Raw genomic sequence first — 143,280 nt, forward strand, 5'->3', positions numbered from 1 at the left:
TGGCTTTTTGGCATTTTGGCAGTGCCCAAGCATTTTGTCATTTGCCCAAGTCCCCTCCGTTTATGCTTTTGGCATCAGGCATGCAACAGTCTGGCTGGTCACAGGGAGGACGAGAGGCGTTTGCAGTGGACAGCGAAACTGGATGGAGTATCGGGAGCTGGCTTGAAAAGGTCTCAGCCTCCTCCTGGGTCAAAGAAGAAGAGCTGCTCAGGGTTATGTGCCTTGCTCGGCAGCCAAATCCTGCCTGTGCTCTGCACCATGAGGCCTTCAGCTCCAACCTGTTTTACTAACAGCTCTGGCTCCAGCCTGGACAAAAGAGGGATGCAGGGCCAGAGCTGTTGTGCAGAGTTCAGGGAGTCTGAAACCCTTCTGCCTGCAGGAGTGTCCCGTTCTCTGCTACTGCGGCACACCTCCTCCCCGGAGAAATGTGTTTACTGTGCCCTGAATGACTTCTCCGAGGCAGTAGTTTGGCTGATGATTTATGGTGGCCTGAACTACAGGGCAATCACATCCCGTTCACATGCTGCATGCAGTGAGCCAAGCTTTCCATGTGTACCAGCCTCGCTAGGAGATTTTTACCTCCCTCTGAAATCTCAGGTACAAGAGGGATTCAGCACGGATGGGATGACCTAGTATGCAAATGATTACATCTCTGACCTGGAAACTCCTCTTGTTTCTCCTTTGTTCTGCTCTTGGGATGAAAACACCGAAAGCATTTCAGCAAAGTCAGTAGCAGCTGCTCTGGTGGGAAATACCTTCAAAGGGTCCCTTTTGCTAGCACTGCAAGGCTGAACACAGCTCGGGAAACACAGAAATCTGGCCGAATTCAGGAGCTGCACACATTGGCGCCACCAGTAATTGGCCCGTTGCCCCTCTGACTAGCTCTAATGGAAATGGCTGGTGGTCATGGGAGTGTAGGTTGTTAATCGCTGGAGCATGCACCGGCCTCGATTGTTAGCCAACTCTGTGGACAATTTCTGTTCAGGTTATGGATCAACACTGCACATGTAACATTGAGTATTATATTCAGGCAGAGAGAAAATAATGAATTCAGCACAAAGAGGCAAGAAACTAAACTGTTTAGATAACCTTAGGCTTTTCCTGCTAAGAAAATCGATACAGTTAGAAACTCAGAAACTGGCCACATTGCCAGCAGCCAGGCTACAGAACCACAGAGAGCCCAGTGTAGATGGCCAAAACAATTTAGTTTCCACTTTTTTGCTTGTATTACCATTTTATTTTCTTTTTAATGATTCTAAGTGTTTCTGCTTAGTTTGCACCTACCTCCTAAGGTACCTTTGCCTGGGAAGCTTAGTATTTTTTTATCCAAAATCTTAGTTCACAGCCCCCTATATCTGGAACACTATGACCCTGTGAGTTCCCATTTTTTTTGATAGTATCTGTTATTAATCCACAGAAAATTTGGCATGGAAAAGACTGTCAACTTGCAGTTTCCCAGCGTGGGTAGTTTATGCTCTGTATTCCATTCACACATGTGGTGTCCTTACCCCAGCAGCCAACATGGGTGCTAATTAGCAGCTACACTCCTCCTGGCAGGTTGTGTACTCACCCATCAAGTAGCACCTGACATGAATTTAATTCGCATTAGGGATTAACTGCTTTGTTATCTGCATTGCAATTACACCATCAGGTCCCAGCTAGTGCTGGGACTCAAGTGCACAGAAAAGGGAGCAGCAGTCCCAGCAGCATGGAAAATGTAATTAGGTGTAAGGGCATGAATAGGCCTCAATGACCTTGACCAGCCTCACCTGGGACCCACATCCACACCCTTCCCCTGGACCCAAGGGCTCTATTTAAGCTCACACCAGGAGTTTAGTCTTTCCCCAGGCTATGCTGTGGGTGTATCTGTTCTCAGCTGTGTTGCAGAGCTTGTTTTCTAGATAGAATTGGCCTTGTGTCATGGATGGACCTTGGACCCATGCTGCAGCCTTCTGTCTGTCTCCTTTGTTCCTGTGTGGATTCCTTGGATGGCCTCTGGAGCTGATGCATCACCTTGCTTTATCTGGGACTGTCGCTAGCCCCTGTTTCCACCAGTGCTGTGGTCTTCCTCAGCTCCCAGCTTGCCTTCTGTTGTGGAGCAACCCTGCTCTTGCTGCTCCCTGATATTGAGACAAAGTGGGGAGGAAGGACTGACTACAGCACTGCAGGGAATGCTGGAGGACATGCCACTAAAGAGTGAGCGAGCAAGGCAGAAAGCCTCTCCTTGTGTGCCTGCAGTGGGGGACAGAAGTTTTCAGCAGCCTTCATCCCACAGGATGGACAGAAGGAAATCGTAGGACTACTTGTGTCTTTCTCAGGTAAGCATTCAAGGAGAAGAAAGGGTATGCATCCCCTTGTCTTATTCCTGGAGTCAGTTGGGATGCAGTCAAGGCAGGTAGCCAGGGACAGCAGTGGGGTAAGTTTGCTGTGGATCCATCTTTGATTCCTGTGTAACAATACAGGGGCTACAACTCCTTTTCACAGCAGGATCCCAACACCCAACCTAGGGACCCATCACTGGGTGTATCTGGAGCCACCCATGCAACTGTCAGAGGGCTAACGGCAGCTTAGCCAAGTTCATCTCTCATTCTGCCTGGCCTAAGAGGCAAGACATGTGCTCCTGGTTTATGTACAGTCGTTCCTACCTGGTATAAGGCTGTATCATGTTCCCTTTAGCAGTGCAGGTATGCCCTTAAGTGTGTGATGACATTCAGAAAAAAATCTGGTTAAAGAAGAAGAAAAAAAAAAACCACAAGAGCAAAGACTTCTTTTTAAGCAAATAACAAAGGACTCTAATCTTTGAAGGCAGTTTGTTGTTCCATGTGCATCTTAAAGCTTATGCTGTAGAGAGATGATGCCACTTGCTGCAAGCTTTGTTCCTTTTTTTATCTTGGAAATGGACTAAAGACAGAAGTAGTCAGTAAAAGAAGTATCTGCAGACACTGAAGAGTCAGGAAATGTGAGATCACCTCCCTTTGCATACTTTATATGTCAAATGGCTACCAGTCCTTGTCAGCCTTGCAGAGTATCAGAAACTGTAGCAGACTGTATGCTTCAGACATAAGGAAAGCCAGCTGGGCTGCCCCATAAGGCAGTGCCTTTGAGCCATCTATATCCCCCAGCGTGAATAGCAGGTTTGTGGAAGCCTCCTAACAAAGCTCGGAGTTCAAATACCTCTTGGGGCTTTCTCATGCTCGTCTTATTGTGCTGCCAGCCTGGAGCTGCACAGAGCTGTGTCAGCCCAGGTGGAAATACTGTGTGAAACAGCTCTGCATGCTGCAGGGAGTAAAACTTTAGGAGACTTTTTCTGAGAAGGAAACCTTAAATTTCCCCACAGGGACCAGGGATGTGCATACTGAGGTGTTGGATGACAATGTAATCTATAAAACTCTCATGCTAAGAGGTGTTTCTCTTTAAAGAATGAGGTGATGCTAAACAGTAGGAGATTAATCACTCCTCCTCCCACTTACCTTGTGGATCATTAGGTCTCAAGAAGGTTTTAATTCTGCCTCTGCCATGTGTACATGAAAAAAATTGACAAGTTTCACCTGGCTGGTGACTAGGTCATGTTAAGATCTCTATCACAAACACTCATTAGTCCAAACCAGCAAAGAAACAATGTGTCCTCTTGGGAAAGGAGGATATTTATCAAGTTAGGAGGCTTTTATGGGGAATTATCTTGTCATCTCTACATACAGCTCTTCCTTCCATGAGAACGACATGTATAAGCAAGAGACGGGGAAAACTGGTGTTCCTGAGCATCCCTCTTGCTTGAGAGATCACAGCTTTATGTCCTGGACTACTTCCTTCAAGGAAGACTTCTATTGCAGGAGCTTTTGGTGAGAATTTCAAAATTAATTAATCAAAACTGAAGTGATTAGTGCTGAAATAATGTCTCACTCCAGTGCAAAGCCCCTGAGATTGGATTCCCAGATTGGATTTACTCCAGTCTGAGCCCACTTTGTGTTTGGAGTTATTTACTGTGAAACTTAGGGACTGGACATTCACATTCAGAGCAACAGGCTGCCATATATGGATCAGATCTTGACTTTTTTTTTTAATAGCAAATGCTCCTGAGAACCTATTTTTGTCAGGAAGAGATTGGGTGGTGTGTTTTTTACATGAGTTAACACTGGAATTCATGTATTCATCTGCTGGTCCTTCAAGTGATGTTAATCTGCGTAGAGAACAGGGATAATAATATGGGATTTAAGTGATCAGGTCAACTGAATTAAAAATAAAGAAGTGGAAGGAAACAGATTTGACTTGCATGTTTGAACTGAAGGCTGGAAATATGCAAATAGGAAAGAAGTGGGGGGAAATAAATTAAAATGTTTCTCTAATTCTTACCCACTGTGTCTTAAGAAAATTCTTATTTTCATTTTTAAATCTATAGTATCTGGGTTTTGTTACTGGTAACTAAAGTTAGAACTAGCTCAGAACTTAAAAGTAGTTTATAATGACTGTGATAGCCTTTTGCAAATTAAAAAAAAAGGAAAAGGAATCAACCTCATTTTTCCCTCCCAGTTTACCAAATCAGGTACCAAAACTCAGCCTTTCCTTTGCAGATTAATCTAACTAGAAGCAATATTTCACTCTGCCTATTACAAAGGTAATTCCACTGGTAACTGCTTCCACGGGGGGGTGCAGTGAGTTTTAAACACTCCATCTTCTTTCTATGAAAAATGCTGTTGAAGTGTATTAGAAGCTATTATCAAGTTTATAAAAAGATTCACTCTGGACTTAGGGTATTTTATGCCAGCTTTCAGCTTAGACTAAACTTTTATAGCCAGGATATAAACTTCTGAATATAGGGTCTTTGTAATAGAAAACTTGGCTCAATATAGGGTCAGGAGGAGCAATGGTATAATACAATTTATAGCCTACTCAGCCTGGATTTACATTTCATCACAGCACAATATCAGGAGCAGATGTTACAATGACAGTCCTCCCTTTTTTGTTGCTGTGTAAAAACAACACATAATATAGTCCTAAAACAGAACTGCTGTTTTCTTAATGGGAGAGTAGGGATATCTCATGTTTTCAAAATGTATTTTTACAAGTATAGTCTTTGTAACAGCAATACCTCAGATACCCCCCCTTCAAAAACAGTGCCATTGAAAATAAATCCTCTGGTTTTAACCTCTGATGTCAGAGACCAAAAGCACAGGAAAAGCAAAGGCTGAGCTCTTGAGTCGGAGGCCAAGCTCTGGGGGCTCCAGATGATGTTGGGATGGGAAAGCCTATTTTAGAGACTGGCGACAGGGCATTTAGCATGGATGGGATGGTGTCACTGAGGTTGGAAAGGATCCTGGAAGCTTCTGATCAAATGCTTTGCTCAAAGCAGGGCCAACAGAAGGGATAAAGCTATTTTCTATTATTTGACCATGTGAATAAATTATACTTTTGCTGAACTGCAAGAATATAGCAGTGCAGTACTTGCCTAGTGCCCAAATCAACCAGTTCAATGACAGCTATGTCACTCTAATGCTATGTGAATAGAAACTTTTTTCCCCTCAGTCACAGTATAATGTGCATGTAACAGATAAAGATGTTTAAGCCTTCTCCTGTCCCCTTGTGACCCTCCACTCCCTTTATTTTTACTTTGCTGGCAGAACAGAAATGAACAGTTGTTTTAAGGCATTTAATAATTATAAAACCACTTCATTTTGAAACCCTAGGTGTTGTGTATGGGCTTCTTTGGGGGGGGGGGGGGGGGAACTGATTTACATTAAAGTTTGGATCCAGTCTGATACAGCTTGTCCAGTTAAAGATCACTGGACCAGGAAATTTTTTGTTCTCTGCTCGGGGGGAGGGGGAGGGGGGCAGTACAGCCCTCAAACACAGAGCTCCCAGGCACTACTGGAAATCAAATATGGATATGGGGAAAGCCTCCCAGTAATTTTGCAAAAAAATTCCCAAAAACTAATTATTGAAGCTTACTGACTACAGAAAATCAAACGCAATTATTTCTGCCTGTTTTTTTGTTGTTGCTGTCTGTCTTAGTCTGCAAGGTCGAGGGAAGACCAGTCTCCATGCACCACACCTTTGTGGATGTGTAGATCCCTTCCAGGCTTTAGAACAAAGTCTTTTGCCATCTACCATCTTATAACTCTAAGGAGGGGACAATATTGGCAATACTAGCAAATAAATCCATTCCAGGGTGAGACTGAAGCTTTCTGGTGATCCAGTTTGTGCTCATTATTGCAGTATTATTAACTACTTCGTTGCTGGTTCTCTGTCACCAGCAGAGTTGGTAGGAAAACAATGACATTTAGAATGTTTTAAATACGTTCCAGTCTCTTTAGTTACCTCCTGGCTGCAAAGAATGCTGTGAACTACCGGTGAACCTTGGCTGAGAGTTAATGCTTGTAATTTCATGCTTTTGAGCAGTTTCACTGGTGTTTGTTTCCTAATGGTGCTTCTGGCCTTGAAGGTGCCGGGTAACCCATGCACCGAAAAGGGCACTGATGTTGGTGCCTGTTAAAGGAGGTCAGTGAGTGGACGCACTGAAGGGGAGAAGTTCAGGCTGTGGCAAGAAAAGGAGACTGAAAATATACCATGGTTTAATGTGCTGTTATGTGCCAGTGTGTACCAGAAGGTATATACTGGGCATGATTTTGCTGTGTTGCAAGAGTCAACACAGCTGTTCAGAGGGGGATTCAATTGGCCATATCCTGGCTACACTATCAGTGAGATTTGACTGTGAAGCTTGCAAGCTCTATGCAAATAGACCTCCAAAATATTGAAGCCTTCTGATTTGCAAAAGGAAGCTCAGACTGGCCTTTTGTTGTTTGATAAGCCCCTGAATTGTATCTTTCTGGCCTTGCCAAGTATTCCACAGGAACAACCGATCTGATGCCATTTTGGCATGCCTGAATTGCACAGATCATGTATAGGCATGATTTTCAAGGTACTACTTAGAATTTTCTAAGTTTCCTAAGCATTAAGTGCAGAGGAAGCAAGGATTGTAAGAGGGTGTAATAAGAGTTTCTCCTGACTGTGTGTAATCAATTGTTGGTCATACACCAAACACCAGAATGGATCTGTATGACATCCGTGACACTGTCTAGTAAGCTGGATGCTAAAGGACAGACCAGAAGCCCTGGATTTCCTCATAGATTCCCTTTACTTTGCTGCTTTCCTCTCCCATGACTATTTTGCTTCCAACCTGACTTCTTACAGAGTCCTCTATGTATGCACAGTTTGTCACTCCATGATAATCTTGATAGAGGCATCAAGGAGCTATCAGCATGAAAATAAGGGGTAGGATGAGTTATTAGAAAATTTCTGGAGGACAGGATGACAGGGTGAATCTCATAGGCAGGAATTTTTTTCCCCTCCCATAATCCTGGGGAACCCAGGACTTTCAATTAGGGCAGATGTGCTCTCTGTTTTCACACATCAATCTTTCATTGGCCTTGCATCAATCATTCACTGGCTTGTGCAAATAACTTCTCCCGAACAATATTCTCACATCAGAAATGGGCACTGTCACCTGCAAACCTGTCTGAATATTTCATTGTTGCCAGATGATGCTTTTTGTTGAGGCTTTTTGTGCATTTCCTGGATGACATAGCAAGATGGTCCCTGTGCTCCTTGCCCTAATGAGGCTGGAAAGCCAAGGTAAAGCCAGATGGTGACTGGGGCTGTGTCCTAGAAAACCTTTTCTCTGTGGAGGAACACAGGGAACTGCAAATGGGGAACACTTGTTCACTATTTGTTTGACTCTAGTCCAGTCAGGTTCAACACAGCTGATGTCAAGAGTGGTTAGAGCAATGTCAAGGTCATCCTCAAGCAACAGCTGTTCAGCGGATGGTGTCCTTACAGATGTGGTATGTCACAGTCTTGTTTTCATCTGAAAACTTTTCAAATCTTCCTGTCTGCTCTCTAGGAAGTTTGGGGGATTCACTAATTAATACATATAACTAGTAGGCACTGACAATTCTTCTTGGCCTTCACTTAAAAAATATACCCCGATCCTTTCAAATTGCAAGGCCTCGGCACAAGGTCAATCTGCTGATGTGGTGTGGAGTGAAGAGGGGCTCCTGAGGTTATGGTAGTGAAGTTCTTGGCTGACATTGTCAGACCTGACTTATAAAATCAGTTGCTATTTCACGGAATTTACACGCATACAAAGTCTACTTTGGCTACCTATTCTTTCAGGGAGGTGTTAATCCATAGGTTACACTTCAAGCAGCTGTCAGATTACTTGTTTTCTGAAGGTGCTGTTGAAAGCCCTTTGTGCATGGTCTCTGGGAGGCCACATTTGCCTGAGTCAAGGTCAGCACAGATGAAAAGGGCTTCTCAGGGGAGAAGCAAAATGTAGAACTGAGGGGAGGCCTGGTGAAAATTATGACCTACCCAACAACTTCTGAAAAAGAGGTCTGGCCAGATAGGGGAAACTGCAATAAATTGGCTGATCTCAGTACTCAAAAATTAGTGCTGTCCAGAAAGTACATCACCTGTGTAATAAACAGTAAATGCCTGTAAAGTGGGTTTACCCATGCCTGGTTTGGACAATATAATGTTGTTTCTTGGAAAGAATCTGGTATTTGTAAGTGCATCTCAGATAAGGTCACCAGTGAACTTTTATTCCTAATAACAGTGATGATCATTACTTTCTGTGATGGCAAATAGCTTCTGCAGGAACAGTGTGGTAACTTGACCCAGGATTTTTTTAAAAAATGCATTGATAAAAATTACAAATTAACACCATGTTCCTATGCTCCTGTGGTCTCAGATTTGCCCCTCCATTTACAATAGCTCCTGTAGGTCTATATTGAACTTTTTGTCTTTGTGGTGTCTCATTGTGTTTCTTCTCAGCACTGTGCTCTTACAGTAGAAAAGACTCTGAAATCAATTGCTGAAATGTAGTTCAGTGTATGGTTCGTAAAGGGCTTTGGGAAACTATTTTGTATAGAAAGTGTGATACAAATACAGGCAGCATATTTATTCCCTTTTCTTAGCTTTGAAATTACACCATTAAGGTGGCAAACCTGTCAAATATGTAACTTAGCTTACTGAAGCCCTACCTAACAAAAGGTACTTAAGTGGCTGTTTAAAATTAAGCAAGTGATTTAATCCTGCTTTACACAGTTCTTAAACACATGCATAAGTCTCACTGAAGTCAAGGCAAGCACATTAAAGTTAAGTGTATGCTAAGCACTTTGTTAGATCAGGTTCTAACTCACCTTATTTTCATATCCATTTCTAATCCTGAAAAACAACAAGTATGTTACAAGAGGCAGTGGCACCTCAACTTCTGCCCCGATTAAATAACTTAAAAAATCATGAAACCTAAAGCAATTGCATTGTCATCATACTTCTTTCTTTTTATGATTAATCAAGACTTTGATATGTCTTTCTATAGGATTAATATCTTAACAGCAAGGTAATAGGTAGTATGACATTTAATCTCTTTGATTAAATTCCATACTAAAAATGTCCTATAAATAAAAGAAACAATTGAGGCAATCATAAATTACCTTCATTGTTGCAAAGTGATGGATTTAGTGGTTACGGAGGGTAAAATCTCATGAGCTCATTAAAAGCTATAAGGGTTTTTTCCTTCCACAGACCTAAAAGACATTGTGGCCTACGGCAGGTTTTCTCACGGTGCTTTCATTTAATCAGCAGAAACCTTAAGGGGAAACAGAAGATTCTGCATATATATGCCCATTTCATTTTCTAGTAGAGATAACCAGATCCAAATAGGGATCTCTGGCTTCAGGTTTTATCTTAGGTGCCTGCTGTGGGCTCAGCATTATGTGCCTAATGAAAGAGAATGTATTTTTTGGTTAATAGCCAGAATCACATTGTGTCAGGGCCTGAGTCTGTTTCTCATCTCTGCCACTGACCTCCACTGTGACCTTGGGCAAGTCACAGAAGGCCAAATTTTCAAGAGCTTGGCATCAGCCATCAGAGCAAGCTCAAAAATGCATCAGCCACAACCATAGTGCCAAATTAATAAGGCTTGGATGCAGTCCAGTGGACTGTGCTTTTCGGAGTATTTACCTAAAAGCATCACAAGGGAGATGCTTATGAGTCCCTCTGAAAATTTGCATGCAGGAATAGGTCCCAAACATTTTAAGGCTTCACTGTGCTACTGATATGCACCTGAAGGATTCATTTCTCCCTTTGCAAAATGAGCAAAAGTTTGTACCTGACCAGAAGGGCTTCACTTAGCATAATAATGCATGATTTTTCCTATTTCATTAAAGAACCCTATTTACTACAGGTACTAAGACAGCTTTTTCCTTGCTGTTCATCTATAGCAGATAGAGAGGTTTAGTTAAGTGACAGAAGGGGGATAAAGTGGACAAGACTTTTATCCAAGTTGCTGGAAGTTTCAAAGCCTCTCATTAGCACTTTCTTGCCTCACAAAAACTGTGCTGTCCCTGTGGCTCCTTACAACAAACTGTCATTGCCACGAAACCTGTCCTCCAGCAAGGCTGACACAGACACGCAGGTGGCACTTTGCCTCTGCTGAAGCTGCACCATCCCCAAGGTTAGGGATGGACAAGAGGCTGCTCTAGGTCTGACAGCACACAAAAAAAAAAGCTAGCCCATTCATGTGATTAAGGATTCAAATGAAAGGCTTTCTGTGAAGATGCATTTTATATATAAAAGACTGCCAGCAGAGAAGTCTCCCATGGCGCAGTTTGTAGGGTCTTGTAAGAGTTTAGCAAGATTAAGTTCATGTAAATTCCTTGAAGCATCTGCATAACCTACAATGAGGTTTCGCTGCACGTTGCACCAGATGAAATGCTGCATTCCAGTGTTAAACCTTGAGTACCCATGAAAATAACAAGGCCAGCAGTACCAGGAGCACCGGTTTCCTAGTGGAGCAATAGCGTTGGAAGCCTTATTGCAGGTGGCGTGGGTGCTCTGTAAGGATTGGCCATGAGTGATTTTGCTGTAGGTCTTTGCCATCAACAGAGACCAGGGAACTCTTCCTACTTCAGCCTCCCAAAAAAAAAAAAAAGAGAAAAAATGCACACACTGACCAAGAAATTTCTCTCATTACTAATCCCAGGAGCTGCCTACAGCCTCTGTCCCTTAAATCATGTGGGGTCTGTCTTAGCAAAGATTCATGGAAGGCAGGAGCTCACTGACGGACCCTGATAAATCAATCATGTCTTAGATTGCTTTTTAAAAACTTCAGCCTGTTTTCCTGAAAGCTGTTATTAAATATGCCCTGTTCTGGCCAGTTCCTTTCACAATGACCTCCAACATGTTTTTGCTGGAGAAGCTATAATGGGAGAATGGGCATGGGCCCAGGGACCCTCAAAAAAAATGCCTTGCAAATAAACAGGCTGTAGAGCATGGCAGGGCCTCCAGACAGTGCAAAAGACATTGCAGTGGCCCAGGTCTACATCAAAAACACCTGCTGGTGGAGACCTACAAATATTTTGGGTGGTTTAACAATGAATGCATCCCAAAGGGACCAAAAAGGGAGCAAAATCACAGCTTAGCTTCCCTGTGCTTTGTTTCTTTTTTTGGTCTTTTCTTTGTATACCACCATACTGTAACTAGTTTATCACAGGCTGGGCCAGTGCAATCCCATCAATCCCATAGAAACCTCACAGTAAACCTCTAGAAATGCTGATTCTTCATACAAACTTGCCAAACACTTCCCTTCCATCACCCATGTAGGTCTGAGAGTCGTAGCTTGAGCTGGGGGTGGAGATGTTTTGTATTTGGTAATGTTAAACTGTTTTACCCATTCTTACAAACTGAAGGGATGTATGTAATAAAGGATGTCTATTTTATTAACATCTTCACTCTGGGTACTTGCAGCCTGAGTTCAAAAGTCCTAACATCTCTGGTTATTTTAAATGCTCTAGGGTACTGGGGACATCCATGTGGGCCTGGCACATAGACCCAGGATGCAGGGCTACCCAAGCCCTCCAGAAGTGATGTGTTGCAGACAGTGGGTGGGTAAACTAGGGCACCTCTGGTGACACTTCAGACTCCTTTTTTGCACTTGAATCCTATCCCCATTGACAGCAGCGAGAGCACAGGCACTTAATGCACATCTAGATGATTGCATGTAGGTGCCTCAGTCTGAGAGGCTGAATCATCCCTCCCCATGCAAGCTCCTCCTCAGCAGCACACCCCATCAGTCCCACCTGTGCTTTTGCAGGTACCTTGCAGAGCTGCTTGTAGACAATGAGCTGCTTGAGACCATTAATATTCCTGGATAACCTACAAAACTAATCAAGCAGGGGGAAAAAAAATCTCATTGAAACCTGGGAAGAAAGCTCATGATTTTGAAATTTTTTTATTATGCTTTAGTTTGTTATAAAAGCTACCTCAAAATACAAATTCAGAAGTTTTCCTATGGGAAATTTTTTAGGTTTTCACACAAAATAAATATTTCTCACCAAGAATTTTATTCAAAGCTCTGGTTTCCATAGGGAGGGGAAATTCAGATTTTTCCCACCCTCTTTGTTACTTACGCTGATGGTGCTCCAGGCAAGAACTGGTAGGATTAGGGGGAACTGATAGCTACCAGGACAATTTCGGAGGTCTGTAATATGACCTGAAGAAATGATTGATTTGCACTATCCATTGACAAAGAAGATGCATCATGCAGGAGGAGAGCAGCAGCCTGACATCTGAGGTCAATTGACCCATGTTCCCACAGTGCAGAGAAGGAGTAGGCTTAAATGTGCAGAGCAAACAAAGCAGTTTCTTGAATTACAGGCAATCAGCCTTGTCTTCTTTGAAGCCAAGGGAATTCTCCCATTGATTTCAATGACTTCTGATTTATATTTTAAGGAAAGTACCCACCTCAGGTAGCTGAGTGCCATTGCTCAATTCAAACCAAAGTAAAACATGTCTGGCTGCTTTAATATTTGTTTGGAAGGTAATAATTTAAAGACTCAGCTAGAACAAGAAAAATTTTGATGCAATTAAGCCTTGATTTTCTTGGTTTTGCATCTGATCTAGTTCCTTTTCTTCAAAAAGACCCTTTAATCGTTTGTTGGTAATCATGATTTGCAGCTATAAATGTAATCCATACAGCAAATGCAGTATGGCTTTTCTACTACTCGCTTTCACTCTTCCCATGTGCCTTTTAGATCCTCATGCTATATGTGTCCAGTTTTATGCCCACATGCGCTTCTAATAAGTGAACTTGCAGGGTTTGTGTGGATGAGTATTTACAGGATCTTCCTTGTTTACCCTCACTCTTTGTACATCTATTGAGCCTGGTGCCCAAGAGATGCTGAGAGCATCAACATTCACTAACATCGCTGGCAAATAAAAATGCTCAGCATCACATAGGCCTCAGTCACCTTTTTTCCAATGCTCCTATAGTTTATTTCATCCAAGGAAATTGCCATAGCCACAAGGATTATCACTAGGGTCACCTTAAAGGGGAGGGTCAGCACTTTAGTGTGTAGGCTCTGGGTTTGTATTGTAGAGGTTATTCTCTGTGGGCTTTTAAGGCTTGCTTTTTCCTCCCCCATAAGCATAAGTGTACCTCAGGTTGGCTTGAAGAGCTGTTCAAAGGATCAGTCTGCATATTTATTAGCTTTTTCTTCTACAAGTCCTTTAATTTAGTTGCAGATCTAGAAAATGAGGTGTAAAACAGAAATCGAAACAGGGAGTTCTGGCATTGCTGGCAGTGTCCTGCTTGAGCTGGAGGTTTGAATGGGTGAAAGCTCCAGATACGCTGCAGCATACATCAGGCAGCAACTGTGCAGAACCACAAATTCAAGAGGGATTGAGACAGAGAGAAAAGGGATTTACTGGATATATTTCAGCAGACCAGGATATAGGATTTGATGGCATCCCAGGATTGACTCCATGACTGTAAACAGCCTGGAGGACAAACAGTATTTCTGTTATGTTTTTGCAAATACCCTGGAGCAGGAGGCTCCATTCACAGCCAAAAATGTCTCACAGCATTGACAAATACTGATAATACTTGGCATTTATCTGTCAAGTTGAGAATTACTGGTGCTGGAGTCTTTGTCTGTTTAGTTAATGAGAGAACAGAAGTAACACAATCTGACTTCCTCAGCCATTCATACCTTCACAATGAAGCCTGAGCTTCTAATGCTCCTGGTGCCACTGCTGTGCAGGCTTTCTTTAAGCTATCCAGTTCGTATGATAAATAGGTTTGAGGAAATCTCTTCACTTCTGTGGATCCCATGAACCAAAAATGTAGGGCTAAATAAATGAAATAAATTATTCATTCTGAATTATTTACTCAGCTCCACTTATCTGTTCTCATTTGCTTCCTTTTTACTTAAACTAGATCATTCATCTTTTCTTCCTTAAAAGGTATTTTGAATGTGGTTTTACTCACTTTGCACACATCAAATGCTGTTAGATACTACCATCATGCTGCTGTTTGGGAAGGCTATAAATAGCATTATATGCACTGAAGTAAACAAACCTCATTAGCTTTAACTCCATTAATCACAGTCAATAACACTAATGAAGCCTATTTTAGCATCGCTCTCAGAGATACAGGACTAATTCATCTCATTATTAACTTTTGTGGAATTGCAATCCTCTTCAAATGCATCCCCCAGTCCTGTCAAATTTTATGTGAGGTCAACATTTTCCCATGAATTTTGAAATGTAAATTTAAAAAAAAAGGGGATTTTGAAATCATTTTTGAAGGTTTTGAGTTAATTGCAAAAGGACCCAAGAATGAGAAAGTGAGGAGGACTGGAAACTGAAAGGGAAACTACACAGGATTAAACAACTCTTTTACTTCATTGCTACTCTCTGGCTTCTATGTGATGGAGGTGTCACCTGAGCAGTGGTGGCCCAAATTCCAGACAGGGCTTAGTCACTGGGGACTCAAGTCTGACACAAAGATGCTGACTTAGAGGTGTAAAGATCTTTCCAACATGTAGATTTAGTTGTCTCCAGTGCACGTGGACTTTACCTTACTGTTTCCTTACAGGTTGTCTTGGATACATTTATGGACTAGGATTTCCACATTTTGGGGGTTGTAGGAGGGTGTTGTCGGACTAATGTATTAGTTTATTTGTAGACTGCACTGAGACAGTTACAGTTAGTAGATACTGTTTTGTGCAGGCCTGACATGATAGAGTTAATTCTATATGGAGCTACAGAAAGATGAAAAGTTTATTTTCATTAAAACTTTATTCCTTTTTTGTTCAAATGTTGACAAAAACATTTTTTAACTGTATAACACTTCTAACTGTCCTATTTGCACATATATCATACTTCCTGAGCATTTTAAAATACAAAGCAACGCCTTTAGTGTTACACTAATACAGTTTTCTGCTTTTTATGGTATTTTTTTATTTTCCATATATCTGCCATTCTGTTTTCTGGCGTGGATTAAAATTGGCAGTATCTAAAACACCTTGAAAAAGATATGTTTTCCAATAAATCTTTGTAGCTAAAAGCAGGAATAACCAGTGATGTAAAAGAGCCAGTTTTGCAACTAGACTTGATAAGTATCTACTCACATTAACACATTCCAGCCTTCTGTATGCGGTACCCAAATCTTCCCTGAGCATGATGGCCTCTCCTTAGAGTTCTTCCCATTCCCACCATGTAAAAATGGATGTGTTACTTATTTCAAAAGAGCTGAGCCTAGATAAACACAGTTCCTGTATTTCAGTCTCTGGTTATAACATGTTAGTTGGGCTTGAGGTCAATTAGTTTGAATTTTCTCTTAAGATCAAAAACCTGAAGCATCTCCAGTGTGGCATTCCCTCAGCTGAGCAGCCTTAAAGCCTTTCCCTACTCCTCGTGCTTTGCAAGATAAGACATTTTTGGGTTTGTATGATTAGCTAGTAGTAAGATTCAGTAAAAGCAGGACAGGGGGAAAGATGCTTTAGAGCTCCAGGTAGTGACTTTTCTGAGCCTTTACATCAGTTCCCTTTAAACTGCTCCATGACTAACTGCCCAGGTTTCTTCCAGTGACTAATGCTGGGTATTAGTTTAGTGGATCACAGTTGCTGATTGGATCATAAATACAGAAATCCCACCACTAAAGCTTAAAAAAAACAAAAAAACAAAAAAAAAAAAAACAACCCAGAACCCTTCAACAGGAGGCTAACACTCAGCACAGTCATACAACGCAGTGTGTAACTCTTGGCCTTCTCCCACAGAGGCAGCCTTTCCTGATCTTGCTGATTTTCACCTGTGCTGCAAGGAATGGTTGTTTTTCCCTCAAGAAATCCAGATCTTATAATCTTTTAGGCCAAATTCTTTTTCCATTTTCTGGAAGGAAGGGGGAGCAGGGCTGAGAGGTTATCAATGCAGGTTACCGTGGGATGGCCTGGGGTTGTTTTAGAATCCTGAAGAGCTCATCAGTTTTGTCAGATGTCAGTGACATTTCTGTTCTGTGGCGGTCTGAATTTCTAAGGGAAGAGGCCACAAACGAGACCAACTTCATTATTGCAGTGCTTTATTGAAGTCTTTGCCGGGGTGACTAAGAAGCTATTTACATTGACCTTTACAGCACTGGCCTGAGGCTCAAAGCAAGATGGTGGTGCTCATTGCCTGTGAAGCTCTGTATGCTCACTTCATGCTGCAGCAGGTGGGAAGGAGGCAGATTGTTACAGCGATGGCCTGAAAGATTTCCAGGTGCGATGCCTCAGAGGTCTGATGTGCGCCAGCGATGGGGGGGGGGCTATTTTCAGCCCTGCTTGTGTGCCTTGCCCCTGCTTTGCTTGGGTGCCCAACCGCCATGTGCTGCAGTGGTGACACCTGCATATCTAAACTGTAGTGACTGATGCTGTGGGCCTGTGCCACATCTTGCTTACAGTATCCAGGACTAGGGTGCACAATTCTGTCCAGAATTGCAGGCAGAAAGCAGAGACCTAACTTTCAAAGTCAGCAGGGAAGGAGCAGATCAGACCTAGAGATGTGTTGGAATAAAATGTGACCAACTGCAGGCAAATGCATATCATGAACCAGGTCCTGAAACTCATCAGATTTTAAAGTAAGGCTGGGTATTTTTATTTGCTGTCTGTCTGAACAGTCCTCATGACATGCTTCCTGTGGAGCTAACATAGAAAATAAGCCTGCTGTGTCAAAAAAAAGGGTGGTCCTTTCTAACCCATCAACAAGGTGATCTCGTACATGAAATGAACCCCTTTTTCCTGGAAAAATCACCAAACTATTCTCCCTTCTTGCATTCTCTCTCACAGGTGGGGTTTTTTTGCTGCTGTTGTTGTTCCTTTGTTATTTCTATGCCACCAAAGCTTTCTAGAAGTGGCAATCAGTGTAGTCTGAGGAAACAGAGGAAAGAGTTTCCCCTGTTTGTGGGATTTTCTTTGGTAACCACAGCACAGCAGTCCCATATCCATATTAATTTTTATTTTATCCCAGGGAGTCTGTGCTGGGAGAGGCACAGAAAAGGGGAGAAGAAACCTTTGCCCATGTGAATGGGAAGGAAATGCACCAAGCTGGACCTGTGTGGTCCTTGGAGTCCTGTTACTGGAGATGTGAAAGTTAAAAAAACCACCCACTTGCTGCATTAGTTGGTGAGGCCAAAGTAAACCCCTGGGTGGCCTATGGAGATGTGGAAATTGGGTTAGATTGGCCCCTCACTCGCCAAGGCATCAGCTTTCCACCAGAGTTGTTCCCTTCCACACAGAGCCCTCCTGTCCCTGAGGGATCTCCAAGACATGACCATTTGAAGAAAACATGTTCAGAGTGCCTCAGTCAGCATTTCAGTATTTGAAGCTGCTTTGCCAATTCCAGCCATATAAAAATCACACAAGTAGTTTCTGAGAGCAAACCCCTACTGGCTTTCTTCCATTTGTGTTTTGCTTTGTCTTGTAATTTTTAGGTTGTATTTGGCCACATTCTCACACCTCTTTACAGCTGTGAAAAATGAACTTTTAAAACAAGTGAAAATTGAAGCTTATTTGGCTCAAGAGTGGGGGCTTTAAAATAAAATATTTCAAGACTCAAAATCCAGAATGTGATCCAGCTGAGCTGGATCTCTAATACTCTTTTTCTCTACTTATGGACTTGCTCAGCTACTTGCATTTGAGTTTTAGTTTCAAGAAAGTGTGACTCTCTTAATGAAAAATAAATAATTTCCAGGGAGAGTTCCCTGATGTGGCATGTGTCGGAAAGCACAAACCAGAATATTTTTACCGGGTCCTTTGAAATACTGTTCTCAGGGCTTGCGGGGCTGGGGGGGGTGGGGGGGGGATGTGTGCAGGAAAAAAAAAAATCATCAAAATCTTTCACAGAAGCTCTGATCATTTTTTTGTAACATCATCATAATCTTAAAAGTCATATCTGACAACCCACACATACTTTCTGCAACAGGGAAGTGGAACACCTCAAGTGTCCATCCTCACAGCAATAGGCATCCAGTTCCACTGGATCTGGGCTCTGCCTTTCCTACCAAGGGTAGTTTTCACTCTGCATATAGACAGACATTAGAGGGATGCAGTGTAAAATAAACATGCTATCCATTTACTGTAACTTTATTTAAAGCTTTCTTATCAACTCAAAATTTTAGCATGTTGTTCCATTCCAGAATCTGAGCCAGCCGTGTTAGGTTTCAACAGGTCCAGCTTTGCAGAACTGAAGCAGTTCAGATGACTTTTCATCTCCTTTAGTAGAATGAAAACCTGAGTATGATGTGAGGGGCTCAAGAACTTAAAATGAGTTCATTGTATTTTGGATGGAGCAAATTTCAGATTTGGGATGGAGGTCCAATTGCAATACAGCTTGACAAATGTGTCATCTGCACGTAAAAATAAAATGAACTTCCTGGATGACTAAGTCTATTCCCCTGTTAGAAGCCGCATTAAATAATATCTATTTTTTTTGTTTTTTAGAGGGGAAAAAAAAGGATTTACTTTAAAGGAACTTCTATTAAAAAAAAAAAAAGATTAGGGCTTAGTAAAAAGGAAAAGACAGGATTGAAAGCTTTTCAGTCCTGGCACAGATAGGCAGACGAGCCTTGAAGCAACTGCCTTAGTGATCTTCTGTGTGAAATCAAGGTCACTGAAGAATTTAAGGAAAGCAAGGTGAGAGGATCAGTTGCATGCCCAGCAGAAGCAGACTGGAGCTTTTGCTCTCTTTTATACTAACCGGAGAGGAATACAGGAGGGTGTGTAGGAAAATAGTGTCTGCACTGATAAAGCATCCTGTAAACCTTGTAGTTCTGAATCTCCTGTGCAGTATGCCAGAACCACAGCAGAAGCACGTGCTGGATTTGACTGACACTTTGCCAAGGAAAGGCACGAGCACAGGAATGAAAGGGTTGCCATCCTCTCCTGGCAGCTCAGGATGTCACAGATGTCGCAGAGATAAAGGTTACCACAAGTAACAAGTCTCATTTCCCAGGGAGAGAGCATGAAGCACACAGCTCTTCACATATGGAATGTGGTAGTGGAGCAGTGAGTTGGGTACACACACAGGCTTCAAGATTAACGGCAACAACAGAGCTGACTTCCCTGCTGTTACACTGCTGGTTGCAGAAATTGCATACTGTTCCTATCTAATTTCTCAGTAAGTCTGTGGGGATGTGGAAGGAAAACCATGCTCTTTGAAAAGCGATGCACCCTACAAACAGGAGTCCCGGCCTTGTTGGTGTGGGAGTCTGGCACTGGGCTCTGTGGTGCTTTGGTTATGCACCAGGATCAAAAATAGCACTGGCTTGTCTTGGGAGCTAGGAGAGCTTCTGAAGTCACAAGGTGTGGTCATCAGATTCCTGATTTCCTTCAGAATTTGCCTCAGTTGCTTGTACCTGCTTAATCAGATTGAAATGATCAAGAAGTCATTGAATTTGACTCTCAGTTCCACTCCCTGCTGGAAGCTGAGTCCTTTGCAAAAATTAAAGTATGAAGGAGAAGAGGAGACACTTCACTAAATGTCTAGAAGCCCCAGGAATGGATTGTTACACTAGGCAGAATGAACAATCCTGAATTTTACTTAGTATTAAATATTTCACCTTGGTAATCTTTTAATAATTGGCAGCTTGCTAACAATTAGCAAGGCCATCTTTGATGTGCAGATCTTGTCTGTAAGAAATCAGGAAAATTGAATGTGATTCGGTCACCTTAGGGTTAGTGGGGAGGCAGGTGCAATAATTCTTCTTGTGCTGTTGCCTTATGCCCAGAAGTAAATCTGGGTGGTGACAGATGCCCTCTGCTCTCCACAAGGTTAAAAGCAATCCATGAGCAAAAGCATTTCAAGACTTTCTGGTTGAATGTTCTACATCTCTTGCTAGTTATTTTCCAATCACTAGCTTGAAGAGTCACTGGCTTTTGGCTTTCCATGATACCCACCCTTCCCTCTGCCTTCTTGTCTGTCTGCCTATCGGTAGACTGATAGGATTAGTATAAAGCTTGATTGAGTGCTAGTTATCAATCAAATCCTCCCTCCCTTAACCACCAAACAGTCATTTGGGTAACAAATTCTCTCCCAGGTAGGTCTGATGGAGGGAGGGATCAATTCAGGCTCCCAAGATTTGCTCTTAGGAAATATGGGACAAAAGCACTACTTCTGATTTCAGTCCTGCTTTTTAAATCCAGAACATCCCTGTTGGTCATTTGTGATGTGCACTATGTAGCAGAAGATGCTCCTCACCTCTCTGAAAGGCTTAGTGGTATTCTTCTTTTCCCAGCTAGGAAGATTGAATTTCTTCCTGTTTTTCATTAGCTTTATCCCCTCAGTAGCCTAATAAACCTTGCAGCTGAAGCAGGGGAAGGAAGCAGGCAGTTTTTCCTGCCTTCCCTGCTCTGCAGGAGGCTGGAGCCACACTCGCGTGTGTGTTGTGCCATCACGCGGTGCTGCTGCCGCACTGCCAGCTGCTCCACGTCCCTGGGCCCTGCACTGAGCCCAGCCCTGCCAGATGGCTAATAACCCATAACTACAGCCCTCAAAGCCTGCCTTCATCCCTATGAGGGGCTGCAGCCTGCAAAGCTGCTCATAGACCAGAGCATTAAAAGCTCTTACAGAGAAATTAGCAAGCAGCCAAGGAAGGTGGTGATGGGATCTGCCCAAAAGAGGGCTCATACCTGTCCCAAGTCCTTGGCCGCTTGCTAATTTCTCTATAAGAGATTTTTAGGGAGATTGTTTTTTGTTCTTCAGAGCTGCTCTTTTCATTTGGATCTGGGAGAGACACAAGGGAAATGTACTGGGTTTTAACTATTCATTACCACTATCAGTGAGCAGCTTTCGTCTGGTCCACCGACAATTTCAGGAAGGTAGGGCAATATTCTACACAGCTGCCTCCTGCACTCTTGCTGATGCTAAATTCTGGAAAACTCTATCTAGTGCTTCTTACTCTGTAAGTGGTGGTAACATTAGTGAAGTTAAAGACTGTAGGAAATGTGTCTAATGGCATTTTAACATTTTCTGCATTGCATTATGTTTTCCAGGAGGCTCCACTAGGGAATAATGTGTCTCATAGACTTGAACCTGCACAGTTTACCCTGGTTTTCTGTAGAAACAAAGTTTGCAGGAATGTAAATCTCTCTACCATTATTTCCTTCTGTTTAAATCTGACACAGTAGAAGTTTCAAAGACCTGAAATTCCCATACATTTTGCAAAAATAATAGAACAGAAAGAACCTATTAGTGCTTTTACCCAGAATAGAGAGGAGCATAAACTGACCCTTGATTAGACATCAAAGTATGCACTTGGGAGGGCAGATGGAAGATGTAAATCCACAGAATCACCATCTCCTTTTGATGTGCTACCTGCAAAATGACATGTTGTTTTCCCCTATGCATGCAAAGACAAAGAAACAGAAAGTGAACATCACAGGTGGTTCTCACAATGGTGCAATTTCCAAACTTGGGTCATTTTTATAAGGTCGTGGCAATACCCTGAAATTAGAATGGTATCTGGGCTGTCTTTTCGATCTAGAGGATTCTGTTATCATTTCTGTTGTAGCTTATTGTAGCAAGAGAGTACAGACCCTGAAAATCTACAATTCAATATTTGTTCCTTAGGAATATTTATATTCTTAAAAACATACAAAGAAAGAGCTCTTCAATACAATTAATTTGTTCCATAAATTTATTTCATGTCAAGTCAAATACAGATAATCCATGAGTCGTCACAGTCAAGCCAACAAAACAGTTTTAGAACAAAGTTACCTATTGCCTATAGGTAGTAGGAAAATCTTGAAATCAATTCCAAAAAAAGTATTTATCCAAACAAAGAGCATGAACAAAACTAAGTATCAGAAATAGGTGACATGTTACCAGAAGACTGGAAAGGGAGCGAACTGTATCAAATCATTCTGCATACTTTTCATTACTCTTTGTTAATATTCAAATCCTTTTAACCATAGGGTTGTCAGTCATGATATAAGAGGAAGAACATGCCCATACTGTATGCAAACCAAAATAAGTTATTCCTGTATAGCTATACTCATTCCTCTTGGTTCATTTCACCTCTTCCTTTCTACACTAATTGACTTCATGAAGTATTTTTTTAGAGTCTCTGTTCTCTGGCAATCTATTTTTTTTCAAGTGATGAGGGCTAAGGTTTCCATGCCAATTAGAAATTCAGTCAAATCCATCTTGCTGCTTTTCACTTTTGGTTTTATTTCATCTTCTCAATTTCATCTGCTTTTGACTCCCTGAAACAATCCAGTTTAGCTAGAAGACTTTTTTCTTGTTATTAATACAATGGTTCATTAGATTAATCTCTGCTTAAAATTCATGTCCTCCTCTCTCACCTCTGAAAGGCAACGACTGAAAAGTGGCCTCCTCTGACGTGTATTTACAAGCTGCTGAAGGTCACTTTCTGAAAAACCCATTTCCTTCCCCAAAAGTTAAAAGATTCAGGATGGATGGATTATCCAGTCCTCATTTATAGCTTGTTGGTTTAGGCTTGAGGTTTTTGGGTTTTTTTTTTTTAATCGAAGGAGATTTAGAAATGCTTGCTGGAGTTCAGTGTTCATTATTCAAACTGTGTGTGCCAGTGTGTCTTGATAAAGCAGCTGTGCTCTGAAAATGACATTTCTACCCCCCTGGGCTGGAAAAGGAAACTTCTGTCCAGGCTCCAAAGATCTCTAGTGACATTAGAAGAGATTTTCATGAAGTGGAAGGCAAACACCATTAAAAGCTGTAATTTTTGCTCTTAAGAAATTATGCATATTTAACCGGATGCCTTTGAACTCGTGCCACCTAAGTAGAAAAACAAACAGCATTTTTGAGAATTTGGGGATTATTTTACATGAGAATTTAATTTGTTTAAATGGAAATGAATATGGATGAGGATATTTGAATAGGTTCAGTGTGTTCGTCAGTCACAATTGCCAAGCAGGGACTAATCTTGGTGATTAGTAAGGGTAGTGATAAAAATATGCTTGTACCCAGTATGCCTCCTGATTGGCAGTTTATTGTTCTTGGAGGACCAGATGTCAAAAGCCATATGCTAATATTCATCACAGAACAATCCTCTGGTTTACACAGTAAAATGCACTGTCGTCACATGCTAATATTCAGCACAGAGCAATCCTCTGGTTTATGCTGTAAAATGCACCATCATCAGCACTGCTGAGCAGTGAGTGCACGGCAGCCCTGGGTGACAAGAGCCCTTTCAGGTGAAAGAAGCATTTGCTGCAGCAGTTGGCAGAAGGGGAGGGAGGGCTTCTGGGGCTGCTCCAGGCTCTACTGCAGACTCCCAGCATCTTAAGACCACAATCATGGAAGGAGAGATGCAATATTTTACCTAAACTGCACTTCATATTTATTTAGACTAGGAATTATTTTCTCTTTATACAGCAACTAGTACAGTGTGGTTCTGCCTCATTACTGGAGATGCAGCAATGGAGTTACTAAATCAGAATTAAAAAGTGCATTATGTGAGAAGTGCATTTAAAAAAAAGGAAGAAAAAAAAAAAAACCACCTGCACATATCAGTGACTTAAAACGTCTTATGTTTATACAGGATTTGAGTCTGTGGTCTTACTGAGCTGTTTTTTAAAACTTTTTTTTAAAAAAAAAAGTTTACATTTTACTGCAATTATAAGTTTTGAATACAAAATTAACAGTGGGAAAAAAACCCTCTCCATTAACTAGTGCCTTTAAAGGTGGTAGTGCCAGCAAACATATGCCCTTGAACTATTTCACATGTACAGAGGCAAAGCCAACTGCTGCCTTCTGGCCTCCAAAATCAAAGTGACGCTAGGTTTGACTGAAGGCAGTATTAGGGCCAATTTATTCCGGTACCATTTTCTGTGTCAAATCTATTAATCGTAACAATTACTGGTAACGCTAGCCATAATGCCAAGGAAATAAGTGCCAAAGCCATCAGCACTCGCTTTCCACCTGATCAGATGAAAGGGGCAGCAATGGGCAGGTTTCCCTCCCTACAAGCCAGCATGTAGTGATCCAGAGAATTATCGAGATTTCAAGTCTCCAGCCACTGCTAGCCATAAGCAAACTCACCAAGTTGTTACTAAAGGCAATGGTGTTCTGTAACACACTGCTGTAGTTTCCTTAGGATTATTCTGAAGTTTCAAGTCCTTCTGGTCTGATAGTTTCTGAAGAAAAAAACTTTTCCCTGTCAAAGGTCAGTTGCGCTGAACTGCATTCATAGCTGCTGTTCTTAAAGGTTGTTATCCTAATTTTACACCTCATTCTCTTGTACAGAGACTAAAAGGAGCACAATTTTGTGCCTGCGTAATTTCATCTCCAATTGCATCTACAACCATTGCATAAACAGGAAGTATCTCTTTGATTCATCTCCATTTCAGGCCCTTTTTCACGCGAGACAAGAATAAAAGCCTTACACAAAAGATCACATGAGTCCTTTTCTTTAAGGAGAATACTTGGGTTTCTATGTCTTGGAAGAAGCTTGTATTTCAAACTTTTGGGGAGTTGGTCTGGAGTACATTCAGTCCGCAAGTGAAGATAGGGAGTGATAGTCCTACCCTTGTACAGGTGCCAGACATCTGGCATCAGCTTCCCCTTCACACTGCGGCTTTGCAGTACTCTCTCTGCTGGTTTTAACTGGGATGGAATTAATTTTCTTCATCGTAGCTAGTATGGGGCTATGTTTTGGATTTATACTGAAAACAGTGTTGATAATTCAGGAATGTTTTTGTTACTGCTGCATCAAAGGCTTTTTCTGCTCCTCACCCCACCAGCGAGGAGGTTGTGGGTGCAGAAGAAGGTGGGAGGGGACACAGCTGACGCCAAGGCACCAAAGGGGTATTCCATACCATATGGTGTCATACTCAGCACACAAAGCTGGGGGAAGGAGAAGGAAGGGGGACAGACATTTGGAGTGACGAGGTTTGTCTTCCCAAGTAACCATTACATATGAGAGAGCCCTGCTTCCCTGGAGATGGCTGAACACCTGCATCCCCATGAGAAGTGGTGAATTAATTCCTTGATTTGCTTTGTTAGTTTAATAAGTAAAGCAAAAGCTGCACACACTGTCTTTATCTCAACCCACGAGTTTTCTCACTTCTACTCTTCTGATTCTCTCTTCCATCCCACCAGGGGAAAGCGAGTGAGCAGCTGTGTGGTTCTTAGTTGCCAGCTGGGGTTAAACCATGACACTGTCTCATTCTGAAGGAAGAACAGATAACGTGCTCTGGGAGAGGAGATATGAATCCATTTCTTATGCTATTCCCCCTGCCCCTTTCTTTTTTTAAAGCAGCAATATAGTGAGGTCATATGTTCCTCCATAACGTTCCTCTCATTTGCACTTCTTTATTAAATTCTTTCCATGAGTTTTGTAATCCCACAGTAATTAAAGAGGGCTTAATAGACCATCATATCCCCATTAGCTTCGCCCTGTGTTACTCTTGGAATGTGTCGTGCACAGGGGAGGACTTGAAGGGAAGGAGCTCAATGGCATCAAACAAGGTCCAGGAGGCAAAGGGGTACTGTTTATCTGTAGGAGGCAGAAGCGTTTGAAGACTTGGGTGTGTGTTATATGATCATGATCTTTAGCATGTAGATTTTGCCTGTCTTATTGTTTTTCCCTTTTTGTTTTTAGCTTCATGGGAGATGATGGCAGAACATGTCAGAAGGCCACAGGCTGCAGAGGATGCTGTTGAAATGAGGTATTGATCACTGCAACGGTGCTTTTGGGGTTGTCATGGTTGAGGGGAAAAAAGGACGCTCATAATGGGAACTACAGGAGTATGTATGCAAGGAGGGGTGCCCCTTTTCATAGTAAGATAAAGTTGCACCTTGTGCTATCAGGAAATCATGGTTCTTCCCCGAGAGGGTGGTCAGCCACTGGAACAGGTTCTCCAGGGAAGTGGTCAGGGCACCACGCTTGTCAGAGTTCAAGGAACATCTGGATGACATCCTTAGTCGTATGGTTGAGTTTTAGGTAGTCCTGTGAGGAGCTGGGAGTTGGATTTGATGATCCTTATGGGTTCCTTCCGACTTGAGATATTCTGTGACTCTATGATGTACATAGCAAACATATGGAGGTATTTTGCAGGACTTTGAACCAGGGCTGGTTTGGAGCATTCCAGTCGGTATGCAAACCTTGTGCCAGACTATTGATGTGCCCGGTAACAATTTAGCTTTAAAAAACTTGAGGACTTGTTTAATATTTCACTAAAAGTTTTGATAAACTTCAGTAAGAATGGAAAGAGTTGCCTGCTGTCTTAGGCTGGTGAGCAGAACGTGCTCTGAGCTGGTCTGGTGTGTTTGTAAGAACTGGTCTGGTGCTGCTTGAATTTTCCCAGTGTTGTTTCATCTGGTAGTTTTATTAACTGCTTTTGTAATACTGTACTATAAAGTCATTAATTGTTTTGGTTCGGGCTGTAATACTGACTTGATGAGTGGTGTGTCACAGTCCTTGTTTTTAAGGATAGTAGCTAAAAAGTTGATTTTTCCAATCTCTAACTAACAAAATTACAGTGATTTGTTTATGGGTAGTCAAACTTTTTAAAAAGATGTAGGCTAAGAAGGGTTTTTCATGAAGTAGAACCACTTGTGGATTTTTTTGTTTTACATGTGGAAAAGGTATAAGCTAAATTGAAACTTCATAATGCTTTCTATGTGATATAACCAAGAAGTGCTGAAGCCTTCTATGTATTACAACTAGTCCCTTAACAAAATTATTTGTGCTTAGAACAAGCTCTATATGGACACAATTTTTCCTCGTGTACTTTGGTAAGGCGATAAAAAACAGTGACTCCAAGGGTCCAGAGCATTGCATCTCAGAAGAGCCTTGTGTGTGAAAGTGGTTTGCAAAGTCACTTAAAATCTTGCTGTGAATCATAACGGATTAGCCCCTTTAAGCATCACGATATTTACAAGAATCTCACTGAAAATCATGAGCTGTCAAGATCTAAATTGTTGAGGGGCTTCTGAATTATCCTGCTATTAGGTCAGATCAAACTTTTTAAAGAGGTAGGAATATAGGGAGCCATAACTGCACACAGAGATAATTATCTGTAGAGATGTTAATTAATTTACACCCACTAAAAATCACTTTACTTTGGACTTAACAAAGATGAAACTTTCCTTTCATTTGTTATAATGCCATATACCTTACAGCATTAGCACTAATGTAACAGATATGTTCTGTTTTTTCAGCACATACTCTAGGAGGTCATCTAATTTTAAAACTCCTGATGACTCCAAACATAATGATTCTGTGGAGAAAAGTCAAGTTTGGGTCACTGAATCTTACTAAGTAATAGAGATGCTACAAGTCACAGCCCTGCAAGCCCTTAGTTTGCAATTCTTTCAAAGCACTCTGTATGTCTGAGTCACCTTGCTAGCAGGTACGCTTGGTCAAGGGAGGATGGTGCTCTCAGAGGGGTTATTCAGGGACCATTTGTTAAGCTGACTTAGAATGACCCTGGTATGGCTGAGACTTTCTATATTTATTTGAAACCCCATTCTTTATCCTGGCTCAGCTCCCAGCTAAACCCAGAGCCTACATCATGATCATAACAAGAATGACTCGTATCGCTTTGGAGAGCCCAAAGGAGACTATTTTTTCAATGGGAGCTGAGGAATCCCTGTTAGTGGGAAGGAGCTCCGGCTAGGACACCATCTCTAGACATTCCAGAGATGCACTAAGCTGTGCTGAGCTGCCCGGGCTCCTGACTCTGTGAAATGGCAGCAAGTGAAGACAAATTACTCTGGGCAGGGGGATGCTGAGCATTGTGCAATTTTGTAACATATATTTTATGACTGAAAACAGCATTCCAATGTCCTGAGGGATGCCTGCTCAGGGTAAAACTGAGAGCATGCCTGGATATTGCTAGGCTTGTCTTCTGAATGGGTTGTTCTGAAAAATCAACGTAGGCTGGACTGGACATGGTCTCACAGTTTTCCTGATGCTGTGATGGCTTTTTACCTCAAGGCCTTATTTCCTCATCCCAGCATTGCCCCTCGCAGGGTCTTTTGAGAAGCAGCTGTCACCTTGGCCTACTTTGTGTCCTCTCCCAGTCACAGGGGAGAAGCAGATGGAAGCTTTGGGCTGTTTTGCTTTTGGGATATAACACATTAAGAAAATAATGGCTTCTGTAGTCAGGGGTGGCTTCTAGCCAGGCCAAAGGCCAAAACATTTGTTTGTACCATATGTGACCCAGGTGCTAAGCTTTAAGAAATGCCCAACAGCTCAAAGTATGGGTACAGAAAGAGCTTGTTATCTGTAGTCTGTCAGAAATGTGTGGTGAGATGCTCAGGTTCAGGTAGGAGCCGTGTGTAAGAGGAGGCAGGGGAGAGCTGGCTGCTGTGGGTGTCTGAGGTGTTTGCTTTTCCCCAAGTGCTTGGTAGGGAGCCTTGGCAAACCTGGGTAGCACTTCAGTCCCTCTCTTCTATGTATTTAGATCGAAAAGCGTTAGAAACCCAAAACATTTCTAAATTTAGTGTGTTTTGCTGAAGTTATCAGTAATCCTTGTAGTCCATGTATCCGAATTGTAACAGCATTTATTTTAAATAGAGGAAGGGGGAGACAGTTTATTTATTGGTTCATTCATTTTGATTTCCTCAAAGTATTACTGGAAGCAATATTTACCTGAGCATAGCTTTTCAGAGGCTAACATAAAAATATCACTAGAGCTCAACTGAATTACTTGTGAAAAAATAGTCCTTTCCTAAGCAGACTCTGGAAATTACCCCCATGCTCCTGCAGGGTGTTGGAAATCATTACACTTGCAGCTTTAATTTAGAAGTGCAAGTACTTTTTTTCATCTCCCAGTCCCTGCAACGCTGTTTCTAAGGCAATTGCTGCAGCTTTTGGAGAGTCTGAATTGATACCAGACTCGGAGGGGTCTTGAAATCCTTTATAGGTCCCCTTGCCAGCTGCTGCTCCTGACATGGCTGGAGTGGCCATCTGTCATTTTCATGTCTACAAATGTCCAATATCCAGGATAAAAACAATCAGGAGAAGGCTGTAATTCTTCCCAGCTGCACCTGTCAGCTGAATTAAAAATGACCTTCTCCTGTATAGCTGAGCTGTGGGCAGTCACTATTGGTGTGCTTGGACTCCCTGCTCTCCTGGCTCTTCTGCCTCCCAGTTGTCCCAGGTGTGCTCACAGCAGAGCTGCCTGCTCCTCTTCCTAATTCTTCTCCCCCTAGTAAGGGAAGAGTAAGGAGCTGAGCAGACAAGGGATTAAATTTTAATGCTTACTGATGCCACAGGCTTTCTCTAGCTCCAGCTAGGTTGTTTCCATCCTGCCTGCGCTGGGAAGTGCTTGAAGTTGAAGCCCTCACACATTAGGTGGTGCTAAACTCTAATAAATGCAGGCAAAGTGATCACTGGAGCTGTTACCCGTTCTACCTAATGCACTCGGCAAGGCTCCACACACATCTTCATGCTGTGAATGCTGCTCTGCAGCACCGATAGCCACTTTAGAGGCTTGTCAGTTTGAAGTTACATTTGCCATCAAATAATTCTAGATAAAAAGCTTCTTGACTACTTATTTTTTTCTAAAAGTACAACCAATATTACAAAACTTAGGAACCTGAATTTAACATTTTGGGATTTTGCTAGTCTTAAGGCTGCTCCCAGGGTGGGAATAGTTGGGGTAGGTGCTGTCATCTCCAACCTGCCAACCCCAACCATTCCGTGATTCTCTACTACTGCTCTCATAAGCATTGAATGGGATCTGAAGGTAACAGTTGGATCCCTCTTTGAACGAAAACCTTGTCTCCTCTTACTTTAAAATCCTACCAGACACTTGAATAAATCACAATTCTACATGCAGCAGATGGGTAGAAAACTTGATTGAGGGTTGTCTTACTAAGGGCTACCTGCTTGAACTTGCCTGTAGTTGGGTACCTGGTAGAGCTGGAGACTACTCTGCAGAGCACAAGGAGTGGCAGATGTCCATGGTCTTCCCTGCATACTGCTAGGCACAATTTTTTTGTGCTCTGCACATACCTCCAGGCTGCATGAAAGACAGTGGGATGTAGTGAGAGCTGGCATTGAGTATGCCCTGCTTGCAGACACCTATCACTTTGCTGTTAAAACATGTAAGAATCACAGAAAGGTTCTTTTGAGTTCTATTGCATGGGTGGAACTTCGAGTTAAGAGATCAGGACCTTACAGGATAATTATGGACAGCATTAGAAATTAAGGCATATAAAATAGCTGAAGGGACACTTTGAAACAAACTGCCAAATGATGAATAATTACAAAGAACTTAAGACTCATAGTACAGTCTTTTTTTTTTTTTTCTGAAGGCAAGCAGCCTCTCTTGGTCTTTTTGTCCTCTCTCAGAACAAAAGGCAGAATCAATAAGTCAGCCAATGAGACTACTGGAAACCACTTTAAAGTTTGTGATGAAAGAGAATTTTCCTTCCTGTTTGAATTGCAGATTCCTTAGCATGAAACATGGCTGGTTTACTTCCACCTCAGCAAATCCAATTAAGGCATCTAAGTTCCCATCCCACCCCACTGCCCAGCGCTCCTAAGTGCAGCTCCACTGAGTGAGTTCAATCAGCCATAGTCTGTACTGCAAATGTTGCTTTTCAAAGTAGGAGCCGAATCTATTGTTTCACCATCCCAGCTCTCAGGAAGTTTTGCCATGGCCATTTTAAAGTATTTCTGTGTTATCTGGGTGGGGGGATATGTTTTTCAAGAAGTCCTAAGCTCTTTAGTCTTTGGGGTTTTGCTTTTAGTTTGTGTCCATGGGTAGAGAGAGCTGCAATAGCACTATAATCATTAGTGGTAAAATAAGTGTTAAGGTGCATGCAAATCACCACTTGATAGTTCCAAACAGTTAATGAATTGTTGGTTAAAAACTGGTTTGGGGAGAAAATGCCTAATTCCTAAATGTGAAAAAGTCTGAGTGCTGTGAGCCATATCAGTAAGTCTTTTAGCTTTTAAACATATAACAGGATGAAGCTGGATCTCTTGACTTTCTAGCTCATACCCAGAGGACAGTATTGCTTCAATTCTGGTACCCAGGGGATGTTTGCTCCCCACTTGTCTCCTACTTTAGACGCAGTTTCTCTTTGGCAATTTCAGACCTGTTCGGTGGCACAGCACCAACGGAAAAAACTAGCATGCAGTTATGTAGGGGCTATCCCATTTTAATCTTTCAGTGGGCAGTGCTTCTCATCCTTTGCTGTCATCATGAGTTAAATACCTTGCCAGAGACATGAGTGGTCCTTATCAGTCACGTAATAAATGATTGTCCTTGACCAGGGCAGCCCTCATTTAAAGTATCGTAGACAGGGATGACTTCTGTACTCTGTATGTTTGCAGCACCTGGCAGTTTCTTTTCCATTGAGGCTCCTTAATATAGTCACTAATTAATATTTTACCCTATCCAAAGAATAGACCTGAGACAATAGGATAGCAAGTTCCAGCTAGATTAGAAATTGGCAGAGAGGAATTTAAGTAAACTTCCTCACCCGTAAAAATTACCTTGCTAACACTGGATGGTCTATAACAGGGGTCCTCAAACTATGGCCTGTGGGCTGGATAAGGCCCCCAGGGTCCTCAATCTGGCCCCCGGTATTTACAGAACCCACACACACACACACACCCCCGCCGGGGGTTGGGGGGGGGGAAACCAAGCAGCCGCAGATGACTGCCTGCCACTTCATCCCACACCGACCCCCTGGTTAAAAAGTTTGAGTCTGTAACCTCTTCCTGCACCTTACTGCACAGTCATTCAGCCTTCAGTTGGTGAACTACAGCTTTTCAGCCCACCAAGGCCTGTCTTCTGTCTGCAACGGTTTGTGCTGCTAATCTAGCAGGACCCAGGAGACCTGGCCATGTCCCACCCAGCAGCTCCCTCTACGGATCTTGGGTCTTTCAACTAATCTCATTTTTAGAGGGGAAATGCAGAATGACAAACCTTGGTGCCTCATATTGCTAATGGTAAAATAGATCCAGGATGAAGAACGTTTCAGAAAAGCCCAAGAGAAGACATCTCCACCTTCTTTCAGGCTCTCCCAAATGCACTCCAAAGGACACAGGTATGCCCAAGGTTTCAGTCAAAGACTTTGTGTCCCTGTCACTGCTTCGCTGCTCACAGAAATCCCTACCAGCCCAGTCATTTTTGAAGGAAGTTCAACCAACAGAAGTGCTCTGCTACTGAAAATTGCTTTAAAACCTTGGATTCTTTCTGAGTTAAAGTAAAGCAGCAGGGAGTCATCTTCAGGTGAAGGGTGTGGAGGAAAATGTTAACCAGCTAACTGCAAAATCATTCCCTTTAACTGAAGGCAGGGAGGGACGCTGCATTTTTTATAGCTTGGGACAGAAAAGCACACAGTATGTGACACTGATGCAGAGTAAATGTTTCATGAGCTGGCCTCCTAGCAGATTTCTTCCTGAGAGGAAGGAGCTGGCATGGTGGTGACAGCCCAAGTGCATGCAGCAGCAGGACATGAAGTCTTCAGTAGCTGAGGCGGCTCTCTCAGAACCTGAGGAATTTCCCCTTTGGACTTCCATGGCTTTTTGTTAAATAAGACTTTGGCCCCTTCCTAACAGAAGGTTGCAGTGCATCCAGCAGATGCTGCACTGACAGACGCTGGAGCTGGATGGACTGGTGAAGTGTTTGGTGGCAGCTCTGAAGGCTGCGAGCCTGCCTCTCCTGTACTTGTGAACCAATGAATAATTGAATCTCTGTCAGACTATACTCTTATTTTTAGTAGCACTGTTGCAAATGTCCCATGTGCTACAGAGATCTCCCTCTGAAAAAATGTTATTTGCAACCTAATTTTAACATCTTAGCAGAGTTGGCAAACACGATAATAACTTTGGAAAAACTCTTTCTGTGAAAGGAAAACCTTTGGTTTAGTCTGAGACTGTTGTTGTTCTGTCTCTTATGCTATTTCAGCTCCATGGCAGCAGGACAGGTTACAGAAAAGTTTTTGTCACAGCTTGCAGTGAAAATAGTGTAGTAAAGGAGGCAAGAGAGAGGGATAAGAAAATAGGGGATGTATATCTTTGTAAGATACTTTGGCCAGTTACTTAAATGTCAGACATCAGGGTATTTTTTCAGCCTCCTGGTATCTAATATGAATGTCAGATTACTTTTTTTTCCAGAGTAGTTAACGACATTACTTAACATTCTTCTACAGAATAGCTTTGCTCCAGTTACCAGTGAACAGTAAGGCATCTTTTCCAACCGCTGATGCAAGTCGCAGGGTCCTTTCCCCTGATAACATCATAGCAATCCTCACCACTCATAAATGAGATGTAAAAGTTAATGCTATGTCTTAAATGTCACACTGAATAAACTGAAGTATTAAGGTGCCCAGAACACTGAGCCAGATTAAAAAGTGAACATGGAGCAGGGAAGAACAAGGGTTACAGTGCTTACGCTGCCTGGCAAGGGGACCAGGTTTTGTCTTTTATTCTGTGCAGGATCTTGTTGTGCTTGTGTGGAGGTCAGCGATGATGATGAAGATGTTGCTGCGCATGTGAATGCTTGTGTGACCATGTTGCTATTTGGTTTGGCCCTGGGCAGCTCCAGTGACCCCTAAAATCCAGGTACTCCTTTCTGCCCCCCTGTTCTGTAGGGGAGCTGCCTTTCACCCAGAGCCACCTGCAAGCTGCCACGGGAAGGACGGTGCTGTTATAGGACTCTCCGCTTAGCGTCCTCATTTGCTTGTTCTTTGCATCAGCTAGCAAAAAGGACAGCTCTTGTTTCAGGAAGGAGAGAGGCTAAAAAGCAAGACTTAAGTATCTGCATTTTTCACATAAGGAATTACTCTGCAAAATTAAGGCCTCTCTAGGCTCTGACTGAGCACCTTGGGGTTGGCAGCATCTCTCCCGATGCCTGTTGGGTTTGAATAACTTCAGGATGCAACCCATGCTTTGTAGGCATTGTAATCCACGTTCAGGGGCTTGGCTTAGCTCCTCTGAAGCCTGTGGAGCACAGCAAACTCCAGCGTGTAGGGCCTGAAAGAGTTGAAAATCCCTGGGAATCCCTCCTGTTCCAAAGAGCACAGCTGTCCCCTTGTGGATAAGCAAGTGCAAATGCTTTCACACCGTATCTGCTAGTAAGTTACTGGGCAGACTGTATTAGTTTCATTTTGGGTCCTGATTCCGTAAAACATCACTGTGTGCTGAAGGCAATTCCTCCCTCATGTGTTTACTGACACCATCAATTGGGAAATCTCACGTAGATATCTTCATTTCAGACTGGAGGGGAGCTACTTGTCTGGGGTTTTTTGACTGGCCCTGTTAAGCTAGTAATAGTGTATCTACCTTTAAACTTCACTTAGCTCATTAATAAAATCTTACTCCCTAGATGTCTAAAGCTGGAAAGAGTAAGGTCTGTGCTCACTGGCTCATGTGTTACAATTGGCTGCGTGTCACAGGCTATTTAATAGCTTAGAGAATTGCAGAGGAATCTCTCCACTCTTCCTCTTTGCCCAATTCCTCAAATCTGAAATGGTTCTCTTTGTAATGGAAATTATTTCAATAAATGTAATGAGTGAATTTATTACTGATGTCATAACTTCATCTTTGCAGCATTTATATTATGCAAAGAAGGAGCACATAGAGCAGTATACCTGCTCCAGAAGTTTTCCCCAGCTTGGACAGAGAAGGGCTTGAACCACGTTGTGGATCAGCCCCAGGCTTTGGCATACTAATTGTGTGGAGAATCTTTCTTTTCTGTCCTTAGGACTGTGGAGTCCTGAAAGCTTTACTTCTGTTGCTGGTGGGAAGACAAAAATCTATTTCAAAACCAAAGTCTTTCATGAAGGACCAACACTGTATTTCAGATTATTCTAATTTTACGAAGGTTCCCTATTTTAAGGTCAAAAACTGTGGGGGTTTTTCAGATCTCACACAAAGGCATCTTGTCTCCACACAAAAGCACAAATGGGAGAAAATCCAACCCTTCCACCAGGGATTTGTTCCAATGATAAGCACTGACTTTCGTTTAGACTACTTTGCATTACTTCCGTGGAACTTTTCTAGCTTAAGTTTGCAGCAAGTCATTCAAGTCCTGCCATTCCCTGCTAGGGTAAACTCCAGAGGGATAAAATTTCCTGTTAATGGAGAATAGTTGAACACATCAATTCATGAGTCGGACTTTCACCCAGTAATTCCACCAATAATTTAGTAGCGTAATAAGAGGATTACCTCCTTCAGTTCCCATTCCTGTTCCCCAAACTCAATACTCATCAGTCCAAAGTCTTCTAATTATTTTCTAGGGTGTCCGACCTTTGTCCAATTGAGCATTAACTTGTACAATTGTATCTGACGTTTTAAGTCTATTTAAATCCAGCTTAATTTGATCTTTCTCCTTCACTATATAATTCTTGATTCCTTTCCTTTGTCCAGCCAAATCTCAGGACATGGGCCTCTAACCTGGTTCTTTTTCTTATGAATTGTTAGGATCCAGCTTGTGGCTATTGGGAGCCAATTGGCAGAGCTGCTTTTATGTGCAAGATCAGGACTAGAGCTGAAAAAACAGAAGCGTTTTTTTCTCCTGGGTGTAGTCTGAGAGCATCTGCAAAGCTTGGGCTGTCACTAGCATCTTGTGTGTGAAATACCCGCTATCTTTAACTAGGTGAATCTCTGACAGCAGAGGCTGTTATTCATGGTACCAGCAATAGGACTGCATCAACCAGCCAATTTTCTGTGTAGCTGTAAATCACGTTGTGTTTCTGCGTGGAAGAGAAAACCCACTGAGAGAACTGATTCTATTTGGGTGAGTTGTAGTGAAGGAATATTGCTATTTTAGAAATAACTATTATTGGTTTTGATTTGATGTGGAATACAATAAATCCTAAGCTGAATTACGGAGGGTTAGTAGAATCATTTTGAAAGCTCAGCATGGAAAAATTTTTAACAGCTCATGTGGTCACATCAGGGATCGCTTCAATTTTGCCCTCATGAAAAGTTGTTCATTCATTGCTGATTACAACAATCTTTTAATCAAGAAAACAGCGTGGATATTTTACTCCAGCTGGTAACAGGGGTTAGAGGAAATGGAGAGATTAATTTTACAAGCTGAATTTGAAAACCGAATTTCTTCAGAGTAATGATTCTTTCTAAATAGAAAGAACTGGCCTTAAAGCTTCTTTCAAAGGAATGATGGTATCAAATTCTTAAGTGGTGTGTTGCAAATGTGCTCTGATCCTAGAAGCAGGCCTGGGAAGGTCTGTGTCAGGCAGCCTACAGAGCTTTTCCCCATTGCTCTTCATGTGGCAGCAATGGGCAGGAGTTCTGGTTTGCCTTACCCGCAACAAATTATAAATCACTGTGAATGAGCCAGCACACAACAAAACAGCTGGAAGCAAGGATCTCCCCTTCTCTTCTCCTCACTGCTCAAATTAGCTCATGCAGGGCTGGCTTAGCCTTCAGTGTCCAATCCCAGTATCTCACCAAGTACCTTAAAGGCTGGTGTTATTTGACAACAAAAAGGTGGACAGAGATTGCAGCTGGGTTCCCGGACAGGTAGATGTAGTTAGGGGATAAGTATTTTCTGTGTTCTCCAAGTCCCATATCCGTTGTAGGTTACTCACCATCACAGATGTCTGGAAAGCACCTTTCATTATTTTCCCACTCTTAATGTTGAAGAGAAAGAAAAAGGCAGCGGAAGGATCTCTTTAAGAGTTGTTGTCTACTTCTGTGGGGCTTTTGCCCCTGAAAAAATGTTGGGGTAAGAATTGTCCAGTGAAAGGATGATAAATCTTGATGAAACCTGTTTTGGGGGTTCCCCCTGCAAAACAGACACACACACACACTTTTCCAACAGAAAATGGTACTTCTGGAGGAAAGAAACCCCACTTTTCTGACCACTGTTTGATCTGCTCCAGGACTATGACAAATCCTTCAGGTTCTGGTTATAGTCTGATGGGGTCTCCCATCATTGTTTTTAACTAGGGTCCATCCAGGTATCAATGGCACAAGCAATAGCATTTGCATCAAAGAGCTGCCTTGAAGAAGGACACATCTGGGCATCACCAGCGTCGAGTGTTCAGCTTCAGGTTGCCATGTGGCTCAGTTGCCTGCTCCTACTGTGCTGTTGACCAGTTTGGATCCCTGCTTTGCCAATGGGGATGCTGCTCTGAGAGCAGGGTGCTACTTAGACTTCTCAGGCGGCCCATCTGAGGAGACAAAATCAAGGAGAGTTTACCCCACAGACCTCACAAGTAGTTTCTGTGACCAAGTTTGGGAACCTGTGAAGGAGACACTCAAACTGTGAGAATATAGTCTTAATTCAGACTTCTGCAAATAGACAGATATGAAGCAAAGCCAAAAGCCCTGTCAAGCCACACAAATACCTGTTTTGCCATCAGGAGATATGACTACATAGTCCATGCTGAAATAGGACACTCCGCTTTTATAAGTGTTTTTGCAATCTGGTAAGCAGAGGAAAAACTGCATCAAAGATGTATTTCTTAACAGTGAAGTGACACTGGTAAGTTATGTACAACTTGGGAGCTTTTCTGTCAGTACAAAAAGGTATGGCCAAGATGCTTTAGTTTAGCTTTTCTAGGCACAGATGGAGTGACCAGATATCAAGGGTATAACTGATGAGAGCCTTCCCTCCTCCCTGCCCCAGCAAACTCTTGGTGGCTTTACTGGGAATCACGCTGCAGAACTCGGGCTGAGGCCAGATACCAACACAATAAAAATCAAATGAGAAATCCCTGGTTAGGTATGTCATTACTACCTGTTTTCCCAGTTTACTCTCCAGAGATACTCCGTTTAGGGAGTTTGTTTTTCTATTGCCTCTTCTGGAATACTAATAGGGACTGGGAGACTTGAACTATTCAAATTGATCTCTTGATATTTCTCATTCATTTCTATATTGAGATTATTCTACAATGAGAAAATGTTTGGATTTCTCATACAGAATCAAGCAGCTTTGATATGCCATACTTTAGCCTACCCAGTACCTTCTACATGGAGGGAGTATAAATTGACCTCTGTCATGGTGATATTTTCCTTATCTTTTTAGTGGCATGAAAACTAGCAGGTAAATCTTCTGTAGAAGCTCCCAGCACACAAATTAAACTGAAATATTTAATCCCCATGGAAACAGCTTATCACAGATGGAGGATTTTCCCCAAAATCAGATTGTGAGCTTCCAAGAACACATCCTGGAAATGGTGATTTCACATCAAAGCTGAAAAAGCGAGTGGGAGGAGGAAAGAGCAGATTTGGGGAAGGAGGGGGAACTCTACTGCTGGTGTTCACCCAGCCTGCACAGTCTCAGCCTCTGAGATCTAAGTCCCATGGATTTAGCATACATGTGTGCACTTCCACAGATTTTAAGCACTCTAGGCAGAAGTGCCATTGTTAGGTATTTAATCTGAAAGCTGAGAGGATAGTCTTTCTTCCTTTCAAATCTAAATCCCTTGTTAGCTTAATTTCTTAAGAGAGGAATACAATCAGATGTTTTTCCCCCCCCCCAACACAATTGAGTCAGGCTTTTTTTTTTTTCTTTCCCTCTTTACTCCTGAAGAAAAGTACAAGTGACAAAGGAATGCTTACTTTTATTTGTAGATTTTATGATCACTGAAGCGCACATGATGTGTCAGCTCCTTAAACCCCTTTATTCTGTGACTGTCTGTACTCTTCCAAGCATTTTATTTTGTCTGCTGTATCACTTTCTGCTTTCTTCAGAGGTTTGTCTTTTAATTGCAACATTTTAAAACTCGACGCCTGCACACCATCACATATCAAGACACATCTCTTAAGTCTTAGATTTCCCACTCCCGTTAGTGGACCTCTACTTCTAGGCAATGTTGCAATTTATTCAGTTGCTTATGCCATCCTCCAGTGGCAGAAGAAAGGAAAATCTCTCATGAATGGCCCAGACCGCTTTCCCCAATCCATGGGTAAACCAGGTCCCCCTGCTCCTGTGACCCAGAATTTATTTTCCTTCTGCAAGTGACTGAATTTTCCTCATAGTGTGTTATGGTATTTTCTTAACTGTCTCAAGTCATGAGCTTCTTGGTTCTGTGGTTTCTCTCCTTAAGAAATGCCACTCGGACTTTCAATCATCTGACTGCTCATGATCCTCCACAGCCGAGGGGGAATGGATAGGTCCCAGACAGCAGCTCACTTCAGAGCCTTTTCTAGCCTTGCTGATTTGGATGTTGGCTGGGGTCTCAGTAAAAACTGACATTACTTGACAGCTGGTTTTTAAATGAGCTGGCAGCTTCCACTTTCTAAAAGGCATGGCTGATATGGAATACTGGAAATTTTTGTGACACACTCTCAACAGTAAAGAGGCAAGTGTTTGAATTAGCATGCAATCTGAATTACTGGAGCATGCTGAAGCAACTCTTCAGATCAAATTAACTTCTTGTCAGTGAAAACAACTCCCATGGGCTCAACCCCTTTGGATTATTCCTTGGAACCTGAGCTGCTGAAGAATTCAAAAAATTACGTCCTCAGATATCAAGACCTGTGCAAGCAACATCCTTTATCCAAATGGATTTCAGATTGGCAATATGCTATGGGTGAGGTGGAGCCTCAACGCTGCAAGCAGCTTTGCACACGTCCGTGCAACTATATTCAAGCAGAGGTTCTTAGAGCATCAGGAGACTTCCACTGAAGGCCTGCAACCCTCAGCTTTACCTCTTCCAAAGAGGTACTTGTAAAAACGTACAGCCTTCCATAAACACCACCCAGTCCTGGTGAGCGAGGGGATGGGGGAGAAGGGCTGAGTCCTTCCTCACTCAGGCAGCATATCATTGATCATCTTCTGAAAAGAAATAGTTCACTATTAATAGAACTTGGCAGCAGTCAGAAGTATGAAGAGTAGCGCAATCCAAGCAGCATCCCCATAAGGCCTCCACGTGCTGCATGGATGCTGGGCAAGAGTCATTACTCTTCAGGCTGAAATCATTAGTCTGTCTTTGAAACTGTTCCAAGCTCAGCTCCCCTTCAGGAAGCACTGAAAAAGGAACAAATTTGTACCAACCATGATAGCAACTTTAGTGACCTTCCATTTCAAGACAGTCCTTTTTCGAGTAAGGAGTGTAAGTTTGTTTGTGACCTGATTTAACGCCTGGCAGATTCACTGAGCTGCGAGTAGGTTGTCTCCTTCTAAGATTTGCTGTGCTTGAAGGTTTGCCATCAACTACCTATAAAACAGTGGGGCAAAGAGCCTTTGTTTTCCCATTTCCAATATGTGAAATGAGACAACAGTTCTGAGGCTTGATTTACTGATGATTGTAAAGCTCATAGTAGTTTCTGTTTGGGGATTTCAAAGGGCTGCACTTCTGCCTAGTGTAAGTACCCTGACTTCAGCAAAGCTATGAACAGATGAATATCTCCATCTTGTGCTAATAACTCCTAACTAATCTTATTAAATCCTTTCCAGACCCAGACCAATATCTGAAATGCACTCTATCCTGTAATTAATCTGATGAGCCGTGTTATCCATGTTTACAAGTCCCTTCAAATTTTCTTTAGAGATTTTTATTTTAAAATTAAACTGGTTTAGCAGAAGCAGGGTCATGATCTCTGTTTCTCGGTAGCTTTTTCATACCCTTATTAAATATCCTGTACTGAGTGCACTCAGTAATTCAATGATGCTACCCTGGTGAATATAGAGTTGGATAGCAGGGTCTTAAAGACCCTGCACAGGGGCAGGTCTGGCAGTTTGATGTCTTGTGTGTGAAAGGCATTGGTCAGGCCAGTCTGACAGATGCATGGATTTGTCCCTCAGAGACATAAACGTGTGATGAAATGTGTAGACCTACGTGAGTTAAAGCAGCATCAAATCAGCACTCCTGGCTCCTACCTCATGCAGTCATGTGTCCTCACCAACACTTGGTCTACTTCAGCTCCGGGTGGTAGGGTCCACCTCCTGGTGAGGAGTTTCCTGACACCTGGCTCTTTTGCAGCGAAGGGCTATTCAACAATTAGTGATGAGCTACAGTACTACTAATTGGCGAGGGCATGAAAACACCAGCCTTTAGCTTTATATGCCCTTCAGAAAAATGGGTATGTGATCTTAGTTCGTTAATAATATAGATTACTTAATAGTATAGATGACAGCAAGACGTAGAAGTAAGATGTAGGAACAGAAGGAATTAATGGAATAATACGGTGTCTCAATTTTGTGGCCATTGACCAACAGTCACATAGCTCATGTGTGACAATGCAGCAGGCAGTAATTAAAGTGCCACAGTTGTGTCTGGGCTCAAAACCACGGCTGCCTGGTCTAGTGTTGACAGTAACTTCCACTTTGAGCTGGACTACAGACCTTCACAGGTTCCTTTGAACTTACCTTTCCAGGAGTCTGTGACCCTGCCCAGGAGTCCTATCATGTTGCACAATGCACAGATGTTCACAGTCTATTGTCATAGAAAGGGGTCTAAGGGCAGGGACAAGATATTGGATATATGCACAGGGAATCATGAAATAGCTGGAAACAATATATTTTTCTTCATCAGTCTTTAGTGTCCTTCTTTGGAAGGAACTCGGCTAACTGAAGGCATAAAGGAGGAGGTGCTGGAGAGGTTTCTGGCAACAGGGACAGCAGGAAGGCTGGGCCAAAACACTGAGATACTGGGTGAAGATTATAACAACCTGTATCAACCAGAGAGATTGTCTAGTATCTAGAGTTTTCCATGGAAATCTGAAGTTTTTCCCATTTTAAGAGTGGAAATCACAAACACCTGTTGTCTTAGATTTAAGGTTTCTCCATGAGATACAAAGAATGCTGCACAGCTGAAAAAGCAGTACTTGCAATCAGTAAGAAAGTTCCGTTCATGTCTTGGCCAGCACAGGAGCTGCTAAAGGTGCTCAAAGGTCCTGTGAGGAAGTTCATCCCCACCCCTTTTATTATTTGAAGCTTAGACAGTCATAGACTCATAGAACTGTTTAGGTCAGAAAAGACCTTTAAGATCATAGAGTCCAACCGTTAACCTAGCACTGCCAAGTCCACCACTAAACCATGTCCCTAAGTGCCACATTTGCATGTCTTTTAAATACCTCCAGGTATGGTGACTCAACCACCTCTCTGGGCAGCCCGTTTTAATGCTTGACAATCCCTTCAGTGAAGAAATTTCTCCTAATCTCCAAACTAAACCTCCCCCGGCACAACTTGAGGCCATTGCCTCTCATCCCATTGCTTGTTACTTAGGAGAAGTGAGGAGAGAAATAGACCCTTGTGTCCTTTCTGTAGAGACTAGAAGTGTGTGCTTATCAGCACTTCATCTAACAAGCTCACTTTCGCACCAGCCTTAGGCTGCTCTTGTGCCCAGCCTCGCAGCCGGTACATGTGCTAGTCTGGATGCAGAGACTGTTTAAGAACAACCTCCTTATCTCTGAGGGTGCTTGCATGCCTCGCTGTTCCCCTTGCATAAAGAAGAAGGCCTGACCATCCAGCTTGTGAAAATAACCCCACAGCTAGGGCACTTTTCTATTATAATGTTAGCTTGTAAGAACCAGCCTTGACCTGGAGAGCTAACCTGACCAGCCAGAGCAGTGGTGGCCTGCCGGGGAAATGGCAAGCTCTGCTCTGCAAAGAGCTGCTCAGCTGGGCTGCTGCATGGCATGTGAGGGTGAGAGACCCTTCTCGGTTGGGATCTGGGGCTCAGCCTCACCAGGAATGTGGGCTTCACTACCAGGGTCACGCAAGCACCCCCATTCCTGCAACTAAATTCTAGAAGAGTGCTCTGCATAGTTTGAATTTCCCAGTGTGGGGTGGGAGAAAGGGAGCAGCTCCAGGTCTCCTCTTGCCCTTCCTCCTCATGGGAATTAAACATAAGAGCTAAGTGCTTGCTTTTCTGAAGCTATTATTGGCAACAAATGCAAAATGTCCCTTTTCATGACAAGTAAATGACCTGCTAAGTACAAGCTATAAAAATTCAGGTCATGTTTTCTGTTTCATTAATATGCTGCCTGACAAAGCCTTTGCCTGCTGGGGCTCTCTGCTGGGGAATGGAAGTTAGAAAACCCTTAAGGATTTCTCACTGTCATTATGAGATAGAAAGGCAAACAGGCTTCTAAGGGAAAGAAGGCTCCCAAAAGACAGGCTGCCTTTGTGTCCTGATCTCATGAGCAACCACAGGAGGAGGGAAGCAATGCCATTTACACACACAGTCCCAGTAGCGTGGGGTTCGAATGCTTTTATGTTTCACTAATAGCTGGGCTTGACTGTCCCAGAAGTCAATAGAAAGGTTTTCCTTGATTGCAATAGGCAGTGGACCAAAAATGTTATTCAGCCACAGAAATGTTTGTAAAGTTGGTAAGGAGGGGAAGAAGAGCAATATGATTTGGAAAGGGAATCCAAGGGATTTCTACAAGGGATTTCCAAGACTTTTTCTACAAAAATCACAACTGTTTCAGTTGGAAAAGACCTTTAAGATCATAGAGTCCAATCATTAACCCAGCACTGCCAAGTCCACCACTAAGCCGTGTCCCTGAGTGCCACAGCTACACATCTTTTAGATACCTCCAGGGATGGTGACTCAACCACTTCCCTGGGCAGCCTGTTCCAGTGCTTGACAACCCTTTCGGTGTGGACATTTTTCCTAATATCCAATCGAAACCTACCCTGGTGCAACTTGAGGCCATTTCCTCTTGCCCTATCACCTGTTATTTGGGAGAAGAGGCAGACACCCACCTCACTACAACCTCCTTTCAGGTAGTTGTAGAGGGTGGTAAGGTCTTCTCTGAGCCTCCTCTTCTCCAGGCTGAACAACTCCAGTTCCCTCAGCTGCTCCTTATAAGACTTGTTCTCTAGACCCTTCACCAGCTTTGTTGGGTACTGTAGTCTTTGAGCCAGTAGCATCAATAATTTACCAGAGATGTTTGTTCTTTCCACATAAAACTGTCTTTTAGATATCAGAGAAGTGTCTCCCTGCACGGGACATCCAAGGTGAGTTCAGAGGGTGCATCGCTTCTAGGTGTAACTACAGGGCTTTCCCATAAAGGATCTAGGGAGGATGGACCTTCATTCATATGTTTGGCTAAGGCTGAATTGATCTAAAGCTGGATTCTGGATTGAAGGTGTTCTCCCTGTGTAGCGAGTTTGGGCTTGAAGGAATTTGAAGAGCATTAGCTTTTGCTCTTGGCAATGTTGAGTAAGACACATCCTGCCTTCTTGACTGCATTCTCTGGGCTGACAGGGTGGTAACTGATGGGGCAGTGAGGTTGCGCTGCCCCTCCTAGGGCTGAGGTTTGCCTTTCCACTCCAGGTCAGCTCCCACTCCTCTAGCCTGTCCTGCTTCCTCAGCTACAAGCTGATAGAGTGAGTCTGGAGAGCATGGAGGCTGAGATGAAGTAGAAAGATCTGAAATGTAACCTGACAGGTCAGTGCCGTTCAGAGGGTTATAAATATTTCCTCAAGCCAACAGGTACTTCCAGGTTTAGCATCCATGCATCCTGCTGAACTCTTCTTGCTAGAGGTGGGTTTTAGGGACCAGTCTGCTTTATGCCCTCCTCTGTGATGTTCATGACCATGTACCTTGTTCTCTGAAGTGCTCTTGCCCAGAATGCCAATGTTGGAGCAGCATTGTCAGCCTTGTTCCAGGGATACTCAGCCTGCACTGAACACATTGATTCACAGATTATTTCTAAAGCCAGAAGGAACTGCTATGTTGATCTGCTCTGACCTCGAGCATTCAGTGGGCACAGCAGTATTTATAGCTCTGTTCACAGCCAGTAAGGCCAAGTAAAGAACACGGTCCCTGCCCCAGTATAGATTTGACAGTCACCACAATCTCAACTGCTTTATTAAGCTATTGTCCTCAGTAAATGGCAGAGCAGACTAACCCTGCTGATTCCAGAGCACGTGGGCAGACAGTGGCCCACGCAAGGGACTTGTTGCACATACATCCGTGGCCTCTCTGTAGCAGAAGCAGAAACAAGCTCCAGGTGCAAGGACAGAGATCTGGGAAATCCTGGGTCTATGCTTTAGTGTTTCTCAGTCTCCAAGCTAAGCCTGTCTTGTATCTTCTCTTGGGGGACCATCTTTCCCATGTTCTGACCATACTGAAGCAGCCTAAGAGATGCATAAGGTTAAGATGGCTGAAACAAGCCCCGGGAATAACAAATAACTTGTAGGAAGGTGCTGGAGAAGGACAGAGCCACCACCAACTTGCAGACTGACACAGAGTGCTCCAGAGCCCCATGGTACTACATCTCAAATGTGGTGATGAATTGACCTGCTCAGAGCTCAAGCACACCAAGAAGATAAGCTCTCTTGTATGTGTGGAACTGAGATCATTAAAAGTGAAACAATGCTAAAAGCTACCTCACTTCCCACTTGCCATGTTCTGTCTCCATGTCTCACAGCACCCAGCCAGTCCAGGCCATTTGTCATTCTCCTGTGCTTAATTCTGTTGCCTTAGCTCTTGACGTGTGGTGAGTGTCCATCCAGAAACCTGAGCATTAACTAAATATTTTCACTAGATAGGTAAGCTAGTTTTTCTTCCTGTTCAATATCAAATTTCTGCAGGTTAGTGTCCTACAAGTGCTTTTGGACTGCCAGTGCAACGTAAGAAGCCCTTGTCATTCTCTTTCCGGTAAAATGGCATTTACAGTGTTCCTTAGAATAAAATTTTCATAGCTAAATGTTGTTAGTGTCCCGATTGACATGCATCCCATCAGGTTCAAATTCCCCTGAGAATCTGCCTTTTCACCAGACTCTATTTGTGAGTGAACATAGAACTTGCTGTAATGCTGTACATCCCTCAGATGAAATCCCTAAGAGGGAAAGTAATTGCCTTTTTGCATGCAGAAGTGGTAAAATCAGGTGGAGCTAATGCTTTGATAGTTAAGAGAATCAGTTATTAATACTTCTGCATGGAGGCAGCACAGCCACTGAGGCTCTTGCAACTGTGAATCTGACAATCTTGCTCTTGGGCGAAGCATATGCAGTCATCTCTAATCTGTTCCATCTCTCCACAAGCAGCTCACCCAGCAATGTGAACAAATTGCCTGGAAATGTCGTCATTGGGCTTCATCTGGCACTATCTCCCCTTCTGGGTCACTGATTTCCTCATCTCCTCTGCCTTAAAACTCACATCATACATTAATTTGCGGCTCTCCAGTACTGAAGCAGCTGCACTGTGCCTTCCCTGCTCAACACCAGCAGCTTTCATCCTCTGAAGTGCCCTTTAGTGCTGCTCATACGAAGACCTCCTGAATATGTCTCAAGTGGCCTCCCTGCCTGCTACATAACAGCATGTGCTCTGCTAGCTTTTGTTGCATCACAAGAGAGCTTAGAGCTGTTCTGCTTTCGGAAATTGGGTAAGATTCGGTCTCCTTCCTACAATGACTCAGTGTGCCAAAGAAATTACTCCTGCCTTGTAGGAGCAGCTACTGCAGAGCCCTCAGAGCTGTGCCAGCCTCTACTAGCCACCAGCTGCCCTCTGGAGAGCCCCCTTGGCCAGCAAGGAGCTGGGGCTGCTCCACGCTTGTGTCTTATGATTGCTAAATATAGAGTCCATTGATAAATACCAGAAATGCATAAAGGACACAAGAATCAACAGTTGTTGCAGAGTCGTCTTAGCTAATACAGCCTTTTCCTCTGTTCTTTTGCCCATGTCCCTGTGGTATTTCAACACCACCCTTTGCATTTTGAGTAGATATCTCTGCAAACCAAGTTCATACTCAGTTCTTATTGCAAGGGTGTCCAAGATCAGGCCGTCAACATGTAAATCAGCGCAGAGAGATGATTCTGTAAGAGATAAAGTCTTGTCTGGCTACTCACTGATGCTCTGGTCATTCTCTGCTTGCACTAGCCAGAGTTTATTCCTAGTCCTGGTCTGCTGCCACCGTTTAATAGCCAGGTACCACTCAGATGCTGTATCAGACCTGTTTGCTGAGCTCGAGCCAGTTCAGGCAGCCAAGCTGCCAACTTTTGCCTACTGCGGGTTTGCACAGCTATTCCCAAGGATCTAATCTAGCTAGCAGAAATGTACTTTCCTTGTGTTTTATTAGGAGTAATGAAGTCCCACCTTTCCTCAACACTTGTAAACTGAGCGCATCTGACATGGAAATAAGTGCAAGATGGTGAGGTCTCAAATGTGAAGCCCTTACTCCTAAATTAATGGTGATCTTAAAGGAAATAATTCCATTCAAAGGAAGCATCAGAGAAAATGAGTCTATTTCCTCAGGGAAGTGTGTTCTTCTATAAAGCTCTGCTGATCCTTGTCTTTCTAGAAACCAAACCGTCAGTCTCTTTGTTTTGGAGCCAAATTCCTCATCCTATGCCTGGAATATGTCCGGAAAAATATTTCTAGAGAATCCCCTGTTATAAATAACCTGGAGGGGGGAAGTATTCTATGTAACCTTCCTAAAACAAAGAACAGCAGGCTGCAAAAGGGTATGTAGAAAGGGCTGATCTCTTGTACTAAGGGAGGAAAAAAAATCTTGATCTTGAGGCAGATGTTTGCAGTGTGTGCTCAGGGTGAGTCACATGAAAGGCAAATTGAGATAAGAGCAAAGGCTCCTGAAAGAAAACTGCTGATTTTAATCTCTGTATCCCTGCCTACAGGGTCTTTTGCTGTAGAAATAAAAGCACTATGCTTGTCTGTAACATCTCCTTGTTAAAAGGTGCAGCACCACCAGCTCCCTTGAGCTTTTTGTCTACTGTTTTGCTGTACGTTTTCTTTGTATAAAGCCTCTTGGGAGTTTTTTCTGTTGTGACCAGTTTATACATGGTGCTGTGTGGTCAGCCTGTCCCAGCCCTCTTGCAGCTGTTACAGCCACACCATATCCCATCTTTAGCCACGCTTGGCTCTTCAGTCACATGTGAACTTTTATCGGGTTTATGTAGTTGCATATGAATATCACTAGATGTCCTCTACTGCTAAGTAGCTTTATTGTAGTCTGTGCCAAGCGCCACACAGAAATTCACTGAAATGAATCTCAGCTGTTTAGGCTGTCTTTTTATATAGCTTCATTGTTCCTGGTCCATAGATGTGCTGCAATATTCTTCATCCGTAGCCTGAAGGAGTGATCTGCTGCCTCTGACAGACTGGACTTACAGTGACAGCAAAGCTATTGCGTTGGTTTCATGCTGATTTGGAGACACCTGGCACATCATAGGAGCACCTCAACTTCTTCCTTTGCAGCTCATTTGAGACTGAGCCATTAGGCAGGGCTCAGGCTTTGGTCTCCCTGTGCTCTTCTCCAAATTCCAACACCAAAGGTTAAGCCTGTGAGGGTCCACACTAGCGAATTCTGATCCAGTGCAGGATGGTGTGTGCATCTCTGCAGGGTGCAGTCAGGTACAGGTCCCTGCTCCAGCACAACCCAGCTGCCCTCCAGACAGCGACACCAGCAGTGCCTTGGGTCAGCTCACGGGAGGGCCACCGTGTGCGCTCAGACCCCATGTCCATCCTCTGCCTTCTCTGCAGTGACTTCTTACTCCCAGCTACATGGCACTGGCAGGAACTTCTACAGACAAAAATCTTACCCATTGCACTGTTTCTGCAGAAAAAAACATTGCTTTTCTATGTGCAAACAGTCCCTGCCTTGCTGCCATGCCGTACAAGCCCCTGTGCTTGTAGCCACCCACTGCAGACCTCAGCTCACGTGCAGCATGCCGGGGTGAGCAAGGGAAGCATCCCCAGCCAGCCTGAAAGGCAGCTGCCAGCAAAACAAGCCAAGAGGCTCGTGCTGCATTAACCCACTCAGCTTTAATACGGGATAATAAACTGCCACATTCATCTAGCCCTAATAGTGAAATATTATGCTATATAAATAATGTGTCCTCTTATTTAGAGACAGTTTGCCTGAAGTATAGTCTGACCTGAGCAGTTCAGAGACTGTACGGTCACTTTAATCTACTAAGTGAAGCAGAAAGAGACTGGAAATGTCATGTGCTTAAAGCTGTAGGGGGGAAAATGCTGGCTGAAATTTCAAGGCACTTTTTTCTTTTAGCTTTGTATTAAGTTCCACAGTTCGAAGCTTGCCCATCCTGCACTCGCATCCCCCTGGGGAGGACTGGTAAAGGGGGGGTTCTTCATGCTACCACCTCTGCTGTCAAGTTGAAGTTTTGTTTGAGGGCGCCTTGGGGTGACTCAGCAGGATACAGAAATGCACTTAAATAGGAATTGTACCGTATAAGCGCTCAACCACAGCAGAAATTCCCCTTTAGCAATGTTGTTAACTAATACATGCTACAAGAAATTTAATGCTGCTCCAGATACTGGCTGGAATTGAAAGAGGAGGTTTTGGCTTTCCTCCTTATATAATTTTAGTATTCCTTATGGGCAGGAAGGCTACGGAGAACGGAGGAATACTCCAGACATCCAACATGTAGGAGCCAGGCCACAGGCTTTTCCTCTCAAATGCTAACTGAGTTCAGTATAAAATGCATCGGAGATTTTCAGGCTTGAGTGTCTGAATATTGGGCTTGGTTTGGAAAAACAACCCACACTTCTCCACAGAAGCAGAAATGTGCCTCTCTGAGGAGTGGTCTGTTTAAGATGCCCAAGTACAAAGCTGGATGTTCAGACTTCAAGATCTAAACCTGAAATGTTTGGTCTACTGGTCCCAGGACAATGTTTCCCCACCTTTGAGACTATATAAACACGCTGCTGTGTTTGGGATTTACTAATGGGTACCGCTTCCCAGCAGCTTTGCCAGCACTGCCCTCACCCGTGGCAAGATGTGCTGATAGCAAAAAGCCAGATTCCTTGTAGGCAGCCACCTCCGCTGCTGAACTGCACAAAGCTGCTGGCAAAGTCTGCCCTTGGGAAACTGAGGAGACCATTTCGCCCTGGAATTTGCAGCCCACAGAGGAGCCAAGTTTTGTACCAAATTCACGGGCAAGCCTGTGACTCCTTGTTGACAAATGCGTGTCTTACAAACTCAGCTGTTGATTCATGTGGACAGAATGCCTCCGTTTCATGGTTAGGTCAGGAAAGCCTGTGGGGGCTCTCCTGGACAAGTCTCCAGTCTCCAGGCAGGCTGAGATGAGCAAAGAATGTGTGGAGTGAGCCAGCCCCGCCAGGCATGCTGTGGCCACTTGCAGTGGGTCTGCTCCCTCTCACCTCCTCCACGCTGCTGGACCAATGTGGATTTTGAGGCAAAAGACTCCCGTATCTTGTTCGTAAAATGGCAGCGTGCACCTCTCCGCCTCTTACCTATGTGGGAAAGGCAGCAGAGAGGCGCTCTCTCATCTTGTGCAGGCCACAGCATGGTACCTGGCTGCCTTGGGTAGACGTTTTCGGGGAGTACTGGGCTGTGCTGCAGTGCTGATTTGGCACAGAGGGGGATCTGGGGCTGTTCACATCTCCATAAGAGCCAGTTTGAGGCATATAGGTGTGCTTTGCAAACCAGCAGGGAGGTGGGCCCTGACCCAGCCAGGTAAATGAGCAGGTGCCTGAATGCAGCCCCCTGAGATGCTCATGGTGCTTGGCACATGCCTGAGCACCCTGCAGGGTTGTGCCCAAGCTGCTCCTGTGGTAGGACACAGGGCACTGCCAGACCAAGTGGTCCTTGCTGGCATGGATTATTGCCTGCCCCCCCTGCGTGGGCAGCGTGCGTAAGGGAACGAGGGCAGGCACAGCAGCAGGATTCTGCACCCCTCAGCTGCAAGGGGAAGGTGTGAGGGTGGCAAAGGGGTGAGATGCAAAGTGCTGCTTTGGTTCCATCTCCCAGCGCCAAGGGTACAAAGGCGAGGCAGGAGGAGTGACCACTGCCCGTGTGTTCCCTTAAGTCTCAGCTCGGGTGAGCCCTGTTGTCTTAAGCACAAACTCTGCTATTGCGATAAAAGTTCATAGGGCTTCCTCGTATTTCCTATGAGCGTACACGCGTGCGGTAGCTGGTTCTTGATGGCAGTGTGTGCCGTGTTCACGTGGCACGAACGGCGGCCGCCTAACCCCGTGCCCTCCAGCCGCTGCCGGCCCAGCCGGCAGGGACGCGGGCGTTGACCCTCCTCCTCCTCCTCGGTCCCGGCGGCCGCACGGACCCCTGGGCCCGCAGGGTCGCTCCGCTCGCTCTCGGCCCCAGCCCCCGGGCCGCGGGGTACCGGCCGGGGAGCGGCGAGGCACCGCCCGCCCGAGAGGCTTTAAGGTGCCGCCGCCCGTGCCTGCCGCGGTCCACCTTAACGCGGCGGCGGCGGACGGGCCCATTGCCGCGCCGGGGGTCGGCGGCCCCGGGCCCCCCGGGAGCCGCGCTGCCTCCCCGCGCCCGCCGGGGAGCGGCACCACAGCGAGTCAAAAGTGAGAAAAGCGTCGCCGTCACCGAGCCGCAGGTGATGGCGGGTCCCCGCCGCCGCCGTGAAAACCCCTCCGGCGGCGCCCGGCCCGGCCCCCGGCGGCGGGGCCGGGCTATTTATAGCAGCCGCCGCGGCGATATAAGGGCTGGCCGGGTGCTGGCTCCCCTGCCGCGGCCGCCGGGGCGGGAGCGGGCGGGGGCCGGCGGCGCTGCCCGGCCGCGGGCGCCTCTCGGCGGGCATGGGCGGGCGCTGAGGGCGCGGCCCCGGGTGAGCGGGGCTTGGGGACGGGGCTGGGAGGACGCGGGCCTGGGTGGCGCTTTCAGCAGGGGCGGGGGGAGCCCCCCCCCAATAAACTGCGCTTTTTGCCGCCGCTCCCCCGCCAGGCGAGGGGCGCGGGGTCGCGCGGCCGGCAGCTGGGCGCTGCACGCGCGGAGAGCCCGCGGGCGCGGCGGGGGCACGGTGACATCCCCGGTAACGGCGGGGCCCCCCCGCCTCTCTTCCCCCGGTAACGCCCGCTGAAATGCGGCGCCCCGCTCTGGCATGACCCCCCCCGGCGGGAGGAGCGCGCCCCGGGCACCGCCGCCTTCCCGGGCCGGAGCTCGCTGTCGGGAAGAAAGGGCTGTCGCCGACTGTCGCCGCGGAGCCGCCGCTCTCAGCCACGCCGGACGCCGGCTCGGGACGGTACGGTGGCTTTGTCTCGCGGGGGGCTCTCGGGATCCCGGGGGGTCCCTCCCTCCTTCCCTGCGGAAAGCTTGGAAAACGGAACATGTGTGGCACGGCGGAGCGCTGTGGGATGCGTGCCCGCTGGGTGCGCGCTGGCCAGGGGCGCGCTCCGGGGCGCGCCGGGTGGCGAGAGGTCTGGGGGAGTTGGGGTTTGCTGGCGTTTTGTTCTGCCTGGGGTACCCACCCCACTCCCCCACCCCCCGATTCAGAGCCGCTCTAATCTTTTATTTTCCTACCTTTTGCATGTTTTCTGTGTTGCAAGATTTCCTATCTTGTATTAAAACTGTTCTTCGACCACTAAGTACTTTGTGAAAGCTTCCAGATTCGTGTGTTTGAGTTATTTGCTAGACTTTTAGAAGAAAGATGTAGATGCTATCTTGAATTACAAAGAGGCAAGGAGAGGAGGAGGTACTTTCTTTTCCCCCCCTTGTACTTTTTTTCAGCTTTGAGAACTGAACCGCAGCTGAAAGACAAGGACATTTCAGCTTTGTGCTTGGGATTGCTGGGGATTAGAAAGAAAACTTGTAACGTTGGTTTGTTTTTTTTAAAAAAAAAAACAAAAACGGCTCAAGAGCCCTAGAAGCAGTGTTTAGAAAACCCTGCTTCCCAGAGAAACAGAGCCACGCTGGCTGCGAGTTGAGGAGCAAGTTAAGAGTTGGACCTGGGGTGGACCAGTCTCAGCATCCTGTGCTTGACTGCTCCAGCAAACCTCCCTGTCGAGCTGCTCACTTCGTACAACAAATCGGGACTTTACGCTGTGGCAGTTCGGGGTAGGGGTTGGGGTTTTGTCAGGAGAGCAAAGCGTACGGTGGAGTCCTGCCCCCCTCTCCTCCAGCATAGGCAGCTGCAGCCCTTCTGCACCCATCAGCTGGGACTTTTCTGCATTAGTTGCCTAACGTTCTGAAAGTGTGAAAATCTAAACCGCCAACTCCTTAGGTATCTTAAGTCATCTCAGTTTGGATTTTGGTGGCAGGCTTCAAGGGATGCTGTTGACTGGAAACATTCTATTTATGTCTTACCTGGATATTTTTGTTTATCCAGTACTTGATACTAAGAACAAGCACACCAACCTTATAGTCGTACCTGGATACAGATATGCTTCTGGATTTTCGCTATGAAATTACCCAGTTAGCTCAGGCCCCCTCTGCATGAGAGAGATGCATTTCAAAGGCCTAAAACTGCATGGGTCAGGTGTCACTAATTTTCTTTAGGAAAGGTGCTTGTCTGTTGCTCTGAATCTGTTAGGGGCATTGTAAAAACGGGGTCTATTAATCAGGAGGAGATACGAGAGAGAACAAGGGTGTGGCAAGGAAATTATGAAGTAATAGGTTTTTAAAACCTGCCTCTCGATAGCATAGCTTTGGACTGCCTAATAGGGGTAGGATTTCTTTCTACATACTTGAGTGTGAAAATACAAAGCTGGCAGTATCTCTTTAGAAATAATAGTGCATATAGAAAAATAGGTGTTCTTTATATTATAGTTCTGCATCCATTTGTTTGACTTCCTTTGATTTTGCTCCTCCATTCCAGGAGATATCACATATGATATGAGTGTATAGCCCAAACTGCAGAGGGCCAAACACCCCGCCAGCATGACTCCTGAACCACAGCAGCTGCACCAGGTTTGGAGCTGGCCCAGCATCTTTTTTCAGAAATGATGTGAAAGGCAGTTTCTATTTATTGAAGTTTTTGGTGGGTGTTTTCACAAGCTCAAAATTTTTTGCGGAGGAACTAAGAATTACAGAAACAAAGCTTGCCTTCTTCATAGGGGGTAGTGTTTGGTATGTGTTGTGTTGGGTGTCTTTTTTTTTTATTAAACTGGGACTGAGGCTAACAAAAGGGAAGAATAAAACTGTATCATCTCTTGGTTAGAGGGGACTTCTTTCCTTTTTTGGAAATTTTTTTTTTTGCATAGGGGGAGAGATGGCATTTGGGGACTGGAAGGAGGAAGGCGAGTCCTGTACATGAGCTGATGTTGTCATTGGCAAAGTAGTACATGAGGGCAACGCACAGACAAGCGAATACAGGAGAAATTAATGAGATGAATCATTATCATTGACATCGTGCTATGGTTCCTTAGAGCTCTTCAGCTGTGGACAGAAGCGGTGTCCTGTACCTGAGACCTGCGCAGCCCTTTGGCTCACACCGCATGCTGCCGGTAGTGTTTTGCTGTTAAGACCATCAGGGCAGAAGCTCTTCTCCCTTCTTCTCTTAATTCTGGAGGGCTGCTTGAAGAAAGCTGTTTGGCTTCATTCATTTCTTCCATTTTTATCTTCTGTCTTTGGGTGTGAAATATTTCTTGTGGCTGGATTCAAGCCAAGAGCCTCTACGTATCGCCCACAGTTGCCAAGCCTGGCATCCCTGCTGACCTGCAGGGCAGAGGGAGGTGAGTCAATTCATTAGGATGAATCAGTCTGCCCTATGAAGGTTTTAGGCTCCAGACTTCAACTGGAACAGTCTTAATTTGGTTTTGCCTGGTTTGTTTGCTCTGCGCAGCTCCAGCCACACTGTCACTCCCAGTGGCTCCTCGCTCAGCCTTTGCAGCCTGCGTGGGGCCTCTGGTGTGGCGTGGGGCCCCTGCGTGTGGGAGCTGCCCTTGCCTCAGTGTTGTAACTTCTCCATGACTCTGTGTCCCTTTTACCTCTCTTACCTGCAGAGGTAGAGGCAGGAGGGATTGCATCTCAGCAGGGGAACGTGCAGCCCTCAACGCAGAGCGTACTCCAGACTCTAGAGGTGGAGAATATTAACATGAACCCACAGGAACGAAGAAGGGAGCATTTTTGTATGGTGCTGGTGTTTGCGTAAGCTTTTACTGTCATAAGTAGATGAGGGTTGGGGGGATAGATTCAATATGGAAAATATGGAATTAATTTCCAGGCTTCCAAGACAGTACTATAGATGGGATTGAAGAAGAAATGTGGTGTTAAAAGATAAGGAAATATGCCTTGAAAGTGGCCTTTCAAAGATCAACTTTATTATTCTTGGTGTCTGAGGCACCCAGTTTTAATGAAGTATAAAGCAGAAGGGGTTGGGAGGATTTTGGTCCAAGTGAAAACAGAATGAGCGTGGGACTGGCAGATGGGAGGAACGTTAGCCTAGTCCTTGGTGGAGTTACTGCTTCTTTCTCCTGTTGTTGCCTACAGAGGGACTTGACAGAAGATATTTGGTGGGGAGGGGAGTGCAGCCCTCCTGTTCTGCTTGAATGTCACTGGCTCTTTTTCTCCATGGGGAAACAGAGGTCCAGCACTCCAGTCCGTCACATCCTGAGTGTTTGTATCCAGTGTAAATCTAAAGGAAGTCCATCAACTTCAATAAAATCTGCGATAAGCTACAATTGGCTTTTTCTGGACAGAGAGGAAAAATGAACGCTGTAACTTCAGGTGCTGAATTTTTTGGCGTACTCATTTTTTTGAGATTTATGACTCTTATTCTCCATTTGAGAATGCAGTGGAGCAATTGCTGATCCGTCCATGCATGTATATGTGAGAAAATGTCAGCGGAAGAGTAATAAGTGTGGAAGTCTTGCACAGAGATATGGCAAACCGGCCATCTGTTTTTAGATGATGAAATAAGTATACAAAAATATGTCTTCTGAAATAATGATTGAGGGAAGAGGTGGGGGAAGGGTTGGGGGAGGTTAATGATATTTCTAAGTAGTTTTCTGTACTTTATGATACTTATCCCGATATAAAATTATCCTGATAATTTTACTGCTTCAGACACTAGTTCCTCAGTAAGTGGTGATTCGTGTGGCGCAGACGTATAGGTTTTGTCAGAGAGACTAGTCCAGTGGCTGGAGCTAGCTGAACAGATGGAAAACCTGCTCCAAGTTACTTTCTGTCACAAGACTGCCCAAAGGCAGGGAGGCTAAGGTCAGCAGCTCTTATGGATAACCATAACTGTGAATCTGCCTCTCACTGAACCCACTTTTCTTCTTCCTAAAATAGGGTAGTAGAAGCTTCTTCATTGTGGGGTGTGTTGGGAGCATAAATATAGCAAATGCTGAGATACTTCAGAAGGCATCTAAGTATTTGAGATACTCTGGGGCTGGATTCCCCTTCCTGCTGCTTCTCTTCCACCCAGAACTGACCAGCAGAATTGCTTAATGCTTCTACAGCTGAGGGGGTTTTTTATTAATTTTTGGCTATATTTTGTTTGCCTTAGAACTTTTTTGCCATTGATGGGCTTGAGATTAAAGTCCTGAACTACTTTCTTTCGCTTTCTTCTACTACAAGTATAAAGCTGCTTATCCTTCTCCCAGATAACATAATGCCTGCCTTGCCTTCTCTTTCAGAAGGTCTGCTTCTGGAAGGACTGTTGTACAAATATATAACTTTATGCAGCGTGATAAAAATGGTTTATTCTTTCTTCATCCCTCACAGCCCTCCACTACCTAAGCCTTCTTTGTTGCTGCAAATTCCACGGTTTTATACAAAGCCTCTCTTTTTTGAATGTACAACAGTTCTCGCTCCTGTGCTAACTTGCTAAACCTACCTGAAATGGGCACTTCATTTTGGGGAGGGAAAAATATGTTTATTTTCCTCAAGGTGAGGAAATGCCCACACATGGTTTGCTGATTGCTGCTCTCTCTGGTTATTGCCAACTCCTGACTGCATCTGCCTAGTTCTTGGGCTGGAGATGAGTGTCACTGAGGAATTCCTGGGGACTGTTTGGCACTGAGTGGTGATTTGTAAGGATCAAACATGGTGGGCCAGATGACTGGTTTATGTAGTGGCTGCTGTTAGTCCACTGAAGACCAAACAGCTGCTCCAAGTTTCCGTCATCTCGAGTGAAAACAAGTACAACTGCACCAGCTTGCAGCCAGTTTACAATAAGCCTGTTCCCTGGGCTGTGAGTTAACCTTGCGAAGTGTCTCCTGGGGTCAGGTCTGTTACTCTTGTATGTGAAAATAAGTCTTGGTGTGCTTTCTGATTTACTGGAGTGTAAATAAAGCAAGAAGGTCTTTCACTTACAGGCTCACTCATCAGCATATATTAGTAACGCTCATCAGCTTTTGACTGGAACTTTGATGGCATAATTACTGTAAAAGGGTAACATATTCAAAACTACCTGTGTGACTTTGGGAGTTAGATTCCTAAGAGTCTTAGTCATTATTTTAAACAGGAACCAGCTTTTTAAGCCACACATACTCCTGGAAGTTTTAAGAAAAGGCTTCTGTTATCATGTCTTTTAAATGACAGGTTTTAGGATGAACATGGCAGCTCTGCCACTCTGCTCATCTCTGATATTAAATAAGGAGGTTGAAGAAACAATTAGAAAAATAATGTGGAAAATAGATTCTCAGAGGTAATCTTGGTAGAGAGGTCCATGATGTAAAAATGGCTACTCTTCAGTCACCTGACAGCAGGATGGATGTGAGTGTGTACTTTCATCTGTGTCCTCAGGACATCTGGGAGGATGACTGTTGTCTCAGCCATCACCGTAGACAGAGCGAAACATACATTTCTCCAGATGCAATTTGGTGCACTGAATTCAAACAACTTGTGACTGGAACAGTTCGAGTCACCAGCGCGAACATGGTTATCGGAAGAAACAGATAAACTAAGAAAAGAGTCTTGCATACTCTAGTGTTTATGTTTGTGTAGGTAAGACTTCAATTTGCTATCAGTCTTGGGTCCCTTTTTGAGCAGTGATGGATTAGTGTTGGTACTTGTGCAATTTTTAAAGCATTCCTGTAACACTTGTAATGCAAAATTATTTATTTTGCAGCATGACTGTGAGATAGGGACCTACTATTTATCTTGCTTGTACAGCTGGGGAACTGGAGTATTCAGTAGAGCTAAACACAGCACACAGGATCACACAGGGAAGTGTGAAGCAGGACAGGCAGGAAGGTGCTGAAACTGGTTCTCAATTCCTGTGAAAACCATCAAGCTCTGATCCGTGTTCTGCCTTCCTATCAGGTTCCTCCTCAGTGCTTCTGAGGCAGCTTGGGACGTTTCCTTGGCTAGACAAGGTGGGATTTGGCTTTTCTAAGGAGGAAAGATCAAGCCTGGTTATGGAGGGAGGAAGATGATGTATGTCTGAGGGAAGATGCGGAACGGGGAGCATTCCCCAGCTAAAGGTGCCACCACCACTTCTTCAGCAAGCCTGGCTTCCCCAGTGCTGGCATAGGCTGCCTCACAGCTATTGAAACTCCGTTCTGCTGGGCAAATCCCTGTTCTTCCTGTGTCCGGAGCCAGCTCTGCTCTTTTTAATAAAGTTGATATGAGTGGCTGGGTTGATGATGAAGCCTTCTGTCCAGCTGCTGGCTCCACATCTGCTGCCGCCGTGCTGTGTCCCTGTGCTGCCTGGGCTCCCTGAGGGAGATCTGCCCTTGCTCCGTCCTGGCCTTGTGAGGGGCACCGGTGTTTTGGTTTTGGGGGAGGAAGCTGTTGCAAAGCCTGCAGGAGGAATTTTTTGTTTTGGTTGCATGGTGAACAGTAACAATACATGTTTTATTGCTCAGAACATATCCACATTTATATGATGCTATATTTAAAAAGGAGAAAAAATGAGTCATGAGGAGCTATGCTAATGCTAAGTATTTATGTCTATCTCTTATGAGGCTGAAGGCAGCGGGAGTTAAGAAACGCTCTTGTGAAGTGTCGAGAGGATTTACAGATCAAACTAAAGCCCACTGAAGTCAGCTGTAAGTCATGCTGTGCCTCGCTTTGGGCCCATATCACGTACCTTGTGCTGGTTACAGGGAAATTCTTTTCTTGAAAAACCTGGAAGCGCTCAGTGCTGTTAGCTTCCCTGGGCTTGGGCAGGAGCTCGCAGAGCTGCGGGCTGGAGCAGAGATCTTACCTTCTCAGCGGTTACTGCTCCTTTGCTGGAAGGTCACACCTGGGTCGTGGCCAGGGCAGGGATGTCCCTGTCCCTCTCAGGCCATGCCTGCAGCATCACACAGCAGGTACCCACATCCTGAGCAGGAGCAGGCAGAGTCTGGGCACAGCCACTTCTGCCTGCACAAGAGCTGTAGTCCCAAGGAGATGCAGGGTTGGGGTCCGCTGCAGTACAAGCTGCCAGAGCTCTCCTGTTGGAGCCTGCTAGGGACACGGGGGTGCCAGGGTTTGATACTTCCACTTACGGCATGTCTTGACACTAATTCAGTTGGCTTGCACTTAATTATGAAGTGCAAGTGTGGTGTGTGTTTGTTTTATTTAAAAGTTCCTTAATGAAATAGTGTTTATTTGAGAGTGCCAATGAATTAAGCTTTCCAAATGTCTGCCCACCAGCATGGCTCTGTTCCAGTCGCAGGTGGAGAAGGGATTGGAACTGGGGTTCCATTACTGGGTGGGCCAGGAACAGAGGATAGAGATAGACTCGCTGTGAACAAACCCAGACAGCATGATGTGCACAGAAAATATGGATTTGGTAACCGCAAGATGCTCTGCAGCTCCTCTGTTTTGCCCACTTATTTGAGAGGGGTGTTCGAAGTGAGAAGAAATAACTATTGAAGTGAAATCTTCGGGTTTATTGGGTGTTCTGTTTTGTTGTTGGTTTGGTGTTTTATTTTTGTTTTGGGGTTGGGTTTTTTTTTGAGAATTGGTCATATCAGTATGAAAATGAGCATGTTTAAGCTTCCTTCAATATATTTTTGTGGGGTACACTGGCAAACAAAAGGCTGTAATAGTATAAGGCTGGTTCGGGTCTGTGGAAACAAATAATTGCTCATCTTGCAAATGTAAGGGTGGTTGAAAAGCTTTTGAATAGGAATCTGTTATTTGCACTTTGCTGGAAGCAAAAAGCCTAATGGTGAGTCTGATACACAACAGCTGGAATAAAGACCCACCCAATTCAAGTTAAAAGGATGTTAATGGACATTGGTGTAGCGGGAATCCCACTCATTTTTTTCTTGAACTGGCCTTCCCGCTTAAAGAGCTACTAAAATAATCCACTGCATCATGTCTCCAGGTACCTGGTCACTCCAAAAAAGCATTTAGAGGATTTTCTTCTGTGGGTTTGTGAGCCTGTGATACAAGCTCTTTACCAGTTGGTTGTGACACAGAAAGACTCCAAAAAGATACGAAATGACAAAAAGTAACACGATGCAGATGGAATTTAATCTTTCAGGCACATCCAGACATTGTTATCGAGTCTGTCATCTGTACTTAACATACCCAGATAGCTCTTGAGTGGTCTGCATAGACAGCTGGCAATTTAGTGGAGATTGTGATCTTCAGAAAATATGTCGCTGATGCCTTGTGTAACACTTGGTGTGGAAGTATTAGTGCCACCAAACTAAGTACAAGATTTGCCGGGTGGGCAGATAGATCTGTCAAATAGGACTCTTCGGGAAGAAGTTACTCGGTACCCAGCATTCAGTCCCAGAAAGAGTCATGAAGGGCATTGACAGAGCTTGTGCTCTGGGGTGATCAGCTGGGGAGATCACTGGAGGAATCCCTTTGGCTTATTAGGGCTCGCTGCTGAGCTGTAGTTGCAGACTGGAGGTTAGTTTGATGGCTGCTGGCATTTGGGGGGGGACAAGAGCCCCCAGCTAACCTCAGAGGAGATGTGCCCCAGTGCTCTGGGAATCCCCTAAGCTCTTGTGAGTTGTTTTTGTGAAACAACAGTGCAAAGTCAAATATTGCTATCATAGCTCTCAGAGGAGTGTGTGATCTTGCTGTTAAGGTACCTGCCTAGCCACAATCCTACATCTGATATAACCATCCTTGGAGAACAGGGCAGGTATCACCTGAGCCCATCCTATGCTTGTCCTGCTTTGCTTCCCCCTGAGGAGACCTTGGTGGTAGCTGCTGAAGGATTGTAACTCTGGATTAAAAGTCCAAAGGTTATGATGAGCCTTAGCAATAAGGTGAACTTGAATGATACTTGCAGCTCTTCCCTCAGAAAATATTTTGTAGCTCAAAGGGCAGAGTACTGGGAGAGAGACTTTTCTGTTTCCTCCATGTGCTATGGATGCTTTCAGATTTTGTCTGCAAACGTGTAAAATAGCAGGCATAGGGAGCTGCGCAGACTAGTTGTTTTTCTTGAGGTTTGGTCTGGTCTGAAGAGATGCTGAATGCTCTGTTAAGATGCTCTGCTGAGCATTGTTTCCTCTGCGCATTCTGCAAAATGGCTCCATGCAGCACAGAGATGCTGATAAGATGCCGCATCACCCCTGTCCTGTGAGCAGCAAGTGTTATGTTACGGGAGATTTACCTGTGGAGTATTAAGTCCTTCTCTAAAAGTCTGACTTGGACTGAACGCCTGTAGAGCATGGAAAGTCTTTCATGTCAATCAGCAAAGTTAGCTAAGGGAATATATAATTTCTTACTCTTTTTTTGCAATGTAGCAAGTCTGTTTAATTAAGCATCTGGGATTTGAATTATTAAATAATGGAACAGTTTCAGTCTACTTTCTGTTGTACAGATCTCCAGCAACCCTTTTTTATTCCTCCAGCAACCCTTTTTTGTTCCTTGGATTTTTAAATTATAAGCTTCAGAAACTCTTTGAGCCTCAGGAGGATGGCTTACTGGATCCGGGAGTGCAAAGAAATACAACTCTTATTCTAAGGTCTCCTGAGCACAGCAAGTCACTCCCTGTTGTTTACATACCAGCCTCGCAAGAATATGGGAATAAATGTTAGGTTGTTGAAGCAAAGCAGAAAAATAGTGTTTTCAGGCGTATCCCACGTTGAAGCGTCTGCTTGGTTTTGTGCAGCGTAAGAATAAAACTTTTTGCTGCACAAAACACGGGGAGCAGTTCTCTGGTTTGGAGGTCAGATTGCCTCATCTGGTTTGGGGTAAAAAAAAAAAGAGAAAAATAACAGTAGCTGCAGTTCCTGTAGGCTTGGGAAGGCTCACAAAGAGATGGATGGGTCTAGCTGAGAGGTGGGAAGGGGCAAAGATGAGTTGTCAAAGCCAAAGTGGTGAAGGCTGGAGGTGGTGGAGCAGCTGGGGTGGTGGAGACCTGCTTCCTTCAGGGCAGCAAACGCGGAGCTGGGGAGGGGAGGGAGTGCTTGCTAGTGTCCATGGTGGGGACAGAGGTGCAGGCAGCCCTGGGCAGGGTGTCCTCGTGGGCAGAAGGAGGTGAGGGACTTGCTGACAAAGCCACTTGGCCCCAAGAAGTTCCTGAAATGCCTCCCAACCTCGGGAGTGCTCCAGCTCTCCAAGCCCTCCTGACCCAAGGCTAATGTGCTCTTGCTTCTGTTTGAGACCGGTGCACTTCAAAAGCCTTGTTGAGTGGAGGGGTGGGTGGACATGGTGGGTGGAGCTGATGACCCAAAATATCATTTCCCCTTCCTAGGGCTGGGCGTATACCAAACTTGTGTCTCTGTGTGGTAAAAGAATATGAACCAAAAGTGCTGAGAGATGCAGTGGTTAAATTGAAACATGCTGTGGCAGGATGAAAGTAATCTTGTCCCTTACCAACCCTTAATGCTTGGGGGTTTTTTTTTCTTTTCTTCTTCTTCAAGTGGCTGCAATCCGTGCCATCTCTATCTGTGGTTTTAATAGAAAGATTTTTATATCCAGAAACATGTCAGGACACCAGGGTAAACCATCCCATGCTGTGTTATAGCTTATAAGGTCAAGATAAAACGTAAGGGTATCTACAGTTGTCGTTTGTGTTTTATTTTTGCAGTGCCCTTGAATGTACTGAAGCATATGAAAGACCCCTGTGTGGATTGAATGTCCCTTAGGGAGAACCCAGCAGTACAAAGAAGCACCAGATCCATATTTCTTGCTCTCTCTGTGTCTGGTATGTAAAATATGACGCAAATGAGTTACCTGAGCTGCCAAGACTAAGGCTAACATCTCTTTGCTTAAAAAAAAATCTGTTTAAAAACAATGGCACTATATAGGCATAGGAATGGCATATGGGATCTACCATGAGGTCAGAGCAACACAACACTGCATCCCACTATTTTTGAGAAAAGACCTTGATGTCTTTACTCCATTGTGACTTTGCAGCAGGATAACTGTACTTCACGGCTGTGTGGTAGATGGAAGTTAAAAACGGATATTCCTGGGCTCTGATGGCAGAACCTAAACATTCCTATGAAACTTCCTAGCCAAGGTCTCAAAAGGATTGAAAGTCAGGAGAATCTGAGCAAGGAAACCTGTTCAAACAGGAGAGCAGAGTAATTGAACCAAAATGATGCTCTGGAAGAGCTAAGCAATGACCAGGATTTTTTGAAAGTAGCTTTTGATTGGACTGCCATAATCTAGACTCAGAAACTTTATCCAGTTACTTTGCTTTGTTCAGTTCATGTGTGGTCTTACCTGTGAAATGACCTTTCCCATTGCCCAGGTAAGGCAGAAGTCCTGTACACTTGTGGGAGCCAGCGTTCTGTACCACTGCAGGTACACCTACATGTAGTACCACTCACATTTAAGGAAAAATGAGTACATCCAGCCACAGTAAATTATGAGCAATGTGGTGATATCAGTGTTTAACCAGTATGTTACCCTCCTGTCCCATCAACGGTCCTTAGCCACCCCTTCGCCTGTACTGAGTGGTGTGTTTGCTGACTGTGTTGCTGTGGGGAGGGAGTAGTGGGTCAGCACTGGCTAGCCCAGCACATCTGCTCATCCCTCTGGAATGGCATCCCTTCAGGGAATGTGACTGCACAGTTTCTGGAAATCTGTTAGTACCAGCCTGATACGACAGAAGCCATCATCTTTGGTGAGAGGCAGAGTACCTGGAAGACTGACTTACATAATGAGTATAACCATGTGTGATGTGTTTCTCCTATGGGAATGCTAAAACCAGTTTATAGGGCAAAAGCAGAAGATGTTATTGTTTGGTGTGTGTAAAAGATGTTTTGTGGTAATGGTAGTGGAGGGTGTGCCTCTCGCTTTTCCTTTAACTGGGGAGAGACTGCTGTGGCTTTTAATTTTTGCCTTTTTGGTTTTTTTCCCCACGGGGCAATTTATTTTTGAGGGGGTTTATCTTTTCATGAAATTGTGAGTGAATTTCTGATGTGATTGCACAGAGGCAGTGGTGGTTGGAGCCCTGCTGTTGCCTTGTTCGTTGGAGGTGCTTCACAAGAGTGCAAAACTCTTTTGAGGTATGATTTCCCATAGCATGCTAATCGAGTGAAGTGCTGTAGACTTGCTTGCTGGCACTGTTTAAATCCATAATGCAGCACCACCTGCCAAACCATGGGACATAATGGAAGTGTTAACGAATGTACATATATACCCTCTGATGCAGCTGCAAGCTGAATGACTTAAAAGTTGAGGCAGAGGGTTTAGACTGAGCATAGGAGGAACCAGGCTTAAGGTATCCTGATATGTGCTGAAACTGAGGGGTAGAAGGGGTGACTACAGGGGTCTAAAGTTGGGTCACGTGATCCATAGGGTGCTTTCAAAGATACGCTGATTTTCAGCTGCTGCTCTGATACATGGAGTCATCTACTTGTGACACCTGAAAAGAAACTTGAGCATTCAACAGCAAAGTACAGGTACTGAGCAGCACCAGGTGGGACCCTGGTACCTGTTTTCTGGAGGGGTGTCCTCGCAAGATGCTTCTCTCCGGTGCTGGCAGGGTGAATATGCTTGACAGGAGGGAGAACTTCTGTCATGCGTGGATAAACTCTTCCTCAAGGGTGGTTTGGCCAGTTGCCCGCTGGTCTGAGTGTCAAGGTGTGCATTTGCCACCAGGAGGACTTGCCCAGACAAGCAAGGAACAGGAGGAGGACAGCAGGGAGGGAGCTCACAGCAGGGAGGGAGCTCACAGCTGAGGACGTTTCCAAAGAGAAAGGCTGAGAAGAAGTGCCAGGGCTGGCCTGGCACTTGACCAGGGTGCTGGTGGTATCTGTGCACCCTGTCCTCCAGCAGGTTCGTGGAGAAGCTGTGGCTTCGTGGTGTCACCACATGTAGGGCAGAGGAGGGGGCTGCGCAGCCACCCCCATACCTAGCCCCGGGCTCTGCACACACTCCTCTTTCGGACAAGCTTGTCAGATTTGCCAAGTACGGAGTTGCCTCCCCAGCATGTTGTACGTAAATAAGAGGCTCACGCTCTTGGCAGACACCGTGACAAGCCTGGAAAAAATGACTGTAATGGGTCCTGGACCAGCGATGAGATCTTGGAGTCTTCCAAGTGACAGAGTAATGACATGGACCTGGAAATGTCTGAAAAATAGCCTTCCACATGGTTCTGGGATTTAGAGTCAAGAAATTCTACCTAAAATCTGCCAAGTGCCTATTTTGGTAAACATGCGAGATGACTGTTCCTTCATCTTCTGAAGTCCACGCTGGTGCAGCTTTACTAAGCTCCAGTGTCATGGACTAGCATGCTCTGGGCTCTTCTGTACCTGTAAATGAGTATTAAATGGGTTGTGGGGAACCAGGAGGACTGTCCTTGACCCAGGAGCCTGAGAAAGCTGACAGAGCATGCTACAAGCCTGCCTGGTGTCCTGAAACATCTGGGCTGCCCTCTAGCTTACAGGTAATTCCAGGGGACACTGTGATGCAAAAGGGAACAGGTAATCTGTCTGTTTTTCCATAGAATATGGACAATAGTCTTTTTGCCTAGAAAGGGCATAGTCATGAGTATTTTTGGAGAAGGTTTGCAGTAGAGCACAGGTTTTGGAAATAGCCTGGAGATCCCCACTCTTCTCACCTTCCTCCCTCTGCCCCAAAGGAGGGAGCATCAGCCTGGGACTTGATAGGATTCACCCATCCCCTTGTAGAAATGCTACTACCAGGGACCATCACAGCCTTCAGCTTTTTACTGCTGTCTGAAAATATGCAAAATATATTTGCCAGGAGGGAAGGGAGTCTTTAAAAAGCCATTTACGTCCCAGAAGACATCTGGTAGCAACACTGGAGATGTAAAAAACATTAAATACCAAATTGAGCCTGATTGGAAGACAAACTGGGAGCCAAATGCGTTGATAGATTTGCAGGAAGGTGACTGGAATGAGATGGCCACGTACCCTTTCTATCCATAAACAGTCTCCAAACCATCCTTAGGTGCCATGAAGACTGTGCGTTGGCTCAGTCATGCCTGCCCTGCACACAGCGTGGTGTCCTTAAGCCTGCAGCACAACAAGCCATCAAGGAGCTGGGTGGAGAGGTGGGTGCACCCCTTCTTTTGGCAGGGGGATGCAGGGCTGAGTGAAGGTAGGGTGGAGCCGTAAGGATAGTTCATGCTGGGCAGTTCTTGGAGCTGCTTGGGATTCCCCCACAGCTCTGTGCTGCAGTGCATGAATTCGTTGCGTGGACTGCTTCTGCCTGCCCAGGGTGATGCTGGCTGAAGCCAGGAGGGCTGTGCTGTGCACATCTGGCTGCATCACAAGTGGCAGGGCCACATGCAGGCGGCAGAGCATCTGGCTGCAAATGGAGCACTGGTGCAGCATTGGGCTGTTGCTTCGGAAACCTTACTGAGCAGCGTAAGAGCAGCAAAACCACCCAGGGCAGTGGATTTGGGGTCTTTTTATTGGCGTGTCAGCAGGCTGGGATGTGTGGGAGGGAAGCTGCCCATTTCCAGGGATTGTGCGAGCAGGAAGGGCAGCTATTGGAATTCGAAGCTGCTTCCTCCACTGTAAATTTGTTCTTGTTGTGTTATCTCTGGTTGGGCAGGGCAGGGGAACATCTTGGCTATCTGATTTTTTGCTACAGTATGCTTAAGTCAGCTTCACTGGTTCCATGATAACATAGGAGAGGTATTCCTGGCCTCACTAGCCAAGAATTTTCAAGAGTAATAGAGGAATCTGTCATCCTCGGTGTCTCGTGAGAGCTTTGGAAATAAATGAGTAAGGAAAGGGATGGTGGGTTTAAACACATGAGAAATGATGGGCTGGCTTTCTCAGGTCCCAGTTACTGTGCAAGGATGCTCTCATGTCATGTCTTGGCAAAAGGCTTGGATCAGCCTCCAGTGGACTCCCCTAAACTGGAAACTATGCAGTTTTAGTCAAGGTCTGAGACGTACAGCAATGGATCTCATGTAGCTGCTTTTTGGTCTCATAGCTGAATTCTACAAAACTGGTAGCAGCAGTGCTGTAACTCTGCAGATGACCCAAATCTGACTCAAGTGTTGTTTTTAATTAAAATAATAATAATAATCTGGCTTCTGCATCTGACTGTTGGCTTGTCAGAGTGACAAGAATCTTCTTACGTATTTTGAAAAGGGCACTACATCACCAAGAGAGATTAATGGAGTTGCTGTGGGAGGTGGAGGAGTAGTTGGGGGAGGGAAGCAGAGTTCGTTTTGGATGGCATTTGTCAATATGATTGACGCATGCTGTGCTGCATTTACATACAGATCAGGACGTGGACAAGCACGTGCTTCCAAGTGAATGCCGGTGAGCCCCCGCGCCCAGCCTGGCCACAGCCACTGCCACTCAGTACTGCAGCAACGGCTCCTTCTTACTGCTTAGGGTTTCGCAGCAGGGGGGGAGGGGGGGCCGCCTACCACCTAAGCAATTTCCAGTGACGTGGCTTTTTATTATTATTATTTGTTCAGACTATAATTCCATGTTTCCTGAAATAACTACCAAGTATTCATCAGGCAGCTACTGCCTTTAGCTGCCTTTTGTGTGAATCTCAAGTGCTTCATTACTCCCCCGGTGCGTTTTCTTTCTCTTACAGTAAATCCGAGCAGCATCTGTGTGGTGGGGGAGGCGATGCGATCTTGGGTTGAAAAGGAGAAAAGGTTTGGCTGGCACAGGAAACCAGCGAGGAGTTCAGGGAGTGCAGCCCTCGGGGTACAGTATCTTTTTGCCCTAGAGGAGAATTCACGTGACCGCTTCCAGGACCCACAGCTACATCCTCCAAATTCAAAACCCAACCAGTTGCAGCTCTTTATTGCTGGATTTTATTATAAAATTATAAAATTGAGGATTTTATTTTTAAACAGCAGTTGGTTTATGACTTCTGTTTTTTTCTCCTCTTTAGTAGCAATCTGATAGTGCTTTGATCACTGCTCCAGAAGGAAATGCCTGTAATTTCCTGTGCAGGTCTTGCCAGGTGCTGGGCTCCATCAGATCTCCTGGAAGCTGATGGGAGTTGAGAGCGCTCTCACCTGGCAGGATCCTCCTTAATGGAAAACCTCAGAGAGCTGAAATTACACTTGGGTTTCGAGCAACTTAATGCCAATGCTACAAAGGGTGTAAGGCTCTGACTTCCCACATGACAGATCTCTTCCATGCTGACTTTCCACTGAAGACTTGCTCGGAGTCCAGCTTTTGCTCGGTGCATCCTTTCTGAGACATTGACCAGGCAGGAAACCTGGCTAAGAGTCAATCATCTTTATTTAATAATAATTGGCGGTGGTTGTTCATACACTTATGGGTCCTTTGGCTCTTGAGGGTTTGGGACACCATCATGCCTACTTGAGGGAGCACTCCCTGAAGTTCATTCGGTCCTGATCAGCATGACTCAAGGGACGCAGCTGCCTCCAAAAAGGGCATGTCCCGTGTTTCAAGGATTGCCAGTAGCTCCCAGTCCGAGGGATTGCCTGCAACGCATGAGGCTGAACTATTTTTGTACCTGGCGAACGTCTCTGGGTGTGTCGTGGTGGTTGTGTGGCTGCAGCCAGCAGTCTGCAAGAGGAACAGAGAGGGAAGTGTTCAGATCTGCAAGAGTTTCAGCCCTGGAGGCACTGCATGGAGCTGCTAATGCCTGCAAAGTGGCCGGGTAAAAGGGCGTAACAGTGAGCTGTGGCAAGCGAAAGAGTTATTAATTGTAACTGTGGGAGTAGTTGGCAGCCTCAGTGGCTGATAGTCTTCCTCAGCCTCAGGTGAGGGTGTCTTCAGGTGTGCAGAGCTCTGACAGGGCATGTGTGAAGAGCTATCCATGGACCAAGGCAAGCCGATAATAGAAAAGTTCCCTTGGCCGTGGGCTGATGGAATTGCTCAGCACACATATGTGTACCTGAGTACGGGCTAAACCTCAGCCTATTGCTCCAGCGGCACAGGCTCCCTAAAGCTGTCCCGTTTGGAGAGCTGCAGCAGAGAAGGGAGCTGGTGATTCCCACGCAGACCCTGCTGCAGCTTTTTCTTGAGGTTTCATAACAGAATTATGCAGTTTGTGTCATGTGTTGCCATGGAGACTGTAAATCACTGTCATGCTGGGCTTCTCTGTCAGGGAGCCAGTGTCTTTAATTGCACGAACCTCCGGCAAATCCAGGGCTTGGTTCTGAGCTCGTTTACCTGCTGTAATGGCTTTGCCCGGGGAGCTCTGCCTCCAGAAGAGCAGAGTGGAATCAGGGATAGCAGTGCTCACTCATCTGTATTGAACATCTGGGGTCAATTTTATTATTGTTATATGTGGCCACACCTCTGCTCAGCTGGACAGAAAGTATAATGATTTACAAAAGCTTAGATCTGTCCCACTTGCATTCAGGGCAAGATTTGCAATGAGGGTGGGGATTAGATGCACTACCCACATGTGGTGGTGACCAGTTGGGGCTTGGTGGCCCAGTCACACAAACTAAGCTGAATTTCTCAGTCTTTGGTGGTTTTGTAGTACTTTGTTGCTCCAGGGGGATAGCTCGGCCCTTCCACTCCATCCCCATGTTCAGACAGGTACGCAGGGTTTTATGCAGTTTGCCTCCATACAAAATCATCTTTACAGAGGAGTCTTAGCCTCAGCAACACTCTTGGGTCAGTGTTTCTCTTTTCCTTGCCCTCTACCCCAGGAGTAGCCGCATTTCTGACTGTCTCAGCTTTACTGGCTTGTGCTGTCAGGACACCGGTCTTGCCGGTGCATATGAAAAGAAGATGGTGGTGTAAACCAGCCTCCTTCCCGTGACGTAACCAGAGTCCTGACAGGATTTGTCAGCACAGGGTATGGATCCTTCTCTTGGCTTCTTCAAAATAAACAACTATATAAATTGTAAGGTGATTAGCATCAGAGCTTATTAGTGTATTACCACATGCTGCTTTGTATTCAGACAATAGATAAAAGTGTCTGTGCTTCATTTTTCTCAGTCAGATCTACAGCAAACACGCTTATTCTTGCTCCCATCTGAGGAGGACTGTGTCAGCGCTCTTGCCAAAAACACAGGAAAATCAGCCCGAGCCTTGTGCACTTGCCCGTAGCAACGTAATGAGCCAGCACAGAAGTTCTGTACACCTTTGGGAGTGTTTAATATTTTCCAGGTGGTGACATGTGTTGTTTTTAAGGTTTGATTTATTGGCTGGTTTAGATGATAATCTTGTCAAGGCATGAGCTGTCTACTTGCTTTGGTTATTGGGGCAGGTGGAGGTGTAGAGGGATTGAAGTAGTTGGCTTTTGGAGGGTTTGCGTTATGTACCTACATGTTGGGAACACAGGACCTGCCGTCTCAGTAGAAGGAGGATTGTTTCCATGAGCCGTAGAAACAGCCCTGCAGAAACATCTAAACTTGCTGCTGCCTTTTGACACTCAATAGAAGTTTTCATCTATTCATCCTAGCATCACCTAAAATACAGGGGTTTGTGCTCAACAAACCAGCCTACACTTCTTGATTATTTTTTTTTAAAACTATTTTTTTTCAGTTCAGTCCTTGCATTTTTTTCCAGGCTACGCAATACCCAGTCTGGTAGCTTAGACGTACAGTATGACCAGAATTCTAGAAACAATGGGAAGCAAATGCCCCAATTCAACCCATAAGCGTTTTGGGCAGAGTCACAGTTTGTACAATGGGCTAAATATTATCCTAGTACTTTGGGGAGAGTTGCATGCAAGATAAGCTTGAGGCTTCGTAGGAGCAAGTTAAAGGGGCTGGTACAAAATGTCAATGAAAATGTAATGCTTGTCTGCTGAGCAGTAGCTTGTGGTTTTGTGATGAGGTCAAAAATCATGCACAAATGGAGTATGGTTTTTGCATCTGCAGCCTGTCCCGCTCGGTGTCAGTAACAATCGGTCTTTCATACCGCCTGGGCGGAGCCACTCTGCTGTGTAAAGAAGGACAGGGTGAAGTCTTGGCCACAGGCAAAGCAAAAAATTCTCATTAGCTGTGTTGGAGGGCAGGATTTTAGCCAGGGTCTCTGTCCTAAAGAGCCTCTGAGGATTTTCTGACCTAAGCCAGGTTACGCAGAAGGAAAACTTGGTCTTCCAAGCAAAAATGACAAATTTAGTTGAAATTTGTGGGTTTCTGTGCAGGCAAGCATGCTGCTTGTTGATGTGTGATCTTGTAAATGTGAAAAAGTTGCTTACTCTCCCAAATTTGGGCTAAGAAACTTTTCCTTGGGATTCTGGTGAGGAGCTGCTCTAAGACTGGTTGAGACCTCAGCTGGTGCTTGGTCTCCTTTTCCCCATCCAGCAGCTGCAATGGAAATTCTTGCTGTTCTCAAGAATTTCCTCCAAAGATAGTTTAGAAATGAGCAGAGTTGATGGTGTTTCTCTTTGCCATGAATATTTTGGCTTGTCTCAACTCGGACAAGAAGGCTTTGCAGTTCTTTCCTGCCTCAGCGTTCTCACCTCTGTGATCACCCTCTCTCTCTCCCTCCTATGGGATTTTCTTTTTAGAGAAGAAACGAAGACAGTTCATATACATTTGGTTCATGTCCAGTACACAACTTTAATTAGGGGTCAAGGTATTCAACCTGCACAACGTACAGATTACGCATATGGGAAGTTACTCCTGTGTTTGCAGAAGTCCCTCAGGTGCAAGCTGTACCTTGTCATTGTGCATAATGTGGGGGGGAGCATGGAGGAGAGGGGATTCCCTCATCTAGAAAATGGATGGTTTTTCTCTTTTGGCATTGAGCTGTGACTGTAGGTGGGAAGGTAACTTCTGGAGTTGTGTCCTGCTGGCACTATCTGGATTATGCTGTGGTGATCAGAAGCAAGAATTATCAAGGAAACCTTGTTCTCATGCCTACCTTGTGGACAGAAAAAGCATGGGGTGAATCACTCAACTTTCATCGTCTTGATACTGTCTTTGGGCATTGCTGTGTTTTGAGTGGTGCTCTCACAGCATGCCTCAGGTCACCTGCTAACACTGAATGTTTTCACGGGTTACGTTTTAGATTATGGCTCAATTTCCACTGCTGCTTTGGCCTGAGGCTCCTTTTCACACAATTAAAACTTAAATGTGGACGTTCACAACCGGTTTTATGTTGTCTCCTTTCATGCACTTGCCCACATGCAGGGGAAGGTGGGTGTGTAGTGGGGGAAGAAGCTGGTTAGCAGAGCTGTGAAACGGCTGTGAAAAGCCCTTGCTCAAGTGACAGGTCTCCAGTGCACAGTAAGGAACATGGGCCCCCCACGCGCACCAGGTCAAAAGTGCCTGTTGTGGTTCAATGATTTTGATTAAACTGAAATAGTGATTTGGGAGAAAGGGACTAGAGAAACCAGAAACTGAAGCTCGAAGTCAGGTGTTTTCTTCAATGTGAAGCCAGACAATTAGGGGGTTACGTTCGTGTTTTGAAAAACAGTCCAAGCTGCTTTCGGGCCTCTTCAGAAACGCAGAAATGAAGTGTTTTGTTTGGAAAATATGAACAATGAAAGATTTTCTGGAACAATGTTGGTTTGGGGTTTTTTCTATAGTATAGGCTGAAATGAAGTTACATTAGTTGGCAGCTCGACTTGCAGTGTGCGTGCAGCAGCTGGGCAGCCGTGGCTCCTGAGCACCACCTGGGCCAGCTGCGGCACTGAGCACAATCGGCCTTGCTCGGTGCTTTCTGAGAACAAAAAAGTTAAAAGTCCTCTTCTTCACAGAGAAAAATCCCTATGGTTATCAGGAAGTCCTCCAAAACCTTTGGGGTTGGGGGGTGGGGGGAGCACGTAGTGGGGATACAGATGCTGACAGTTCATGGAGGTTGCCTCAGAGCAGTCCTTGTCCCCCTCGGTGCTGACCCCAGCCAGCACCTGCAGCACCAAGAGCAGGAGCAGGACCGGAATGGATGGGAGCAGGTGCCTGCACCAAGTGTCACCACAGCTGCTCTCGTGCTCGATGGTTTGCGTCAAGAAAACCAATACCAAGGAAATCAACATCCCTCTTAAGCCTCATCATTAGGATGGATTTATGTTGTTGGTTTTTTTTAAAACTGTAAAACCTCCCCAAAAATGCAATGGTCATTCAAATCTGGGAGATGGCCGCCCATTTCCCATGTGACTTGCATAAGCATCACTGCTGCTGTGGGCAGGTGGAGGGCACTGCCCTCCATAGAATCATTTACGTTGGGAAAAACCTTTAAGATCTTCAAGTCCAACCGCTAACATAGCATAGGTACAAAACCGCTTGCCTGGCTTCTTAAATAAGCAGCCGCTGCTGTTGAGTGTTGAAATGGGCTGTTCAGCAATGGCTGCCTCTTCTCCTTTCTCAACACGTGTGCAGTTGCCCAGTTGCAACCGGTGAATTTTTTTCTTTTTTCTTTTAAGAGTCAGTTCCTCCGCAGCTCGCCGAGAGGAGGGGAGCGGTGTGACAGCGCTGTGGGGGAAGCTGCTCGCCTGGCTCTCCGCGCTGTGTCATAGCCACAGAAACCAGCCTTCCTGCCACCACGGGGCTGGAGGTGTCTTTTTTTTTTTTATTTAAAAAAAAAAAAAAAAAAGGCGAAACAAAAACCACCTGTCGTTCCTGGCCTGCTGCCTTCTTGGTTTTATTTCTCAAACATGAAAATGAGGGAGAAGCAAGCAGCTAAGTGCATTTTTGTCTGCTGGCAGGGCCAGGACTGGATCTCTAACTCTGGCTTCATCCCCCACTGCCACTTCTGCCTGCAGATCTGGCCCCAGGATGTAACGCACCAGTTCATGTTTGCTGTACGGCTGGTTGAGCAGCGCAGAACGGCACAGCTCCAGTTTATTAATGAGGTTTGGTCGCTGGCAACTGGAAATTACCCGGAGCTTGGCAGCTGTGCTGAGCCAGGGTGATTTTTGGCATGGCTGCGTGGGCCCAGCCCCTGTAGGAAAAGTGTGCGGATGATACAAGTTTTGCACATGCGTTTGGTGGCAATTAGTGATCCTTGTAGCTGAGGCAGGAGTAAACAAGCACAGCAGTGGGGTTGTCTGCACTTCTAAGTGATGGCGCTGAGTTGCAGTAGAGCTGCTGGGGAGGTTAGGTGCTGCTGCTCCTGGCCAAAAGAACTTTGGATGTCCGTACTGCCTTCATCCTCACTTCCTAGGCAGCAGGTAAAAGCTGCCCTGTGCATGTTGCCCTCTTTTTGTTGCTAACGAGTGATCGGAGATGATCTCTTTCTCCAGCAGATTTAGCACACTGGAAGCATGGCTACAAGTGCCGTTCCCAGCGAAAACCTCCCCACGTACAAGCTGGTGGTGGTTGGAGACGGTGGCGTGGGGAAGAGCGCTCTCACCATTCAGTTTTTCCAGAAGATTTTTGTGCCAGACTATGACCCAACTATTGAAGACTCCTATCTGAAGCACACAGAAATAGATGGGCAATGGGCAATTCTTGATGGTAAGCAAGCTACTCTCGTTGTTTCTCTTCCTTCTAGCTAAGCATAAGAGCAAATCGACTTCAATGCCTCCCACAGCCTGTTGTGCCCTTGTGTCCATCCTGCTCTCCTGTGAGCTGCCAGGAATTTGAGTGCAAACTGGCCTGTGAGCTGCGGTGCATGGTTTGCAGCTGATCTTCAGCAAAGCTTCTGCTTCCAGTTGCAGTGGTTCCAGTTCTGCACAGAAGTGTTTCTTGAAGTGTTTCTTGCAGGAGGGTGAAAACCTATAGATCATCATAGATAACTGGGGTAGGCTTCTATGAAGCTGAATTATAGCACTGTTGCTAATGATACTTCGTTGTGGTTAGGCTCATCCCCTGGGAAATAACAGTGAGTGGGTAACTGGATGAGGGTTATAACCAGAAAGAACATTTAATCAAAACTGTCATCCACTGACAGTGAAAAATTATAACACCTCTTAACTCCCATCATTCAGGCATGATGTTTTCATATCTAGTTACCTGTTTCATTTAAATACAGGTAGGGTACCAGCCTGGGGAGCTGCTATAACCGATACCTTTCACTTCTTTGAAGAAAAACCACTTTTTTTTAAAAAAAAAACACCTACCCACAAACAAAGAAAAAACCCAAAAAACACCCCCTAAACAAAAACAAAGCCAAAAAACCCAAACCGGCCAACCCCCCAAAAAACAGAACTAAAAAATCTTGATTCTGCAGGTGAGGACAAAGCCCTGTATTACCTAAAGCTACAGCTTAATAGTTTGTGCTGCAAGGGACAGACTAGCCACAGCTATAAGGGGAATCTCGATGTTAAATGTTTGGCTTTATACAATAATTAGTTAGTATTTAAAAGCAAGCAATTATTTTGTGCCTTAATTACCCAAGTGCATCTATGTGGCCACTAACACAACTGAACTAAATTTAACCTCACTTGTGTTGAGTTCCTACCTCTGCCCTCTTGTCATGAAGGCGCTGAAGATCTTTGGTGTCTCTGTGTATGTGCCATTGGTGTGGGCACAGAAAACCAGCGGATTTGCACGGGTGGTGGAATGTGGAGGCTGGTGGGCATTTGCTGTGATGACCATAAGCTTGGTCTGGAAACCTGAGGTCTTAGTTGCACTTGTAAGGATTTATCAGATACAATTTAGTGAGTACAAATGTCCCCAAGGTCCTTAAAGAACAGCCATTACTCAGTATTTAAAAAAACCCAAAGAGCATAATCTTGCCAACGTTTTTTCATTTAAATATGTTAGTGGTTGATAGCTGATATGAGGGAGTATTTGTGAAATTGGTCCCCAAATGTTTCTTCTGTTGTCATCTGCATCAGATATACCTGCTCTCATTTAAGCACCACATAATGTACCTAGGCACCTTTTATTTTTTAAAATGCCAGTGCTGTATGAAAGAAAAACCCAATCTTGCTGTAAGTAAAATCCATTCTTTTTAGTCTAGATTCCAGCCCCCTAAAACGAGCAACCTTTATCTTCGCTAGTGTGCCTTGTGTTCTGATATAACAGTACCAGCTGCTGTGCACATTGGTGTTGGCTGGAACAGCCTGGGTTTATTTGAATTATTTGAAAGTAGAAAAAGCATCTAACACTGAATATTTGGAATTTTTGTTTAGTCAAAAAAACAGAAGACAATCCTGACCTGGGTGTGACTGGGCTATGAGGTTGTTTGCCAACAAGCAGAAACTTAACCTTTTGTTTTAAGGAAAAAACCTTTCTTTTGCCCAGACGGAGTTTAGTGGCTATACTTAGGCTGAACTGAATTTGGCTGTGGCCTTGAATGGCATGTTGGGAATCCCTGACTTTCAGAGTTCATGTGCCTACAGATGCCTTGCAGCCACAGAAGTGAAACTGCAGCTTCTCCTTCTCTTTCCTACCGCCTGAGAATTTGAACCATCAGAATTTTGGAAGAAAGGCAATATTATTGCTTGGAAAAGCATGTGAGCCTTTACCATTTGCCCAGTAGAAACATGGCATAAAGACTGACTAGCACATGTGTTTTCTGCCACAGTTTTCTGTCACAGGCTTTGGATTTAGGCCATTCTCAGAGGTCACCATATACTTGGACAGCTGCTCTTGTGGTTGCACGTGGTGACATGAATCATTTGTGGTATAAAATTAGGGACAAACATGATTGGAAGGGTAAAGATGCATCATGATAAATTACTAGACTTTCCAGTTGTCCTTTATGATCAAATCCTTTACAAGCTGATGTTTCATGCAGGGCTTGGTGGGAAGAAGCTGACCACCCCCAAAATAGGAACTAGTTTTAGAAGATGAGACTACCAAGTGAGGATATAGCATGAAGAGCCTTATAAGTTTCTAAGTTTGCAGAAATATTTATTAAAAAAAAAAAAAGCCAAATACATTGGCATCCAACAACTTAATTAAAATTAAAAAAAAAAAAAAAAAAAAGAAAACACAGCCCACCCTCTTCCAGGCTGTTGCCTGAGCAGTTCTGTACAAAGCGTCTCTAGCATTTGGTATCTGCACCAGCATTATGTTGTAAAAAAACCCTTGTGCTAGCCAGCTTGCATAAAACATTTGGCTTCCCTCCATGAAGACCTCCACCCACATTCATTCAATGGCACTAACTGGCAGTGCGATGAAATGTTTAACTTGCATTTTTCTCCTTTGCTGAAATCTCTCACTGAAAGTAGACTTAAATGGAACAGGCTTTTATTTCACGTTTTAGACCTTGGAGCCAAACCTACATTCAAACTCTTCTTTTGCATATTTGCTCTCTGGCTTGGGCATGTCTCTGTGTCTATTTTCTCATCAAAGAATAGTCTATGATAGTTCCCTGCCACCCAGAAGAATGTGGGACCTGTGTCTGGTGTGTTCAAGTCCAACACTACACAAAAATACTTCATTGTTGGCCTAACACCAGCTTTATAAGACTATCGATGCAATGTTTGGAGGACAAGAGTGGAACAGGGCACTTAACCTGAATAAGGGATGCACAGGCAATTTGTGACCAGCCCATGTTTTCAGTTGCTGCCACCCCAATGAGGCTTCATGATCAGCCTCCAATTTTCTCTGCATATGTTATCTTCATTTATTCCCTGCTGTTCATCTTGAAATCAGCATGGTGATGTGCTTGGTTAAATGCATTCACACGCAGGTGCTGTATAGACACGTCAGGTCAGAATTAAGTGGGGGGCCAGGGTTAATTGGCTTTGATTAACTGTTGCTCCAATTGAGTTGCTGTCATTAATTTTGTATGCTCCTGGCTGCAAAATGCCAGTCTGGAATTACTAATCTGGGCATGAAGCCAAAAGTGCAATACCTTAATGTGGCAAAAAATTGCCATTGGTTCAAAGTTCCTTATGGCTCATAAACCACACAGAGATTAAAAGGTGGGGAGGAAGAGGAGAGGAGGAGATGGCCACAAGCATGTGGCTTGGGCATGTTGATGAATCGGGCTAAGCTCTTGTCACCTGTCAGTAGGGCTGTGCCAGTTGGTACCAGCAAAGCAAGGAGGTTTGCCTGTGTGTTGGGCGAAAAGGGGCTGTGGTCTTCCTCCTTTTCCCTTTCTTTCCCCTGGTATGATAGACTCTCCCTGCCTAGGAGTTGTCTTCCTACTCCTGAGCTTCAGTTTTCCATTTTATTTCTCCTCTGCCCAAGTTCCCCTCTCAGCCCCTGGGTGCCCTTGTGTTGGGCAAGACCGGCACAGCCCTGGTGTGTGCCCCTGTGGAGTAACAGCAGGCACCGTGCCTTCCCCTGGGCTCCCTCTCTGCCCTTCCCACCCGTGTCTCCCATGCATCCTTAGTGCTGAGGGGTTTTGCAGTTAGTCATCCCAGGACAGGCTGTCTGCTTTTCTCCTCAGGAAGCTTGGGAACAATTCAACCAGGAGGCCAGAGGGAGACCAAAGGTCACTGCAGACTTGCAGGCAGAAGGGTTGGTTTGCAGCTCATTTTTTTACTGTTATTATTCTTATTATTTAAAATTTGGGAACTGTCATTGAAAGAATTAAAATTCAAATTAAGTTTTTGCGTTCATTCTTTTATTTGTGTGTACAGTATTTCCCCTCCCTTAATTGCTGGGATTTTGCAATCTTGAAAGAGGTTGTGTGGTTTGTTTTTTTGTCTTGGGTTGTGGGGATTATTATCCTGCCAGGAAAATTTTGATGTTGCAACATGGAAAACACAAGGCTTTGAATACTTGCCCTTTGTTAGAGAAAGAGCTCCTTTAAGGGCTCGCATCTTTATTCTGTTTATTGATGTGACAGCCTTTCTTCTGAAAGCCCCTCTTTTCTTTTTCTTAAAGAAAGGGCAAGAATTCAAGTACTCGGGTTTTCCATGTTATAACATCTGTGTATTTAGTTAGGGCACAGAAGAAGGGCTCATAAAAGCCCCAGTGTTTTCCCATCATGTGTTTTTCCCTGAGGAAAGCTCTCATGCTGGGATTAGTGTGGCTGTATCTGAGAAGGAGCAGAAGCATCAGAATGACCAAGCTGAAGCATCTACCTCGCTTTGCACACAGCGTGGGCACCTCATACCTCTTCAGGGTGACTTGGGGTATGGGAATAGAGAACATGAGCCATGGCCACTGTTGTCTGCTCAGCCTCTAACATACTAACTCATCAGGTGAAGCCAATGGCTGGGGGGGGTGCCCTCTCCCACTGCGCTGCCGATGGAAGGAAGACAAAGATGTGGGGATGGCTTTTCTCAGCCTGAGACTTTTTAGTTTGACTTGTCAATTCAAGTTAAGTTTTCCCTTGAGCTCAGCTACCAAGCTGCAGGGCAGCTGGGGATGGACTTTCTCTCTGGCCCCACCTTTTGAGGCAGAGCTGCCGTGCCAAAAGAAAAGCAAGACTTGGAGATAGAAGTACAGTGAGGAATCCAGCTGTGTAACCTGTGGCCCCCTGACAGTGCCACGTTCCCAGTTCTGCTCTTTGCTCCAGGGACTTTTCCTTTACTTCATATTAAGAACTAAAACAAGCAGAAAATGCCTGGAGTCGGATGCCTTTGCACTGCTCCTCTCCCTGGCACTGTGACCCCAGGTTCCTATCTGCCTGCTGACCCGTCCGGCCCCTTAAAGGCTTGCATGTGTCTTGGGCTTATGTAGCCAAAGGGATTTCACTGGACACTGCTTGCAAAAATCAAGTCGTACACATGGCGCTTGCCTTTGCAAGCGTGAGATCAAGGTAGGCACAAACAACTGCGTCCTGTCCCTGAGCTTCCTGGTGTACAGCCACTCTTCTGGATGCTGGAAAGCACGGAGCCCCGAGAGCCACACTGGGCTGCTCTCAGGACTGGCTGCAGCCATGTGCAGTTGCTGCTTGGAACAGGGTGCTGGTGTCTGATTTGGACAGTGAAACCCAAGGGCTAAAGGATAGAAAATGGGTTTAACCTGCCTGTCTGGCCATCTTTGGCCCCTTCAGTGCCGTGGACAGTGGAGAAACTCAATCTGGAGTTGATCTATACAGCTACTTGTCCAGCAATGTAAAGATAAAGACGTAGGAGGAAATTTTGTGTAGGTACAAAAAGAGAAGAGGAACTCACCTGCACAACCAGATCTGAGATCCCCAAAGGCTGTGTTTGAATCTGAACTGAATCCAGCCTAGGCTCTAGAAAAAGCAATGCTGTGACTTAGCTTTCATAGTATGTCTCTGCCCTTGGCTTAGATTTGCATGCCTGTGTCTCTGCATGAGCACTCAGAGCACTGCTGGTTGCAAAGACATTGCCACATAAAATACCTGGAAGCATCAAGTGCTTCTATTTTGAGCCACAAATTCCTGTGTATTCCTGGGCTCCTGTGTCTGCTCGGAAGAGCACTCTAAGCAGTCACACTCTTGCCTAACCCATCGGGATTCACAGGAAAGTGGTGTGGAGAGCTCTAAGGGGTCAGGATTCAATTAGCAAGTAGTTCATTGCAACAGTTGGGGTCACATCCACTGGAGAGCAGAAAAGGCCAGCTCTTCACTCAGCAACCTCCTACCTGTGAAGCAGGAGACCTCCCTGCTGGGCTCTCACAGCGTAATTGCTTTTAGTTTAGTCTCCAGCTGATTGCGTGATAGCTCTGTAAAATGGCTTTGCCCTCTTTGGATGTCTGTTGCTACATCAGGCATAGTCCTTGTCTTCTCTCTCCTTGATCTTTACCCAAATGCTTTCATTAATGCTCCTCCTTAATGCTTCTTCGGTCAAGTTTGTGGGAACTTCACCAAGTTTGCTGTTGGAAGTCCCTGACCATGTGCTGTGCAGCCTATGAATGTGATTTCAGTTCTTGGAAGAATGAGGTAGGGGAAACCCGCTGTGCTTTGGTCCAGCCTTGTCTCCACATTGGCTTTCATGCGCTGCCAGCGGGGCAACTGCCAGTAAGAGGCAACTGCTGTTTTAAAGTGTACTGAGAAAGAGAGAGCTCACAGTTCTTCTCTGCTCATGATTATTTCCATGTCTTCTGACATCCCATCTGCAGAAATGGGGAATTTTAAAAGAAGGTGAGTGCTGGCTAACATCCTAAACCTCGTCACCCCTTCAGGAAGCCAGTCAAATCACCTTCCCAACGTTTGTTTCTCCTTGCTGCTTTCACATTTCTGTAGGTGAGTCTTCTTGAAGCTTTTATGCCACAAGATTACACCAGCAGCAAAGCTGCTTGCATCTGGCCCTTTTTCAGTGCTGGTGCTTTCCAGGATGTGGTCCCATCCTGCCTACAAAGGATTGGGGTCACACTCTCCTCTCTGATTGTTTACAATGCACGTAGCACAGCAGTTTTAGGATGTGGGGGTCGTCTTTATGAAGAACATACTTAAAGTTAAAACAAGGACTTTCTCTGGCCATCCACATGATGCTTCACTTTGTATGAATAACTCATGTGAGATTAACCTTAACCTTCACTGCTGAATGTCTTTTACTTGCATTTTCAAAGTGCCATTTTAGATGCTGCCTGGACTTGCTCGCCTTTCTACAAATGCTGCAAATGAATTCCCTTTAAATAGCAGCTGCTGACACAGCAGCTCTGCCTGTGTTTAGTGTGATGCCATGGCCAAGATCCAGGCAAGGTAGGAGTGGCAGGAGCACAGCCCCATGCTGTCCCTTTGGGTATCCCTGCAGCCCCCCCGCCTGCCCAGGGCTTATCCCCTGGCTTCTCGCAGGCAGGGCAGAGCTTTGGATGGACAGCAGCTGGGGGTGGGTTGCTGGGTGAAAGAGCAGAGCTGAATGCTCCTCATGTGTTTCATGGGAGGTCTGCAAATGTGCCAGAGCAAGGGGAAGTCCCTAAGCAAATTACCATGCAGGATACGGCACATCCATCTCCACCTTCCTGCCCACGGCTTCTGCTCAGGCACCTGCCCTGTCTCAGGGGGAGGGAGGGCAGGAGAGCCCGGCCCCCTGCGAGAAGCTGTTGTCCCCCCGACAAGTTGGGTATGTGTGCTGGAGAGGGGGAGTGTTTATGCGTGCATGTGTGTGTTGGTTGTCAGCGCTGAGCCCTGCCCTGACATCGGTCCAGCTGGTGCAGGAGTCAGATGAGGGCAGCCCAGCCTCTCCTTACAGGTTGGGTGGGTAATTTCCTTTTCCATCCTAGCCACGCGGTCTTGGCCTTATTCCATGGTAGCAGTTCTGCCCAAGGCATAGAAATTCACCAGCACATGCTGTGTCTTTGGGTTGGTTTTCTATTTTATTTTTTTTACAGTCCTCAAGGATAGCCTGGGTGTCTGTTTGCCAAAACCCTCGTTTCCTAGATTTAGAGGGGAGAAGCAGGAGGAAAGGCTGTGAAGAGACACCTGTGACTTTACAACAAGTTCCAGCTAGCTGGCAAACAAGCTTAAATTTCTGGATCTCTGTAGGAGCCTAGAAGCTCTTTTCACATTAAGGATTCATGGAAATTGACATTTGAGACCAGCTAAGGCAGGTGAACAAATGAGGCTGAAGGCTTTGAAGGACCTGCCATCACCAAGTAAGGTCTCCCAGGTCCGCCAGTGTAGCTGCCTTTTCTCCAAACATAGAGCGAACGTGTGTGAGCTGGTTCGTGGGGTGCACTGTGACATGCAGCATGTCCACCTGCGGCCACCCGTGCTGATTCAGCACGTAACACCGGCAGCAAAGTGGGCTTTATCCTGGCCCCAGCTGGAAACTGGGACAACCTGGGTACTTCCCCCTACAGGGAACATCTTGCTAGGGCTGTGGGCCTGCTCAGACTAGAAAAACCCGTATCAAGCCCTGCTGCTCTGTCAGCAGTACACTCCTGCCACAGTCTCCATCCACTGGTGCCCTGGGCTTTCCCCATCACCTGTGGGCAGCGGATGCTTATGCTGTGGCTGTACCACAGAGGCGGAAACAGTTTTCTCACCCAGCCCAGTTGCCTGGGATGTGAAAAAGTTCCCAGTCATCATGAAGGTCCCTCATTTGCCTCAAGGGCAAAACGATGCATTAGGACTATTACTTCTGAGCAGCTGATGCACTTTAAGCTCACACTGCATTTGTACTGGCACAGCCTAAACTGATGAAGTCCTTTTGTACCTTCCTCCTGCCAGTCAAAATCCTGGCAGTGTACAAAGCTGGGGCCCACGAATTGGTATTGATGTGTACATCAGTATGTGGTGTTTACCCAGAAGACTGGTGTAGCTTGCTTCAGATGTGGTCAGTGATGTAGCTGATGGGACACCCTGTGTGGAGAACCAGTGAGTTATGGTTACATTTGCGAGTTTAACCTAGTAAGCAGCAGCATCTGGGTTGCTGCCACAACTGTGGTGTTTTAGGGGATTTAAGCATAGGTGTAGGCATTGTCAATGTACAGAAACACAATTGCTATATAGGATATGCAAGTCACTTAAAGCTTTTCTACCTGTTTTAATTAGTTTCTCAATATCACACACTACAGGACTAAATATTTAAGGGGAGCTCCTCAAGGCTTTACCATCTTACTCTGAAAGCATGTAATTTTGTAGAAATAATACCCAGGTACTGAGAAAAGGAAAACACTTGTAGCTATTACTCTGGGTTGTCTCCCAGCTCTGCTTCACCATGCAGTTTGTAATTGTCCCTGATGTTTAAACTGGTGTTTACTTACTCTTCCAGTCTTAGGGTTTTACATGCAAAGAACAGAGAGAGCTGGGAGAGGGAAAAAACGGACGGCTGGGAAATACTTTGAGCCATATCTTGCCAGAGGAGCAGCTCCCCAGGTTCGGTGGTCAGCACTTGGTACTGGAAAAGGAAAGTAAAACCCACGTAGTTGTCTTCCCCTCTATCCGCTTCCAGAACAGGCACACGGTGATGAGTGGGCTCTGGGAGCATTTTTTGTTTTGTAGCAAGAAACCACCTTGTCCATCTTTGTCAAATCTTGCAGCCTTTGAGAGCACCAAGCCCAGTGGAGGCAGAAGGGCCATGCAGGACACACAGTGGTGACAGCAGGTCCTCACAGTAACTGAAAACCTTCCTCTCTTCTGTCCTAGTGCTGGATACTGCGGGCCAAGAGGAGTTCAGCGCAATGCGGGAGCAGTACATGAGGACCGGAGATGGTTTTCTTATAGTCTACTCAGTGACAGACAAGGCTAGCTTCGAGCACGTGGACCGGTTCCACCAGCTGATCCTCAGAGTCAAGGACAGGTGGGTTCCATGGAGCTGGGCACTGCCTGACGCCGCTCCTGCCAGCCACTCTGGAGACCATGCCGTGGGGGCGGTGGCATGTCTCACCCTGCCTTTTGCCTCCTGGGTGTCCTGGAGCAAATCCTTGCATGTGGGTTTGTGGATCTACGTACAAGGAATAAGAAGTATTTTTCCCTTTCTGATAAGCTTGTAGTGCTTTCAATGTAGAAAAGTTCAGCAGTGTTACGATGGAGGTGCAAATGGGTCTGGAAGGGAGAAGCTCCTGCCGGAACGGTCTGGCAGAGCGGCGTGAGCCCGCCAGGTCAGGCACCTTTGCAGGTAACCGGTTTGGCTCTGGAGAGCGAGGAAGGATGCTCCGTGCACAGTGCAGGCACTTTGGGAACACCATCAGGGAGTCAGCCAGTATTCAGCCCTAATCATTTTGTGTGTCCTGGCAGCATCCTCCTTTTCCTGGCTTCAGTTTGTGCCAAACAAACCTTAGAAGGTCCTTCATGATTTGGGACCCTGAACAAGTGTCTTGAAGGGGGGAAAGCACCTCGTGTTTGAAGGAACTGTGTTTCTTACAAGGGTTGTAACGCAGTTAATGCGCCGTGCTCTGCAGCAGCTATTTTCAGTGAATAAAAAGATCTCTCCATGACTGGGGAGAAAGCAAGAGAGGTCACCTGCTCCCCTCCCTGTGCGTGCGTGGGAGAAGGTAGCGCCGAGAGTTTGATCGTGGCAAGCAAATGGGTCCTGGCAGAGCGAGGGGAAGCTGCCAGTTATCTGCGAGATAACTCCCTCTTCCCATCCCTGTTAGAGAGGCGATGAATCTGTCCTCACTGGGTGGGGTGTGAATTAAGCCCTTATATATCTGCAGCTTTGAAACACTTAGTTTTTCCATTCATAATGACTTTTAATTATGGAAGTCATCAAGAAAAGCCACCAGAGGGTTCGGGCCTCATTGCTGGCTTCCTTTTGCAGCTCTGAATAACTTCCCCACAGGAAGGGTGGGCTCGTATCATGTGAGGTTCACAGCTGACAGCTCTTCCAGTAAAGCATCCAAAGCGGAGCCCACAAGAGTGAAAAGTAAAGGAAAACCCACCCTTTGATTTCATCTAAATGAAGAAAAAAGTCAGTCACTCAGTCTGCCTCCCAGATCAGGACAGACTTTTTCTTCACTGCTAGTTCAGCTTGGGGCAAAGTAAATCTGTTTCTGAAAGCTGAAGAAGGTGGGACAGCATCTCCTGTAACCTGCCCCAAACCAGCGCCGGTTTTATCTAATTTAACTTTGTGAAAATAAGATGCAGTGTTCATTGTTTTGCTCTGGACTGAAACTTTCCCCGCTCTGCACGCCGTGTGAACGCTGCAGCCGGCGTGTGAGAAGCAGGAAGTGAAACGGGCCGGCCGGGGACTTGTTTTTGTCTCCCTGCTCAAAGCCACCTAAACGCTGCGCACGGGGAGCCTCACGCTTCACCCAGAACCTGAGCTCGTTCAGAAAATCACGGTGGTAGGAGCAATGTGAGTGAAGAAACCGGCCGGCCAGACCCACAGGTAGCTGGGAGCAGAGCATCGCTCTGGCGTCCAAGATAACAGTCAGTTTTAGCAATTTAAAACCCAAAGGAATTGCAGGCTGCCACATTAGCATAGCTGTTCAAAGCCTTCCTCCTGTTTCTTGCCATAACCTTCATTACAGTAAAACTTACAACTATAGTAGCTTTGTCCAACTAGCAATCGTACAGCTTACAACAGGGAACAAAGTCCCCATAGAGTTTTATGCCTGGTGTAAACAAGGCAAATGAGATACCGTCCAAATGTAATCCCTTTCTTATCAGTCTGCTGCAAGCCAAAAGGGAATCAAATAATCCAGACAAGCAAGTGTTTTGCTCCAGAATGATCAGAGTCAAGATATATCGATGCTCAGGTATTAAAATTATATCAAAGCCACGTTACCAGAACAAATAACTGTAAGACTCATTTAAAATGCAGAGTGCAGTACGGTATTTTTCCAGCCAGAGCAGTGGGGCAGCATGCCAGAAAGAAGATGGAGCCCTTATCATCTTGATGAAAAATGACACAGAAATGCTGTCTGAAAATCCAGAGTTACTCGGGGAAGTGTTTTATGCAGAAATGAGTATGGCCAGCTGCTCTTTATCCCAATAAAATTAGCTGTGTTACAGCAGAGCACTGGAATCATTTTAGGAGGGTTTAAAGTTAAATATAAGAAAATAATATTGCAGTAACTGTCAGTTATCAGAAGGGACCTACTCCCTCCTAGCAGTGGGTAAAGACCCTGCAGCATGACTTTGCTCTCTGTGTCATGCAGCTGGAGGAGATGCTCCATATGGGGGCAGGGTGGGCAGCAGCTGCGCTGCCAGGACCTCCCGTGGCATGAGCTGCCTTGGCTCTGGTTAATCACTGGAGCTACGGGGGTTTCTGCCAGGGGAGAGCCTGACCCACTTGCCTCATCAGGAGTGCCTTGCACTGGACGTGCTGTGGATAGATGGGTCTCTTCTCAGGTGGTGACTGAAGGCAGCCATGTGCTTGGTAAAGTTAGAGAAATACTGAGCAGTATAACAGAGGTCGATGGTTTTGGTACAAAAGGATGGTTGTTCATCAGCTTTTCACTCTGGGATTAGAAGCAGAAGATGGTAGGTAATAGCATCTGGAAGCTTACCGAGACTCCTTGGCTCCATCCAGCCTCCTTCCAGCTACCACTGTCAGTCTTTTAGCTTGTCTTGGGGTAACAGCTGATGGCCATCTTTGCTCCCAGTCATTGTCTCCTCCTTTTGATGCCCCTCTAAGCACCAGCTCCCAGAGTCCATCTGTTCTTCCCCCACGGTTGCTCTCGGTGGATGACTAGGACATGAACTGACGCCAGTTACTCTACCACACCTTGTTGCCTTGCAGTGACGAGCAGTTGCCAAGATACGCAGTTACTGAGATGCCTTAACTGTTACAAAAGAGTCCCAGTCTCCTGTTCAAGATCAAATTCTATGTCTCAGTTAATTTCCTGACTAATTCTTTAGTTCTTTCTTCACCTAGTTGGATCTTCAGGCTTAGCTATTGTCAGGCATTGCAAATATGATAACACTAAGTCCTTGAACTGCCTGCAAGTAAGAATTAATATGTGTATGCATGCAATTTGTCAAGTAAATTTTTACAATATGATGAAGGTATGTGTAGCACAGTCTGGGGGCTGATGTGTGTACATTTGGTCTTTCTGCTTCTTTACATGTACGTGCTACATCCGTAGCTGAGAATGTTAGATGTCAGCATCAGAAAGTGAAACTTATGCTCAGCATTTTTTATTGTAGTCTGCTAATAATTGGGTGGTGGTTTTGATTTTTTCCAGAGAGTCCTTTCCAATGATTTTGGTGGCAAACAAAGTTGATCTAATGCATTTACGGAAAATTACAAGAGAACAGGGAAGAGAAATGGCAACAAAACATAATGTAAGTTTGCGGGATTGTTTAATCGGCTGTTGTGAGTCCCATTACAGGCATTTAGAATTGAATTCTCTGCTCATTTGGAGCTGAATTAAAGCATTTCTTTTACAACTGAACATTTGCAATTACATTTTTGCCAACTACAAAGTAGTAGCTATGCAGTTTCCTTTCAGTAGGGCCACTTCACTGTTGAAACCAGAACCTCTGCTGTGCCCCAAGCTGCAGCAAAGCTGTGGCATCATGAAGCCACCTGCACAAGGTGTCTGCAAGTGGCGAGAAATGTGAAATGTTCACAGTGAGGGAAGAAAGTGCACTATCCTGCAGTGAAAAGGTGGAGTCAGGCATCTGGAAGTATACCTGGGTATCTGTAGGAAGTGAGCTTTTTAAAGATAATGAAGTTACAGGGTGGTTAAGCCTATATGAATCTGGCCCACCATCTTAGCTCTGCATTATTCCAGCCGTAGTTTAGCCTGAGAAATTGGTCTTGGATGGGTGTAGATCACATGCCACTGCACTAATCCCCTCTGAAACCAGCAGTCTGGAATACCCAGAGGGGAGACGACAACTCCTCTAGGAGGAACTGAATGGAAAGGTAAATGGAAAGGCCTAACACCTCTTGGCAACTTGCAGTGCCTAAATGGCAAGCTGCGTGGTGTGTCTGAACAAGCCACAATGGGCATTGGCAGGGCCCGTTCGCTGCCTCCCCTCCCCAAGGAAGCTCTTTCCTGTAGGAGCCAGGACACCGAAACAGCAGCACAACCTGTATGCGCACACTTTGCAAAAGGCCGTGTATGAACATACCTGATCAGAGGCAGTTCTATAAATCTGCCAGCGTCCTGGACAAGCAGTCTAGAGGGCCCCATCTGGCTGTCAGACTTTGAAGGAGAAGATCATTTTACACTGAAGGGGAATTGTAGTCATGGAATATTCATGCAGTAGTCCTAACAAAATGTGGCAAGCAAGAATTTTTGGCAAGTGCTCGTCTTTCCACAACCTTCGGCTATTTTCATGTCTGCAAGCACAACTATGGGGGAGAGAACATCTGATGACATGAAGCCTATGATTGTTCTTCCCCAAACCCGGAGCTCTGATAGCAGCTGGTTTGCCTGGTGCTTATTTTGGACCTTTTTTAAGTGCTCGTCGGTTTTGCTGTGAACGTGAAAGTGTTGATAGCAGTGTCACAACAACACTTTGTTTACCTGTATTTCCCTGGTCTCTTAGGCACCTGATTTCTCCAGCTTTTGGGGCTTTTCATTTTGAAACTGGTTTGCTACCAGCATGTAGGCTCTTACTAATCTCTTTTGCATTGCACTTCTCCAGATTCCCTACATAGAGACTAGTGCCAAGGACCCACCATTGAATGTTGACAAGGCTTTCCATGATCTCGTGAGGGTAATAAGGTAAGCTGCAAACTCATCACTTGCTCACTGCCCGTGGATGGGATGTGCAGGAGTCCTGGCCTGGAGAGCCAGGAGCCAGCTTTTTGGGAGCAAGGGCCAAGTGGTTTGGTTGAGGGTTTCTGGGGTTTATTAAATTTTCTTGTCCTGTATCTGCACAAAGACATGACTAGCACTTAGTTACCCTTGCAGGACATCAGCGCTAGGCAGGTTGAGTACTAACTGTGGCCACAATGGATATATTATTCAATGAACAGTGCAAAGCCTACTGTAATGATTGGCTTTAACAGGCGGGCAGTAAGCTCTGGACCAGTAATTTGGGTTTTCGTAGCTTTCTACTCTCAGGGTCTCGCGTTGCTAAAGGTTAAAAAGGACTGGCAAAAAATTCTACAAAATTCTAATGTTGTAGGTGACTGCTAACATTTTCTGCTCACCAAATGGAAAAAATTAAGCCGCTTTGTATGAAAAACGGCATGACCTAATGGCTAAGCCACAGGTTTCCTCCTCAAGACTGCAGAGGTTTGTTCCTAGTTTTGGCATGAGTCGCCTTTGCTCGCTTTGGCAAACGCCTGCTCTCCGGGCGAACCCCTGCTCCAGCTGCCAGCAGGGAGGGACTGCCTTCCAAAATCCCAGCTGCCCTGCAGGAAAAGAGCTGCACGCACATCTCGGCGTCTTTGCTGATAACCTCAGATCTCTCTAAGATTTGTTTTTCTGGCACCACTTGTCTGCCAGATTTTTCTGGGCCCTTATTTTTCGTGTTTTGGGAGGGTGCTGAGCTGAAATCATGCTCCTCCCCACCGTGCAGTCAGTGTGCCTCGCTCGGCAATTAAACCATGAAGCATTTATTCACAGCGTATCTGTACTTGCGAATCTTAGCGCAGCCTTGACTCAGTCTCCATCAAAAGCAGATGGTACTGCCCACTCTTCCCACATGTCTCAAAAGCAGGGGGCAGAAAGTCTTTGGAGAACTACAGAGCTGAGTTGGAAATGTCCCAGGCTATTTCCCAACTGTTCTGTAACTCAGCATTAGCTAGCTAGATAGTGCTGCTGTGTTACAGTGAGCCCTTACCCCCATCTATTCTGCTGGGGGGGGGGGGGGGAAGAAACATAGCCAAAATAAGATGGTGAGGCAGTGTTTGCTTTCTCTACTTAATGCAAGTAAAGACAGGCTGGAAGGAGCATTGTAAGGAGGCATCACTGAATTCAAGCCCTGAAAATGCACTCCATAACCTCAAAAATAGGTGATGCACCTCAGTTCCCTGAGTAGTCATTGCAAAAGTCATTGCCAGCCAGGTGAAACCCTCCGTAGCACTGAGGGTACCAGAGGTGTTTGCAAGAGCTGGAACTTGGGTTACATCAAAGAGCAGAGAGATGCTGTGTGATCTAGCCGGTCATTTGCTGCAAAGCAGCTTAGCGTGGCCTTTGGACATAGCAAACTGTCCACAGCCGTAGGATGGCATCACCCACCGAGTACTGCTTTTCTTTTTTTAAGTGAGCTTTTCCAAATAACATGTACATTTACAGCTCCCTAATAGCTGTGTCATTCCTGGAGGGCTTTACAAACGCAGAGGCTCTCAGCCCGTGAGAGTTTGCAAGCTGAGGATGCTTGTTCGGGGTTGGCAGTGTTTGTGCTCCTTGCACTTGGCCGATTCCCAGTTTATTTAGCTTCATGTAAGAAACTTGTCTGGAAGTAATCCAGAAAGGAGTGGGGTGATTGAGTCTGCCTCACAGATCTTTTAAATTTCCTGATACCCCTTTTATGCTGCAGCGGTACATACACAAGGACTGTCACAGCAGAGATCTTGAGCAGGCGTGGGACGTGGTTTTCTGGATCTCTAAAACAGTTCCAGAACACTGTGAACAGCTTGCAGCCACTTAGTGGTTATCCAAATTAACTTTAAAGTATTCTTTTACTTCAGCTTTCTAGTTTTGAGCTTTAAAGTTCTATGTTTTTCATTCTTCCAGCTTTCATACTTGCTGAAAAAAGCCCTTTATTAGTCAAAGCTGAGTTTTTCAGGTGGTTGCAAGCATTTGGGAGCTGAGGCTGTAGGAAAAACATCAGCTAAAGCCATAGTGATTTGCCTCCCAGCTATGTCTCATCTTGGTCTGGATAACTTGGTCTAAACACTTAGTTTAGTGCCCAGCATATGGCATAGCAAAGAGGCTGGTTTTGAACTATTCAAACTCTCAGGTTGGTTATTTAGACACTGTTTGAATCTATGGAAGCTGCTGGTGCTTGTATGGTTTATTTTGCAATGAAATCTAAGTCTATGGGCTGCCTGTTGGGTGCTTGAACTGCAAAGCTGCATTCTGTTCAATTTGCGCTGTGGGGCTAGCTGAGTGGCTGCTGCAAACAGGTACAGTTGCAAACAGGCATTTGGGCAACGCCTCGTCTTATGAAAAGGGAGAAGCCCTCAACAGAACATCACAGAGGTGGCTCACAATCCTGACCGATGGGCGCCGCCACGGCGCGGTGCAGGGGTGCTCGCAGCCGCGTGTTTCTGGTGGCTGTGACTTCAGACAGCCAGGGATATCTTTCTGGGGTTGGCTCGCTCCCTGTGCTCTGGTGCTCTTCACCACTTCCAAGGGAGGCCCAGAGACCCAGCAGCAGCAGACTCTGTTTTTTCATTATGGCTTTTTAGCCCCCCTCCGCAACCAAGTCCACAGCAGTGCAGCAGGCTAAGGGCAATGCTGAGTGAAAGCAGACCTTTCCAGGAGGGTTTATTTCTCTCTGCACTCTGTCTCTCTTTCATTCTCTTTCCTAATGAGCATTAGCAGCAGTGTGATGGATGATGTTGCATTGCTTAGAGCATCCCTGTTTCCCAGCACAGCCCCCTGGCAGGGAAGGAGGCAGCGGTTCACCCAGGGCAACTGGAGGCATAGTGCCCTGCCAGGACGTACATCCCTGCTGTTAGTCTTAATGTTTGCTTATGGCTTGCTTTCTTCCTTAAAAATGCAGGTGTGTGTCTCGTTAGCTGTGTGGCCTGAAAAGCCACGTGGTGGTGGAAGGGTATGCGGAGATACATATGCAAATACACATGTGCATGCCACGATGCCGTTCTGCTGGTGCCCAGGGCTCTGGATGCTGAGGTCCGACCTGACCTTGTTTTCCTCTCCGTCTCCCAAAACAGGCAGCAGATCCCAGAGAAAAGCCAGAAGAAGAAGAAGAAGACCAAATGGCGAGGGGACAGAGCCACAGGCTCCCACAAACTCCAGTGCGTGATTTTGTGATGGGACTGCCTGGGAGTGTCTTGGATGCCTCCCTCCTCCCCACTTGACCCACCGCCAACCCAGGCGAGGAGCAGCAGCGCGAAACCCGCACGGCGATGCCTGCACGGCCCCACTGCCCCCCCAAGCTCCCCATGGCATCTCGGGCTTGGAGGAGGCGGCTCGACGGGGTCCGGACCCCCCTGGAGGGTGGCTTCGTGTCAGGGCCAGCGTGGGAGCCGTGCGAATGGGAGGCGGAAGGGATCAGCAGGACCTCAACTTTCAAACATCCCCAGCACCTTCCAGGGGCCTCCATGATGTTTATTTAAAAAAAAAAAAAAAGGAAAAAAAAAAAAGGGAAGAAGAAAAAAAAAGTGTTGGTTTTATCTGCAAACATATTTCTCCTTGTGACTCGTTTCTGAACAGCCATGAATAGCCCCGCTGTTGGTACAGCCGTCTGTGTATGTGTGGGGGAAGGGAAGGGAAAGGACTTTTCTTTTCTTTCTCCTTTTTTTTTTTTTTTTTTTTTTTTTTTTTTGTCCTCCTCTCTCTTCTCCTTTTTCGTTGTTTGCTCAGCGAGTGTTGGGTTGCAAAGAAACACGGCTGGGGTTAGATGTTTTGCACTGAACTCTCTCTTAGGCGGCAGTGCCAAAACACGACTTCATATGAAAGTGCATAGATTTGGAGGAAGAAAATTAATTCCAGCTGCTCTGGGTGCTCCAGACATTGTGTCAGACTCTGGAGGGCAGCCAGCTCACAGACCATAAACTCCAGCTTAGGAAAGGAGGTTTGGGCTTGGATTATTTTTTTTTTCGTACCCTTTGTCAAGAGGTTTTGTTTCTGGTTTGTAATTTGGGGCATGTCAAAGTTAAGACATTTTGTTAACCTGGAAGTATTTAAATTAAAGTAATTTACAAATGGAAGGGGTATGTCATCTTTAAGTGCGGGAGAGGGGGAGAAAGGAAGTAAAACCTGAACTGAATTTGTTATCTGGGTGTTGAATTTCTCCCTCATAAATGCATGTAAAGTGGTGCGATCTAAATCCCTCTTTATTATTCCTTAACCTTTCCCTTCAAAGCCACTCTTGGATAGATGAATTGTTTTGCTTTTCCCAGGCTCATCTTGCACACGCAAAAAAAATCTGTTCATGGGCTTTGACTCAATGTTTCTTCTTCTTCTCCTCCCTCCTTCGCCGAGAGTTGGTGACTTGAAAGGAAGAGGTGTTTTGAAAATGATTCAAGTGGGATGTGTCTGTTCATAAGCTTACTGTATCTAAAATGTCTCCCTGAAAACAGCAAAAGCTAAGTATCTTGATCGTTATGAAAAGAGAAGGCAAAAAACCTGCAGCCATTGAAGCTGCCATCTGTGGCACCACAGATATGGTTGTGCACATCCTGGAGGGGCCACATTTTCTTTCACACTTTTCCTGGCACTCGGAACTGCAGTGGCAAATTTTTCGTTAAATTAATGGATTGTCACCTGCTGGACTGAAGCCATCGGCTCCATTCGCAGGGTCACCAAACCCCTTTAAAAGTAACGATTTGCTTTTCCTCAGCTTGAATCCTACTCAGATATGCTTTATGGGCATGACTTATAATATTGGCAGAGATGCCCGAGATTTATGTGTCTGAGTGCAGAATATCCTGGTATTGGATACTGAAGATCCATTCAGGATGGTGGATCATCACAGATTTAGTTGTTTATGTTTGTCTTTGCAACCTATTTGCCACTGGATTTCATTTCTTGACTCTTTGCCAGGCCACCTTTTAAAATGGGAGTTGGCTGCTGTTTCAGGTGAGTGAGGCTAATGAAAACATTTTCCTAATTTGTCCAGTCTTTGTTATAGCCAAAAGATGGCAAATGCCTGTGGCTGGCCCAGCAGGCCGTTTATTGTAATGCTGGCTCCAGTGCCTCCCTCCCCTTCTGTGCGATGACAGATGCTGGCGATGGATTAAGGAGGGGGATATTGGAAAGAAGTATCTTTCATGGACTCTTGGGTTGGATGCGGGCCATACGCTTCAGCACAGTTGCAACACCCCGTGTCAACAGGGGTCTGGCTCCAGAACATCGCAGCATTTCTCCCACTATGTCGTTTCCTTGTTGGCTGAACTGTGGTGACCGACGCCATCCGGGTCAAATCCTGGCTTCTGAGACTTGCCACTATCTTCTGGGGGTGAAGAGCTCCCTGTAAGCATCTCGTTTGTTCTGGCTTGAAAGCCTCGAGTAAATCAGAAGGTGCCTGGTATTTGCCACCAGCCCCGTTTGCTGTAATCCCCGTCACCACTTTCCTGCTAGAATCTCCATCTAGCCTGACTGCTGGCTTAGGGTTTTTTAATTATACACAGCTAATGCTGTGGGATCCCACACACAAGAAGATGACGGCATTTTCAGGGAGCCCTGTTAATACCCCCTAGAGCCCTTCCACTTAAAAATAACCTGATTTCTGCTGAAACCCCTCATCCTTATTATTTTTATCTAAACCCTTGGGAATACTTGCCTGAAAACAGCATGCGTGTATCTTGAGTCACATCTGCGGAGTACTCAGCTCTGCGTGTGAGAAATTATCTGCCTTTTCTGAAGCGGCTTAATTGTTTCTTCAGCTTCTTCAGAAGGGGAAAGGAGCAGATTAGCAACGGAATATGGATAGTGGCAAATGGGGAAGGCATGCCCATTCTCTCCTATGTTCATCAACTTGTTTATAGCAAGGAGTGTTTTCCAACAGGGATCGCATCTCTAACGAGTCTGGAACGCTCAAAAGAGTGAGGTATACAAAGCCTGCTGCCATCTAACTCACCTTTTCATATTCAGGGCTGTTAGGAAACCGAGAGCCCCTTCCCTGCTGTACACAGCACCTGGTGACACAGGCTGTAAGACACTGGTTGGCACTTCAGCTCCAGAAAGCACCAGCCCTGCTGGTGGATGCCGTACTTTTTTCTATGGAGCATCCAGTGGGTTAGGGACGTTTTTGCTGTGGTCAGAGACAGTCTGGAGAAGGATCCTGTAAGGGTGTGCTTGGGGTTCATTTTCCAAAGAACTGATGGTCCAAGTGACCTAACATCTTCAGCCGCTGGATAAAAATCTGCATTTGCTTATCTCGGAGCAATCTGGTTCTTCTTCAATTAAATAAGAGTTCAGAAGGTAGAACTGTCTGTAGCCTTACCTTACTTTCAAACAAAATGTAAAGAGGAGTAAAACCTTGCAGATTTACTTGTATTTGGTAACCAGATGGCCTCCTCTATTCATTTTATAAAATAATATTTGTAAAACAACAAAAAAAGTTCTTAAGCCACATAAGTTTCTGCTTTGTAAAGGTATAACCACCTCCCCAGTTTGGGATCTCATCTCAGCTGTACCACTGCCTTCAGGTAAACTGTGTTGCTGTTTCCTCCCTCAGGTGCTTCTGCCTGTAAAGCAGACACTGGCTTGTTTCCTTACTGGCTTTTGAGATGTATGGTATCTGTTGTACAAACAAAATCATCCATCTGTCCATCTACCTTTGTTTCTCATTTAAGGGGGGGGGGGGGGGCTGTGCAGGGGAGAAAGAGAAGGAAAAGCGCCTGGCTGAAATAAATAAATTTTCGTCTGGCATGAGCAGAGGCTCTGCCTGCCAACTCTAGGCAGAGCAAAAGCCTGATAACACCAGAAGTAAACACCCCCCCCACCTGTGCAGGCATGCAGATGGGGTTACCTACGGACCTGCTTGCTTGGCTGTGTCAGCCAAGGCCAGCACTGCCACTGGCAAAGTGCTCAGGGACAGTCTGGGTACGTCTGAGCAAACCTGCTGGGATGGGGGTGCTCAGGAAAACACTCGAGATGGTGAACAAGACAAGCAAGGGCTTATCGAGGGCCTGAAATTGCTTGGTTTGAATCAGATGTTACGTTGCTCTGTTCCTTAACCTGCCATAATTAATTCTGGCTGGCTCTTTAAACCTACAGCTGTACTAGAATTTGTAAACTGGGATAGGCTGAGGGTTTTAGACATACGCAATGTGTCTTGTCTCAAGAGGAAATGAGCATTATTAGGCATGGAGAGGGCGGCATTGTAATACTGGCTCCAACTTTTCCTTTTTTTTTTTTCTTTTTTTTTTTTCTGCTTGTTACCATCCTAAGGCCAAAACAGACTGCCCAGGGCCTTGTTCAGCTCCACTGATTTCAAGTGATGATCACTAAATGTTGCTGAAGTGCTTGGGAAGGAGGCGATCCCCTCAGAGCTCTGCTAAGAGTAGAATATAATGAAGAATACAAAATATAAGAGTGTTTTAAGAGGCACAGATTGTGGACTACTCCAGATGTCAGGGTTCAAATACGTATTTACTAATGAAAGAGAGCTCGAGAGAATTTTGGCATTAGAGAAATAGGCAAGCCCCTGTGACAAATGCCTGCCATCAACCTGTGTACCTGGCATGTGACAGAAAAATTCTGTGTCTGGAAATTCAAGTTCTGTGAGTTGGGGTTCAGTGGCCATTCTGTTCTGCTGCAGGTTGGGCAGAAAGGAGGACCTTCAGTGCACGTATGAAGTGCTGTATCACAGCTGCACATCTCCTAGTAAAAAAGAGATGAAGGATGCTGCAACACAGGCAGTGTTGGCAGTTCTTGGCCACTGTTCCCTGTGCTGGGAGGTCTGCTGCGGTCGCATAGGCTCAATTCTGTGTCTTCCATGTATGTATTTAATGCCACCTGAGATGCCTTGGGGTATCCAAGGCATTTGCCTGGGGGGTTCAGATGTAATACAAGACCTATGGGAGATCTGCGCCCTTCTGGAGCAACAGCTAGCATCCAGGTAAGATGCACATGAGCATCTGAAATGGCTCCAGGTGCACATTTCAGGTAGCTAGTTGGTGGTCTGAGAACCCTTTCCTACTTCCTAGCAGTGGTCTGAGAAAATTCTGTGGATATTTCAAGTATCTCTGGGTATTCTAGCTCTTCTCCAAGGAGATTTCACCTCTTTTTTAGGGTCTCACTGATGCATCGAAACAAAGTCTGAAGCAGAAGTCACCAGTTTTGTGAAATGTATTAATTGCATCTTGCAGACTAAGCAATCTCATCAGTATCACTTGCACAACTGGGCTGTAAATAATTCAACATTTGGCTATTGGGGATTCCATTGATATTATGCAGGCTTTTTCCTTCTTTTTCTCTTGCATGTGAGGGGAATAAATATTTCATAGATGATCTCATGGACAGTTTCTGGGATGACATGGGACTTGGACTTGCTTGCAGCAGAACAGAGCAGGGAGGTGACTCTGCACGTGCTTGATCCCGTGATGGGGAGAGACAAGGAGCAGCAGCACGGAGGTATGTTCTGATTTGGGTTTTTTTCCCCACTGCTGTGGCAAATCACTGCTGCTTCCCTCCAGCTGCCACACGTCACACGTAAGTGGCCAACAGGTCAAGCAGGCCGAGGCTTCCCGAGGCAGAAGAAGCACGCAGGCACTGCCAGAGGGGGCTGGTGGAGGAAGACTCATGCTCAGCACGAGCCCTGCCAGGCTGGTGAGCGCAGGGGTCAGTGCTAACGACTGTGATGGGGATGTCCAGCAGTGCTGAGTGCAGAGTAGAGACAGGCAAAATCCCCTAATCCTGGCAGTTTTGGAACAGCTTTTTGATTTCTTTTGAATTGAGGGCTTCCTTTGCCAATTCCTGGGGAGGGGCAGCAATATTGTGCCAAGCCCAACAGAGCAGCCTGACTTGCTACAAGTGTTACTGCTTCCCTCCTTTCCATCCTTCCTCCCAGGTCTCCCTCCTGCAGACCAGGGCAAGTACAACACAGTCTGAGAGCTCAGACTGGGCATGTGGTCATGTCCAGGAGCCAAAGAGAAGGGGCTCTGACAAAATCCTGGATTTGCTCAGTAAGAGAGCAGGAGCAAGGAGAGGAGGAAGGAGCTTTGTGAATTGGGAGACTGTTCTGCAAAGCCAAATCCTCTGCAAGTCTGGGTAAAACACGTTGTATGGTCCATGATTAGGACAATCTCTGTTGAGAAGTCAGCCCAGCTGAACAAGTCACACGCTGGTCCGCTCAGAGGTGGTTATCATGTGGCGTCTGTGACAGCAGCTCCTCTTGACTGCAGTAGTCAAGCCTAACCAGCCAGAGACCCAGTCGGGTATTTGGCATGCCTCTTTGCATCTCAATAGCCCACGTCCCCTAAAAGCAGGAGCCCTGGCGCTGGGAACCCACTGAAAGGCCTGGGCACATGCTTATGGGGCAGGGGTTTCTTTTCTGCAAGCTCTATAATAAGAGCCGTGTTTCAAACAACAGTCCCCAGGATGCGAGCAGACAAAAAGCAGGAAATTCGAAGTGAAGGCTGATGCGCCGGGCTCTGCTCGCACAATTGTGGAGGTCAAACAAAGCACAATGGTGTGAGCTGGGGACAGGGTGCTGCTCGCCCTCCCCCCGGGAGCTTCCTGCCTTGCCTTGCCCTCATCCCCGTCTCCAAACCTTCCCACAGAGCTGGTCACAGAGCTTCATTCCCACGTTTTTTTGCTCGGCTTGGTGAAGTCTCTTTGTCTCCTCCATCGCCCTTTGGCCAGAAGGGTTAGCTTGCTGATGGGGTGTTTGGGCAGCCTGTGGCAGATGGTGCTTCACGGGGAAGAGGAGGTGCAGCAGGACATGGGGCAAAGCAGTCACACCACCAACATAAAATACTTAAAAGTCAGAGGTGGCACTCTACTAGGTTTTTGTTGGTTTTACTCTAGCACATAACAATTTTTCTGGGAAAATTCACATGATACCTGCTGCTCTAAGAATAGAGAAGTAGCACTAATGATTTTTCATTTTAGTATCTTAAAGCATTCATGAATCAATGCAGGTGCTTTGCAGTAAGGACACTCAGAGGTGGCAGATCTCGTTCTGTAGGCTGCAGAAATGGGAGTGCAGAGATCTGAAGTGTGGAGAAAGAAAGAGGCGAAGTGGGTGAGATGTCTAAACACCTCACACTGCTGGGACTTGTGCTCAATTTGCTTCAAGCTGTGAAACTACAATTAGCATAGACTTAATAGAAGATAAATATTACATGCTAAAAGAAGAGGTCTAAGGCCAGCTATCTTGACAGGTTCAGACCCTGATAAAAACTGTAAGTACCTACTAGTTATAGGCTGCTCCCAGAAGTGGCTTATTTCCCGGTATTTTCAATTACATTTTTTTCCTAAATAATTCATCTCCTTCCTAATTTGGGATTCAACTTACCACATCATAGAGATAAAACAAAAATGGAAAAGGTCACAAGCTGTACTTCATTTAGGGAAAAAAAAATTACTTTTCAAGAAATACCTTTGGACTTATTTACATGACTGCTTTTGTTTTCCTTACAGAACAAAAGCTTGGAACCAGCTTGTTCCATGGAGTCCCCAGGTGACAATCGGTGATGGGCTGCCCTCGGAGAACAGACCTGTGAGCCCCGAGTGTAAGCTATTTAAGCCCACAGCTAGTTGCTGTTTCAAGTTTCCAAGGGGCAGTGGCTAATGCGTATTTTAAAACTGCCCGGTCCTTTGGCAATGTTGTCCTATGGCAACAACAAAGAAATTACGCTATCCGATGCCAGCATGGCTGTTCCTCTTAGCATCCCAAGGACCTTCAGAACTGGCCGTATAAATAATGTTACTGATGCCTGTGCTAAACAAACTGCTTCAGCTTCTTGGGCCAGAGTTAGCATCAGCCTGACCGACACTCAGGGAGGAAGGCTGCCTATATGTTTCTTATCTTTTATTGCCAACTAATGGCAAACTGCAGGCTTATTCAGCCCTAGCAACAGTCTCGGTTGCTTTTCCTCTTATTGTGACCAGTATGGTACTTGCAGCACTGAAAAACCACTGGAGAGCCAGTGTGGCTATAGCACAGCATCTTTTACTGCCCAGCTGCCCCTTCTCTGCAAAAGTCTTTTACCACAGGCTCTGTAAAGGTGGGACAGAGCTGGCACTCCTCCCTGGGTAGAGGCTGATGCCTGGAATGTGATGATGTGGGCTTGGGTTTGTGTCTAATGCACAGAGCAGCTTCGAAGACAGGGTCAAATTCATTGCCAGTCTGTACACAAAGGGGGTCTTAGCACCTCTTTGGGGCAATTTGGCTGTTTCCCAGAAATGAATCCCCTGTGTCAACCAGCTAAGGACAGGAACAGTTTGTCTGTGTTTTCATATGGTATCAGGTTTAGCTGTTTCATATAGAGATTAGACCCCAGGAGAGCATCTGTGATGTGAGATGGCCTTACCTGCCACGTGGATCAGCCTTGCCCCAGCAGTCTCCATCGGTCCCACCTGCCCCTTGCAACAGTGTCCAGCAGCAACCGCAGACAGGTGGGTGGCACAGGGTCCTTCAGACACAGCCATCCATATGGCATCTGGCGTGACCGGGGAAGTCAATACGCCCTCAGGACCCCTTCATGTGTGTGGTACTGCCAGCAGGACCGCCAGGTGCTGAGCACCACTGGGAACCCGCTGGAGTTTTTGGCCAGGGCATACTACGCTTGTCCAGATCACTCCTGTCCCCTTCTCTTGCATACTGGTGCAGAAAATAATCCAAACAACCACTAAACAGCAGAAAAATCTCCTCTTAACACCTTAGTCCTTTGTGTCCCTTCTCAATGAAGGTCAGGAGTAAGGCTGCCCCAAAAACAATGGTGAAAAAATTGCTGAAGGGGGAGAGGGAAACTCTCTAAAAGGGAAACTAGAAGGGAAACTAAGCAATCTGCACTTGTGTTGGTGGTGGATGGTTTTTAGTATCACTGTTACTGGCTATTCAAACACCCCAAAAAAAAGAAAAGGAAAAGTGGAGGTGGCAGCCTCAAATCAAACAGAACATTTCAAACATTTCACAAACTTTTTTCTAAATATATTGATCTTCCAAAGACTGTTGGTTAGACTTAAATAATCATGACCTAGTACTTACTGAGTAACTAAAATCTTTTGAGAGTTCACATTTATATTCCAGGAGATTATTGTAAAACAAAGGGCTGAAAAAATCCCATTTGGATGTGAATATTTAATACGGCTGTTTGGAAAGCTGCTGTGCTGACATTAATTTGGGCAGATAATCAAATAAGTATTAAGCCACACAATTATGCAGAGATAAAATTAGAACAAGAAAAATCTTAAAGTTAAGCTAAAAGAAAATGGTTTATAAAGACCATTTGACCATGGCCTTTCAAACACAGCTGGAACAAAACACCAGGGTTGTTATGTTATATTCAGCATTATAGATCCGTGGCAGTACCAGTAGTACCTGGTATGGACATAGGATGGATGTTGAGTTTGTTCCTCAGAGACCCACTTCAGAGCCTGTGAGTGTTAGCCAGAGCCTTTCTGTTATGTCAAACAGACTTTGGATCAGGCTCCATCACCTTCTGATGAGGCAGTCCCGCAATTTCTTTAATTGGCAGCTTGCAGGAGAAGCAGAAGTGAAACCTATTGCAAAAGCCAAGCTCCAACAGGAGTTCTGTTCAATTATGCCTTAACATTAAACTGTAGCTAATGTGCTTTTACCAGATGTCCTGATGAAATACTATTAAGAGCTGGTGCATTGCATTAATTAAAGTGAAATTTCATAATGAATTCTTTTTGCCAGGCAGCAGGGATGAATTGGTGACCTACATAACCTCCCTTCCCTCCGAAATAGCTTTCTGAACTAATGAAATGAATCCCCCTGGTTGTGGCAGGAGAGCGGAGGGAGCCGTGCTTTGCATCCCAGCTACACGCTGCAACATGAAAAAATCTGGGCACTTTCCACAGAGATTATGCCTTGCCTTTCATTGTGTCTGGCAACAAGAGGGAACTTTCAGAGGCAGGAGGACTCTCCATTAAGGGCACCTTGCATAACAGGAGGCTTTTGAAAGCTCCATTAAAATTCTTGGACAGTGCCCTCGCAGAGAAGCTGGGGGATAAGCTGGCTGACCCTCTACCTTACAAACCAGCACGAACACAGAGACAGCTAAATGCACGTTTGTTTGAGCGTAAGAGGCTTAGGGTATGTCATTAAAATATAATCCACAACACACAACAAACATACACGCAGCTGGCAAGCTCAAACCCATTTTTGCCAGCGTGTTAGGAGAGAAGCAGGAGAATAAGCATTACAGAGCTCGTGTACACGGGGAGAGGATGAGAAGAGAGGAGATGTCTGTTCCTGGGCATATGTTTTTAAAAGAGAAAATGTGCCTGTGAATTCTGGTTATGGCTGTGTTAGCACGTTTTTATCTGTGGTGGTTTGAGATTAAAAGCGATTTACGATGTTCCGAAGTCTTCAGCAGTCTACATTTCACTAAGCCATTGCTGTGCAATCAAAACAGCGCCTGTACCAATGCTGGATTGTGCCAGTGAGCCCTAATTGCCTGAAAGATAATGGTGTCATTAAAGTCCCTTGCCCCTGTGAGGCTTGGGCTCCTCGACAGAAAAGATGCTTTTATCGTTGGTTTCAAAGAGCCCTCAGTCACTGCTGAAGCACATTGTTCATTGAGTACTGGGAGGCTGTATTCTGTAGCTGCTTTATTCCTCTGCTTTTCTCTTCTTAGGCAGCGGACAGGGGAGGGCAATGGAGAGATACACAGAAAAAATGTTGACTTTTCATTAAGCAAGCCAAAATATAAATCAGATATCGTTCAGCTAGATACCGTGAGGGGCAGAAGTGGCCGAGACCTTGCACCACTGGTTGGGCTTCTAGCAACAGAATTGGAGAGTGCTTCTGTGAAAGGAGGCACACTCCACAAGAAGTGCCAGCTTCACTAATAATTTTCAATTCAGTAATCATTTTGACAAAAAAGCTGTGACCAGCTTCCTTATTCATACAAAAGGCATGTGGCTCTGCAATTGTGCCTTAATTCATAGCCATCCTTCTTGCTGGACAACTTCAATTAAGAAATGACATCTCCCTGAAACACTAAATTCTGCTACATAATTTATTCCTGTCTTCATCTGGTACCATCTTTCTAAAAGGCAGAAAGGTGCTTATGCAGGTAAATCCGTCACTTGTCAGTTTATGCATGTGAGGTTTTTTTGAACAGAAGGGTTTTTTTAATTACCTGTACTCTGAGCCTTGTTAGCTGTTGTGCTTCGAGCCTGTCTTCCCTGGGGTTAGCAATACAAGACCACATAAAAATGAAAGTGACATGCAGCAGCAGCCTATTAACAAATATTTTCTACGTTTTTGCCATACAAAAATGAACAGAGATGTATTTAATCTGTAAGACCTAGGACAAGTAATATCTGCTGAGTACAGTAAGAGGCTTGGTTTGCAGAGAGGCTGCAGTCCATCTGACCTGCTACCCTCATAAAACCATTGCAGTTAAATGTACACTCAGTTATGCTTAAGAGACTTATGGCAGGCCATGACAACATAATCCAGAGTGCTCACTAAACGCACGCATTACAGAGAAAATGCTTTGCGTTGCTGCTGCAGGGTACTTTAAAGCAAAGCATTTGGACTTTGCAGCTTACAAGAGTAAACCGGCTCTCCGCAAATCAGCACTCAGATAATTTTTCCTTTCATATTTTTCTTCTCCTTATCTGCCTTTCATTCTCTTAGCTGCTGCCTTTCCTCCCCCATGGCTGTCTTTCCATCTTCCCCCCATATTATCCACCACAGCTGGTATAACAGCCTTTCTTCACTGCATCACCTTTCTGGAGCATTCTCTGTTGTGGCTTTTGCGACTGACTCTCCATCTGTTTAAGACTTACTGGCATCTAATGTTTTTTCTTTGCTGAAGCCTTTTGAAAACGTAGGATCTAAAATATAGTCCTGCTGCTCAGGGCTGTGCCTGTAAGGTGGGACCAGAGCAGGGGCTTCATCTGAAAAACGAGGAGCCTCGGTCAGCTGGGTGGGTAGAGGGACCTTACAGGTGGAGGGGAGACAAAGAAGAGCTTAACACTGCTCGCCTGAAATGTGAGCAGGGGAGAGAGACTGGTTAAACTCTGAAAACAAATGTGGAGACCCCCCTGTGCATATCATGCAGCAGCCTGCAAGTCAGGAGGGTCCCAGCAAGCCAAAGGGGCTCATCCACAGCCACACTGGCCAGCCCAGGGCAGTGGCATGGGCAGCTCTCCCCAGCCTCCCGGACCCCCTTGTGCACACTGGGCGCTGCCAGGGGCTCGCTCTGATGCCAAACCCTGCAAAATGTGAGGTCAGATCTTAATCCAGTGTATTCAAAATAGACACTGGTTTACTTGTTTTTATAAAGGTCCAGAGCACAAATGGCAGTAAATCCATGAGCCTTTTGGCTTAATCCCATTTCAGACACAAAAAAGAAAACCCTGCCTGACAGTGACAAGCTCTCTGGGAAGAGTCAGCTCTTCCTATATTTCCCTAACTATAATTTCACTCAGTCATGTGCTGTCATCCTCCAATCCTCTTTGAGTGTCACTTGAAGAAAAATATCTGTTGCCGATTATAACGACAATGCATTGAGGATGGCTTACAGCAGAGGATGGCACTTCATAGCAGCCGGCTGTGACAAATCTGGGTTGGGACAGAACGTTGTGTGTGTTCTAGAGATTATAGCTTTTAAAATAAAAACCTCATTCTCATCCCCTGGGGCTTTTTAATGAATTGCCACATGCAACAATGCCTTAAAGGAAGCGTTGATGATTACCCAACTGACTCCAGCTCACTCAGAATTTACAAAATAAAAGAGCAGTCAGCTCCCTGAAAACCCTAAACCTACTTGAAGAGCTCTACCGATGCTAAGGATAGCCCCCACTTTAAAGCCAATGATATAGGAGGTCACCAAAAGAGCAAAAACATTTAGAGAGGTGGGACATCCTACCATGGTTCACATTACTTAGAAGGATGGTACATGCACCTCTGAGCTGTGTACCAGTTGCACCACACAGACTGATGGCAGTAAGTATGATTCAGACATCTGGGTAAAGGGGAATCGTGTTTTATACTGCTGGCAAGAGCTAGAACAAGGCCAGGAGCAGCAGTCCTGCTGCGGTGACCCAGAGGGAAGTGGTTCTTGTTGGACCACGAGGATACAGTCCAATGAGGTCTTGCGCTTAGAGCCAGGGATGTCCTGTCCCATCCAGGTATCTGCTTAAACACATAAATAAGCACTATGGCTTTTCTCTCTCAGATAGACTTGCTGGTCATGGCGTTTAACTCTGCATTTGGCTTAGGCGTACAAGTGACGAGTCCGAACTACCACAGCTCCTTCTGCAGTTGCTGGATGAGATGGGCTCCTCTCCTGTGTCGTACAGGCTCTTCTGTGGATCACACCGCCGGAAAGCCTGCCTCTCTCCAATGAATATACCAGGGCCTCTGGAAACCACAGTCTTAAATTAGACGCATCATTTAAATGCCTCAGGTTGGGTTGTGCAAATACTCACCATGGTACCAAGTATTAGTGGAGACCTTCAGCTCCCCTGGCCATCTTTAACCACCCTCCGCTGCCCATGCACTCCCCCTCGACCCCCTGGAGCTCCCCCAGTCCTGTTACAGCCTGCACACTCAACCCCAATAGCTTTCAGTCCAGAAGTATGTTTTAAAGCATCCCAAAGCGGATTGCTCAGAAAAGCCTCTGCACATGTGGAAGAAGGCTAATGTATCCCAAGGCACTGGCTTTGCTGTGCATGGGACAGTGTCGCTCTGCATTCGCCCAGGATTTCCGGATGCCCGGCAGCCTGGCTGGCAGATGTCCAGATATCCGCTAGCTCATCGCCCGTGTCGCTGTAGAGCTGGCAAGTCCGCACGCTTCCTCGATGCCCACCCCGCATTCATCTTCTATTGCTCCTGGGCTTGGCGGCTTCCAGGATAAATCTGGGTCAACGTCTTTCCATAGGATTTCTGTTCCCTTCCTGCCGTGGCTGGCAGGAGGAGCTGTGCCTGGACAGTACTGAAGGGCCATTGATTGATGAGAAAGGGCAGGCAGGGAACGAGGGGGTTTGGTTTAACTATGTTGACGCTGTGCACAAATATACAGACTCATAGATGGACATTGCTAGCAAATGTCAGCAAAAATCAGAGACTGATGTAAGAAAATCAGTTTTCTCTAAAGATTGCACAGGTCCATTTGAATCAGTTGGAAATTCAGTGTTTGCTTTTTCACCGTGGCTAAATAGCTACTCAGGTTTTCATAACTCTAAGCCATTAATGTATGTAACAATGTAAATTTAAAACCATACTTAGACCAATGCAAGTCTGACTGTTGGGAAGCCCACAGAAAAAAAAAGTCTCAAACCTATTTCAGTAAATGTGCAGGAGGATCAGTATGGGTAAAAGCTCTTGTAAGTTCTCTCACGCTTTGCTCTTAGTAATTGTTTGATATTTTGGAGATGGAATAATCTGTGGAAGTTGCTTTCTGTAGAATGTACTGTTAACCCTCTTTTTTTTTTTTTTTTCTTTCAGAAGATCCTTTTGAAATTAGACACAGCTTCTGGAATCGACCCCAGACACTGCTTTTCAAGCCAGAAGCATTTGTATAAGCGTTATCAATCATGCCACTGGCTCGTATTGCTACTGTATATTCACCTTCTACCTGGTTTGAATTCCTAATTGGCCCTGCTGTGCAACTTGAAGCCCTGAAGAAAGTGGTGAAAGGGAAGTGGGGGAGAGTATGACTTCCCCAGCTGGTATTGGGAGACTTTCTTGAAAATTACGCTGACAAATTCTGTTTCCTGGAGAAAATAGACAAGAAGCAGTTGGTAACAGGGTGAGTAAGAGTCGAATGCGATGGGGTATGATGTACAAAAGCATGTACAACTGGCTCGGTTATCATCAGAGCAGTTGGCCTGGCAGCTGCTTATATCATGTGTTTCAGGCTTGTGTACTCTAATGCAAGCACATGAGAAATCATTTGGATAGGAACAGAGCAGATATTTCAAAAGACAAGGCTGTTTCTCTGCTTTAAGTACAGGAGAAGCTCTGAAAAATGCAGGTGATTTTCTGTGCCGTTTATAGCAGGATTTCTCTTTCCCTGCCTAGGAAATCACTGATGCTCTCTAAATCCTCTAGCTCTCATTTATAGCCAACCCTAAGGTTCTCTCAAGCTGCCTAAAGCCATGTTAAGTGGGTGGGAGCAGCCCCATGGGCACAGCCATGGGCCTAGGCTGTGCCAGGGAAAGGGCTGCCCCCCTCCATCCAACAATGATGGGTCAAATCCCTGCACAGCCTCAGGTACCACTAAGACAACGGCAGCTTGGAGCTACCTCTCCATCTTAGGTGCAGAGTAAGCATGAATAGGAGCTCTGTTCACATATAGTACATCTATTTCATTGCTTTTCATCCCCTGCTGTCCCCCACCCTATTCCCATTAAGCACTCACACATGCTGCTGAAAGCCAGGGCAGCTGTACTCATCTATCAAAGCCTGTCAGCTTGAGAGCATAGGCTCTTTGCATTAATTAAGCAAATGTAATGTGATTAGCTAAGGCTGTAAATGTTTCTAGGCCCACTTAGAAAGCTACAAAACACTGAGCATCACAGCCTTTCATTTTCATGCACTTGTGCTATCTGAGATGTTCCTCTTGGACTGAGATTTTTTGTTCTTAAATTTCTGTGTGTGAGAGAACATAGGGAGATGTAATGGAAAGCACTAGGAACAGGTCATATCTTGCAGATCTTAAATTGTTCTTTGAATTATAGGAGTCTGAAGAAGAAATTAATTTCTACACTTTTAAAATACCCTTCTGCCTACACCTATTTTAAATGGATTTAACAAGAACTGCTGAAAGCTGAGATTTTGGTAAGAATCTATACCTCATTTAAGATTTCTACTTGCTTTGATGAAAAATATATATTACTTAGCAGTTAAGGATCTAAACTGGGGTGCTTCAGGCTGTCAGCTTGAAAGCAAATGGAACAGTCATTGGGAAGCTGCACACAGAATAAGAAAATTCTTGAAGCCAATTTTAGTGTTATGAATAAGATCCAGTTAAGGACTTAAACCTAAAGTGCGATGAACGTGCCTAAATTTAATACTGTGATGCTGAAAAACCCCTAGTCAGCTTTTGACAGACTTTCAGCATGTGTAAACTCCAAAGGCACCTCCCTGTTTAAAGCTCCCCCAGATGTTTACAGGCATTGCAATCTCTGGGTCTCAGAAGTACCTCGATCCCATCCAGGCTGAGCTGCTCAGTGTGTCACATGCAACTACAGCTCTTTGGGATCCAGAAATTTAGCGTTCTTTTCCCTAAATCCCTGCAGCAGCTCAGCCTGGTAGGCATGCACTAAGAATACCTCAGACAAAACGGCTGTGCCTACGCAGGCAGCTTAGGCCACTCTCGAGCTCCTAGAAGGACTTCCTAGGAGCTTGCATCCACACGTGGTTTGCAGCAAGTTACGCCTGCTGCCTGGTGTCTCGCCCTCTCTAGGTTCCATGCCAGCACTTGAGATCAAAATCTTGGCACATCACATACCTGCATACGGATGTAAAAAATAGGCAGGATACGAATCATGAGAGTAATTTTCTGAAGCCAAATTAATTTAAATGAGCCACTCCACCAAACCCTGATATCCTCTGTGCAATTTTTCAGATTGCCCAAATCCCAGCTTTGTTTCCAGAAATCTGCTGGGTTTTTTAATTCATGAGAGAGGAAGAAGCTGCCATCACAGCAGACAAGGTAAGAGCATGGATGTATGCCTGGTAATTTCCTCTCCTGCAAGGCAAAAAGCATTAGGGAGCCTGGGGTAAGAAAGTGTTCCCTACAATCCCTATCTCACTGCTCTCACAAATATCCTGGGAGACGCAGGGAGGAAAACACTATCTGAAAGCACTTTAACTCCCTCCCTGAAATGGGATGGCCCTCCAGATTGCTCTTTTCAGCAGGCAGAGGGAAAGGGCCAACAGGCAGCACACGGGAGGAGGTTCAGCAGCAGCATCTCACAGCCTGATGCTTTCTGAGGACTTGGTTCTCTGATTGCCCCGAACTCTTCCCAGGGAGGACTTCTTACTACTAATTATCCTCTCATCTAGATGAACGTGTGATTAGACATGAGGTTTGCCCTCATGGCAGGTCTGTGGTGCTTGGGACCAAGGCTGGGCTCAAGCCCAGTCCCTCTCCAGACCTGCTTTTACAGGAGGAGGCGAACATGCCTGGGCCCTTCTCTTACAACATGTGCTCGCAGCTGCTGGAAGGGCAGCAGCAATACCACATTCTGTAGAGTTCCTTTGTGCTGGGATCAGCAGGAAGCCAGAAGTTAATTCACCTCCTGGCTGAAGGAGATTCAAAGATGCCTCTCAAGACAGTGTCTCACTGCAGCCTTGTATGAGGAATCCTGGTATCATACCAGGTATGAGGTATCCTGGACCAAAAGCAGAAAAAAAATTATCGGACCTATATGGCCAAGGAGCACTTGCAGAATAGGATCCAATTCTGGAGCTTCATGTTTTGGGCCTTTGCCTGGCTGTTAGTATATTTGAGAGTAAACATATCTATCAAAAGACTGCAGCATCTCCTAGCCATTGCTGCAGTTGTTTCAAACCCACCTAAGGGGCACGGGTTCTCTTTTTTTGATGCAGTTAGACCCAAGCCATCAAAGGTGATCCCAATGACTGTAAGATACTGAAACATCTCCAGGAGCCTATGACTTATCAGCTTTCAAGGAAGAATAAGTTATCAGCCTGATTTCTGAGGGCATGTCAGCACTGGAAGAGACGTGGGGAAACCTAAGTGGCTTTCTGAAAAGCTCTTAGGTACCCTGGTGGAAACTACAGGAGCCTGATACATGTGGTATTGTGAAACTCTGCTAAGTGTCCCTCTGCTTCTCCAGGCAAGATCCTCTGCAGTGTTGTAATGCCTTTTTGAATCAGCGGTGGTTAGATGGCTGAATGCTTTCAGAAATCTGGCCTCCACTTTTCTCAGAAATGGGAATTTTCCCCTACAATTCATGCTATTGAGGCGTAGCCTCTACCAGTAATAGTGGAAACCTAAATATTTTACTTAGAGGACCCAAAGAGCCTTTTGTGTACCTCGGTTTGACACTGGCATTCAGTTAATGTCGATGTAATGTCTCCTTTAAAAAGACTGTAATTATATTTACCAACTTGATCACTAAAGAATCATTTATAAATTGTGTCTATAGTTGCAATTCAGCATGTGCTGTGAGTATTTCATTGAGTTAGTCCTAACATCGCAAGCTAATAATACTGAAAACAGAGATATGGGTAAATCATAGAGGACACTTCACTCAGTATATAGCTAACAGTGATTAAGTAGTCTCTGGTTTCAGAAGAAAGATAAGGGCCAAAAAGAATAGGTCCCTCGATAACATCAGGTAATTCTTATATATGGTCTTTCGTGACAGAGGCATAAATCACAATAAAACCCATCTGCAGATCCAAGGGGTGAAATCATAAATCCTGCTTTATAAATGAGACCTGCACATCTGATAGTGTACATTGTTCCAGATTTACAGCAGCTGTAAATGATGTACTAAGGTTCACAAAACCATTTGCACTCTCTGACTAGGAAGAAGGGAGGTGAGATTTTTCCAGGGAGGAGAATATATTTCAGGATGTACTCAGAAATGAGAGAGACTGTGTGTGCGAGTGAGAAACTGATGCTTTACACGAACTTGTCATATCTTGACCTTACACTTCAGACTCTCTCCTCTGGCCCCAGTTTCTGTAAATCCATGGCACTGCATTATGCCTTCCCTTTTGCTCTCAGGTCTGATGGGGTAAATGCAGCTAACGGGCCGTATGCCCAGCTTTGGCTGGTTGCTGGAGCACACTGGGCTCAAAAAAAACCCTTTCACACTAGCCAGGGGCCTATGTCCTTTCCCAGGCTCCAGCTCTGCATGCCAGTTTCTCCTGTCAGCAACAGGCAAAAGCCAAATGGTCATCTAAGCAAGTGCAGGGCTGGATGAGCCAGCATCTTGCCTGGGTCTTGGGCCATCTTCTGGACCAAGCTAGACAACTTGGCCATCCTTCTCCTCTGGGCATTGGAGGTGCATCTCCCTTGGGACAGGCACCTTCCTCCACCGCAGGGCTGCCTCGTGTTTGTAAACCCTGCGTCCCACTCAAGACCGCTCACCACTGCATTCACAACGTGAGGCACCCCCTGGGGCAGCGCTCACGATGGCAGGTCTGGGTTCCAGGCTTACCTGGCTCCTTGTGTTGCTGTAGCTGTCCCATGACTGCAGTTGGCAGTGCACATATTTGTCTTTTCTGTTGTCAGTGTAAGAAAGATTATTTCCCTGGTGCTCTTCTGTGGTTTGACAATGCTAAACACAGGGCAGAGACTGACTCAGCACACTTTCACCTATGTGGCATATTCTTCCTCACACCAACTCCTCTGCAGGAGCTAATGAGGAGTAATGTGCCTGCGCTTCCCTCACACACTGCTTAATCTTCAGCCTGTTAAACTGAGGCATTTTCTAAAATGCATGACAGATTATTTAATTTTGTATTCCTTGTTGGGACTGGAACCTTGGAAACATCCCATGTTTCTTAAAACATTTACATTTCACATCCATTAGGATGTTATCCCAGCAGCACTCTTGGACTGGCTTGGGATCAGCCAGAGGAAAGTGGCTCTCCCCACGCAGGCTTTCACTGCAAAAAGTCTTCTCTAGCCTTCATTTTTTTAGCAACTTTACTGTGAACTTTCAGTACACTTTGCAGCTGAGGTTAGTGCAATCCAGCAGCGATAGCTTCTCTCTCTGCTTTGGTATTACTGCTACACCGAAGTTACGTTTGTATATAATTGAGTCCAGCAGTTTTGCTTCTTTTAAAGCAGTTGGAGCTCCCAGGCGTGAGCTCTCTGTGTTTCCAAATGTCATCTATGTAAAGTTCAGTACCTGCTCAACAATCAAATATGTTGCTGTGTTTTCCTGTAAAATGCCTCAGGGAATGAATGTAACTAAAATGTCAGTCTGAGGAAGAAGTGTGTCCCAAAGGGTGAACGGAGCTCATAGAAATACGGACTTTGTTTCTCTAGGGGTACCTGCCAGACATCTGATGCTGCACATAAAGTTACTTGTTATCTGTCAGCTCCCCAGAAATCTTCTTTAGAACCTAGTAAAAAAAACCCTTTCTTTTATTATAGATTTCTTTATTTTTTTTTTTCACATATAAATAAATACAGCATTCCAGCTTTTCAGCATAGCTCCTTAAGATAACTGCAGCGGCACAGTCCCTCTGCCTGTTTCTCTGTCTGCACATGGTAATCTGAATTTCTTGGCCATATAAACACATTAGGCAGATGGATGGAGGCCTCCAAGACAAAAAGTTTACATAAGCTCAATGTAGAAATCTGTGGCTGGAGAGAAGAGAAAATTGCTAATGCCTCTACTGAGGGCAAAGTGAGGGTCATCTCTTCTGCTTGGTGGCAGCTGGCTGCCAGTCATTCCGGTGTAGCTTCAGGTTAGCCACATCCCATGCTGTCTTTTGACCTGTCAAGAGGCAAAAAAGATGATGGAGAGCAGGGAGGCAGCTGGGAAGTTGGCTTAGAGACCACACTAGGGAGTGAAAGGCCCAAACATGTGGTAAAAGAGAGAGAAAAACATGGGAAAGAAGTCACAGAGAGGTGTGAGGAGCTGGGTGTGCTCTTTGGGGTGTCACAGGGAACAGCTACAAGGAGATAGATTATTGCAGTGGGACAGCACAGGGGGCATGGACCACAAATCCCCAGTGGGCTTGCAGCTCATGGAAGACTTATTTCAGAGGTGGTGCACCTCTGTTTTCATCACTCATTAGCCTCTGTCCCTGGGATCAAAGCCCAAAAGCTAGCGATGTCCCAGCTGCTTTTGGGCAAAATGTGCAACCCTGTCCATGGCTCCTGGGAGGAATTCCCGAATGCTACCAGTGCTCATCAGTCTCCTCTTCCCTGCTGCAGGCACCCGGCTGGCACCTGAAAACCCTTATAAAAATTATGGTGGGTTTTTTTCGCATTCAGAAGGTTTATAATATGTGTGTCTCCTTTTCACACTCCCATATCTCACTTCAGCATTTCCATAGTGTCCGTAACTTGCCCCTTTGCCCAAGACAGCTGAAAAACTGTTAGAAATGTCAAGCAATTCAGAACCCGTTACTGTTACAGATAAAGTTGCTTTCTGAATGCTGTCTCCATTAGTTTTGCTGGCACTTGCAGCTAACGGGGACAGAACAACATAGCGTCTAAACCAGTTGCCTTCCATATTTCCAGAGTTTAAAATATAGGAGGGGTATTAACTGCACTTTTGCTCCACTTAGATGATTACCTTGTTTTATTGTATTAGCAAGTACTCCAGATGGCTCACTCGGGGCCAGCAGTTGTGGCCAAGGCTTGCCTTACTGCCTAAGCTCTTGCTGATCAGCCCCCTGCAAGGCAAACCTTTGCCCAACAAAACAATGAGACTCAGCCTGCTTTCTGCAGCACTCCTGAAAGGTCCCAATCTTGGTAATAACCTTAATGCTTTCAAAACAACATTTTGTAGACTAGTTTTGCCCACAGTCCCCCAGCTGGAACACGTGGTAAGAGCAGCAGGGCTGGTGCAAACGCTGTGCTGAAGGAGGCAGCAAATGCAGTGGGGTGGCTCGTTGATGAGTAAAGTGTTGCTAATATTTCTAGTAGGTGCTTCTCATGGTTCCTAGGAGGTAAAGGAGGAAAGAGATGCGTCCTGTGGATTAGGAAACACGAGGAGCAAGAAGGAGGACTTTGCAACTAGCTGAAGTGGCAGCTGGTGGAGGCGCAGGACGGTTGTGTGCCCCCGAGCACTGCGGCTGAGTCACAGCCAGGGGCTGTTTGTTTAAGTTGCAGTTTGAAGTTGGCTGAGGGAAGCTGTGGGCAAAGCTCTTTTGTTTCGATGCTGGCTCAAGGTCTGCCTGGGACAGAGCTGAGAAAAGAGCTGGCCAGGGAAGCTGGGCAGCCTGCAACCCCTCCAGCAGGCCACCACCTCCAGCCGATAGGCATCACCTGTGCTCTTCAGCACTATAACCCAGGGGAAGGTGGGCTCCGTGGCCCCAAGGGGGCTGTTACTTCCCATGGGCGTTCGTCTGAACTGTTCTTGTTAGAGGAGGATAGCATGTCCCTGCCCACCACTGCTCTCCCAGTGCAGTAGGGATAGCTCAGGCTGGCTCCTCTCATGACTTATGTGAATGTTAAGCCAGTGGTTTAGGACTTGCTCACCCACCAACCTCCCCATCTACTTGCACACAATTTGCTGGTGGGAGCCACTGCTCATTCCCCCAGACAGAAAAGGATGGTTGGAGTTGGGATACTTTACAGTTTCAGATTATAATTGATCTTCAAAGTGCACATTTAATACTGCTAACCCACTTCAAAGAGAAATGGTACCTTCCAATCACCCTCCTCCGTAGCATCTGACAGCTTTCTTGCACTGTTATTTTCCCTGAAGATTCATTGCACATCCATAGAGATGCATTGAGCATCTTAACCCTCCTGGATTTCCAGGGTCTCCCCGTCTTCAGCTACCAGCTGCCTGAAACATGGCCTGACCTGTTGGCTTGGCCTCCATAACCCGCTTTGATGAATCTGCTCAGCTTGTCCCTGATGACTTGGATACAGTGGTTCTTCCTGATATCCTGAGCTGGCCAGTATGGGAGCACTGGACCTGACAGCTGTGGGCACTGTAGCCATGATGGAATAAACAAAGACTTTCCTGTTTCAGAGTCTGCCAGGCTGTCAATCTTCAGGCAGGGAAAGTATCGCTCACTGTTTCCTTCCCCTCCTGCTCCTTAAATGAATACAATACTCTGTTTGAAACATGCAGAACTCGCCTGCCCCCCCCTACAACTGAGCATCTGGGAACTTAAACCCGACTCTCCTAGTAAATAAATAGAAGCAGCTTGATTAGTTTTATGGCAGCAAAAGTGGGTTAATCGCTAAAACTGCTTCTTATGCTGTCACGGTTCAGTTAAATGGGTTTAGCACAGCAAGCAGCCAAAGGGCATGCATTAGTGGCTCCTTCTGCAGCGGAGGAGGAGAGCACGCTCAGCCCATCATCCCTCAGAGGCACCAGCCTGCTGCTTGTGGAGTTGGTGGCAGACTTCCCACTGACTTCAGTGGAGCCAAGATTGTGCTGTAAATAAATATATCTGCTTCCAAAGGGTACAAGAGACAGATCAAACATGAGCGAGCTTTTCTTGTATCTCGTAAGATCTTTTTCCTCTATTTCCTCCACTGATTTCTACAGCATTAAAGTTTCATTAAAAAGAAAATTATTCTAAAATTGCATTTACCTAGAGCTTCTGACTGTATGCAGCCATATTGCCACATCAAAAGCATGAGTATTCTCAGCTCCTACTGGAAATAAAGCTATCTGTCCTTCAGTTCTGGCGTGTATAGCGCCTGGGTACAGCAGTATCCCCCCTGGTTCCACCTAAGCTAGACCTAGATCAAAAGCATCAGCAACTGGTGGCCAGCACCAGCCGGCTGTTTGCACTCTACAGCCACAGATAATCTGGGATAATTTTGTTTGTCTGGATGCAGGACTCAGACTATGTTAAATGATCAGGTGTAGCCTGGTTTTGTTCACACAGAAGTTACAGCAGTGAAAAGGTACAACAGCCCTTGGGAGTGGGAAGAAGTCAAGGAGGGAAATGAGTATCACCTCCTAGGTATGGGGGGAAAATGCACAAAGGTTTGGTGTAATCACTGGTGTCTGGAGTTTGGCTAAAACTTAGGAGGAAAAATTTTGAATATAGAACGTTACCAGCTTTTTTGATGCCCAGCCTATTGTTGGCATTAGGTAAAGCTGTCACACAGTTTGGTAGGTTGGTAAATATAAATATTTGGAAGTATTGTATTCCATTAGCGTATCACTAGAAGCCCTTCAAAAGCAGTTTCATGGGGTATCAAGAAAATGAAAAGTAGTTTTTAATTTCTTGAATGAGTAACTGTACCAGTTCCTCCAGAACAAATACTTGGATGGATGGATCTGATTTCTGACATTTCACATGCAATAGAGGCATTTACTCCTGCAAAGCAGAGTCACAGTTCATGTGTGTTACAAACCTGGCAGAACTGTGTTTTGGTGCTTGTTGGTTTCAGTACTGGCTTCTGTCATGTTATTTATCCATTGCCCTGGCAAACTCTCACTTAAAAACAATTAAGATGCACAAAATTATGAAGCTGTGATTCTCATCTGTTTTCAGGCCGCCGCTAAGTCAGCCACTAGCAGCCCCTTTCCTACAGCATGCTGCTCCCTTGGGAGGTTTTCCAGCCAGCCCTGCTTCTGCTTAAACCTGGGGATCTCACCAGACCTGGATGGGTGACTGTTACACTGCCACACCATCCTCCCCTTCTTCACAGAAAGCAGTAAACAAAATGTCTGCTTTTGATTGACTGTGGCAAACAAGCAATTTCATGTGTGCGTGTGAGAGAAAGACAAGCCATTTGGTGTGGGTTTTTGCTTCAGCAAAAGCGTTCACACCAGCTGCAACCCTCAGCTCTGCTCCCAGGCACTACGCAGCTCTACTCTCCTCCCTCCTTTTGCATTACCAGTGCTGAGCAGGGAGATGCTGCATATATCTGCTGTCAGAGCAGCTCTCTGGGCTGGTGGCAACGGCCAGATGGTTGCTCTGAAATATCTCCAAAAGAGGGAAAAAACCAAGAGCCTCCCAACCCAGTGCAAGTTCCTTGTAATGGCTGTGTCGGTAAGCAACGTGCTTGAAGGAACCAGGGGAAGCAAATGAAGCAAAGAGAAGGGTTAGGTTAAAATAAACACTGAGGACTCAAATCAGAGTCCTTGATGCAAACTTTTGCGTAATCTAAGTTTCCTTTCTCTTCCCCAGTTGCTCAGCTGTTGCCCATTTTATAAGGAGAGCAGACCCAAGAGAATATGAAGCAGAAAAACCTTGGGAGTTTTTCTAGGAATTGATGTTTCCTCTTCCACCCATGGCATTCAGATTTTTTCTTTCTTTGTTTCCCATTCATTTGAAACGAGGCAGCACATCCTAGCAGTTGGCAAAGGAAATGGGGAAGCCGCCTCTCTGCTTGAATTTCTCACTGTTTAATTGCATGAATGCCAGTGCCGCTGTTAGGTGCCTCAGGTGTTGCAGGGATTCTTGCTCAGGTGGCCTTGGGACAGCATCACACTGCCAACAGCTTTCAGAAACACAGGTGGAAGAAACAAAGCTGCAGGCTTCAGGGAGGAGAGGACCTGTAAAAAACCTGGTGCCTCCCCACCTCCCCCAGCCTTACACACAAAATGGAAATCAGGGGGTTGAGGTGGGCTGCGGTAATTATGATGTCCCCCTGAAGTGACAAGATTGGCTATAAATATATAGTCAAGGTCAGTAGCACCAGCCTGCTCCCTCTATAGGTAACATTTGCACTCCCTGACAGATGTGTGTTCCCTCTAACAGGCTATGTGTACTGGCCAGAAAAGGCCTCTGCACAGGTTTCCCAGCAAATGCTTGGTGCATCGACCCTCTCCCTCCCAACTCCATCATACTGTAGGTAAAACACCCCACATTCACTGGACGGAGGGAAAGCCAGACAGAGGAAGAGTGTGAGACTCCACCATTCCTACTCAAAACAGCTATTCCTCCATGTGCTCGTCCTCCTTTGTGCCCCAGCTCTCTCTCGCATCATTGGTTCCATACACTGACATCTGAGTTTGCCTGTTTTCTTGTAACATCCTCCACGCACACCACTACACTACACCATGGATTCCTCTAGGAATACACCTTTGCTGGAGCACGTTTTTAGCGGTCCAGCTGAGGAATGATGTGTGAAACACCCACATCCAGGTCAAGCATCCAGAGAGCAGCTCTTGCTTGAATCACCGCTGACTTTAATTACAGCACTAGGTTGCGAGCTCTTCCAAGAAAGAAGTGCTGGCCTCAGTTCTTCACTGCCTCCTATTTTGGGGCAAGCCAATGGGTGCAGCTCAGTGTATTGCACGATGCTCATTCCATCCTGGTAATACAATTACAGCAGTTGCTACTCTGCTCACAGCTGTGCAAACCGTGCACAAGTGCTGCGTGAGGGACAAAGTGTGTGTGCTGGGGTGGAGGGTCAGGCTTGGGGCTTTGAAATCCTCCAGCACAGCTGCAGTCCTGCCTGCTGGCAACCTGCACGTGATGGTCCTGATCTGGGCTATCAGGGCAGGTCAGGGGCTCACAGCAACATGCTGCTGGCACTCATAGACAGGGGCTGCTGAGCTGCCGTACAGGTAGACAGGGGTCTGGGGAGCATCTGTCAGAGCCACTGGACTCTGCTGTAGAATAGTATTGCTGCTCTCAATTAGCATTCATACTATACTGCTGCTTGGTGGTGAGCATCCTTACCGTGTCCACACTGCTGCTGCTTTCATCATCTCCTCCATGCTCTTCATTTTTAGTGTATTTGTTCATCTCTCTCCATTTCCAGACCATAATTATACTGAACATATTCCAAATCTCACAGTAAATCCCTTCCTGTCTTCAAGGCTCCCCCAGTGCTGATCTTCCCGGCACTTTCCCTGGCCTCAGATTAACCCCTGCACTGCCAGAATCTCTTGACCACTGATGAAGGAGGTGCTTTAACAACTCCACATCCCTACTGAGTGCTTTGCCTTCCAGTATCTCTCAACCAATTTGAAGTGGATAGGAAGCTATTATAGCCCATAAAAAAAGGTTTTGAGCAGAGTTTTGAGGTTTTTTAAGGAGTAAATATCAAAACATTGTGCCTTTCTAGCCCAGGGAGATACAAAGATGTCACAACTCTTTGGAAACAGCATTATGCCACAGACAAAAGCTATTTTAGCTTCTCTTTCTCATTTTTTAATGACGCTGAATAGCATTCTTTCTCTCTCCTCAGGGTACATTCTGGCTAATTCATATCTCAGTGTAAATCAAAAGCATTTCCACTAATCTCAGCAAAGACTGGCTCAGTGGAGAGTAGGATTTTGGCCAGGTAATTAGGGCATGAAAAACAGTATGGTCCTGAGGCTTTCAAAATTTCTCTCCAGTATTTTTGCAATAGTCTCTCTGCAAAGGTGACCAGGCAGCAAAGGAACCTACTTAATAATTAACTAAAACCAGCACCCCTCCCCTGTGTAAAAGCTATGTTGACACCCAAATTAAATAATCAAAAGCCACTCTTAGATTCACTACTTTGTTACACTGATATTTGTGCTGATAAAAACATGGCCTGTTTCAACAGGTTTTAATTGTTCTCCTCATCAGCAGAGGTTTGATGGTGTCTTCTGATAATTAACAATATAAAACACCAGACTGCTCAATTTTTTGAAATGAGGCTTATGCAACAGCACTGTTTGTCATCCCACATCATTCTCCTCATAGTCCCATCACTGTCAGCTGCATCACCCAAACTTAAACCAATTGACAGAGGGAGGGAAATAGAGACCTGAAACGTATCGAGTGTCACAGAATTAGTGAAATGAGTGGAGAAGATAAATGCTATTAATGACCTCAGGTTCCCGCACAAGGAGGAGGGAAGGGTGGGATGGAGGTGACCATTCCTAAACTTGGGAGAGCCCATGCTGGAGCTCTGCCAGCGTATGAACCCATGGGAACAACACGTCTGTGGTTTTATCACTCCAGCTTTGACGTCTCTGTGCATGGCTTGCTTTGTATCCTGCTTAACTTATTAGTTGAGAAGGTACCCTCCTAATGCAGGCTATAATGTCTGTTATTTCCACAGATCACTGAGGGGACCATGGGCATGTAAGTCCATTCCCCTGGGTCTCTCTTCCCCCACTTTCCTCCCCCTTCAGCGCAGCAGTGACAGCCCCTTCCTTCCCTTCCTACCCCACAGCTGTGAAGAGCATAAATACAGTGAACATTGTGAGCAACCCTCACCTATCACCTCTCTTGCCTTCAATCCCAAATATATTTCTATTCTTACAGCAAAAATGTCCAAATACTGTTTCACTCTAAGTCCCCTCTTGTGAGGTAAAGCATCTAACGGTGCCTGAACTAGCACACGCATCCCTGCACAGGCCATGTTGTCCAAGCAAGTACATGCACATGCTATGGGCCTTTTGGAGCCTATTCTTTACAAACCAAGTGCATTTTATATGATGCTTATATATGTCAGCACTTCACACTTCCTCCCCTCCCCGCCCTGCACTAGTTTGGGTTGGTAATTCACCATAGCTTTGACATCTGGCAGTACAATCAAAGCAGAATCTCACTTACCAAGGCTGCAAGGCAGGCAAATCTCTGTTTCCTTGCAGCTTTGTCACCTCATCCTGTTTCACAGCAGAAAGTTCATAGCTGCCCCTGTGACAAGGCTCTTCTGCTACTAAGGGGATCGTTCCATGTCAGGACTGCTCAAGCAGCAGGCTGGTGTAATAAGTTTGTCTGAGCTCAAGCCCCCACCTATGGATGCTTGACCCTTTTCAGGTGTGCTAACATTTTTTTCTGTGGTTATGCCCTCAAAATTCTTTGAAGTGGATTTGCTGTAATGTAGCATGTCACACAGATTCAACTATTCTTGCCAAACATGTAAGAGTATCTCTTACTCGATGTTATAAAATACTAATGAACACAGTGAAGTCTGGACTTTAAAAATAATTACCAAAAGAAAAGGAAATGTGATGTGTCATTTTGTATTTTTTGGATGGAAGAGGGGCTGATCCAGCTTCTACTAAATTAGGGTTTAAGCCTATGCTTCCAACTGTATAATAAAGTATATTTATTTCTAGACCAGAACGTGCACACAGGAGCTTACTCTGTCAAGCGCAGATTTTTAAGCTGAGAAGGACAGGAGAGGCTCTAATGAGGATTAAACTCAACCCTTCCCACTGTGCCCATTCACAGCTGGCTTGTTACGTGGCACTGAGTCACGAGATGCAGCCATCCACCAGCACGACCACATCTGACCCTGCCCCAGGAGCCATCCTGGTCAATGCCCCCAGACAGACAAATCCTTCATAGCAATATGAGAAAATCAGTGGGGGAATAAGGTAACATATAAAACAGTTCAATATCTGACAGGTGATTTGTTGGGATCTGCAATCACTTTTGTTGAAAAGGAAATAGTTACTTTGGCAAAAATACTCTATCACACTGTATGAAAAAAAAAAAAGAAAAGAAAAGAAAAAAACCCAAACCCCAAAAAACAAACACCTTGAAATTATAACAGAAAAACAAAGCTAGATAAATACATATTTCTTCCATTACCAGTCTGTCTTTGGATCTGGCTGATTTTAATCCCTTCCCCTTCTGCACCCATGCCATGTCTCATTTCAGTCCATTTGATGTTGAGCAGTGTGGTACTCCCACTAAGGGGTAGGACCAGGCTCTTACATTTGCTGTATAGCTGTCAGTGCTGGCTTGGTGTTTTTCTGGCTTTTCATATTATCTGCTGCTCATGCTTTGGATTTCTTTTCCCCTCTTTCCTCCTAAATGCTGCAAGTGCAAACCAGCTATCTATAATCTTACAGCGACTCCTTCATTCACAGAGCAGGCACCAACACATCTCTGAGACCCGCCTGCAGCATCCAAGGAAAAATCAATTCCAGACATACCATATCAATTTCAACTCTTAGTAGGAACTGGCAGGGTTTAAGTCTCTTAGCTCTGTATCTTGAATCAGCTTTGCCTTTCTTTTTTCATAGATACAGTGGCAGAGTAATCCCCCTAATTTTGAGGGAGTTTAATTCAGGTGTGCATCTGTCTAAGGAAATTAAATAAATGTGTTGCTTTCAATTTACTTACTTTTTCTTAGGCAGGAGGAAGATGTGAGCGCTTGCATTTGGAGGCCAATTCTGGATACTTCCAATGAGTATCAGCTACCTTTACCCTAGTCCCACATTCTCCAAGGGAATCACAATGGAGCAAAGGCTTAGTCTTGTTCCCAGTCACATCAGTAATAAAATTCCCATTTGTTTAAATTAGAGCATGAGTGATCCTAAACTGTGACTCAGAACTGCACAACCCAGCTTTCGCTGGGTCAGGCTTGAAGGGTCTCTCTTAAACCACAGTATAATACATACTCACCCAAGCTCCTTGCGTGCAAAAAATATTGGTTTATCAAATTGTTGTAGATTATCTTAAGTTTTACTGAATCTTTCTGTACTTTGTGTTTGTTTCTGAAACAGTTAGCTATAGGAACATCTTGATTTTAAGAAGTATAAAGAAGTGCCTGCTTGTTTACTTTGTGTAGATGGGTTTTTCATTTCCCAGCTAACAAAATGAGGCCCCAAACCCTGACTCATTCCTTTCCTTAACCAAGCTCCCACTGCAGTACTGTAAATACTACCTAGGGAGTTAGATTTGTTCTCTCACCCCTACAGCACCATCACTTTTTTTCCTTCCCTCCCCTAAGTCTTCTACTCTGTAAGCCCTCATGCTTTGCCCTGTGCCTTTATAGAAACAGCAGAAGCAATAAACTTTCATTTCCCTCTACAAACATTATGAAACTGCTTAATTATTAAAATGTCTGTGTTGTTTCACTGGAGGGAAAAAGTCAAGCCCTGCATGTTTTAATTGTTTGTTTTCTTCTCAGTTTCCTTGGCATAGGGCTTTTTTTTTTTTTTTTTTAGCTTAAACAAACATTTCTCCAGACTCCGCATTCAAAAAGTTCCTGGTGAATTAAACTGGTTGAGGCTCACCAACCTGAATCTTTCAATGGAGATGGGATGAGGGGAAGTGTTCTCATTTTACGACAATATGTCTGTAGGGTATCGCCTATGAATCTCTGGAAATGGAAGAATGCAGTTTGCCTTTTAAATCCCAAGAGTTACAGTCAAAAACCTTCTTGAATCCGTAGCTGAGCTATAAGCAATGTGTTGCAGAACGTGTTTTCTGATCAAGACTTAGCGAATGCTGTAATAACCTGTGATTCAGGAGATCTTTGTGGTTGCCAGGCCCTAGTGTGGGGAGCTCTGCAGAGGCAGCTGTGCAGGTAGGGCTGCCTCCCCACACCTCCCCACACCTCCCCACCAGCACACCTCGCAGCAGTGATGCAGGACATCGGCTTCTGTCTGGAGAAGCAGCCTCCTGCCAAAGAGCTCAGGCCCTTACCCCCTGCCCCAAACTCCTCCTGCCCATGCTGGGAGCTGCCCACAGGAGCTGCAGGCAGGAGACAGCTCTCAGTTCCCTCTCTCGAGGAAAGCTGCTAGCACTAAGGCTGAGCCTCCCTCTCTTTCTGGATTTCCAAGGCCCCTCAGGCTGTGCCCCAGCACATGGGCAGCACAAACACGATGATTCCAGCATATCTGAAGTCACCATGCAAGGGATCTCAGCATGCTTCATGGCTCCAGTCCAAGCCTCAGCCAGCATGGGAGAAGTTCCAGACACACGCAAGTTCAGGACAAATGGCCAAAGTATTATTTTTCAGCCTAGAGAAAGTTGGCTTTGTGAAATGGGTCCAGTGAAACCTGGACATATGGTGGCTTTAGCTGTAGAGAGCTTCATGTGCATAATCTGCCTCCCTGCACTTCTGTCGGTGACAGCTGTGAGGTCACTATAATTATCCTGAATTTGGATGCTGAGCAGCAGTGAGCACTTGTCTGTTTGGAGGAAGAGAGAAAATTTGTTTGCAAACAGCTTGTAGCCTAATGTCTTCAAAGTGTGCCTGCCCCTTCTCGCTTGTAAGGACTGTGCACTGAGAGATCAGGCAGAGGATTAATGAAGGGGATATTCATCTCCTCATCTACTCCAGGTTTTGTTAAAGCTGAGTCAGTAAACCCGATTAGTTGGTGGAATGTCCAGGCAGGATTAATTTGGGCTTGGAGATAGGCTGGTAAATAAATGCTGGGTGTGTTTCTACTCCTCTGTCAGGGCTGCAGGTTGAGTTTCATGTGGATGTGGGACGTGGTGTGACCAAGCAGCTAGTTCATGAGGGAGGTTGTCAGCAATGAGTGGGATGAGGTGGGTTAGTCTCTAAGCTGCCAGGAAAAACAGAAGGGAGGTCACTTTGTTCTCTCTTTGCACTGTTTGCTTGATATTTTATCAGAATTGCAGGCCCCTTCTCCATTAAAGAATTATTTGTCTGTACTCCAACTTGGACTCTTGATAAGACTGGGAATTTTAAATTAAAGAGTCGTGCTTGAAGGAGTCATACAGTTCCCCAAATTTCTGCAGGAAAGCTAAGTCCAGTTCAGTCATTTATCAAGTAACACCCGAAAGATACTAAAAGAAGCCCGGAAGGATCCAGATTTAAGGCCAAGAAGACAGTGGGGTTGTCCTGGTCCTACCTGCTGGAGGCAGAGCACATCATCCTGTGTGCATTACTAAGGTTACAGCAATGCAGATTTTTCAGGACCAAGAAGCTTCGTGGATGGTGGCGATCAGAGTGGGATTCGTTTCTCAAAACCACACTTGTGTGTCAATGATTCATGTGGAGGGTAGTAGCTCCACCAGAGAAGCTAAGGCGACTGACACTACAAGGTCAGTAGGCACCTCGGTGTTTCATGAGCAACTCCCAAGGTGACAGTTTACAGAAGGACTTACTGTACCCAGGGCTTTCTCCAAATACTGATTAGGCTTTCCAGGAAAGTTCAGTTATACAGGGTACATACAATAGCATGGTGTGGTGATCTCTGTGAAAGGACGTGGCATGCTCTGCTTCAGAATTTGTCCATAAAACATCCAGCACCTTCAGACAGACAAAACTGGGGCCTCCTGCCCGGATTTTACTCTGCCCCTACTCATAATTACTAAAGGTCCTTTAAAGTGGGTAATGTTACCTGCTCTCAGCTGTGCAGGCTTACTGTGCAAGCAAGATACTGTAACACAAAGCAGCAGGATGGCATAGGGAGGAGGTTTTGTAATTTTTGACTTGTTAATGACCCATACAGCTAATTTCAATCATTTGTATAATTATGTTTAGACAGAATGTGTTGATGTTTTGCTTTTAAACCCAGAGGGCATTTTTAGCATCTGCTAGCTCTATTTCAGTACTTTACTAAAGCTTGAATAAACTCTCTGATCATAGAATCATAGAATGGATTGGGTTGGTCCTGGAGAATCATTTTGGTCCAGGAGTGGCACTTCTCTAAGAGCAGCCTGTGGAGTCACACGTATCACGTAAGAAGTGACCCCATTCTTGAATGTACAGATTGCACAACATAGCTCATTTCATTTGCGGGCTCAGTGCTTCATAAATGATACTTTCCTCCAGGGACTGTTGTGGGAAGGCATCAGGGTAGACAGCTGTGTTTCGGTCCTCTGTTTTCTGAAGCTTTGTGCTAACCAGAAAGCTTCTTCTCCTCCCAAGTAAGAACGCCAGTTCTCTCTAAATATTCTGTACAGTACGCTCCAGATTTTATGGAAAATACCTCTAGCTGACAGATGATGACAAATGGTTTGGAGGGGATACTTCTGATTTTGCATGTGCTCCTGGGAGTCATTATCATTACTCAGGAATAATGGCTTTAAACTGAAAGAGGGTAGATTGAGATTAGATATAAGGAAGAAATTCTTCATTATGAGGGTGTTGAGGCACTGGAACAGGCTGCCCAGAGGAGCTGTGGATGCCCCATCCCTGGCAGTGTTCAAGGCCAGGCTGGATGGCGCTTTGAGCAACCTGGTCTAGTGGAAGGTGTCCCTGCCCACAGGGGATGCTCTGGTACCAGGCTGAAGCCTTTCTCCTGAGAATAATAATTATCAGGACTGCTCCAAATTCCTTAACTACAACTAATCAAGTCCCCCCCTGTGTAAGTGCATAAGGCACTAACTGCCACTGGAGATGACAAAATGAAACCATCCCTGGAGAACTGACAGGGCTGAGCCCATGCTGGTTTCAGTCAGCTTGTGCTCCACCCTGCTTTCTCATTACAGGCATTAGTCAACAGCCGTGGCACAAGCAGACAAATTTCTCTTAACAACTAACTGGGAAATGCAGGGATACTTTTTCCTGTTGCCTGGACCACAAAGCACCAGGAAATCTAGCAAGGAAACTGGTCTGCTGGTGCCTCTTCTAGTAGCACCATATGAAACCTCCGAAAGGTGGAGGGTTGGAACTACCTTTTACAACTGCTGCCTGTTTTCAGAGGGCTGGTTCCCAGGGCTGGCTGGAAGCTGATGGAAACAGGCATGTGTGGTACAAAGCCCAGCAGCCAGTGCTGCTGGGAAGGGGCCACTTGTGCAGGGGACATGTAAAATGCCAATGGATCAGTTGGAAGAGCAAGGTGGCATGTGTGCATTAAAGGGTGACTGAAGTGGGAAAACTTTTAAAATCATCATAAGGCATTTCCCTGAGCAGATGTTCCCTGCTGAATAGAAGACATGGAGAAGGAATTCAGGATGAATTTTGAAACTATTCTTGTCCATAACAATGCAATTACCAGGTAAGCACACTCCTTGTCATGCTCCCCCCCACTACACACACACACACACATACACACAGATCTTACTTGGCCCACCTACTGTTTGGAGCCTTGTGTCTAACATTGGCTGAAAGGTGTTCAGGGCTCTGAACACAGCTGGCTGCTGCATAAAGTCACTAGCTACCAGCATGAGGAGTAACTGAGGTCAGTCTGTTTTTCAAAAGGAAAAAAAGTATCTCTACCTGGACAAGTTTAAACAAATCACTCTTCTGCTCAGAAAGGGAGAATAAAACGAAGTTTAAGCAACTAAAGAACACATGCAGTCCTAATGATCTCCTGGAAAAGATTTTGAATTGAAACTGGTCTGTGTGTTTATTCAGAGCTGATTATGTCCACACAAATGCACTTATTTTTCTCTGCTATTTTTCAAAAGATCTCTTTTAATTACCTTGGTTTGAGATAGCACTTGATAGCATCTAACAGCTGAACAATCCTGATCATCACCTCTGATTACAAGAGACTAGACAAGGTGGGAAACTTGAAGTTTTGCCTTATTTGCTTCAGAGCTTCTATTACTTTTTATGCTTGATCCAGAGCTCACTGGAGTCCAAATGAAAGTTTGTATTTCTTTTAGTTCAATACCTTTGCCAATAGCTATTTAGTCACAGCCTGACTGCTAGCATATGTAATCAAAACAAGTCTTGCAACTAGATGGTAAACAGTATTTGTGGAGAGCAGAGGCTCAGCACAGATTTTCAATCTGGAGAAAGAGGCTCTCCAGGTCACTCCTGAGGTACTTTGGCAGGGTGAAGACAGTGGCATGAGTGCTCAGCCTGTGTTGTCAGTCTGGCATGATTTGCTCAGACAGATTGATTCTAAAATGACCTGAAAGCAGCAAGCATTCAAGCATTCTCCTCACAATCCTCTTCTGATATTCCTTGCCTGGACCTACAATAACTTGGGAATGCAGGTTGTTACATCTGAGGCATGTAGTCTCTGAAAAACAGAAAGCTTGGGGTTTTGTCCAGTGCAGCCAGATTTTGTTATAGCCACTTAAATGGATGAACTCCTACACAGACAAAGTTGGTTGCTCTATTTGGGCTTTTTTTTTCCTGTTTTCATGTGTATTAACTTACTCCCTGCAATCCCAGTGGAACAGAAATCAAGCATTTCCTCATTAAAATTTAGCACTGTTAATTTTGGCATCCTCTGTGCAATAAGCACCTTTATTTCAGATTGTACATTGCCTACATTTTTCATCATAGACAGCTTTACAGAATAAAGCAAGAAATACAGTGTCAACAATAGAAGCAAAGAAAAGACAAAAGGACCAGGTTGAACCTTTCAGGCACTGGGAAGGACATAGGCCAGGACTACATTAGACTTGTGGCTGTTATTAACGGAACAGGGTGTTTAGGTTCAGAGGTTTTATTAGATTCTTTCCCCTACACTAATAATAGTAAACACACAATTGAGATCTTGATTTTTGTGTGAAATGACTAACTAGCCACTGACCACATCCTTAGAAATGGTCCTTAATGTTTATCAAATATGCGGGTTAGAAAGGAAACAAGACTGAGGTGGCTTGGATCATGAGAGGAATCAATTAATTCAGGGGAGATTTAATAGAGAGAGGGAACATTTGCTGGTAAGTCAAGTGTCTGTTTTGGAAGAAAGGGAAAACACGCAGAAGAAATTGTATGTTTAGATTTTTTCTATTTTGCTAGGCTTTGTGCAAATGAAGTTTTTCTTACTGCTGCTGATCTCATATTACCATGGATAGGCTTGGAACACAAACAGGCTTTGATTTTATCTTTATCCCTGGGCTACAGTTTCTGTCTGTATGTGTGTTCCCATGTAAACTGTTCATTCTAGCTGCTCATTTGCATTAAGCATCAATAAGTAACTGAAAGGTATGCAAGTGTACTTAGTAACAGTCATCCTGTCCTGTAACTCTTCAGTCGATGAAATATTGACATCTGTGTGCAGCAAATCAGAATATCAAAGTGATCTGTAAACAAACATCAGCTCTTGCTGGTTACAATGCTGTTCTGTAAGTTTTCCTAAGCTTAAACCCTTCTCCTGTTAACTTTGTACAAAGAAATCATGTGGCAGAAATATTTATTAAAACTTTATTCTGTTTCTGAGCTGAGGACACCATGACTCATTCTCACCTGGTTCTTAGATGTCTTTACTCATCTGTGAAGTTGCCCTCTGAAGATCACATGGATGTCTGTTGCACTTGATATGGCTGCTCTCAACTTTGCCTTTTAGTACTAAATTATTTATGGCAAGCTAACCAGTAAGTAGTTGTAATAATATATGATAAGTTTTCCTTTGTCCTTATGAATAACACGGACTGCCCCTCCAAATGCAGCTTCCAGCTTTTTGATTGACTCTCCAGTTTGTTGGCTCCAGTCTGTGTGATTCTCCAGATGTAACATGTGAGATCAGTCACTGTTATCAACTCCAGATTAGTAGGAAGATTACTTCTGATGAATGCAAACCATTCTTGGTATTCAACAATTTCTGTTTCAGAAGGTGGATTATCAGTTTCACAGTCTTCTGAAGTGTTATCCCTCTATCTTCTCTTGTGATTCGTGATACACAAATGCAAACTGCTGTGATAATAGGCCTTTGCAGGCAGGGTCTAACAATTGCAATGTTCCTGCCTTGCATATTCTTTGTCATAGTACTTCACACTTGTTCATCTGCACGAAGCACGCTATCCCTACCACAGTCCACAGACCTTCTCAGCCCCTTGTTTTTATTTTTTCCTTGGAGAATACCTTTAATTGGGGAAAAGGAAGTTTCTATTTTGGATTCAATTAATATCTTGTGAGGAGACTTGAAAAGGATGTAACACCCTCTTGAGGAGCCCAGGAGACAAACAATAGCCTCTGAAACAAAACTGTTTTCTGTAAACCAACATAAGTTCCCCTTCGTAGGATACTGGTTGGCTTGAAGTTTGTCTCAGGGATTTCACACAAGTTTCTTCTCATGTAGAGTTATTCAGTGGATATGGAAGAATCCAGAAGTGTTATTGTTTATACTATGATCATGCTTTATAATTTCCAGTGATACTGAAGCTGTGGTATTTCACTTTTAGTATTTAGACCTGGAGTATGATTGCAGTTTTAAGCAGCTCTTAGGGGACAACATACAAATCTGTTCTGGAGCGACTGTAGGTGGCAACTGGATCTTTGGATACTGCATCAGCTGTGTAGGTCTTCGATGCTTATTTTGAAAGTTACCCACAGTGTCTTTCCTTAGAGTTTACCTTTGCAGATAGAACGCTTATGCTTCAAGCCAGCTCAAGGAAACTGTACATAGCGTAAACTTCATCAGACATCACCAGCAACACGTATTTGGAGCAGCAGTAGATATATAAAATAACCTGATATTGTGTTATACAGATTTCATTTTAGCAACTATCCTGATGTCCTAGTTTCTGCTAGGATAGAGTTAATTTTCATCCTAGTAGCTGGTACAGTGCTGTGTTTTGGATTTAGTGTGAGAATAATGTTGATAACACACTGATGTTTTTAGTTGTTGCTAAGTAGTGTTTCTACTAAGTCAAGGACTTTTCAGCTTCTCATGCCCTGCCAGCGAGAAGGCTGGGAGGCACAAGAAGGTGGGAGGGGATACAGTCAGGACAGCTGACCCTAACTGGCCAAAGGGATGTTCCATACCACAGAATGTCATGCTGAGTACATAAATTGGAGGAGCTGGCTGGGGGGGAAGATGGCTGTTTGGGGGCTGGCTGGGCATAGTCAGCAGGTGATGAGTAATTGTGCTGTGCATCACTTGGTTTTGGTTTGTTATTGGGGGGTGTGGGGTGTGTGTGTCCTTGACTTTTGTTTCTCTTTCTCTTTTTTTATCTCCCTTTTCAGTAGTGGTAGTAGTAGCATATTTTAATTTATTTCAATTATTGAACTGCTCTTAACTCAACCCACAGGTTTTACCTTTTTTTCCAATTTTCCTCCTGGTCTCACTGCAGGGATGAGGATAAGCAAATGGCTGTGTGGTACTTAGTTGCTGGCTGGGATTAAAACATGACACCTGAAAAAGCTATTGACCTGGAAAGCTAGTACTTAAATAAAGACATGCTAGTAAACTATGTAAACAAACCTGTCTGTTCCTGATCAAATTCATTGCTTAAACAGGAATGAGTCTCCATAGATGGTACTGTTTTCTTTAGGCTTCTAGCTGTGAGGGGATCTCTTCAAAACTTCATTGCAAGATACAGCACACACAAATTTATCTGGTCATATTTAAAGCTACAAGAATTCCAGTTTCAGAGGTCTGTGCAGCCTGAAGAACAGCTCAATAATGTTTCTTACTGCAAGATCTTTAAGTGACTCCTGCAATAGAAAAACAGACTATTCAGTGGCTGAACATCTTATGCTTTTCCCTAAGAAGGCAGTATGGGATCAGACTCCTCCCCTCCTACACACAGACACATACCACAGTGTCAAAGCAGATATATTTCACCTGGTTTGGCAGAGCAATTGGCTTATAGAAAACAGCTTTGGTTTACTGTGGCTGCTCTATGTTTCACACACTCCTTGTAAGACTTGATCAGCTCCCACACAGAAGCTGGTATTTTTCCCCAGTTAAACATGCTGTCCAAGAAAAAATGCTGTGGGTTACAGCTACAGATGATCCTGTCTTCTCATTATGACCTTTTCTTAAGTATTTTAACTATGAGTTTCTGACTAAGAAAAAATTAGATGCCACTTCGAGAGTGGAAGAAAAAAAAGTAGCTAGGTAGATTTTATTTTTAAATTAGAAACTCCACAGGCTGGGACTGGAAGTCTCCAGCAAAAGCACTGGGCAAACTGGCACTCAGTAGGGAAACAAAGAAAATGGTGGATTTCCAGTGGCGATAGAAAATTATTTCTGCATTAATGGAATGTATCTTTCACTGTTATTATCAGCATGAGTCTTCCTTCCCTAGACAGTACAGATGTGGATCTAAGCTTTGGTTGTAACACTGAATAAGGCAAGTCTTAAACTGATTAGGTTTCTATTAATTCAATACGTTCCAAATAGATCTCACTTTAACATTCAACTTGCATTTCCTCTTCATTTAATCCAGTTATTTCTATTGATAACTTTCCCCTAGAACTGGGGTGTCTTTTCAGCTGACCTGAGGCAGGGTGGAATCTGTGCCCTGTGCTTGTGTCAGGAGAATGTTCTCCTTCATAGGCTTCAAATGCATGAAATAAAGAATTGTCAATGAGATTATTATGGCATTCCTGATTTGACTTCCTTTGCCCAGTCTCAGCTGGCATAATCTGATCATTAGAATTGAAACTACTAAGGCAGGAGACACATCCTTGCACCTCCTTACACACTCTGCACCACTAAAGGACCCCAGACTTGGGCATATGCTTCACTGAGGCTATGAAGATATCAACCATACACTTTCATTTCTGAATAATTCTGTACATGCCAACAGATTCTATGTTTAACAACCATGGTTTATTTCTGAAATGTAGCTTTAGCAGGTAACAGTGCCCACCTCCTTGGGAGTTTTTGCTGTGATGTTGTCAAGTTTATTGAGAAATCAGTCTGACTGCATGAAAAGACCAGCAAACCAAATAGATGCCCACCTGATTGTTTTAGATACTGTCTTTGTATTTTCCAGGTTCATTACCAGAGAAGCTGACATGTACTAGATCTGGTGTACAAAGTCATGCTCTGTTAAGAACAAATGGAAGAAATTAATTGCATTTCATCTCCAGTATTCAACCATACCACCATTCTGCTTTTCTTAAGCAAAACACATAGTTCCGTTTCTTTGGGCATTGCATCCATATCTACTTTGTGCTTACGCCAAAACACTGTATATGTTACAGCCAGCATTTCTGATTCATAGATACACTCTTAGATCTTTATGTTGTCATGTTCCATGTACCATTCTAGCTATGCATAACATGGAATATTTAATAACAATCCTCTCTGTGGTATTTCCACCAAAGAGCAATCCTCTGAATGCAATTGCTTTCTGTCTCCCAGTTATGCCAGAAAAAGCCAGGAACAAATCTACCTCCAGACCAGAATTATAAACATTTTAAACTTTTGTTCCACAACACAAAACAGACCTAGTCCACAGTTTCTGTTCCCTGACGCTCTCCTGCCAGAACAGCCTATGTTTGGTTTGTACCTTCCACAGCTCTTAATGAGATAGGAAAATACGTCCTTAGCTGCAGTGAGTCTTGGAAGGTCATAGTGTTTGCGAACTGCTCCCACTGTGGAGCAGAGCCCAGTGACCACCTAGGCTGATTGACTCAGTGAACCAGCCCCAATTTCTGCTTGTCAAATATCATTACCTTTGCAGTAAGGAGATCAGGAATTTTAAATATTACCAAAGTTAGATAATACGATCAAATCTGTTAAATATTATAGCACTGCCTCTAAGAATTGGCATCCTCCCCTGCCCAAGACATGCTGCTTCCAATTCTGAAGGAAAATGGTGCTAATCAGCTGCATTATGAAGACATGTGACATCTTAATTCATTATAGCTACCTTTCTTTCACTACAGCTAGCTAATTGCAGGACCAGAGCTTTTGAAAATAACGACTATGTTAGTTATAGACAATGCGCAATTGTCCTGGTTACAAGTTTAGCTTATATGCACTGGCAAGAAATTCCAGGCTAGACAATGAACTTAACATTTGTGAGTTTTGCTCTGATTTTACCAAATGGCATCACAGTGACATTACTAGTACAACTAGACCCAAAGCAATTTAAAATGCAACATGGTATAGGGTCTGTCTGCACAATGTGCATAGACCCAAAGCAGTATTAAATAGTAGTAGAATACTTGCAGGACCACAGAGTTCAGCATGAATTGATTTGCCCAGAATCTCTAAGTGGTTTGGCTTCTCAGGTCTTTGCTGCAGGTATCCAGATTTTCCATGAGCATCCATGTTAACCTGCATATGTGTCTGTTAGCCTCAGCAGAGACTGCAAAGTACATTCAGATCAAGGATTTTTTTATTATTATACTTCAGGAGTCCTGATTCAGAGAAGGATTTTCTCTTTTACTGCACAGATGCTTAATCTTTATCATCAACTTTTGGGGCATCCAGCTAGAGCTAAGAGAGCTTGTACAATTAGTCCCAGGATTTGAAAAAGCAGTAGCAAAGCGATTAAAACGTGATCACCTGCATGTTTGCCCTTTCCCATGTCTGCCACCACAAAGAACCTGCCTGAGTTTTAGGCAGATCTGAACCAGCAGAGGAAAACTTCAAAATGTAATGCCAAGGGTGTTTGCATGGAAACAGAAGTCTGTCCTACAGTCATGTAGCCAGCTAAATGCCTCACAGCCTCTTTGCTGCCTTCTAAAACACTAGCTTTTGATCCCTGACCAATTATGAGCTATGGTACACTGGGAAGAAAATCTCTTCCCAGCTCCTCTAAAGACTTTGTTCTACTTTGATGGCTTTGATCTATATACCTGCCAATCCCAACAACACAATTGGCCATCTTTTTGCTCCTTCTTGAACAGTGGGGTCTGAAGGTTTGGTTTGAGACCAGAAATGGAATCCCCTATTCTATTCCAACAGCTGTGTTTCTGAATGCTCATCCTTTATTATGCTTGTCCATATGTCACCCCTCTTGAGAGGGCAGCACAAGGTATGTATTTATCTTTAAGAACATATGCGTGTCCCAAGAATAAGATAAATAGTTGGGAATAGATCACCTTTTTCTACAGAAAAGGCTTAACAAGGAGACAGGAAACTTTTTTATACTACTACTTTTTTCACATGGCTTTGATTATCAGCATAAGACTGAATAGCTTTTGGCATTCCAGCCAAACCTTAAACGCAAGGGAAAATGTGGATTCTAACCTGTGCTATCTGAGCCCATAGCAAATTCCTAGAGTAGAGGGGGAAAATTGCAGTAATATCCCACATCAGCTGGGTGACAAGAATGTTCCAAGATGAAACTATAACAAAAGCAGTGGAAACGGGACATGCAAGGAAATATTATCAATATTGTCCAATATTGTCCCTTTTTCAGCAACTGAAATTGCTGAAATCTCAACAGCTACACCTTCATGCTTTTGCTCAATGCTGTGTACACTTCAATCCCACTTTGCTATTAGCTGCAATATGGAGATGTGCAAATTGCTCAGAGTGGCAGGCTGGCAAAGCATTTTGCCACCAGCTTTTTTTCCCCTTCAGTGCAGTAAGATGACCATTTAAGCATGAACAGGCTGGACCTTTTGACACCTGTCGAGAACCTTAATGGTCACTTACTATGTCAGTTTTCAGTGCATTGTCTGCCGCCTTCTGCTGAGTTGGAAGTACTTCCAGCACAGGTCATTGTAAGTCACCTAAACACAGGTACTTTCTAGGTACACGTTTTGCTGAAGAGCCTTGTACTGCCCTTCCATGCACTTGCCACTCATTACTGAAGCACTATGCTCAGCAACATTGAAAAGCCGTCCAGGTAGCAGCACCAAAAACAGGGGGGCACGTCATGCCCTTCCTTCACAACAAGATCTTCCCCAGATCTGTCAATACACTTCACTTCAGAATCTTTTTGTAGGCTAACATTTCCTCTGTTACTCATCAAACTTCTCTGTCCTGAAGCCTTTGAATTAAAATGGGAATGATTAATAAAATCAAATATATTATTAGAAGTCTGACTTTAAGACAATTGAAGCAAATGAGTTGTTAATGGTTAATTCAAGATACAAATATTTCTGTATGTCCTGCTTCATTAAGCACCAGTAAATCCTTTGTCTAAAAGAGTAACTTCAAAAGGAAGCACTCCCAGAAGACAGATGAGCTGATTGGAAGTTCACCATAAGGAATGAGCTCAGCAAAAACTAAAGGAAAGGTAATTCCAGCAGGAAGAGACTGTGACCACCAACCCATTGACCACAAACTCGAGAAACCCCCCAGACCCCAAAAGAAGTCGAGACTGAGCATGCAAACTAATTAACATGAGAAGCGAGAGAATTGCTTCACAAATAGGAAACCGAGTATTAAGTAATGAAGGAATTCTGTAATTTGTAACCAGTGAAGGCTGATGTCTTTGCTTGCTGAACTGTATAAATAGTGTAAAGTTTGACAATTGGTGAGCTGGGCATTTGTGGGTGACCACCTAGCTCCCTACTTGTGCACACTACAATAAAAGAATAGAAATACCTCAAACACATTTGTGAATTGGTGCTGCACACTGGGTAAGGAAGCCACCTACGGACAACATCTTTAATTTGACAAACGCTCTTGTAGAAATCCCTGATATCTACACTGTCCAGTCCCTTGTTTTTCATTATTGCTTCCGCAGACAATTAGCTGACGATCCTTATCCTGCAGACTATAATTTCTCTCTTCCTGCTATCAATGTTACTCTATGATCATAGACTGACACAGTACATTTTAGTCACAGAATCCTGCAGCATCTCTTCCATCTGATGCCTGCAAGAACTACATGAAGAAATGTTTGGCACATGTAATATTGTGTAAACTTGGGCCAGTTTATGCTTCATACTTCATGCTACCCTCCAACAGAGCTTATGTCTGGAGGCTGGATTACACCAAAACCTGCATAAAAGGGCAGATAAATGGACTCCATAGAGGAAGAAGAGGTTGGGGGAAGAAATGTATATATCTCAGACTGCTGGACACTCACTGACTGACCACATTTACTTTGGAGATCACATAAGGAAAACAGGCTGTGGGACCAGAGAAATCATTAAGAGAAGTCCATGACTTTCAGTTCTGTACTTAAGACTCAACTTTTTGCTAATGCAACAAGACTTTATATATAAAATTGTAAGTTAGAGCGGCAGGTGATGGTAGGCAGCTATATGTCTTCTGGTAAAATAAAACTGTAATGTAATTTTGAATGAGTAACTTAGAGCATGTCCTATAGCACCACCTAGCAGGCTAATTTAAAAGTGATCTATATCACTGGATCCCTGACAATAACGATGTGCTTACGCAACAGAAATAGGTTGCACTTCAATCTTCTTTCACCTTCCTTGCTCTAACAGCTGCTTCTTGAAACCAGAATCATACCAACATGGTAAAGTTACATTAGTAAAGTTGGGGTCTCCACTTTTCACAATCATATTTATTATAAAGCTCTTAAGAGAAACCATAGTGCAAATGCAATGCTGTGCCAGCCTCTTGAGTTTTTGTGTAATAAACCATCGGATTCTAGACAGCTGATACAGGAGGCAAAAGCATCTTTTAGAAACTCACACTGTGCAAACCCATCCAACCCTCCCCTCCACATTCACCGGTAGGATAAATAAGTCTTAGTGACTCTCAGGCTTTCCAAATCCATCATCCCACTGTGTGTTGCGGTTAGTGAGAAATCTGGTCTCCAGCTGCCCATCATCGCCTGCATGCACTTATTCTTCATACATCTGCATGAAGTATGAATTTCAATGCAAATTTACAAATTATAAGTTTTGGTAGATGATGAAGCTACATGCTGAGGCCACAGACCCATGGCTATAACAGCTCTCTGCTGATATAAAGGGGGAGGTGAAGCTCTTGTCTCCTTTTTTTCTGGCTGCCTCCCACCTTTTTACAGCCCTGGCACTTTTCAGACTTTTCAATGATCCAGTTCAGCTCGCTAACCTGGTAGAAAATGATCCCTTTTCCCCCATTACTATGTTTCTGCTGCTAGTGCGTTAAAAGCAGTGCACAAGAGGGTCTGATAGATGCCAGATCTGGCAAAAAGTGGTTCAGAGGGAGACAGAGGTGAGGAAGGCGGAATCTTTCCTCTGACTTCTCCCCTTGGGTGCCAGCGAACCATTCATCTGCCTTGCCGTATTGCAGAAAACCGTAACTGAAGGGTAGAACCGTACCCTCTCATGAACGAACGTGTTTTCTTAGTAATTAGCAGTTTGTTTATTGGGAGTTAAAACCAAGGCTGTCATTAACAGTTGCTGTTCACAACAAGGAGGGATGCTGGCTAGGCCTAGTCAGGCCTGTTTAGCACTAGCATTTCTAAAATGCAGGAGATCATCTAGTAGGAAAAAGATAGGACAAACACCTTCATTTGGATACTTTCACCTAAGTCCTGGAGGAAGACCTGAATTTGAATGGAAACTCCTAACCCTTTGGTTTACAATCTCAACCCTTTTATGTGAGAGCAAATCTCAGGCCAAAAGATCTAGCAGCTGAACCTCTACTGGCAAGAAATGCCTCAGTCGGGGGCTGCTACAAAGAAAAGAAGGCCTGTTGAAATTATTCTAAGTAGATAATAACCATGGATTTCTTTTATTTCTGTTCTGCTGTCTCTTAACCCGCTACAAAGCATTATTTCCATTTGGATTGTGAAAACAGTTACCTCACAACTGAATGGTTACCTCACGATGGCCTGAAGGGACATGTTAAAACAGCAATCACAGCACCCATGGATACCTTTCCTACAGACGAGGCAAACCCAATCTTCCACTATCCACCACCCAAACGAAATCCCAAGCTGGCCAAAAGCTATTCCGCGTCCTTGTTTTGCACGGACTGTAGAACCCAGGGCAAGGCTGGGCTTACTGGAGCTGTGCCCTCAGCAGCCAGCGCTTACTGAAGGGTCTGCCGAGGGATGGCAGGCCTCCCCAGGGCTGCCTCAGAACAGATCCACGCAGGATTACTGAGACACTACAGCAGCCATCTCCTGCTTTGAGCAAATTGTAACCTGAAAACGAGTAAAAATCCCTGCATGTGTTATTTTCCTGTTAGGGATAGCACATAGAAAACAAATGGTACTTGATGGCCATTAGCTTATGGCACGGCCATCCCAGAACGCGTGGCTGCACTGCGTTGGAAGGGCTGTGTTGGAAATACCTACGGGAAGTATTTTGCAGGAAAAACACAGGGAGCTGCAACATGAAACACAACAACCCTGCATGAATTTATGACTCGGGGGGAAAACCAGCCACCGCACACACACACACCCCGGCCGCAGTTGCCGCCCGGGGTGTCCCAGCCAGCGCTGGCCTGGCCCCTGGCCCCTGCTCCCCGGCCGCAGGGGCGGCCGCCCCCGAGGGGCAGCTCTGCCGCTGCCGCCGCCGCCCACCCACGGGGCTTCAAATTCCTGGGAGCGCGCCAGCCCCGGATGCCCGTGCTGGGGCAGCCCCGCCACGGCGCTGCCGCCCGCCCCTTCCGCCCGCCGTACGGCAGCGGGGAGGTGGCCGCCCCGCCGGAGCCCCGCCTCGGCCGCCGCGGGAGCCTCGGTAGGTGCGGGCGCGGGGCGGGGAGGCCTGAGGCGGGGGGCGCCTCGCGACCGGCCCCCAGCGCCGGCAGCAACGGGAGGGACGCGGATCGCCCCCTCCCCCCGGCCGGGGCCTGGGCCTGGGCCGGGGCCTGGGCCCGGGGCCGGCCAGGGCCTCGCCTGCCCCTCGCGTACAGGCAGTGCGGGCCCACCCCCCCACACACTTTTTTAAAAAAATATTTTATTTTTCGAAAAGTGAGCCTTGAAACCCCGAGCCCTGCAGTCTTTGCCAGACTGATACTGTTTTAAGCTGAGCTTTCCCCTCGGCTGTGTGTAATTAAAAACAAAGATAAATTATCTCTTAGGCGCGCCCAGTTTGAACTTTAGCTGTTAAAATTCGCAGGCTGAAGTGCAGTTACGAGCCTGTGACACCCCAGAGATCCAGACGATGTCAGTGTATGGGGAGACCACCTTACATGCCTTGCTGTGGCTTTGTGGGGAGCAACTAAGTGCTCAAGCCTGTAGGGTATGGTCCGTGTAACATTGCCTGCCTTATACATAAATGGCCTAAAGTTGACGAATAAAAATAAAGGTGCCATATGCAGGTAGGGCTGCAGTGGGGTCTTCTGCAGGAGCTGGGAGTCTGCACTGGCCCTCGGGGAAGGTCTGAAAGCAGGGATGCTATAAAGTGTCCAGGGTGATTTTCCTTTTATCTTTGTGAGTATTTACTGTCGTGAGACAGCAAATGCTCCGTGGCCCTTCCTGCTTGTCCTTGCGTGAGGCGCGTGGTGGGACTGGCAGGTGCAATCCAGGCAAGAACATGGCCTGGGCTGCCGGGGGTCTGCCCGCACACGTTTGAAACCATGCCTGCAGAGCGGCTAATTCAATTAAAAAAATTCTAAAAATACTTAGCCGCTGTTACAGTTTTTATGACTGGAGCAGGAAAAAGGTTAGTGTTAATGCACTGAGGTATATCCTGCCGTTACGGCTGGTTAGGAGAAGCATATAGATAAGCACAGCGCTTCCTGCCCAGCTTTCCTGTGGTTCACCCTGGGCTGCCAGCCTGTCCAGGTGTGCTTCCCGGCATCCCGAGGCGCTGACCAGGAGAGGGGGACTTTATCCTTGCAGTGCTGCTAATCTTAAAAAGATCTGTTAGCCAGCCCAAATGAGAGGACGTTCTCTAACATGCGTGGGAGAAACTTGGGAAGTCCTTGGCTGAGCTGCATGTGTGGATCAAGTGGTAGTCTTCATACAGTCATCCCCTTAGTAGGGCAGCCACACACACCCCCCCACACCCTGTCAACACCATGACCTTTTCATTCAGATCTAGACTACCAGATTTGCCAAGAGGTCATTAACGCCAAAGAGATAATTTGGGGTTAGTATTACTGTTTTCTGGGGTTTAGCTCCATTATCAAGGAGGTTTTTTCCTGAAATTGGGTTTCATCCAAGCTCTTGGCCCTTTAGTGTGTTTTTCTTAAATAATTTTGTCATGCAAATCACCACCTCCAGTCTTCAGCAGAATGTAAGAATACCACCACTTATTAAACTAAGAAATACATATTAAATTGTTGTGTACTCGCATGCATCATTGTTTTTATTAAGCACTCAGTGTGTGTTCAGTGCAGTATAAACATTAAACAAGGTTATTCTTCGCCTGGTGAATTTGCAGTCTGAAAGAGCTTCATAGGAAGGAGTAGTAATAACATATCATTAAAACACCGCCTTTAATTTAATCCCTTTTTGTTTCCCTGTGGTTACTGCTCATTTGCTGTTGATCATGACTAGTGTAACCTGGCATGTCATGCAGTGCTGTTTCATGATTGTTACAGCCCCCAGTTGTCCGCTCTACCCCTCTGTGGGAGGTTCTTGTTCAGCGTGAGTGGAAGAAGAGAACATATGTCTGTGTTTCAGCTGCTGTTGTACAAAGCCCAGCAGCATAGCTGAAACCCACCTTTGATGGTACTCTACACTAAGCCCTTGGTTGTTGTATCAAAGCATGATTTCCTTCTGCCACCTCAGCTTCCTGTAAGGACAGCTGGAAATACTAATGTCTTCAACAGCTGCAACAAGATTCTCTGAAGCTCATGTGTTAAAACCCTGAGAGAAGGGACATCACAAGATCAAATGAGAACAGGGGCATCCCTTTCTCACTGATGACTTTTGGGTTTAAGTGCCTAAGTCACTTTTATATCTTTATGGTAGCATCATTTTAGGGTTGAATTCTGTAGCCAATGGAATTTTTTTAAGAGATTGGAGTTTTCCTGGGCAGAGCACATCACATGGCTTGGACCATAAAAAGAACTGATACTCCCCAAGGGAAGCAGGATTCCTGAATTGAAGGACTTGGCGAGTTTGAAAGTTTTAAAGTTTATCTGGTTATTTAAAGAGTTACAGCATAGTTGTCTGCCCTGAAACTATTTCTGTTCCAGTTTCTGTTCTGGATCTGCATGTATTATTTGTTAGAGAATTTATTTCAGAGACAAAATTTTAAAAGTAGTCAGTGAAAGCATGCTGCTTTCTGAAAAAAACCAGCTGCTTTTTGCTGAGTAAGCTAGAACCACTGCCTGGAAGTTGAAATCCAGGGGAAAAAAAAAAAAGAAGAAAAAAATACATACTGTACTTTTATTTTTTTTAGAAATCTGAGGTTGACTATCCATTAGAACAAACTCTAAAGGAAAATTCTGTCTCCTGAAATTTTCAAATCAAAATGAGATTCTGTTTTGAAAGCTGTAGTCAAGCTTAAGTTACTGAATTTAGTATTGTTTACTGATTAAAAATATTGGAGCTGTAGAGGAGGTCAGCATAGATTAATCTAAGTATTGGCTCTTTCTGGCCTTAATATATGTGGTCTATGTCCAATGGAATGCAACGGTAGGATTGTGCTGGCAAGGGCTGTGCTCAGTAAATACAGAATTGCATATTGATTGCTGGGGAAAGGAGGCAGTATGGTGGCTTATGGTCTTTATTGCAATAAATTGATTTACTGGAGGAGAGGGTGAAGTTAATTCTTTGTATCAAGCATCTTATGTTCCAAGGCCCCAAAATTAATGAGTATCCTTTCCTCTGTTAAGGTGTTTTGTTAAAGAGTGAATGTTTCTTTGGTTATTGTGCTTTGCTTCTTCTCATGTGTTTTTGCTTTTTTGTATTTTTTTTTAAATGCTACGGATATGAGAGACCCACTTATGCACACTTTAATTCATGATTTTGTGTTATAAACAGGTTAGGATTTGACTATGGCAGTGCGGTTCCTGCAGAAGGCATCTGTGTGGTTGAAGAAGCGCAAGATCACTTTGTTGGCTGTTTCTTGCGTGGGACTGTTTGGCGCTAACCTTTCCTATCATGTGTTTCCTGAGCAGACATTCAAACTGTTGCACGAGTGCTGGTCAGAGGGGCAGCCAGCTGAGCTTTCACAGAGGCTCTGTGGTGTCTTTCAGGATGTCCTTCAGGATACTGCTGTGAAGTCCACCGAGTCCTATCGAGCCTTTGCAGCTTCTGGCTTCCACCCTGTGAGTGCTGGTATCCCCTGGCTGCCTGCAGGCTCTTTGGTGGGCATCCCGCCTAACTTTGATAGCACAATTGAGGATAAAAAAGGAATAGTCAACCATGTTGTTGTGATCAATGGCAAGAAAGTAGACTGGGAGAGCAATGAAGGTGTTGCTTTGAAGGAAGCTCTGACATTTTCACTTGGAGCTCAGAAGTTTGCCATTGCCAGAGAACTTATGTATTTGCAGAGCAGCAGCCCTTTGGTAAGTGCAGTTGTGGCTCCAACTTGCTTAGCTGGTACATTTATCTGTGGGAGAGTTATAAAGCTACTTCTGGGTTTATCTCCTGGCCCCGTAATACTTCGCACCATCTGTAACCTCGTAACTGCCACTGGTGGGCTACTGTGCTATTACATTTCTTATGACGCCGTGACCTATCACCTAGACTGCAAGGCTGACAGAAAGGCAGCTACTGTTTCCAAAGACTATGCCAGAGGTGGGGTTGAATTTTATGACAAAATCCTGTCCCGCAACAGGATTCTTCGTGGTCTGATGGGCAAAGAAGGGATAAAAATGTATGCCCCGAGTGGTAACCTTTTCCCAAGGTACTGGTTCAGAATAAAGTATACCCCGTACACTTACCGAAGAGATTTGATTGTTAATATTTTAAGAGAGCTCCAGGCATAGGAATGAGTGCTTGAATTTTAAACTTGTGAATTATGTATTCTCTTGGAACACTGCTGTGCTGCTTTCCGCCTTCCCCCTACCGCCCTCCGCCCTGTATCTTCATTAGAATTTTGGGGTTTATTTTTGCATGTAGTTTGGAAGAAGTTATTGCACAGTCTGTGAATAAAGAATTCCTTCTTAAAAAATTAAAAGACTCACTTCAAAGTGCTGTGTTCTGTGTGCATCTCGAATCACAAGACCACTGAGGAAGGGAACTTCTTAGACCCTGATCTGGAAGTTCTGCTGCTGTGCTCTGCGGTCCTGCCATTGCAGTCTGGAAAATAGAAAGAGTAAAGTCCAATGGGGAGTTTTGGGAGTATTATCATTTAGACTGGAGTGTTTGTGTGTATGTTTGCCATTCCTCCTGTGGAACAATCCAAAGGTGTTTAAATAACTGGGCAGTCTGTATCGTGCTGTTACACAAATACCAAGACAAAGCGTTTCTGTTCTGTGTAAGTTCTTGTGCCGTGTAAATTCTTATGCTGCAAACACTATTCTTCAGTAGGGCGCATTAGTTATCCTGCAGTTCATACTGATACAGCTATATTATTACCAGCACTTGCATAATTTTCTTAAATCTAGTTCTGCTCTCTGCATGACATGGTGACTGCGTGTGGGTATCTGGAATTACTCCCAGCAGTGGCAGTGTGTAACACAGACTATCATGGGTTGGTTGTTTTCTCCTAAG

The 143,280-nt window shown here is 45.0% G+C and overlaps 2 protein-coding genes and 1 long non-coding RNA gene across 12 annotated transcripts; all 3 read left to right on the forward strand.

The window, feature by feature from the left end:
* The first annotated feature begins 51,627 nt into the window (after positions 1–51,627).
* On the forward strand, positions 51,628–93,028 carry MRAS (muscle RAS oncogene homolog). Of its 10 annotated transcripts, XM_056348841.1 has the most exons (12): positions 53,781–54,612; positions 54,883–55,027; positions 55,463–55,606; positions 57,632–57,832; positions 58,151–58,203; positions 58,795–58,878; positions 62,817–62,933; positions 74,312–74,525; positions 83,923–84,076; positions 87,408–87,507; positions 88,822–88,901; positions 92,030–93,028. In XM_056348841.1, exons 8-12 carry the CDS (start codon positions 74,333–74,335, stop codon positions 92,127–92,129), a joined length of 627 nt encoding a protein of 208 aa, XP_056204816.1. In that variant the 5' UTR covers positions 53,781–54,612; positions 54,883–55,027; positions 55,463–55,606; positions 57,632–57,832; positions 58,151–58,203; positions 58,795–58,878; positions 62,817–62,933; positions 74,312–74,332; the 3' UTR covers positions 92,130–93,028. The 10 variants fall into 10 exon arrangements, with proteins under 10 accessions (XP_056204821.1, XP_056204822.1, XP_056204818.1 ...); XM_056348843.1 differs by lacking the exon at positions 53,781–54,612 and adding an exon at positions 51,793–52,184 and having other exon boundaries at positions 54,883–55,606; XM_056348842.1 differs by having other exon boundaries at positions 54,883–55,606; positions 74,315–74,525.
* A 13,402-nt stretch (positions 93,029–106,430) lies between these two features.
* Positions 106,431–108,644, forward strand: LOC130153388 (uncharacterized). Its single transcript, XR_008823361.1, has 3 exons — positions 106,431–106,729; positions 107,661–107,760; positions 108,551–108,644. It is a non-coding gene; the product is annotated as an uncharacterized LOC130153388 (long non-coding RNA).
* Positions 108,645–138,275: 29,631 nt separating this feature from the next.
* On the forward strand, positions 138,276–142,761 carry TMEM177 (transmembrane protein 177). Its single transcript, XM_056349056.1, has 2 exons — positions 138,276–138,403; positions 141,604–142,761. The coding sequence occupies exon 2, from the start codon at positions 141,618–141,620 to the stop codon at positions 142,551–142,553; it is 936 nt and encodes a 311-aa protein (XP_056205031.1). The 5' UTR covers positions 138,276–138,403; positions 141,604–141,617; the 3' UTR covers positions 142,554–142,761.
* The last annotated feature ends 519 nt before the right edge of the window (positions 142,762–143,280 follow it).

This window comes from Falco biarmicus, chromosome 8 (assembly GCF_023638135.1).
Source record: "Falco biarmicus isolate bFalBia1 chromosome 8, bFalBia1.pri, whole genome shotgun sequence".
Classification (NCBI taxonomy): Eukaryota; Metazoa; Chordata; class Aves; order Falconiformes; family Falconidae; genus Falco; species Falco biarmicus.

Excerpts from the sequence above, each read along its gene's own strand:
- MRAS (XM_056348846.1), top strand. The coding sequence starts at position 74,333 with ATGGCTACAAGTGCCGTTCCCAGCGAAAACCTCCCCACGTACAAGCTG. Across the intron at positions 74,526-83,922 it reads GCAATGGGCAATTCTTGATG|TGCTGGATACTGCGGGCCAA; the intron begins GTAAGCAAGCTA and ends CTTCTGTCCTAG. Across the intron at positions 84,077-87,407 it reads ATCCTCAGAGTCAAGGACAG|AGAGTCCTTTCCAATGATTT; the intron begins GTGGGTTCCATG and ends GATTTTTTCCAG.
- TMEM177 (XM_056349056.1), top strand. The coding sequence starts at position 141,618 with ATGGCAGTGCGGTTCCTGCAGAAGGCATCTGTGTGGTTGAAGAAGCGC.